This window comes from Amphiura filiformis, chromosome 5, assembly GCF_039555335.1.
Source record: "Amphiura filiformis chromosome 5, Afil_fr2py, whole genome shotgun sequence".
Classification (NCBI taxonomy): Eukaryota; Metazoa; Echinodermata; class Ophiuroidea; order Amphilepidida; family Amphiuridae; genus Amphiura; species Amphiura filiformis.
In genome coordinates, this window is record NC_092632.1 from 58,775,532 (window position 1) to 58,908,565 (window position 133,034).

Consider the following 133,034-nt stretch of genomic DNA (forward strand, 5'->3'; position numbering starts at 1 on the left):
GTGGTGTACAGCTCATAAGGTTGTACGATTAGAATCGATTGGCAATCCTCAATAGCGAAGACGAAACACTTGTCTTCAATTTCTCTTCAAAGGTCCTCAATAAAATTTCATTTTGATCTCAACAAAATTGAGTTGGCTATTTTCATCTTTACAATACCGTATTTCAGTCGGTACAGGTAATTTCACCTCGGCGCAGCAGCAACCATGGTTCCTTTTTCATGCGTTTCCTTTCAGCATGGAACAATCATTGTACAACTATCTTTCAAATTTTATTTTCTATTATCCTGATTATTTAGGAAGCTGTTTCGATCAATAATTTGTGAGAATGGTACACGGGGACTGTGTGTTTATTTTGGATCGCGTGTCACTGGTCGACATCATAGCGACAGAAAAACGACAACACAGGCAATCACGCGATTTTCGTGCCACACATTATATTCATTAAATTTTGCTTTAATTTAAACAGGAATATTCAATGGAGAGTGATGATAACACCAATTCTTCTTCAAAATCGGATGGAAATATTATATAGAAAGGAAAACTGGCACGCGTCAGCCTGCGTTATCTTCGCGAACTCAAACTGACCAGTAACGCTAGTGCGGGACGCTATGTCGGAAGTTGTGGATCATCGCGAGTAATGATTATATCTGGTGGTAAAAAAAAAATGGAATTCCATTGGGATAGTAAGAAACGATGGTTGGTTTTCAGTCAATTTTATGAGTTTTGAAGATAACAATAAGCTAAAATAGGGGAGATCGAGAGGGCATTAAGACGCCGCTTTGGCGTTGACCTGTTGCCAAGCAAACCGGTGAAGAGAGACATGAACACACGATCAGACTATTCACAAAACAAGCGTTCCACTTAAGTTTGTTTTACGTGTGGCTTCACAATACCGAGGAGGCGCGGTGGAGGCGGTACAGGGAATATGTTATATTCTATATTTTAAAAAGAAAAACCGTAAAACGTAAGACCTATTCTCGTGTTTACGTCTCAATTTATTGTTTTCCTTGAAAAACAATACCGGTCTTTATCACAATTACCACTTGCATTGACCGGTAGAAAGAAAAACACTCCAAATCTGAAATGTCCATTACAAGAGCGCTGTTACCCAAAACGTCAAATCCGTTGGTACACAAATCACGTCATGAATACAGAATTATAAAGTTGACATGGCAAAAACTTAAGAACCTTTAAGTCAAAAAGAATAGTATAGTTTGTGTTGTTGTCACTTGATAAGTCACACTTTACACACACAAAAGTGTGGAACTAAATTACAAGTGCATACACAACAAACAACAACTGGCCGGATGTAGGCACAACGGTGTAACTTAGCGCCGTGGTTACAGGAGTCCTGATGAAATAACTTGGGAATAGTTCTTCCAACAAAGGGTGCAAGTTGTTTGACTATACTGACCCGTAGATCAACTTTACTTGGCTAACATCATATCTATGCTTCGTGGCTGTATTTGGAATTCTAGAAATGTTAACTTAACAAAACGGGCAAGAATGTACAGAATTAGGGTTTTATATGTACCACGAAAAATCTGTGCGTGCCAAATGACCTTGAATCACCAGATTGTTTCGGTTTATACCTGTTTGAACTTTGTACAGACTGTTTTATGCAAGAAAAGTTTAACATGAGATACAAGGAAGTCCAATAACACTAACAATTCACATCTCTCCACTGACGAGGTCCATAAAGTAAAATATAATTGCCTTAAAATTTAAAAACAACGACACATTTTGTGATTTCAGCACATTATAACAAACGGAAAACATCTGAGCCTTCAACATGTTCAATTACTCTCCCGCAGATACCGCTGTCTACTGCTGATAATCTGGAGGCGGTTCGATTCGAATCAGCTGCATGTATTCCCGAAATGTTACTCTGCTATTAGACTTCTCCGTAGTCCACTTGCCCATTTTGCATACTCTGGCTATTACATGTAAGCATAAAACGCTGATTTGTATTAATTTGTGGGCAATTGATAGATTTTCACATCTGATATTTTCAGTCATCATACTCCCTCTGTTTGTTAGTTTCCCAAGTGGATTTTACTCGGGCTTTCGCGATCAATAAACTGGTAGATTCCAAAAGCAGAATTGCTTAGTATTGAAGTGAGCCATTATAATTATGCAAGATATTTTGCATTCAATAACTTTTATTGTCACTAATCATCTAATATAATTATATAAACTCTTTATGACCATTTTACTATTGAACACTTTAATTTTAACATGTTTAATAAACATCAGTATAAATTTGAGTTCAACAGAATGCGTTCATCATGATTAAATAATAATAATATATTTTTTAAATAAAAATTCGACTATGGCATAGTCTACTCTGCTATAAATACGACTGCCAGGGTTCGTGAAGCCTCTGTTGCTGTTGATCATGATGATAACAAGGTTGGTGAGTGCTCTGCTGATAGCAGAGTTGGTGAAGGTTCTGTTATCTACTGTTGATGGCAGGTTTAGCGAAGGCTCTGTTATCTACTGCTGATAGCAGGGTTGGTGAGTGCTCTGCTATCTACTGCTGATAGCCAAGTTGGCGAAGGGTGTGTTATCTACTGCTTATGATGGCATGTTTAACGAAGGCTCTGTTATCTACTGCTGATAGCAGGGTTGGTGAAGGCTCTGTTATCTACTGCTGATAGCAGAGTTGGTGAAGGCTCTGTTATCTACTGCTGATAGCAGAGTTGGTGAAGGTTCTGCTATCTACTGCTGATAGCAGAGTTGGTGAAGGCTCTGCTATCTACTGCTGATAGCAGAGTTGGTGAAGGCTCTGCTATCTACTGCTGATAGCAGAGTTGGCGAAGGCTCTGCTATCTACTGCTGATAGCAGAGTTGGTGAATGCTCTGCTATCTACTGCTGATAGCAGAGTTGGTGAAGGCTCTGCTATCTACTGCTGATAGTCTACTCTGCTATAAATACGACTGCCAGGGTTCGTGAAGCCTCTGTTGCTGTTGATCATGATGATAACAAGGTTGGTGAGTGCTCTGCTGATAGCAGAGTTGGTGAAGGTTCTGTTATCTACTGTTGATGGCAGGTTTAGCGAAGGCTCTGTTATCTACTGCTGATAGCAGGGTTGGTGAGTGCTCTGCTATCTACTGCTGATAGCCAAGTTGGCGAAGGGTGTGTTATCTACTGCTTATGATGGCATGTTTAACGAAGGCTCTGTTATCTACTGCTGATAGCAGGGTTGGTGAAGGCTCTGTTATCTACTGCTGATAGCAGAGTTGGTGAAGGCTCTGTTATCTACTGCTGATAGCAGAGTTGGTGAAGGTTCTGCTATCTACTGCTGATAGCAGAGTTGGTGAAGGCTCTGCTATCTACTGCTGATAGCAGAGTTGGTGAAGGCTCTGCTATCTACTGCTGATAGCAGAGTTGGCGAAGGCTCTGCTATCTACTGCTGATAGCAGAGTTGGTGAATGCTCTGCTATCTACTGCTGATAGCAGAGTTGGTGAAGGCTCTGCTATCTACTGCTGATAGTCTACTCTGCTATAAATACGACTGCCAGGGTTCGTGAAGCCTCTGTTGCTGTTGATCATGATGATAACAAGGTTGGTGAGTGCTCTGCTGATAGCAGAGTTGGTGAAGGTTCTGTTATCTACTGTTGATGGCAGGTTTAGCGAAGGCTCTGTTATCTACTGCTGATAGCAGGGTTGGTGAGTGCTCTGCTATCTACTGCTGATAGCCAAGTTGGCGAAGGGTGTGTTATCTACTGCTTATGATGGCATGTTTAACGAAGGCTCTGTTATCTACTGCTGATAGCAGGGTTGGTGAAGGCTCTGTTATCTACTGCTGATAGCAGAGTTGGTGAAGGCTCTGTTATCTACTGCTGATAGCAGAGTTGGTGAAGGTTCTGCTATCTACTGCTGATAGCAGAGTTGGTGAAGGCTCTGCTATCTACTGCTGATAGCAGAGTTGGTGAAGGCTCTGCTATCTACTGCTGATAGCAGAGTTGGCGAAGGCTCTGCTATCTACTGCTGATAGCAGAGTTGGTGACGGCTATGCTATCTACTGCTGATAGCAGAGTTGGTGAAGGCTCTGCTATCTACTGCTGATAGCAGAGTTGGTGAGGGCTTTGTTATCTACGGCTGATGGCATGGTTAGTGAATGTTCAGTTATTTACAGTAACCGCTGATAGACTAGTTATACTGTTAGTGAATGCTCTTATACTGCTGATAGCAGTGTTAGCGAATGACCTGTTATATATACTGCTGTTAGGGTACGGTGAATGTGATGTTATCTACTGCTGATATCAGGGATATTGAATCCTGTTTCTTTACTGTTGATTGCAGGGCTGTTGAAGGTTCTGCTCTCTAATGCCGATAGCAGGGTTAAAGGCCCATCCAGTAATTTGCTCATTCAGAAACTCATAAAAATCATCAAAATTAATTTTGCAGCATATACCGTTTAATGGTTATCTACTGCTGATAGCATGTGTAGTGAAGGCTATGTTATCTACTGCTGATAGCAGGGACAACAGGCTATGTTACTGCTGATACTAAGGATAGTAGGGTTTAGTAAAATCTGTGCTATTTACTGCAGTTCGCGAATGACCTTGAAAAAGGTTGAATTTGAAAGAAGTCAGATGGGAACAGGGAGGCATTAAAGTAATATTTAAGATTTTTGAACAGTTGAAAAGCCAAATCGGTGATAATTCTTTGTAATGTAAGAGCAACATTGTGTTTAACATCATGGACATAGGGGACCGCACAGTAATTTTGAACGAACTTTAATTACAAGTTTAATGATCATCGGAATTGGCCTACTTTAATAAAAACAGACATCGATAAATTTTGCAATTAAAACCCGACAATACAATATGTCACTAACATGTTTGTTTGATTTACGGCTGCATATGGTTCTTAGAACGTCAGCACCGGATTCGCTTTCGAAATTAGTTAAACAATAACGATTATTACCGAACAAAAACCTAAGTGCGTGATAATTAAAATTTAATAGATCGCCGTATTGGAGAATATCGAACCATCGAGTGACTCGGCTGAAAATTCTTGTCAATCACAAATGCTACCTTAAATTGTTAATAATGAAGATAATTAAAGTAAAAAGGTTAATGAGTAAGATTAATTAATATTAATTGACGCCTCCATAACGTGACGATGCTGTCTATTAAAGAACTAAGCAAATTACCTGGATTCTATAGCCTAACCCTTCATCCACCATGCCTACTCAATACTTGGATAAAATACTTCGCAAATATTCATTTAAAAGTTGTTCGTCTTGGTAAATGATCTTCAAGACTCTCAGAGATATTCTAAAGATGCAAAAAATAACAGTTGATGAGCTCCTTCACGGGATGTTGCAATATATTTGAACATTTATCGTTTTCAAGATCTTAAAATTGTTTGGTAAAGGCTTAATTGTATGTGATTTTCAACCTATCAATTTACTGACCAAGTCGGACAATCGTTAAATGTCGATAAAAACACCCACCACCAGACAGTATTTTTAAGGTTACTTCAAGTCATATCATCTCTGATATCAAATATGTATTGCTTATAGTTGTTATTAGGAAGCATTAAGATATATCCGAAAAATTCACTCAACTTGAATTTGAATCTTAACTCTCACCACGCGGATGTCGACTGCAGACGATAAGTTTCAAATCTTGTTTAAGTTTTTCAAAAATTTCAGAATTGTAAATTTTCATGACCATATTTGGAATCAGCATGACAAATGCATTAAAATGAGTACAAACAAGCCTAGTATTGGTTCAGTGGTTCTAAAGATAGCTCTTGATATTTTGAGAAAATATCTAAAAACTTGGACTTTTTATGTTGAGGCCTATGGCTAGCATGCAGAGCATTAATTGCTGCAACGGTCATCACACCAATGCACCAGTAGTAAAATGTCCATCATTCAATCCGCAGTGAAATGATCCCGAATCGTCTATTTCATCCAGCAATTATTATAAAGCCAAGTGACTTCAAATTTCATAGTTTTTGCACACCTATTGAATGGCATCAATAGCAGACACGTGTGATTCATAAACACTATTCAATTTTAGCACTCAAATGTCTATTCTGGGAGGCGATTTGGGTGGAGAATTACATATTTTAATACCATCCTAAATGCGTAAACATATCAGGGGAAATTATGGTAATCGCGTGAGTGATAAGTATTGGTGTTGGTAACTGACCCCCGTACTTAACAGTCAATCACTGGTTCCCTATCCTTCCTTCTGGTGCTTCACCCCGGATTCATTTCCTTACCGTAAAACGCCCTAGGATTGACACCTAAGAAGGGCCTCGTCAGTTTCATATTTTATCTGCCTCAAGGGCCAAGTCCAATCCAATAGTTCCTTCTATTGTCAATTTATTCAATATAAAATTAAATTGCATCTCTATTATGTGGATAGTCCTAAACAGTCTGGTTAAGATTTTTAGGTCGTGGGGAGGTTATACTAAAAAATATTTTTCTGAAGGGCATAAGAATGATTGGCTTTAACCAATTCTTCTCATATAGAGTCCCAAAATGGTTAAAGTGTCAACCATTCTAATATTTCATATCTTGCATAAATTCGACTTGACAGCGCAAGTCTAGGAAGCTGTCAGTGTATTAGCCAGAGCGTTTAATACTAGATCGAATTATAATCTGCCATACGGTTTAAACTGGCCAAGTTTTTCTCCCATTGAGGACCTGTTAAGCAGCTTTTTGTGGTGCAGTGGTTAGTTCCTTTTAAGCTTAACGCTAGCACCCCACCAAATGGCAATACATGGATCATGGTCACGGTCGCGTTCAACCCCAGCTTTTAGTTTTCCTCCTCAAAGTGATTGGCACTTGTCAATAACGTACTAAATACAGACGGAAATAAGCGATTTGTCCCTATTTTTATCTTGAAGTTGATCCATAGAAATAAGCATAAAAGATACGGTGCAAAGCTACGACGCAACCTGAGCTCTTCTGGTTGCCAGAACTCGTCGGGATTTAGCAGTCGACGCCAGCTACGTGCCCGGAACAAAGAACCAAGAGCCCTTCTTTACTATCCTAATGTGGCATTGCACGTGTAGGACACTTTCTTTCGCTTGCTACGGGCGTTTTCACCACAAAAATGTAAGAAAAAAAGGATAAAAAGGAGAGATTGAAAATGTTGAAAAGTGGTGGAATAAAATCTTAGCTAAAAAGTATTCTTTATTATCCGGTGATACAAAAAAAGAGAAAAAACTGCGAAAGACGTGAAAACTAAAAATAAAGTCCCGAGTGAGTCCACCCTTTACTATTTAGAATAGGAGATTCCAAATAAACGGCGTTTATTTCTGAATGGAGAGAAGGAAAATGGTATTTGATGGCAAGGCTCCAGGCAAAGAAAAATATGGGGTGAAAAGAGCAGCCTATAGAAATTAGCCACCCCGTACTCGCATGTTTCGTAGCCTGGAGGTGTATACCAACATCTGTCTTAGCCTTAGTGTGCATACATCACACACGACTTGGTTTGAAGACACAAACTTTGTGACGCTTTTTCTTGCAAGGAGTGTCAGCATCACACAGTAAACACTTCTTACTTGACCTTGTGTTGAGAATCGCGCAACATATATCCCCAGATTTGTGTTCGTAAAGAGTAAACACATGGCCATAGACTCATTGGGAAATAGGCGGAGAAGTAAACTCATCTGTATATTGAATATGTTATTTATCGCCAACGTACATGCACAAAAGGGAAACAAAATTGAAATTGCAATGAATAGTGACACAAAACCCATGGTGCATATTCATTATGCTATAGTGTTTCCATGGGTTTTTGTAGCCTTTTTTTCCCGAAGTTTGACAAGAGTTGGCGATGTACATTAATTGTTCAAGAACATTGTGAATTACACAACATGTGCTTGAAATGAAATGGGACTCCTTGATTTCACAGAAGAAATACAGAAATGTACAAATAAACTAGTGTAAACACACAATTGGTGTAGATTTGTTGGGTAAAACGGGATTAAATGAGGGTGATGTTTACAATGATGGTGGGGGTGACGATGATCTTGTTGTTGTTGTTGATGATGATGATGATGATGATGATGGGGAGGAGGAGGAAAGTGTAGGAGGTAGACTATGGGAGGCTAGAATTACACAACATGTGCTTGAAATAAAATAGGACTCCTGATTTCAGAAGAAACACAGAAATGTACACCCCAACTAGTGTACATACAACTGGTGGTTTGTTGGGTAAAACAGGATTAAACGAGGGTGATGTTCACAAATGCTAGTATGATGATGATGATGATGATGATGATGATGATGATGATGATGAGGAGGAGGAGGAGTAGGAAGAAGAAAATAAGGATGAGGAAGTGTAGGAGGCAGACTACAAGATGAAGTGAGGGGAGAATAGTGATGATGTGGATGAAAATAAGGAGGAGGTGGTGGAGGAAGACAATATGAAGATGAGGAGGATAATGATGCATGAGGAAGATAAAGATGAGGAAAATAAGGAAGAGGAAGAGTAGGAAGCAAATAAGGAGGAAGATAATGATGAGCATGTGAGGACCCATAAGAGGCTGACAAGAGGGGCAGAGAGGGGATGATAATGATGATGATGATGATGATGATGATTATGAAGAGGCAGATGTGAGGAGGATGATAGGGGAAGGATAATTATGCCAAATTACATCCAAGTTAAATCATTACTACAAATGTAGACCCTCTTATTTGATGACACATTTCTGAACTAACACATGTTATTACATGCACATGACATAAAACTGAAAATTGAGAGCATTACTGAACTAACACACGTTATTACATGCACATGACATAAAACTGAAAATTGAGAGCATTACTGTATGCAGCAAAGGTTTTATAAATGCCAACCCATTTCAGGTGATCAAACACATGTCTTACTTTCAGGCTAATTGAACTAAAGAGAAACAATACATTTTACGAACAATACCTAGTAAACATTGATCACAATGGCGTAATAGCATGTTATGGCTTTGGGTGTTTAATTATGTCCTGGTGAAAATCTAGTGAAAAAGAATAGATTGGAAACTACATCGTAATGAATGACAGAGAAAGTCAAACAAAAACATGTTTCCTTGTTCAGGCGGTCAAATTGGATGTAAATGTGAAACATTGCTGTTCATCATTGCACCATAAATTAGAAGGAACCTTGCTGCACATAGCTTGTTCAATTTAATCAAAGCAATAAAAGTAAGTCGACATGTTAGATGGGTTCAATAGTTCTTCAATGGGGAAAAGTAATATTGTGAAGCTTTCATCTCGATTAATTCTGACTATGTAAGTATAAAACTATTTGAAGTTTTACATCTTATATGTTAGCCGACACATATCTACTTAATAAGTCATTGCAAATCAAGAAAAAAGCTTGACAATTTTATCCTTTGACAACAAGTCCCTTTAACCTTTAACCCTTGTATTAAAGTCTAGTCTTAAAGTAAAAGTAATAACACAACACTACTACAATATGTAAATCATCCATAAATTGAAGTGAAATTTATTTTGATGAATGTATTGCTGTGGAATGTGAAGAATATTATGATACAAAACAATTGAAATGGTTGGAATTTGTTCCTTACACAGTCATCAAGTTTTAGAGTAGAGTCACAAACTGGCAGCATACATGAATAGGAAATAAACCAGTCATATAATATTGTTACACCATTCCTCCTTTCATCTTTGTTACCAGTTTGAGTCACTACCCAATATGGAACCTTGCAAAATGGTAAATAGCATTAAACTTCTGACCTATCAGAGCATATAAGAAGATACTACAGAGATGACAATTGAATACAAAATATTAAGGGATCTAAAATGAGCGTTTATTGCGTTTCGACAGTATTTTTGTGGGACATGAGAGCACCTCGGACCTATCGAATTGCATTCTAAATCTGAAGCATGTCTTTCTGATATCAAATAATTTTCATTTTTGAAAATCACAATATAATACAAATTTTATGATAAATTATAAAAATTTGATATTTTTCAAATTTTTGATATATAACAGTCCTCGAAGTAAATAATTATATAAATCTAATGATATATTCTTAAAGTGTATGTAGCAGGAGGAAAAGCCGACAGTCAATTGAAAATTTTGACCTTTCATATTGAAGATATGGATTTTTTCCCAAAAAGACCTAATTTTTTTTGGTGTTTTGGGAAAAAAAATCCATATCTTCAATACTGAAAAGGTCAAAATTTTCAATTGATCGTCGGCTTTTCATCCCACCTACATACACTTTAAGTATAAATCATCAGATTTATAAAGTTTACTTCAAGTACTGTTAAATATCAAAAATATCAATTTTAATGATTTGCCATAAAATGTGTATTAAATTGCGAATTTCAAAAAATCAAAATTATTTGATATCAGAATGACATTCTTCGTATTCAGAATGCAATTCGATATGTCTGATGTGCTCTGATGTCCCAAAATAAATACTGTCCAAACGTTCATACCCCAGCCCTTAAGGTTGCCTAAGTTTCTTACCCTGTGTCACAGTTGATGATACCAAACTAAAAAAACGTTACCCTTCAAAATACAAATGGCCGACTCCTGCTTTAGGACATGACACTGCAATACAAGCTTTTCAAATACTTTTGCTCATTATTCTTATTAATGTTGACTTTCCATCCAGTAAAATCATTATTTTTGCTCCTTCCCACACAATAAACACTTGATCACTTGGGGAAATTCCCTAATCAATACCATATTGCATTATTTATGTGATATCTCAGTTTATGTCAAGTATTTGCAGATAAATATTTCCAAGTATATCACTATTTATATCAGTATGCCAAAACGTACATTATCACACTAAAAAACCATCATGTATTTGCCACCAGGGCTCCCTATAAAATCTTGGATTTTTTTCATATATTCCTACAGAGTCACAGACATACAGGCTATATCAAAATGATTGGCCCCATTAGTTTTAATGTTTATTGAAAAACACGCTTCTCCCAAATGTAACATTGAACCTACATGAAATGGCCAAAAGTTTTATGACCATTTATAACATTTACCTACACCTTAGGTGAATCTTATGTTGTATTTTGATACGGCAGTTTTGTTAATAATCAGAGGAAACTGTTGGGTACCAATCTCTTTGATACAGCCTGTAAGATATAATAGAAGATACCTTCTTCTTACATGGCAGACAGGTGTTCTTGAATCAATCTGCTCATCAAGTCAAACGGCAGTATCTACAAGCAAATAACATAGTAGTTACTGTGTTTTCATCCGAGAGGCAGACATTTTTAAAATTTATTTTGAATAAGTTTGGTCCAAAGTAAAACACAGTATCCAGTGGTATAGCCAGGGCGACCAAATTTCCCCCACATAAATTTTTCAGGGATAAAATGGGGACGGCAATGAGGAAAGTGTCTTTAAACGACTAAAACTGAGACCAAAAACTGACAACTGGTGATAAAAATTTGGCTTTGCCCCTCCACACTAAAACCCTGGCTACACTATTGACAGTATTTACCTGTAATGAACTAAGCAGATATTACATTTTAACTTGAAACGGACATCATAGCCTGTTAAATGTCCACAAAATATTATTAAATGGCAGAAAATTTGATATTGAGCAATAAAACATTGTACCCGAGTAGGTCATACTATTCTACGCATGTAATGTACACCATCCTTTTACTGACCATTAAAATTCTGAAAACCAAAGTACAATCTCCTTAAATTGACCGTTTAAGAACAATTCCGTTTATTCCATTTGTGGCCTGTTTTTTGTACAACTTTACAATGTATTTCTAAGACAATATATAAGGAATTTCAAGTTGTAACTTGGTTTTTCAGAGCAAATGTATTGGTACAATTATGATTGGGTTTTAAAAATATGGTATTTACTTTTGAGCCCTCACTCGAGAAATCTCATGGGTCCTAATGGCTAGAGAGACTGCGAGACGATGTGGACTTTTGTTAGCGCTGCATTTTATGTAGTAAAACATCGGGACGTACGGTAACGGAACACCAAATGTACGTATAATCTTGCCACCAGTCAAGATCCAACATGCCGCAACTGCAGGGAGGTACGACTGTCGTATTTTGTGTTTCTGCATACATGTAAGTTGCACTTGATATCTGAAACGGAAGCCGGTCAAGAGGATAGATGTTCACGTTTAACAAAGCTTCTTCCCCCTTTTTACAAGATCTTTCCGTTTTTTAGCATGCCCCTCAGCTAACAAGTAAAGACATGTTATTCTTGATGGGGAAAAGAACAGTATGAATAGAAATGAGATTTAAAAAAAAAAAAAGATAAAATATTGATAACACTTAAACAAAGACATATGATATTCAAATCCCAATGAGAAATTAAAACAATATTGACAATTATTAATACTTTAATTTTTGATTAATTATTACTAATAGAACTTCAGAAGTGGCCTGGTCAGGAATATATTACAAAATTCATGTAAAATACATGATGAATTTTCTATTTTTTTATGTACCCACTGTGTCAATATTGTATGGAGTGGATGAAGAAATAAGTAAAGAATACAAATATATTACTGGCCCCACAAGTGGAAAATATAAATGACTGTGTAAATCAGAGAAAGTTGACTGACTATAGGTGATGAATATATGTTTCTATAATTACCATTACAGATAGAAAATAGTTCAAGCAAATAACTCTTGCTTGAAGACAAATTATCTTTTTTTTTATGGAATATGTAAATTTTCTTGTCTTATTATAATACATGTAACCCTGTCGTGTTTGTGGAAAGTCATACAACGTTCTCTGATATGATATTATTTTAAAATTCATTTTGGTCAATTTTGTTCTGGGTAAACAAACCAGTGACTGTCTTCTTGTTAAGGGTTGCTACATTTAAGATCCGGCATGTAAAGATGATATCTTTTTGTTTGATATAAAATAAAAGCTCTATCATTCATATAAGGCCCCCCCCCCAAAAAAACATGTTTGTTTCCTGTAGCAGGTCCAAAAAGTCAAATGCGAAATACAATTACTCCTGTAATGACCCTTTACCGCAAATCTGTACACACCCTATACCCACCGGCTAATGTCAATGCATATTGCAAGTGGCATTATTGTCTTATATTATCTCAGTATAAACCTATTTCAAAATTGGGATGCAATGGGCTATCCCAGTTGAAATCCACACCCACCTATAGAAGACACGACCTTAATATCCCACAAAGGGGGTATAGATTTCAAATAGAGTCACCCATTCACAATCAAATTCACACTCCCTATATGGGAGATGCCTTCTATCTGGGGGTGTGCAGATTTCAACTGAATAGCCCCCCCCCCCATTTTAGCCAAATCGGATGAAAACCAATGTTTCGCTTGCTTGACAAAAATATTTGGACATTTCTAATGCAGCTGCGCCCCAAAATGGAGTCATCTCAAGGACTGCATTAAAGCCACCTGTCCGACTCTGACAGTTTGATTACAATTATTCATTCTACATTTGAAATTCATATCCACTAAAAAAGAAAAATACACAAAGGAAAATGGTACGATGTGTATTAGAAAATGTGTTGATCTCTATGTAACGCATTCAAGCAAAATGGGACATTTGTCAGTAAAACCGAGTTTATGGCCAAGAGAAGTGGATAAATTCATTAATAGTTGGCAGTGGTGATACAAACCCACCCTTTTTATTTCAAACCCACCCTTTTATTTTCTACCCTTTATACCAAAACTCCGAAACCCACCCTTTCTAAGCGTGGATACTAATCATAGATAAATGATTATAGTGGTCCAGGAGGTGCAGATTTGCATCCAAAGAGAATTACATATTGAAGTTTTAAATGACCAAACACTACAGAATGGGATTTCAATGTTTTTTGTGTTTCATTTAGTGTCATTCAGTCGGAAATTACATTAAGCTTTGAGATTGCAATTGTTGACTTCTAAACCCACCCTTTTTATCAGTGACCACCCTTTACATTTGGACATGCATTTTAACCAGAAATTTTTCAAACCTACCCTTTTAAGGTTAAATACAATTGATTTTCAAGGCTTGATTCCAGAGGGGCGTAAGTTAATAATGGAAACAGCCATGCAGAAAAGAATGAACTCACGCATACAATAGTGTATCAATCTGAACTAGGGGCCACGGACAAACCGCGGCTCGTGAGTGATCCTATATGTTGCAGGGATAGGGAAGGGGCGACCATGATAGGACCATTTGGCCTGATGGGGGTGGGGGTAATTGTGGGCAGCCGTTTTCGGCAATTTTCCTTTGGATTTTCTAAATTTTCAATTTGTAAAATTATCCTGGATGATATCTGTCGTGAAATAAATCAATGCTTCTATAGGCTATAATAGGCCTAGTATGCCTATTTATACCCTGATTATGCAATATATAGGCCTACCACAATAACTACAACAACAGTAACAAAACCAACAACCAATATTTTGTTAATCTAATTTGTAAAAATATATTCATAGGCCGCGCCTATTAGACTAGTATAGCCTACAAATTCCTGAATTATATAATGAAAAAAAAACGGGCAAAAACAATCAATCGCTGCAGTCAGAAAGAAAAACGAACAAGAAAAAAGTGAGAGAAAATAAAATAAAATAGATGGAATGGACCACATCGGGACTCGAACACGTACCAAAGTTTTCCAGCTCAAAACTATAGTATTATAAAGTCGAACGTGAGTCTGGCGCGCTAACCGATTGAGCTACTGAGTGACCTGTGAAATTGATTGATCTCAAACTGACTGACTATTATGGAATAGCACATACCAGGCTCTTATGATAAACAATCTCATCACCGCTGTAAATGTTGGAGGTATCGATGGCGAAAAACCTCGATTTTTGCAAAAGTAGCTTAAATTTGGAGTGAAATTCAAATGGTAAAGGAATCGACATACTTATGAGAAATAATGTAGGCAGTTAGAAATCAAAATTAACGTTCCACAATCCAGATATCGATAATGTAACATAACAGTGTTTTGTGGTACAAGATTCTCGAAAATTGTTCCCAAAAACGGGCTAATAAAATTTAATCGGTACTGTATTTGGTTCTTCCCCATGGTAACATTATTTCTTTGGTCGATTTGTAGTACAATACAAAAAAGGAGAAAACAATCACTCGGCGTGGTTTTATACGGAGCGAATATTTGAAAAAAACTGCATGGAACGTGTTTTTGATCTTGTGAACATGGTGCGTAAAAATGATTTAAACGAAGGATTTTCAAACGGATTCTAAAAATTTGTATAAACACACAAAAATAATGTTAAGATACATCCATGCACCAACATTTGACTCACTGCGATATTTGCTTGCTGAGAAAACGCGGTTTTAAAGAACAACTTTATACGTCTTTTATACGTTTTTTATACGTTTCTTCGTGTAACCTTAAGCATTTTGTAGACCTCTTAAACCCACCCTTTCTAAAGCGTGAAATTATTGTTAATGTCATTGTTTTTAACAACATAAAATAATTTAGTCTTGTCTAGGGGGTACTCTTAATCTATTTGGATGGAGTTTGTAGCATCTTGTCCCCTAGTAGGTGGCAAATGGGCAAGAAAGATAACTTTAAAGATGGGTAGTTTGAAATTGTGACACATGGCATTTTCTACCTCACATTTTTACTCCTTAACCCAAACATTCTTAAATCAAGTTTTGAGTTAAATTGCATTCAAAAGGAAAATGTGTATCCCAGTGCCCATGACTTCCAGGGTAGTAAACACTTAACTGTCATGTTTTTGTTCATACTGCCTAATCAAAACATATTCCAGGCCTAAAATTTCACTGGGTTATGAGAAAAATAATGAGCTTTCACCTGACACCAAAATCTTCATTTTGATAGGGTCAAGTGGTGGATGAAGACATCAATCAGGTCGCGCACCTTTAAGGGAACAATAACTCGATAGTTTTATGCGATAAAATACTCATTTTGCTTGATCCCATCACATTGTACAATTCAGCATGATAGTATAAGTAGTAGACTACGCCCTCATTCGTCAGCTTTCTGGGATGACAACTGAGAAACGTATGTGTTAAAAAAAGTGTTAGCCATTACCGCAGAATCTGGGGAACAGCGACTGCACAGCTGTGTCCAAATAGGCCTTTTGACCGTGTTTATAACTAAGTATTTAAAAACATCAGAGCATGATCCTGTCACAATGGCGCGGTAAGACATAGGTTCCGATAGAATGATGCGCTATGGCACACGAACAAAGGTGCGCGCAAATATTTCTAAAAGTCAACACGATACAAATGTTTAGTTTTTCAGTCGTTGCTACAAGCATAACACAAATGGGCTATTCCATTTAAAATCCACACTACCCCTGTTGAAGATTTTGGAAATATCTTCCACAGGGGGAGTATGAATTTCAAATGGAATGAACCCATTAGCAGCTCCATTTGAAACCCACTCTCCCCTCTGTGAAAGATTTAGGTTGAATCTTTCTCAGAGGGTGTATGAAATTCAAATGGAGCTGCCTAATGTACCTATTCTATTTGAAATTCATACTCCCCCTGTGGATGATATTTATAAAATCGTCCACAGGGGTAGTGTGGATTTTAAATGGAATAGCCCAATATACATGTGCAGTGTATACGACGAAGGATTTAATATAGTACAATAATTGAGACTCGTGATTTTTGATAAACTATACATAATACTATGGCTATTAAAAGGGCATTTCGTGATCCACAGCCTCATCCCCCCACTTTTCTCAAAAAAAGTTGAGATTTTTATATCACTGGAAACTTCTGGCTACATAATGTTTATGTACAAAATATTTCTTGCAGATTAATTCGTTTAGCAAAGATATCGTGAAATTTGAATTTCGTTCTGGTGCACCAGAACGAAATTAAACGTATTGTCTATGGAGCAGTGTAATACACATAATCATGCATAACTTGCAAACGCAATATCGGAATCAACTGAAATTTTGGGAATATGCTTTTTTCGTGGATATGTACTGAAAAATGTCATAAAAAGAGGATGCTAGGATCACGAAATACTCCTTTAAGTAAAGCGCAAATAATTTTTGGTACACCAAGTCCAGTTTCAAGGTGAGAGTAAAGTATAAGCACACACAAAAACACACACCAATAATTTACAACTATAAATATACAAAAGTAAAGCTATCACAAGGCTATTTACATGCCATAAGGCACTGGACTTCAAAAATATTATGGATTAAGTACTATCTGGGAAAGTTTTAGGCACTATGTTCCTATATTATTAACAATTTTTCTTCACAAGCACACAATTGTAGTATTTTGAAGTAAATTAATTTAAAACATGATTACTAGATTATGAATATGAAATTTGATCAATTAACCCACCATTTCTACAAAAAAAATTAAAGAATTATGCATATCAAATGTCCCCACAAACCATTTAATTGGTAAAATGTATAAAACTGTGTTCTATGAATAAAATCTACAAGTTGGTTTTTAGAACACATGCAGTGTTTGTTTAAAAAGGTGCATGACTAGATTGTGGTCGGATTGTAACACATTTGCGTTTTGAATTTCACATGGACGCTTGTCACCCAAACATTTTTATAGCAAGTTTTGAGTTACACTGCTCCGGCCATTTGGATTCTAGAAGGAAAAATGTGTATCTCAGTGGCTCATTGAACAGTACAGTAAGCACCAAACTAACATGCTTTTCAGTGGCGTGGCGTAGCGTGGGTCATCCGATTGGGGGAGGGCACCGACCATGATTGGCGGGCACCGGGTCTGATGGGGGGGGGGGGGGACACAAGCTGTTTTTTGATAATTTTCCTATGGGATTTTCTAAATTTTGCAGTCATTTGGGGGGACGTGCCCCTATGATGCTACGCCACTGATGCTTTTGTTCATATCACCTTAACAAAACATATTCCAGGCCTAAAATTTCACTGGGCTTATAAGAAAACTACGAGCTTTCATCTGATACCAAAATCTGCATTTTGATGGGGTAAAGGGGAGGTGAACTGTCAATCAGGTCAAGCTCTTTTCTATAATTAATCCGTACATGATCTAAGCCACAAAAAATATATTAATATATCACCCACAATGGACACCGGAAAAATGATCAACTATAATTATCATATAAAAAATTCGAGGCACAAAATCATTTTCTTGTACAAATTCAATCAAGCAATGTGTGACCCGCTGCCCCTAAATGGAACTTTTGTTTCCTCCATATAGACTGTGGCATATAGCCGTACATAACATATCTGTACAATACACAAACCAGGGTTTGAATAATATTACTATTTACATACACATCTCATATTATCATCTAGAATAAAAAGCACTAGTATTACATTTCATCATACTACACAATAGCGCTAGACATACAAGTGTAAATATGCAATAAATAGAACTACTCTATCCCTATCCGATGGACGGAAACGCTGGCAAAAATGCATCCTTTCATACATGCCATGACCTTTAGATAGTCCAAACACACAAAAAATAGTGAAATGAAATGAAATAAACAGAAAAATTGAACAAAACAGGCAGAGTGGAGCCATGCGAGTATACCATTCGCTTATGGAATACAATTTGTTCCCTCTCTCTCTCCTTCATGAATTAATTTGATCTTTTTTTTTCTGATTCTGAAATTTCTGTCATGATCTACAAACATTTGCCAACGTGAACGTGAAAGTGTCTTTTGTACAAGGTGGGCCAGGCAGCGGCATATTATTCATGTCGTTCTTTGTCAGTTATGAATACGCGCACACCAGGTTCCTCTGTTTACACCGGGTCATAGGGAATTGGTTCTGATAGACAGAACAAAATAATTAAAAACAGTTCACACTTTTCTTTCTCTGATTCTGCGAAGCAATGGTAAATACGAAGCTCAATACTCAAAATGTATGAATGCATGCGTTTTACCAATCAATCAATGGTTCTATGAATTTGTTATTACATATCTGAAAGATCATATGATTTCTGAATACTAACACATGCAGGTAAAATCGAAGTTTGATATAAATAATGGACATGCTTGAAATCTGTTATTAATCTTCGAAAACAACAATTTGACAAAGAGCAATACCATTTTAAGAAGCAAAAATTTCAATGATAAAAAAATACGAAAATTAATATCAAATTGTACAAAATGAATTATCATCATAATGATACTAAATTTAAAAAAACAAACCACACTGATTGTGAAAGGGACTGGAAGAGAATTATCATCATCATAATATATCACATGTATAAATTGGAAATAAGGAAAACCCCACTACATACTAATTGTAAAATGACCGATGGGAAACGATCATCATAATCATCCATATGATTGTTACAAAAAGGCGGAAAACCCCCGATTGTTTTTAACAACTTTTAAAACTACTCATAACGTAATCAACCCATATTTATTAAATAAAAAAATATTATACAACCAGAAGTACCAGTTTTTGGATAACAGGTCAATAGTCTGAAGGGTTGTTAGTCTGAAACCTAATAACTTAGTTATAAACCCTAATCCTAACCATATCCTTAACCCTAAACATCTTGATCCTAACCCTATCCCTAACACTAACCCCAATGCTAACCCTAAGCTAACCGTATCCCTAATCCTCATCCTAACAAAATGATATAACCCCTAACTTTACAGTAACCCTAGCCTATAACCTAAGCCCTAATCCTAACCATATCCTTAACCCTAAACATCTTGATCCTAACCATATCCCTAACACTAACCCCAATGCTAACCCTAAGCTAACCGTATCCCTAATCCTCATCCTAACAAAATGATATAACCCCTAACTTTACAGTAACCCTAGCCTACAACCTAAGCCCTAATCCTAACCATATCCTTAACCCTAAACATCCTGATCCTAACCCTATCCCTAACACTAACCTCCAATGCTAACCCTAACCATATCCCTAACCCTCATCCTAACAAAATGGTATAAACCCTAACTTTAATTCTTTTTGGACTAATAACCCTTCAGATTAATGGGCTGTTCCAAGTTTTTGAATTGATAGTTTTATGAACTTCTACAATATATTACTAAAAATTAGGTGCATCTTATGCTGAATTTGGTTAGATATGACAGTATTGCCCATGATCACTAGTAGCTGATGGGTAACAATAAGCTATTCAGTTAAAATCACACTCCCCTGTGGAAGATTTTGGAAATATCTTCCACAGGGGAGTATGTTTTTCAAATGTAATTGGTGGGGTTAATCATTTTGAAACCCATACTCCCTCTGTATTATGGCTTTGCCTACTATATCTTCCACAACTGGAGTGAGTATTTTAAATAGAAGCTACCCAGTTGTCTATTCTATTTGAAACTCATACTCCTTCCGTGGAAGACTTAAGCCAAATCTTTCCACAGGGGTAGTGTGGATTTTAAATGGAATAGCCTAATAATTGCCACAACCTGTATATTTAATCCAATAATTCACCATCTAATTATGAATCAATGGACTGCTCTAATGGAACACTTGAGGCTCCCGCAATCAAATCTTAATTATACCATCAATTACCCAAAATATAGAGTCAAACTTTTCAAGTGATATCATTTCTTAACTTATGCAATGTATAATTTTTAACAGGCAATGAACTTATTTTCAACTTCACCCTGTTTTCCATGTTAATTAATGCAATATCTAAATTTTGAACAAGCAATGAACTTATTTTTAACTTCACCCTGTTTTCTATGTTTACCCGATGCAACATGTTTGTATGAATCAGTAGATGCAGATCTCTAATTGATGGTCTTGATGGAGCCCTCAGTAACTTTCTTTCTCAGTACTATCACCAACCGCTCCATTCTGTAAAAGTTGGAAAAAAAGAAAAAGAAAGAAAGAACAATAGGAATAATTATTCTACATCTATAAATGCAAGTTCAAACAAGCAAGTGGGACTTGACAATGAAAGAACTGAAAAGTTCAACTGTACTAAGTGAGAGAGAGAGAAAAGGAAAACAATGATTCTACCATTATTTTACAACTATCTGGTATTGTCTGGTAAAGGTGCATGCAAGTATCACCTTACGGCATCGACTAGTAGAGTAGAAAACACATAAGCTTAAAATCTTTACGGACAAGCATTTCTCACTTGATACAATTAAAGTTTCAATTCCTCTTAAGTCTAAAAACTATGTCACCTAATCCCACGAAAAACCCAGTAATTGGTGAGCTGTGCATTCAACAGGACACAATAATATGATACCAAATAGCATCAAGTTGTTTTACAAGTTCCAACAAGCAAACCTATAAAAAAAAGTGCAGTTGAAACAATGACGCTGCGAGAAGGAAAAAAAAAAGAGGTAGTTAAAGCTTGCGTGCTTAGAAAAATGAATGAATTCTTAATCTTCACGCACAATTGGAGACAAAAATGATCAAAGTACGGAGCATAATTGTTTGGTTATGATATCTCAATAGCATCTCTTGACAGAACAAGATTTCTATCTCCAGCCTCTGTGGACCACCGCGTAGCTGGTTGTACACCACCAGGGCATTATACCCTAGTTGGATAGTATGAAACCAGAGTCGTTTAGCCAATTACGCCAAACAAGTGTTCCGCGCAGAACACCCGGTATGTGGTTACAATACAAAGGTTAAAGAGTAAGTTTGATTTTTGGGATGAGTATTAGGCATGTGGGGGTGAGTGTGTGCTGGGTATTATTGCCTACACACATCATATCAATAACATTTTTTGTTGATTCAAACAAGGGAACTGCTTTTATTACTTCTCTTGTTGGATGGTACAGAGAGGAGGTAATACCGACATCTGTGTGCTTTAAGACATAGACAATTATATCGCCAAACAATTGCTCTTACTACCAATACCTTTCAATCTTAAACATAACACTTATGACATTGCGCTACTATTTATACGCAAAGAATATTGATATCTTTATCAAAACAGGAAATGGACATAAGATATGATGAAGTCGGAAAGTTTTGGTCTGAAAAAAAACGAGGCCACAGCGAAAAAAAAAGGTCATCGTGTCTCGACAATTAGTTCACAGAAATCAAACATTTCAGCAAAATGTGCAAACCTTAGGGGTAACCTGCTCAAATTGATCAATAGTTGGGGAGCAACTTGATCCCTAAGGTGACCTTTGTATCCAAAAAAATGGCTTCCCCTCTGGTATAAATGGTCTTCTTTAACTCTCTTCACGCGGGTGTCGACTGCAGACGACAAGTTTTAAAAAAAATTTAGAAATTCAAAAATTTCAGAAATGTAAATGTTCATGACCATATTTGGAATCAGCATGAAAAATGCATTAAAATGAGTACAAACAAGCCTAGTATTGATTCAGTAGTTCTTAAGATAGCTCTTGATATTTTGAGAAAATATTTCAAAGTGTGAACTTTTTCCATTGAAGCGCATGGCTAGCACGCAGAGCATTAATAAAACATGCAAGACCATAATCCACATTAGCAATTTTCTGATTCTACAAGGTACGTTATAAACTTAGCGTGTGTGTATATAGAGTTGACTCACAGATAGCAAAGTTTGGTGACCACATTTGTCAATATTTCCTGACGACGCCTGGACTTGTCTGGACCGGTCTTTCTTGCAAGTTGCAATATTGCAAAAAAGCATATTTTACACAACTTTACAAAAAAAAATTCGAAATCTATTTCAACATCAAATAAATACTTGTTTAATTTCAATGACAAAAATCTTTGTTACTTGAGAGGTGTCATTAATACTTAAACACCAAGTTGGATTGCGTAGGAAATATCAAAATCATGCTCTCAACTCAAAAAGTATCAACTTTAATTATTCCACAGCGATGTTTGTTGAGCCAAAAAAAGCTCTGCATTGTGTGGCCAAGTTTAATTGATGTCTATGCACAGCTAATAAGTATCCATTCCAATCCCACCGGCAACTAAGTCAAATTATGCATGCCCATGTTCAGATGGAGTTCAAAGTTCAAATATCATAAAAGCCTCCGAGGGACTGGTCAAATTTATATGCACATTATAAAAAAAAAAAGGCTATTTGCATGGATCAAGTTATACAATATATAATTTGTGCAAATACGCTTTTTAATAGGAGAAAGTTCATTGGGCTATTCCATTTAAAATCCACACTACCCCTGTGGAAGATTTTGGAAATATCTTCCACAGGGGGAGTATGTTTTTCAAATGTAATTGGTCAGAGTTAATCATTTTGAACCCATACTCCCCCTGTATTATGGCTTTACCTATATCTTCCACAGCTGGAGTGAGTATTTCAAATGGAAGTTATCCAACTGTCTATTCTATTCAAAACTCATACTCCCTCTATGTAAGACTTACGCTAAATCTTCCACAGGGGTAGTGTGAATTTCAATTGGAATAGCCCATTATGAGACTCCCTCAGCTTCTAAGTAAGTCATGTGCGGGTTAGGTTAGCTCAAGATCTGAAACTTTTATAGGCAAGTTAGCATACACCTCGAAGGTGTGGATATCGACATTTTGCGATCGACAAGATTCCCCGAGTGATGTAGGACAGGTGTCAGTCAACAACTGGTATATAGCAGCATAATTATACAAGTCTATAGATTTGTATCACTTAAATTAGGAGTTAATAATTAATGCTGTCATGAATACCTAATCTAAGCACCGGAGAAAAACGCAATCGCAAAGTTTTTTGGTAATTTTATTTTTCAAAGATGTACGAAGTTGTCTGTTTTAATTACTGTTGCATCTATTGAAAAGCCAGGGACATATTGAATTAGTGTGCATTGCTAGCTGTTCAATAGAAGCAAAAGTAATTAAAAGATACAACTTTATTCAACTTTAAAAAAAACTTTCGAAACAACCATGATTTTGAGGAAATAATGTTTTTTTTCGCGGTTTTTAAAAATCAAATTGTGTTTCCTTCGGTACTTAACCTAATCTTTATATGATATAACAAACTTTGCTCCAAATTACATGAAAAAGAAGAATAAAGAGGGTGTGCAAAGTGTGGCAATTTGAAAAAGTGCCAGGATCTACCCACTGTTACAAGGTATGAGAGTATGATATTAGTTTGTCACACATGACACACTGAGATGGGTTTTAAGAAGATAACAGTTTCATACTATTGAAGAGGTTGGATTTCACAAAGGTCTTGAGTGTCACAAACATGTCCCCTACTATGCTAGCTTTAAATTGACACCCTACTTAGAAAAAAATCCAATGTAATTTGTGAATCTATGATCAAAAGTAGCACATATTTCCTCCCCATAACCATACAGGGACGTGCTGCAAACATGGGTAGCATTTTCTGCCTTTTGGTATATTAATGACCCTTTTTCTAAGCAGGTTTTGGTATATGGATGGGCCTTGTTTTCAAATTTTTTGGAAAATAGTCCAAATTGGGAAAATTTGTAAAAACTAAGACAATTTGGGTTAAATTTAGCGAACATTTTGACATTTGGTATATCGATGGGTCCAAATTTCTTGAAAAATTGGTATATTGATGGGTCCACTTTCAAGTTCTCAGCTGCACACCCCTACTAAAAGCAACTTGAGTACCCCCAGATTCCTCATTATGTTCTTTATATTTAACCAGTTATATCTCAAATTGAGAAAACTTGATATATCAGTATTTGCATCTGAACGTTTCATATAAACAGCAAAGAGAACAATAATACAGCCAGACAAATAATATTTTAAAACATTTACAGTTAAACTATACACTCATAGCGCCCCAATAAAATCAGCAACATTAATCAAGCAAAACTACGACCAACGCACCAACACTGCACACCACAAATTAGTTAGCACACTCAGTGTTCCCACTCACTGTTGGCATCTCTCGTGTAGTTGCCGGCGTGCCTGTTCAGTCTGCTGCAGCCTGACGGCCATGCTGTTCCTCTCGTCATGCGCTGCCTTAAGCTGCTGGGCTAGTTGACTGTTATCCTGTTGCGTCTTAGCTAACACTTGATCTCTGGCTTTGACTTGCTCCTCTATGCTGCCTAAGGTGTTGTTGAACTGGTCACGGAGGTGGGCCTCCTGAGATAAAGACTTATGAAGGCTGCAGATTGGGGAGAGATTGGGTGGGAAAATGATAAAATGTATTAAAAAAATGAATAGTAATGAAAATAATTATGTAAAATAAAATTTCATCATAACTGTAACTTTGTTCCCTAACAAGAGTTCTATGATAAATTTTGACCTCTCCCTTTGCAATATATATATAAATGTTGGTATTAAATTTATGAAAAGTAGCAATTTGAATGCATAAATGTTCAAAGCTTCCACCCTTCATGAAATTTATGGTTAGGGTAATGTGTTAGGGTTAGAGATTTTGAGGTTTTGAAACATTAATTAAAGTTTGTTTGGCTGAGAATTGGCGAAAATTATTCATTTTTGTTACTGCACGCGTCATTAAACTCCTACCTTATACTCGCATAAATTCACACAAGAGCGCCGCAGTTACGAATTAGGCAATACGCGACAAGCGTAAGTGTTGCGCCCAACTGCGAGCATGCCACTCTATATAAAAACAAGATGTCATGAGCCGAACAAACTTTAGAAGAGGTTACAAGATTTGAACTGGTAACCTTTGAACAAACTACATGACTACAGGAGTGTTTTTTCACTTGTTTGTCATAAAACATTTTATCTTCAATTTTGGTCAGTGACATTAAATGAAACAATGCAACCAGGTGCTAATTCTATGAAACAATGACATGTTTTATTTTCAAAGCGGAAAATGAAACAACCCTATTTAATATTATCAGCCACATACGGCAATGTCTGTGACATGTAACGAGGGCAAGGATTTAATAAAAACTGCTGATTTTGAAGTGTTTTGTTTGATTTGTTTCTTATTTGTGCTGCGGAAGTTAAATATGCAAATCTCACATTAAATACAATATGTCTTGCCTTTATGCATGAGCAAATCTCTTCAGGTATATATGTGATGTGTCATGTCAAAAGCAGACACTTTTGGGCAGGATCGTAAATGGAGAAATAGCCAAAAATCTGCCCGGGGTGATTTTTTCACAATTTGGGTTTGTTGCAAATTTGTGATGTTATTAATGTTAAAAATATTGTCTGATAGTTTCAGACCGGAATATAACTGGCATCTTGTATTTTTTGAGACATTTTTCAAGGTAATTCCTACTCTCAACATCGTCAATAATATTTTGAAAGGCTGATATCTCAATTTACAATTTTTTAATACCATAACTTACAAACTCAATATCTTCACTTAGGAATGTCCGATTTCATTGGGGAAAATGGTGTTGGGGAGCAAAATATCTCTATATTTAAGATATGTAAAAAACTCAAAATTGATAACCTGCCCAAAAGTGTCTGCTTTTGACATGACACGTCACATATAGTGCAGTAATGAAGCTGTAGTGTAGTTTTGCATGTGTGATGGAGGTAAGTAACTCATGTCCTTTAGGCCGACATTATGTTATGTTACATTATTCTATATTTCATTACACCTGTGATGTTACACTGACTTCTGGGAAGCATTTCTGGTAGCAATATGTATTGTGTATTATCAGATTTTTAAAATTATGGTCCTAAGGTGGGTCGTAGGGTAGCATGGCCTAGTGGTGTTTGCTCTTAAATGTTGAACGATGAATGGTATGATTTCTATGAAGTTGATCCCAAGGTTTGATATAAGACGTGTCATTTTCAACCCATGTGTATCATTTTTCTGAGTGTTGGCATTTACTCGAAATTCATGTCTTAGCAATTTTATTATATGACAAAAGTTCGCTAATGATGACAAGATTGCCGATGACCTTCAGCTTCTACATGATACTTTTTTTGTAATACGATTGTAATCGACGGGTAGAGATGCACCTGCATGTATTGGGCCGGGGGGGCACTCAACTTCAATTTTGATAGGGATGTGAGAACTAATTTGGGGGAAACATAGGGGCTTGATGAACTGAAATTTCAACATTTTTGTGGGGTCTGTGAACTAAAATTGAGCCAAATTATAGGCTTTGGAGCTAAAAAAATTCAAATTTTTTCCAAATTTGAGCTCAAGAGCTCAAATTTTCAGAGTTTGAGGCTCAATGAACTGGAGTATGATGCAAATGAGGGTTTTGAAGAACTGCCGGAGAGCCTGAAAAAGGGACCCTTGACCGCTGCACATACCCGTACCATCTTTACATGTGAGTGCCCCCCTCCCCCCTGGGGTATTGGGTCTCTGATAATACAGTATCCTGCCAATTATTTATTAAGATTCTTCCAGAAAATATCAACCATTTTACTTTGGGAAAAAGAGTTACAGAACATTGCGGAATCCAAAATAGTGATTGACATAGCTTGTTTTTATAGCAATAACACACTTGCTTTACTGTGCAAGTTGATGATGATATGTCTTTCACAGAGAGAGTATAAGTTTCAAATAGAATATAAGACAATTGGGTGACTTCCACTTGAAATACTCGCACCAGTTGTGGACGATATAGGTAAAACCATAATACAGGGGGAGTATGGGTTTCAAAATGATCAACTCTGGCCAATTACATTTGAAAACCTTACTCCTCCTGTGGAAGGTATTTCCAAAATCTTCCACAGGGATAGTGTGGATTTCAACTGGAATAGCCCATTGTGTCATGTATAGTGTCAGTAATTGTAAAACCATAATACAGGGGGAGTACATTTGAAAACCTTACTCCTCCTGTGGAAGGTATTTCCAAAATCTTCCACAGGGATAGTGTGGATTTCAACTGGAATAGCCCGTTGTGTCATGTATAGTGTCAGTAATTGTACCTGTAGTAAATCTTGATAGAATCCATCTCATCTTGAGTTTTCTTGGCTTGTGCCAAGGCAACATCACGCTCTCTTCTTGTAGCTTCCAACTGACCCTAATGCAGGGAAAATAACAAATTATAGAATGATATTAAGATTAAAAATAATACTAGATCAGAAATAGACTTCTTTGAGTGGATTGACTCATGGAAATAGTATACAGATAAGAATAACTATTTCCATGATTGAAGAATTTAACTCCCTGAACTGCTTTTTACCCAATCTGAACTCGGAGGGGGAGGGTTCTTAGTACCCAAACATGGGTAGCATTTCGGCCTTTTAGTATATCATTGACCCCTTTTTCCAGTCCAATTTTGGTATTTGATGTTATTTTTTCCCCAAAATTTTCTTAATTTTTTCAGAAAACATCTAGATGCAGCGTCTTTAAGCGGTTGCATGTGAACATCAACAGTTTTGGTGAAAGCTGCGATTTGAAGCTGCGCCCAATGAAATACGCACTATGGTTACTGCCACATCATGGTGAAAAATGGTGTATCAGTGACGTGCCTAACGCTTCACTGCTATTATCATAAGGAGTAGACTCAAGATTCTATATATGATTGCTGTGTGAAAACATTGACTATTAACTTTATTTAATTATAGAGTTTATTATTTATACCTAAATATATTTATCCAGCTCTTACTGTAATTGTAATTCAACAACATCTTCAAATTTGTCTACGGGCAGACACACACACATATATATTACATATCACCTTGTATTTGCTTGGGTACACTAAATCGACAAATATAGTACAAATCTGTGTTAATACTCCATTTAAAGTCTATAGACTTTGTTATAAGATTAACATGTACACATCACTGCCAACTGTTTCTCTTAATCAGTTGATATATTGTTTAGGAAGATACACAGTGAAAGCAAAACTGCACAAATTTATCTTGTCGACGGCATGGATAGAACCATATGTACAAAAAAAACCTAGTGTAAATATGACTGCCCCTGTAACTGTACATGCCACTATCATTGTATGTATAAATATGATAATAACTATTGCCTTAGCTTTGCTTAACTAAACTCTATCCAGTCCTGCCTGGCGGCCATCTTTGCTCAAGCCTTGGCAACACAAATTTGATAAATGATCATCACACATACAGAAGCTTTACAGAACCATTCAGTCTGTCTGCCTTAGAGTGTACAGGGGTTTATTTTTCAACTTATTACATATTGACATGATAGTTCTGTACATATTTTGCTAACCCTCAAACTAAACCAACATGGATTGAAACGAAGCACAGTACTGCTGTCTATAGCGATGTTATAGAGGGAAACGATAGATACACAAGAGGAAAAAAAAGAACAACTTCGCATCCTCTTCCAGATCTGACATTTAACAAACAGATCAATTACTACAGGTCCAGAGTACAGGCAAACAAAACATACCAATTTCAGGTGTAACCTTTCAAATACCGTATCATAAAAATAATTTTTTTTTTATAATTATTTTTTTAAGTACCATACTTCGTTAACCCATACACTTGTATCAAAAATCATGACATTGAGTTGAAGACTAGGCATGTTCACAATAACAACAAACATCACTCCCATGATGAAGTAAAAATTAGCTTGAAATTTTCATAAATGATGTAAAAATTATCAATTTTGAGCTCATAGAAGGTTACATAGCAACCGGACATAGACAAGTTACTAGTATAGGTGCATCCCTGAGTAAGCATAATTGCCCCGGATAATTTGTCAATGTTTTCTCTTACGTCTGCAAATATACATTTTATCGCTTGTTAAAACACTAGTGAAGGAGGTGTGGAAATGTTGACAAATGTTCATTCTAATGTTTATAAATCACTGTAAACAGACAAACAACCAAGGTGGACACACTTTTGATTGCATTACATGTATACATATGGGCAATTCAAAAAATTTGTTTTATCCATATGATCTGTTAACAACAAATATTGACTGTTTGTCTCTCCTCTGCTTGACTGAGGAAGATGTAAATGAATAAATTCTATTTGATTTAGACTTCAGATTTTGTTATGAATTACTACAAAGACAACCGAGGTATGCTGCAGAAGTAGGTACACACTCAAAACGACACAAAATGTTACTTTATTATAACATGAAACATGTTGAATCAGGATAAAGTTTCTGTAAATAATGGTGTTGGAAAGCACACCCTCTATTGGTAAACAGTTGCCAGGTAATGGTATAGCACTTAGTATTTCAAAAACAAAAAATAAAACATAACATTATTGAAGGAAAATGAAAACTAGTATACAGGATTACAACTACGAATAGACTGTCTTCTAAATGCAAAAATAATGTGAAATATCCTAAAATTTTACCTGAATCTTTCTACTACCATATCTGCGATTTTATTATGAAGTCGTACCTGAGGCCTAATAAACTTTGTGGGAACCTCCTCAAGTTAGCGACAGAAAATTATTTTGTAAGATCCTGGGAAAAAAAAATTCTCTTATTTTTGACAACTATTGTATTTGATTGTCACAATTTTTCTCTCTGTCACATATCTTCACTAACATGCCTACCAGGCAGCGTTGTAATTCAATAGGGATATCGAAATGCCAGTAACGCACAATTTTTACTATTTCAATTTAGGTTTGACTGACACCTGGACGAAGAATTAGCTCCCCCAGCTGACAGTTTCAAATTTTTGAATAGCACCGTTTCCTAACTTTTACTCACACACAGACATATATATTAGAATACAAACACACACACCTTGGGGTAAGTCCTACCAACAGATACGCTTGAGTCTCATCGCTGACGGCTATGCCATCTACAAATAACAACACAGCGATTCTGATACAAATTGCGCAAAAAAAGAAAGAAATTGCTTATATGCTTGCGGGCGAGGTGACACTACCATTTTTAGTGGGTCAGGCAACGAACTGAAGATCATTGTCTGCTAAATACATGACAAAACCAACTACCACGCCAGTCAAACAACGATTAGACGTTTGCACCGAGCTTACGTTTCACCCAAACAAACCCTGTTTCTTTTTGTCTCATGTCTCTGCTATAAATGAGTTTTCAAAGCGAGCTAAAATAACTTCCCCACCGGGCATGAGGGAGCTAGGCTAGGCTGCTATGGTCTGTGCAAGCTAGCCGATTATCCCCGTCACAATGTCACACAGGAGAAATAGACACTAATCTCAGGCAAGAAACTGCCATTTTTTTCCCTCTCTTTTCTTACCAAACTTATTTGGGGTAAAAAACAAACCCCCCTTTGGGCAAAAAGAAACAAGTGCAATTGGTGGTTGTTTCAGCGCTATTGATCGCCCATTTGTCAATCATAATGGTTAAAGAATGAAATTTAGTTAGTTACACTTACTGAAACAACAGCCTCGGGCTCAGTTGCCACACTGATCTTTCTACCCCTTACACCAAATCATTAATATTCATTCACTCTCTCGCTTTTTTTCCCTCTCCATGTGTGCAACAAGTCAGCCATGTGCACTGTAATGGTAGGAAATGTGGTATATACCAGGTCTACTGACTTTTTATACATTTTTATGTTAAACTTGACAGGACATTGAATAGGGTCCAGAATCAGGACACAGACCCCTGCATATTCTTTCTCATGTGTCTTGCTACCTGTCATGTTCAAAGAGGTAACCAGCAAGAGTTCAAACTACTGGGTTTCAAGTCTATTTGTGATGTTAAAGTTTCATGTTTCTTGCAGAATAATGTGTACTGTTATACCACATGATTTGACGGGCAAAACACTGCAATTTACTCGAAATTAAAAACAAACAAAATATATCATAGAACCATAATTACTTTCAAATTCAACACTTTGTAACTTATAGAAGGAAGATATTTTTTGAATAATTTAAATAATTTAATATACAGATATAAAGCACACTATGGAATAGGCCTACATAGGGAAATACAGGGAATAGAAAAAGTCACATCAACAGCTTCAAAAAAGGTTTTAAAGTAACATATGACTCTATTTCGTTCAAATGATGCTCATTTTCTTCGGGACTGAATTCCTTTGCAACAGATTTGGATAAATTGCAATAAAGAGATGAAAGAATTTCTGAAATATTTTTCAAGCCAGATGAAAGTCACATCAACAGCTTCAAAAAAGGTTTTAAAGTAATGTATGACTCTATTTTTGTTCAAATGATACTCACTTTCTTTCGGACTGAATTCCGTTGCGCCAGATAAATTGCAATAAAGAGATGAAAGAATTTCTGAAATATTTTTCAAGCCAGATTGAAGGAGAAAAAATTTGCAAGTCACTCTTTCAAAATAATCTTGGGTCTTATCTATGACGTCAAACTTCTTTGACATGTAGGAACTTTCCCCCCAAATCAAAAGAACCCTTCATCAAACAATGTCCCAACCATTCTTGCATCATGTAAGTGTTAATTGCACTATTGTATAAGCAAAACATAGGAACAACAGACTGTAAGTAAACTGTTTTGTTCTCTAAACTTCTTCAAATGGTATCTTGATTGTGCTTTTACACACACACCCACAACAGGGACCACACAACGGGTGTATAATAACACAAACATGTCCAAACAACCTCGCTATTCTTCTGAAAGTTTACCGTGTTACCTAGTACAAAACACACTGGCTTGCGAAAAAAAAAAAGCAGAATGTTGAAGCCCTGGCTTGACCACTGACCAGCCAGCCAGTCAGACCATGGTCAAGCATTCCCAACAACATTAGCATTTGAATCTAATCCCATTCTTGTTATTAGCTTTTGTTCTTGGAGACTGTCGGACGGTTTCGTTGGCGACTTGAGTATGAGTGATGGGCGAGTTAGGCCTTGTAACTCTATGCCTGCTACAACTACCTGCATTTTACATCAATCTGTTCTTTTTCCTCTGTAACTCATTTTGTGGATAAAAAAGAGACATTAAAAAAATCAAAAATCAGATGAAAAAGTGATCATGTTACCTTCAGTATTAATAATGTTGGTATCATGCCTCGTTCAAATACATGTTTAATTACTCAAACACAAATTTATTTCATTTAAGGTCTAATTTTAGAAATAAATCTCAGCTTCAGAATTCAATATTGGTAAAATAATAAATATGCTACCTTCAAACACAATCTTTAATAATATATTTTACTTTGCTTAGACTAGAGGATATGATGCTCTTGTTAAAAAAATACTTAAGTCTTGATTTTCCTCATTCTTTAATCAGTTGAAGAATGCAATAGATTTCTTTATTTGGTTTCATATTTAAGATTAAGATAAAAACTAAAAAGTGTTTTAATCCTAAGCTTGAAAAAGCTTAGCCGATCTCGTCAGCATATTTCTGGTTAATAATCTTCAGTACCATGCTAATGTCCATTTCATATCAGATCACGAGCGCAAACACAGGTGCCCCAGCTATCTACGCCGTTGCCTCGGTGACAGCAAACATGACAAGGAATGCACACACACACAGACTATACATGCAATGGATCTAACTCCGGACACCAAACAAAATTTGATGCTGGACCAATCCGCTGGCTGGCCACGGCTTTTAAATCAAAAGAAAAGGGAGGAAAATTACAACCACCTCAAATGCATTTAGATTTTCATTAAGAGTCGGATGAATAACGGGTGCGGTCATAAGTGCTTTGGATATAATAAAGGGTGATCAATACATTCTTTAGGGCTGGACTCGTTGATTTGCCTAAAAATTTAAAAGGACAGGCATGGGAAATCTACAGATTTATTAAACCATGATTAGACTGAGTGATTAATCTATTGATTTGTCATAATTTGAAATTGTTGTGCATTTTATTTAAGGGGTACTACACCCTGGCCAATTTTGTGCCTATTTTTGCATTTTTCTCAAAAATTATAGCGCATTGGTGACAAGTAAGATATGTATATTATAGGGGCAAGGACTACAACTACTGCACTGAAAATTTTATTTCAGCACAGACAACAGTTGTGGAGTTACAGTCAAAAATGAGGGAAAACCAATATTTGATCAATAAATCAATAACTACTTGTCTTGAGGCACTGAAATTCCAGTGTAGAAACTGGATTCCTTGCCCCAATAATATACATAACTTTTGTTACCAGTGTGTTATTATTTTTTGAGAAAAATGCAAAAATAGTCACAAATTTACCACAGGGGTGTAGTACCACCTTAAACTTCCTTTATACCATTACTGCTATATTCTGATAAAAATGAAAAAGTGGCCCATCTTCATTACTTAGTTTACAAGTCAATGCATTTTGTCCAAAACGATACAAAATTATGTTACCATTTTACTATAAAAACCATTAACATGCCATCAGCAAAATTTCTTTTTTATAAATTTTGACATGACAAACGACAGGTATAGATTTGTAAGAGCTTGTTTTAAGTCTATCCCTGTACCAACCTATGACGTATTAGTTAATCAGTGATTGGACAACTCAAGCAAATGGCCTTCATCCTGAGTGGCAAGTGAGCAAACAAGCCCGATTCGTTATCATCTCGGCTTGGTCCTGATATCGTAACCAAACATAAAATCTTGAAAACGCACATATTATTAAACCTACACTAAGAACTTGCTTGTAATAAATGCTTGCTGCATCCATAGATCTGTCCTGCATCACATGGTTTCAAATAAATTTGTAGCCTAAAGACCTAAATATTCAATTGTTCACACACACGCAAAACTCATGTTTAGGAATTTAGCCTTGATCCACCTCTCCATTTGCCGCTTAATACGACGCCGGCTTTTAAAATTTGTCCTTCGACATGTTCAAAAGATAAAACTGAAGCATCTTTATCAAACTACGAACTGACCTCAAAACGACAGAAAACAATGAATTGTCAACTTGCCATGACCATAAGGGTCACCACTATCTGTACCCATGCCAAAATATTTCGTTTAACATTTTGAAATAGTCTTTTTATTCTATTTCTGAAATAATCTTGCTCCAGATTGATATCGCGCTCTTCCTACACAAACAATTCTCTTGTCGCTCGGACTTTAGACTTTGATCACTAACCAGCTAACACAAACCATATCTAGGTGTACATATTTACCAAACTACCCGTGAATGTTTAGAGAAGAAAAAAAATATGGAGTTCCCCTCAAACAAGAAAAACCCTGACTGCACTATGCGCTGAGTTTACTGAGAAAATATCTCAATTCAATATTTACAGGAACAACAAAATCTGTAGATTTTGTAGATTTGAGCTTTTGTCCGGTAATGACTGCAAAAACAGTGCAGTGTTTGACTTTCTGTGACATGATGGGTTAACATTTTGTACTGGGGGCGGTGGAACATACGTGGACGGTATATTTCAAAGGAATTTTCTTTAATCGCTTTCCCCTTTCTGAAATTTAATAATGGTAAAGTCAAAAAGGGGATTTATAAACTGTTTGCTTATATTGCTTGTATGAACAAATCTTGACTTAGTGATTTGAGGAAATCAAGGGTGTAGGTAATTCTGCTTTAAAAGAAGAAATAAATTCAGAGCATAAATATGTTGTAATAAAAATGTGCAATTGGTTATTTTCTATTCCACATAGACTAGCGATATTTACTTTTTCGTTGGTTTATGTATGGTATTATATTGGAAGTATTTTAATAAATGAAATTGAATTTCCTTCAATATCTATGGGTTTTATTTCCTATAATAATGAATTGGATAACTTGAAAAAGTGCAATTTGTAATAACATCTTGAGCCAAACTAAAATAATAATGAAAAAGAAACAAAATTAGATTTGATGTGATCAATAAATAATCACATTTTTTCCCTCCAACAATTAAAGATCTAAGACACATTACTTGGGACAGAAAACTTGGTTTTGAGAAAATAACAAAAATAAAAATAGCGGCTTAAATTGCCCTCATTATAGCTCAGTAAAGTTGCATGCATCCACAACACAATTATTTGGTCATTTAAACAGCCCTTTGAAGAGTTTGAAGAGATTCCTAATTGTCCCAAAATGGTTAAGACACAGGCCAATAATCATGATGTGGAGATGGTGCATGTTGATCCAGGTGGTGGTCGCGAGCATTCTCTAAATTCAGTAAATTTTCATAAATCAACCGTGTAATTGAATGGGATTATTTTGAAATTTTAAAAGCGCTTGAAATATCACAAACAAATAGGCCTATGTTAATAAATAATTTAAATACAAGCTAAAACCGTTGGGGTTCGATAATGAACCCCACAAAACTAACAAGTAAACACAGCCAAAAAGAAAGTCTCCAGTAGTTCCATCCCCATTTAATCAGATTCGGATGAGTTTATGGCAAAATAATTTATATAATAATTTTCTATACACTTTCCTGCGAAGATTGATACCAAATTTGATATCCAAAGTTTAATCATCATGAGCAAAGGAGTCCTTGTTTGGAAATTCGTGCAATTTTAAAAATGACAAATTACAATTGACCACGCAAAAATCAATGCATGGTATCAGCTTATTATGTGGCCTGAAGCATGCCCGTTACAGGAATCATTGTACCCTTGCCTGCGCACAATTGAAAGAAGCGGGGTATTTGATTTGCATTTTGACATGCATGGGCAAACCTTTAACCTGCCGGCCTATTCAGGCGGCGTAATTCTTGGCACTCACGCTAGCTCTGCTCACGTGATACAATTCCTATGTCATTTTTAAAATTGCACAAATTTCCAAACAAATGTTTCTATGCTCACGATGATTAAACTTTTGATATCAAATTTGGTATCAATCTTCAAAGGAGAGTGTATAGAAAATTATTATATAAATTATTTTGCCATAAACTCATCAGAATCTGATTAAATGGGGATGGAACTACTGGAGACTTTCTTTTTTGGCTGTGTTTATATGGAAAATGCCATACGGTCGGGCGGTTTCACAAGTTGCCAGCTCGATCATGCCATCCGCCGCCTGTGTTGATCATAACCAATTCAAGTAGTTACCAAACAATACCAACGAAAAAACAATCGCAAAGACCAAAATCAAAAACAAAACAAGCAAACAATCAATCAAGGAAACAAAAACAAAACATACACACACACAAAACAGCAGCAGCAGCAACAGCAACAGCAACAACAACAACAACAACAACAACAACAACAACAACAACAACAACAACAACAGCAGCAGCAGCAGCAGCAGCAGCAGCAGCAGCAGCAGCAGCAGCAGCAGCAACAGCAACAACAACAACATGTTTTTCAATTAGGCATATTCTCAGATATAACAAGTGAATCTGTAAACAATGTAAACATCAAGACTTTATCCTGAAACCCCACTCCTTGCTAAATACAGCAAGAACACCCAGGTTTACAGTCAAACCTCCAGGCTCTACACCTGCATAATCATCCAACAATACTGAACCCATTACTACATAAAACCCACTTAATTGATGAAATGGGTGCCACTTGTAACATCCCAATAAGCGATACCCCATGAAAAGACAAGCTCATCCTCCCAACCCAATCCACCACCCATCCATCCACTCATCCCATTCACAACAGGTTCTTTTCCCCCTTCCCTCAGGCATATGTGATTTACACAGATTGGTACTTTAGGTTACCCATTCATATCAGACACCTGCAATTTGTAAGAAAGAGAAATTCAAGTGGACAAAAGTGACAGATCAACCACTCACTTCATCATTACAACCTCTTCAACATAATGAAAGAAAGAAATCCCTCATTTTTGACAAATTTCAATCTGGTGTTAAAGATTTAGCCCTAAGGAGGATTACAACAATTTAACAAATCTCAGATGAATGGAGAATGAGTGAAAAATACTTTCTTGTTTTGATTCACTTGTAAGATTACTTACACCTTTGAACGGATTGAAATTGAAAAGAAATAAAAACCACCCAAGAAATGAAGATTTTTGTTCCCTTTTGAGAGAGAGTGGAAAGGAGATCCTCTTATCTTATAGTTACTTCATGTTTGTTTGTGTTATGTGGCTTAAAAGCAATACAAACAAACCCTTAAAAAATGGAACTAGAGAAAAAATAAGAGTTAAGTCCTGAGCTATAGGGTAAGAACACTTGAGGGCCTGTCACACTTATTCTAGCTCAAGAAGCATTTTAAAACGCTAATCCTCCAGCATGTATGTACCAAGCTTCACAGAGTAACTAACCAACCATTTAATTGCATTATTGAAAGGGAAAGTAAAGCTCAATGATTTGGAAGAGAAAGGCCACATTTGTTAAATTACCGGTTCATCTTTTATATTTTTCCCCTACTTTCCACTTCTCCAGATCTTTTTAATTGTTTTAAATGGATTCATTAGTGATAATAATTATGAAGCTAGAATGAATTAATAAGGTCCTTAATAGAGCCACTGGAGTTAAGTACTTTTTATTCGTTTTGGTGCAAAGCTAAAGGTTTTATTTGAAAATTTGATTTGCATCAATCCATTGGAACAGTAAGTGCTTAATAATCTGTCTTCGACTTTAATGAGGAAAAAGCTCAGTGATATATTAGTAGATAAAATTATTTGCAAACTTGTTGAAACGTTGGTTTAGTCCAAAGCATCATATATGAATACACACAGAGCATAGCAAACACTTATCATCTACAATTCTCCATTATGGTCTACATTAAGTATGGAAAATTAACATTTTCAAGTAGACAAGGTGAGATAGTGTGCGCTAGCTTTGTCAATGTAAATTCATAGTGAAATGCAGCATTAACTTGATCGGTACACTATAATAAGTTGTTAATGCACTCTTCTTCAAGAACTAAAAGTTCTATTAATTAAGTTTTGTATAAATTGCTATTAAGTTTTTAAGCAAATTGCTATTGATTTTACCTAATTTTGTGGTATATAGTTGTTGGATAAATGGAAAATATGTATTTTTTTATTGAAAGCATCGAGTATAACTTGAAAACTCTGAAATAATGAATCGCCATGTGGATGCATAGTAGAGGCTAAAGTGAGTAAACACATGTATCTTTAAGATGTCAATATTAACCAAGGTGGCAATTAAATAATCAGTTGCTAGCCACTGCAAAGATACTTTACACAGTCAATCTCTGCATATTTTAATTTCCCTGGTTCGAAAACTTAATCAAGTACGGAGAGAAGATCTACTTAGCGATACAATGAATGATGAGGATGCATGCAGTGAATCTGGTCAGCCTAGGGAATAGATAAAGATGAGTTTGCACTTGTCAATCTTATTATCATCAATATCATACATTGATGATGTTTTGTATTTCTTTGAGAATCGGTAGAAAACAAGTGTTGACAATGCACTTACAAATAAGCTGTATAAAATGCAAGTAAGAAAACCTGAAGAATACTTGGAAATGGGAGATAAAAATTGTCCCAAAATTGGTGTGAGTATGCTTTTAAAGTTTAAATGGGATGCCAAATTGCCTAAGAAGTATGTATCACTTGCTTTTTAATTGGAAATTGGTAAAAATATTTTGGCGACTAAGTCTGTATATATTTTCATGGATTTCTCAACTATTTGAATATATTTAGCAAAATTTGAACCAACATTTTCATGCTGGAAGCTACAATCATGGAAAAAATGTTTTGGGACGCGTGGTCAATTTGAGTATTTTTACCCCTTGTTTCCATCTATAATGTTCTATGTGTAGCTTTAACCCTTCTGTAAGTTATATCCCTCTCCTTCCCCCACCAATCAATGTTGCACACTCCAACACGGAACCTGATAATAAGACCCCAATCAACATTGCAATGGGGGAAGGGGATTGATTTCAGTGCATGGTCTTAACCTGTCCAAAGACATATTTCCATGATCGTAGTTTTGTTAGTCGTTACATGCTTGTGCACATTTTCAACATTTCTTCAGAAATATATTTAAATATGTACATGTCAGATTCAACTTGAGTTACTACAGAAGAGTAAACTGTAGGTGGAGCCAAGTCTTTGATTTGAAATTTTGAATCACAGGATCACACCCTTAAAAAGCATTTTTCTGGGGTCTGTAATCACATGTAGTGTGGTTATTCTCTTTACAAACTAACACACAAATGCAAAGCATGCCAAACCCATCATCTTTTCACTTCAGCAGGGACGAAAGGGTATGAAACATCTTAGAATAGAGACGAGGGGGCCCACTACTTAAGTCACATATACGATCCTCTCCTGGCTGAAACACCATCTACAGTCAGGATCCGGCAAACCGGAAGTGGTGAGGATCTACCATCATCATTCTGAAGATGTCTATCGACCATGATAGACGAAACCGTCAATCGTGAGTAAATTTCTGGTTTTGTGCATACAAAATTTATTTAATCTTAGAAAACATTTAAAACCAAGTGAAAGTAACAATGTCAGATGCAGAGACAATGAAAATATCACGGAAGAAACCTGGAAGTCAAATGACGCTACCACCGAGTCAAGAAAGGGCAGCTTTTTATTGTATTGGGCTTTAAGTTAGAGAACGTAAACCTGAGGAGGAGTAACAACATAAAGAGCATAAAAGTATAAGAATTAGAATGGAACTGATGTAAGGAATCCAACTGAATCATCAGTATCTGGCAAAAAGTGCTTGATTTTGAGGTTCGAACCAACCGAATCTTTGCACTTCAAATTATTTTGACTTTTTTTTTATAAAAAGAAATATAAAGTTACTCATTGTGAACAACCATGTCCCAGCACATCCCTTTTTAAAGGGATTTTTGTTTAGCTGTGTTTATATTCAACTATTCATGGGGAAATCTCTATGTAGTATCACAACAATATGTCAACTATTCTGAGAGAAACAAGAGTGCAACTTATCAAAGATAAGTCTACAAAACCAACCAACACCTACATAAGCTTTCAAAAAGCAAACACTAAAACCAACAGTTATGATACTTTTCTCTCATAAATTATTTATGTGTTGTATTATGATTCAAACTATGTATAATACATGCAAATGTGTAGTAGCTGGACCCACGGAACATATGGGGATCATATTTGCGCCCGACTTTTGACTTTTCTTTTCTCATCCCTCCAATCAACAAACATTCAAGTTTTAATTCCTCTTTCACTGTCACAAGAAAGACACTTAACTCACAAAAACACCTCAACTTCTGGTGTGCAATATTGTATGATACAATGACAAGTTCTCCCTAGACACAAAGTCTCAGGTATAACTGGTAACACTGTACCTATTGTGAATGTTAATTATGCACACGGCCCATGTTAGTAAATCGTTGTTGAAGCCCACTCATTGCAACCAATGCTCTTTTCTCCATGTGGCAAAAGTGCTTTTGTTCATCCGTTCAATAGTCGACAACTACGAGGCTCTTTCTACTTGTACGGTAAGCCAAGTGCTCTGCATAACGAAGGCCCAAGCATTCGTGGCCACACTTGAGCATTGGTTTTAAGAGGGCCATACTGTACAACTCAAGTGTTTTTGCAACAAGTGTGCTTATGAGTCTTTTGGTCTAGTGCTAGTTGCTTTTGAATCACTAAACACAACAAGGTCACCTTAATAGCTTTTTTTGTGCATTCTTTCTCCCATCATTTCATTTCAACAGATAACAGCGATCATCAATTGAGTAATTGTTTTGTCTTTGTAGTGTAAAAAATAATATTATAGAATTCAATTACCCGTAATGATTTGTCATTATCACTTCTCACTGCAAGTCCTTCATTGCTCCTGTGCAGTTCAATGATCTCTCTCTCCAACTTCTTACACTGTAGAAGAAAGACAAAAAGAAAAAATGTATAAAACTAAGTTAGGAAGTGGTAAAATAAATGTCTGTAAAAATCTTTTCTGGAATGATCTCAACTTTAAGTTAACTTCATATGACTACAGCACTGATTAGTATAGTAAAAAGTATAGTTAAAATGAGTTGTAACAGTTTATTCCATAGTACACTTAAATAAATAACATATTACTTTATTAATATTATGAAGGGTTAGTCTATTTTCTGGCCTTATGCTTTCCAATTTTGTTGCAAGTTGCCCAGCATACTTCATTCTCAGTAAGCACTGCCGTGCTAGTGAAACAAGAGTAACAAACACACTGACTGTGCTACAGTTGTAAAACAACCATCACGTTATGAGTTTTACCCAATTATACACCAGGCCTAAGTGGTAGCATTGGGACTTAAAAGCTCCCCCTCCCCCCCCCCCACACATTTGTGCACAGATTTCACAAAAAACATGAACAATCAGCCTATTTGGCATGTTTGGGCAAGTTTTTGCCACTCAACCTTCTGGGTAAGCTATCAGCCTCTTAGGCTTGAAATTTCCGGATGCTCCTGTGAATACATCTTTATATTTCATGCTCCCAACACAACAGGTCCATGAGGATTGGTATCCTGGAAAAAAATTAGGGAGAACCCTACCAGCAAAAATCAGAGAAGATATTTTGTACTTCCCATAATGCATTTCTCTCATTTCAATCTTCTGTAGTATACTGATTTGCTATCAAGTGCAACATGGATCGATAGTGAAAAATAATTATTCTTCAATGAACAGAGCACATCCAGATCTTGCAGAATATGTTTATTTCTTGACTTTATATCATCGACCCTGTTTAGTCAGTCAATTCTCAAAATGAAATCAAAGGGAACCTGTGCAAAGTAATGGGAGGGTCATTTGATGAAATGAGGTGATGTATCATGTTGCAAAGGATTCTGGGAAGGGTAAGATATCTTCTATGAGCAAAATTACTCCCTACACAAAAATACCTTTATACACAAATTGTGTCCTCAAATAAAAGTTTTCAAAAAGAAACCTGTATGGACTCAATTTACAGGGCCTACTTCTCAGATAATGTGTTGGTAAGGCAAACTACTTATTCAAATTACTTGCGCCAAATCTAGACCAGAATCAACTCAAAAATGAAGTCTTGTTTTGTCTACCCTTTACATTGCCTATTTAGACAACCTAATTAGCAACTTTATGAATATTATCTGTGTCATTTTCAATCAAATCCTATCATAACATTACTTTGTTTGAAGCCCATAAAAACAAAATACAGACATACCGGTATGTTTACACCGGGGACAGAATGGAGTCTTTTAGTGATTTTTATTCAAATTAATCTGGGATTCATTCTCATTTCCTTTTCATCTCAAATCATTCTAAATATGTTATGTAAAAAAAAACTGGGCCCCACAGGTTGGGCTATGTGGAACACACAATTTTACATAAAATGAGGTTACCAAATCAAGTGTGGTACTTATTAAAATTAAAATAAGCCAGCTTGGTTTTAAATCCTGCCAAGTGCCACCATGCATCCATCTCTACTGCGAACAAGCGAATCCACAGACTTGCATAAGCGGAAGGTATGATAATTACACGCATTTCTGACAATTGGCCAGGCTGGCAGAATATAGTAAGAGTGGATGGGTTAGAGCGGAAAAAAATGAGGTAAATATTTGCGTAGTGGTACCATCTGTATGGGAAAAGATGGGAAAGAGTAGTATTGGAAATGAGAGATGAGAGAAAGAGAAAGGAGAGTGAATGAAAGCGATAGAGGGAGGGAAAGACACAGAAAAAAGAGGGGCGAGAGAAAACATGACAGAATAAGGGTGTGAGTGAGTCCCAGGAATTTTTTTATTTTTTTTTTAAGTTATTTATTTTTTCGGTTTTGTAGTGTCTCTGGACCTAGACCTAAATGCTAGGATCATTCATGGTTGACCTAAAAAAAAATCTTTTTCGGGTAACCTGCTACCCGCCGGAAAAATGCGCCTGGTACCCGGGCACAAAATTACCCGAAAATCACACCCCTAGAATAGAGAGATTGACAGAAGAGAGAAGAGCAAGAGGAGGAACTGGAGAGAGACAAGAGTATGAGTGAGAATGAATGAGGAGAAGAGAATTAGTAAGATTGAAACCGAGAAATAGATGAGACAGAAGGTAGATCGAAATAGACAGGGGGAAGTGAGCAGAAATGGTTAGTCAAGGAAGTTCCCCAAATTGCAAAAAAAAAAAACTTTGTGGAGGTCGCACACTACTTCAATTTCCCTCACAATTGAGTTTACCTTCAAACAGAAATATGCCATTTCTTTCTTTATTATGTTTATAATTCAACAAGCTTTGCGTCATGAAACGGTACATTGTAATAAACAGAGATGATGGTGACTACAGTAAAGTTACAACTATCATGCTCCGTCATTAATAAACTTGTGTAGTTAGAGGTTTTCAAGAAATCAGTACCACATATTTTCTTATCAAACCTCATGACCACAAAGTGTTATGAAGCATTATCATACAGAATCATTCTTTGCAACATAAAATGCCAAGCTAGTATGATTGTTGACAATGGCAATAATCACAAGCCACCTTTTCCCTGGAACGTCCTAGCGGTCACCATGGCCCAAAATATTGACCCTCTAGCTTTGTAGCTATGACAATACCACTAAAATGTTGAGATTTAAGCATTGGGCAACCACCATTTCCACGTTTCAAGTGCCCTTGTGGTTGACCGGCACCTCCCTGCTCCGCCTCGGCCTGTTACGGTGGGTACATGACCCTGTTCATGAGTGGGATCAAACAAGTCTTCTAACCCTCATATATGTGGCTTGGATACTATTAATTACAAGTCTTGCAGATTCTCGGAAATCTTACGTTAGACAAACATTTAATATGTCTTGATATTTTAATTGAAATCCTTCCGATCATTCATCACAATTATTATTGATGGAGTTCACCCACTTCCTCGGCCATTCCTAGTAGGCCATGATAGAGGTTACCAAGACTCAGTATTTAGCTGACCACTCAAAAGATGACTCCTTTGACCAGTTTTTCTCGCAAACAAAACACTTTTTACGCACAAAAGATGACATTTTTATGTGGGAAGTGGGTTTTGATCACAAGTACCTGTGATAAAACGGCATCTAATTATTGTATTGTGTCATTAAATGATTACAAGTTATTTATAGAACCCTTCCTGTTGCCTTAATTTCTGTTGGGTTTGCAAACTACAAAGAATTTCAAGTTAAAAACTATGTTTTGATGTTGTTTGAATCATGTTTGAATCGAAATGCATTCCTTTCAAAGGTTAGTACAAGGATCTAATCTTTTCTTATCCAACTTTTCCACGAATTCCACCGTACTGGAGGCAATATGAATGAAAATGAAACATAACTTGCCACAATGGTATAATCACGACACACGGAAGTTGGATATATTGATAGGCTTATCGTTAACCTTTTTTATGTACTATGAATGATCCCATAAATGGGAAAAATCTATTGAGAAATGTTTCAATTCAATGCTTAAGTCTGTTACTCATTTGTTGTTAATGCAATGCTGCCAAATTTGGAAACCCTACTGGGATCATTAGCTATTGTGTTCTTTTTTGTTGATGTTTTATTTTATTTAGTACTGAACTGAACATTAATAGAAAACAAACAAACAAACAAAAAACAAACAAACCCTGGAAAATTATGACACAAGGGAGCAGGAAAGCAAATGTTCATTATTAGACACTCAGGAAGTCAAAAGAATATTAACTTTTCAGGTTTCATCATATACGTTTGTTTTATGTACAATTTATGTACTTGATAGGAAACTAAAATTCTTCTCCTCTCTACAACTTTGGGTTAAACTCTTATTTCATTCATAAAATCTACATACTGCCAGAATTACTTTGATTCCATCCCATAAGATTTTCATAACTTTCTTAACTTTCCCCCCTGCTGCCTTTTTTCTGACAAATACTTCAGTTTTGTTCAGCATGGCCTCTAGAGGGCAGCATGACAAAACAACAGGTAGTGTATACATGAACAAGCTTGAAAGCCAATTTACCCAACCCCAATGGCATTATTACACATGTCCCAGACTAAATGCATATAGAAATTTTAGTAAAACATTGACACAAAATGTACCCTGGTAGTTATCAACATGTGTATAGTACAGAGACTATGGACTTGACACAAGCAATTCAAATACTACTACTGTCCGACTGTATGGGAATAAACGATCCAACTCCTAAACAGATGCATCATCTCTTGTATGTATACATGCAATTACACCAAGGACTAGCCCCGAGTAAATTGAACATTGTATCATCAAATACTCTTATAGTTATATGTACATTTGATCAATTTGCTAATGTACATGTTATCATACAAAGTACATTTTCTTGTATCTTATAACACACAACACACACTCTCTGTCCCTCCCAAGAATTGGTCTGTATTTGACCGTCTTTTTAAAAAGTCAAGATTGGACAACAGCAGAGCATATTTAATGTTGGCACGTTTGTCAATTGCGCGTGTTTGCGCTGGGGAGAAAAAACAATATTTTAATCGGACTTTGGATGCAATGCTAGTATTAACCATGGATCAGGCAAATCTACACTGGATAAACCATACACATATATATGCAACAACTGCTCGCATGCAAATCTACGGCACTTGTCATACGATGAATACAAATATGATTGCTCCTACTTTTTCAAAATTAATTTGTCAAATTCATGTTTATTTTCATCAAAGCAGATTTACATAACATTTTGGTATTTCATGAGTGCGTGAACATTATTAACATTAGCATGAAAGGTTATTTTGGGAAAGACAAAATTAAGCTTTCATATTATGACAACTGAGATTCATAAGCTAAGCTAATAGCGTATACAATTCTGCTGAGAATAGCGATGTAAAGTCACATTCACCAAGAGAAATATTCTTTGTCCATGCATCTTTCTCAAAATATTTAAATTCCATTTTGATCTTTTTTGTTAGCTTATGATAAATCCCTAGTATTAAACGCATTCTTCAAATACAATATCAGGATGGCCTTATCAAAACCCCTGTTTCACTCTTTTTTGTTATTTCAGTATTTCTCATAAATCTGATTTTAAAAGTTATGATGTTTCCTGCATTTCTTCATAATATAATTAGATCTGAATCATCCCACAAAAACTTGCACCTACCACAACTTAATATGGTTTCAAAATGTTACTTTCCCTGTTGCTACCTGTATAATTCAAATTTCTGTTAGACCCAACAGAGTAGTTAGGGAAAAGATGTAATGTATAATGTTTTAAAATCCTTTTTAAACATAGTTCTCGCGTAGTATGCGTGCGACATCAATCATGTGCATCGGACCTCGCCTTGTGCAAAATAATACGCGCTGGACGGTTTAGTAGTACCCTTAATTTGAAGAAAGGATTTGGCAAATCAATTATAGTAGTAGTTATACCTTAGTTAAGTTATGATGTATGATTTGCATAAAGAATAGTTTCCAATTTAAAAGTTTTCACTGATCACATGTATTATTATTGCATGGAGCATCACACAGCTGGGACGTACATTATATGACATACGACGAATAGCAATATGCACACAATTTATACGCCACTGATTCAATGATACAATTACACAAGTTGAAATTAACGAGACGTGTTAGCAAGTACTCGATCGGCGAACTCTGATTAAAAACTTCAGGCTTAGTCTTTCATGTGGTATTTTAGTTACAATCATGCAAAAAGTAAAAATTCAAGAAAAATTGAGGCAAATTTCCCCGGAGGAGCACTCACATAAATGGTCTGTATGCATGCGTGACCAAAAAACAAGTAAAAAGGGGTGTTTTTTAGGCAAGGCAAGTTACGCGTGTGACGCATTTAGGGTCTAAAAAACACTAATTTTCAAGAATAAGGGTAGTTTTCACTAAACTGAACAACTTGTTTAGGGTACCTTTTCAAATTTTTGGTAATTACAAGTCCAAAAAGGGTACATTTTTTTTTCATTTTTACTAGCCAAAAACTAGGGGATAAATTTAAATTACCTTATTAAGGGGCTAAATTTGCTGGTAGGGTAAAACTCGTTTAGGGGTGTTTCAAAAAAATTTGGTCACACATGCGTACACTATCATACTTGAGTGGCCCCCCTGGGAAATTTTCACTGCAGTATGATCATTATTTGTCTGCTCACTTCAGAAAAAAAAAAGTCCTATTTTTCAACGATAATGAAACCTACATGTACGTGAGCTGGACAAAAATGGGTTTCCTATACACATAATCTGTTGTATGTAAATAACTCATTATGTCCATGCCTACATGTATATATGGAATGGTTCAAGTGAAAATATTCATGGATATACTACATATACAAGGGGGTATGTATCGTATGACACCATTTTTGGACCATAAAGTACATCAACATAGCTCCTTCACTTCTGGGTGATTTCAAAAACTTTTGGATACCCCCCTTGTACGGTTTTGGAAAGTTTGTTGCCATTCATTTTTGTAAATCAAACACGTCAGTGGAATCCATTCAGCCAAACCATTGATTCTATACAATATATGCTTACAGAATTACATACATACGCTAAAGTTGTAGGCCTATTTGTTTGCGTTCATTAATTTCATCACCAATAAATACACTTTCTCACTTTCTGATGTTAATATTGTAAGTCATAATGCAATTAATATTTCACATGATGACCCTATGCTCAGGCCTAGAAAATATGTTTATTTCGCTCCATTTCTTATGTATTTCTTTATCCAGAGAAGCAAAATTTCCCTCAAAATGACCAAATTTCCCAGCAAGGAAATTGCCGAATTGCCTGTTTTTTCCAGGCCTGCCTGTGTTGACTTGTTGAGATTGTGTATTCTTGTTAACAGTACCATTGAAAAGGCTGTCTTGTTTATTTCTCATGCCAAAGAAATCTACTATTAATGACTTTAACTGATATGGAACATTTTGATGGAAGTCCATGGAGGATATAAAATAAACTACAATCCAGCTAAGGGCTCATATTGAAATACCCTACCACGTTTTCACACAGAAAGAAGGCAGGATTCCCCTCGCTAAGCGCGCGCCTCAGGAAAGCTCGGTCATATAACGGATGGATTCTATGCATCAGTGATACACCCTGCCCAGGCTTTTAACAAAAGAAGGCTAGCACAGGAAAGCTGCAGGCTGGCGCACACCTTCCTGTGTAAGGGAATTTCAATATGAGCCCTAAATCAAGTCTATCATCCTGGTTATTTTGTAGGCCTATACAGACTCTGCCCTGTACCTTCCCTCCTACCTTTCATTCCTGGAGGACCTTACATAGCCTTGGTTCGAGCGGGGGTTTGAGGCGACGGGCTCTGGGATGGTGTTTTTTATTTCGTTCTTTTTTTTTAGCATCTCCATTTATTTCAGACATTCAGATTTTTTTTCATACTCCATTCCTGAAACTGCTTTATCATTTCCTGAAAATGTGTATTTCCCTATACTTTGTACAGGGATGATCCAAGCAAAATTTCCTGAAATCAGGAAATTTCCTGAAGATTTACATCCTTGATAATAGCAGATAACTCCCCATCTTCATGGTTCTGAGGAAATAACCAAAGAAAATGGCTGATTCCAACCAATTTTTATGTCTTACTCTCAACAATGTATAGTTCTGTATGTGTTTTGTAGACTCCTTCTAATATTCTTTCTCACTGCCCTAGTTGCAGGTTATTTCCCAGTCAAAACCATCATAACAAAGACAGAATAGTAAAAAAAAACCCATCCCAGAGCCCTGTCGAACTGAGGCCAAGTCTCACGGACCTGTTGGCAACATGGGATATTTAGCACAATTGACGGGTAAAGTATCCACTGTTTTTTCATGATTTGTCTGCCTTCAAAATAGTAAAAACTGTGGCTGAGATGGGAGAGGGTGCAATCAAGCAATATCACATCAGTTACAAACAACAAACATTTACATAAAATTCAAACATAATTGCACTTAGAACTATAAATTAAACCAAACTACCCAAGCTATTAATACAAAACCAAAGTTGCTGCACAGCCTAGAAGTCATCAACAGAGGGCAGCATGCATGTTTCTCAACAAGTCTGTTCAGAAATGATGTGTAATACATGTATGTTGTTCATGTACAGTTGGGTCCACCTAGGACATGAATATTCATGAACAGGGTGGGATTTTTGTGGGTGTGGCATCACTATGAGATTGACATGCATTTTGTTAAATATGACTGCCATTGGACATGCTATAATACATTGGATTGCATGGTTTCAATTCATAAAAATATTAAACAAACTTATTAGCATTTAAAGTGGGTTGTCCGATTGTAATACACATTTTATTTTTATCTCCCAAACATTCTTATTCCAAGTTTGTCTCAATTTTGCATGAAATTTTTATACAGGGGTAAATTTAATGAAAAATCTGTGCAAAGCAGGGGTGGAATTTCGGCGGGAGTCCGAGAGTCGACTCTCGCAGAGACTCCCGTAAAAGTCCTATTGCGAGAGTCACGTGGACTCGCGCTGGAAATGATCGACTCAGCGAATTTACGTTTAAAATCAACACGCCTTAAAACTCAAAGCCTGCAAAATATAAAGGAAAAGTCGCCAAAGATGCAATGACATATATGGAAGTGAGAGTATGATGACATTAAAAACTTAACTTTGTTAGTTTATTTGTTAGTTTGTTTGTTTGAATGCATTTTACATAGGCCTACATATAATACCTTTTGGACTCCTGCAAGATTGTACAACGAGAATCCATTTACGGGAATCCATGGACTCTCGCAAAACTCTCTTGTGAGAATCAACTTGGACTCCTGTGGCACTTTATGAAATTCCACCCCTGGCAAAGGTCTTATTGAAGAACATTCACTTTGTGTTGAGTGGGGCTGCAGAAAACCATAATCGCCATGAGTCATGTGATCGTGTTCTCACACAATTCCACATTCCATTCCTATTTATTATTTGAATTCCCTGACCAGACCTTCCACTCCTATTAAAAACTTTATTTTGTTAAGAGCTATAATTTTGATTGTATACTATAACTATTTAAAAAAACCTATATTAGGCGTAATTGCCTATGCCTATGCGTGACCACATTACCACCCTCTCTCAAAGTCCATCAATTTCCATCTTCGTAATCTTTACCGCATCCGTAAATTCATTGACCAGGATACCTGTCACCATGCTGTTCGTTCTCTCATACTGTCCCGACTTGATTATGGCAATGCAATCCTCTATGGTATCACACAAGGTGAAAGAAATAAGACTGCAGAAGCTGCAAAATCGTGCTGTGCGTTTGATATGCTCTGTCCCTCGCTCAACTGGTACCTGAGGCAATCCATGTCAACTCCAGGGATGTGCACCGCAAAAAGAAACGACCAATTGTTCGCCGTTTTTCGCCATTTAATTTTGTTGGAAACGATGACGTAAACATGCATCATCTCTTTCACAGAAAATACACTCCTACACATGCATGCCATCACATGCATCTACACATGCATGCCATCACATGCATGAAGGCGCATAGGCTGAATGACTGACTTCATTTGCACAAACGAGTGGCTTATCCTGTAGTATATTAGTACTCCAGAATCCTTGGCCATACCAGGGCTATGACACTCTATTCACGTGGTTTCTTTTCCAACGCTAAAAGATTACGAATTTTGGTGGTTTGTAAATGAAAAGTGTCCGCACTATCGATTGATTACGTAACTGTTATGAATAATTTATTAGTTTTTCAATGCAATCGCCTCGACCCATTAATACATATTATCTGTATTTATCAAAGTACTTGGAATAGCAATCTGGTGAGTTCACTGAACTACGCCCAAATACTGATGGAGTTTTAATGGCGCTAATCCTCTCCATACACAGATGAACAAATACAATAGGAGAAGGTCAACACATATGACCTCCTATATGACATGTTATATGAGATGTACAACAACCTGAATATCATAAAGATCAGTGTTCGTTTGTGCATATGAACTGCATATTTACAATACTAAATATTACTCGTTATATATTATGTCAAATATTGGTATTATGACAACACGGTATATACATTGTATATAAAACGACTAATAGATCCTACTATCATGGCGTCAGGTCATTGGTTCATCATATCCCGTATGTTTCTTAAAATTCATTCATATTTGAGACAAATTTCTGTGCCCATTTTATAGGCGTACAGGTGGATCCGGTTTTTTTGTCATTTTCATTTCTTTTGATGAAAGAATTAAGGTTTTCCACTGCACGGAGGCCACTATGTGATACTAATTTAATGCTATTTGTAAATGAATGCGGATTCCCGGTTGTTGTTTTTCCACAGTGTGACAACTGTCCACCCATCCAGACAACATCATCACATAATAAAACGTCTGTATTTGTCACGATGAGTAAATATTAAACTGAACTTTGCCTTGGAACATTGTGTAAGACGGTGTAAGATTTTGTGGGCGCCCTCAACATTATTATCCTCTTTGTATCCGTAAATGACATGGCATAGACTGTGTGAATTCTATGAAGACTACTTATACATGGGGTCATATCCATGGACACAAGTAACGATAATTGACAACACGATCTGCGACTGTATTTAGGAGGCTAACCACTAATAATTAATAATGCGGGTAGGGCCTACTCCTGGGCGACTCGTGTGGGGTTAAGGGCGCTTTAATAGGGACGGTGACCAAATGAGTCTCAAATTTCACCGGGGAGGGGGGAGGGGCACTCATCAAGTATGATAATGTAGGCCTATACGCATGTGTGGCCAACTTATTTAAACCCCCCCTAAAGCGAGTTTTACCCTACCAGCAAATTTAGGATCAATAGGCCTAACTTAATACACTAAAGGAAGTTTTGGATGAGAAAACGGACATTTTGATGAGAAACGGCCAAAATGGTGAGAATTTAAATTTTCTCATTCTTTTGGATGAGAAACTTCCTGGTGTGTGTCAATCATTATTGTCTTATTAAAATCCGGGACTTTGGTTGACCTGTGCTAGACTCCAGCACATGTTAATGGCGCTTAAAGACAGTTGTGGTAACACCATGGTCATGAGACCTGCAAAAAAGCTCAAAAACAGATAGTAATGAAACCAGTTTTTTTTTTTTTTTCTTTAGCGAGTTCACAGAGAAGGTGTTTCTTGTACAATGCAGCGTCGGACTCTAGCTGAGGCGTAGCCTGAGTCCAAACGGACTCCAAGAAGGGCTCTCCATACACAAATGAACAAACACAAAGGAAAGTAGTCTCCTCCGTGACCAGCTTGATTTCGATGGAGCGAAACCAAATTGGCTGCAGAGGAGACGGGTAATTTTGCCATGCAAATGAGGTGAGTGCCCTCTCAAGAATAACTACTCTCTGCCTATATTGAAGTTGCGATTATATCTTCAAATAAGTTTCAAATGGATTCCATCAAGACAAGTGGACGAGTGGTCTAAGGCGCTAGGCTCATAGAGCATATCCAAAGCGGCGTGGTGGCGCCGTGAGTTCGAACCCCGCCTCTGCCAAACTTTAATAGTAATATTAAAATTTAACTTTTTTTTAAATTTCATATTGGGGAAATGTGACTGGGAGAATATATGTATGGCGTGGAGTGGTGTGAGTTTGAATGATTCTGATTACAATTACATGACATGAAAACTGTCAATGGAATTTTGATTATGTATTCTATGGTGTTTCTATTATCAACTCTTTTCAATTTAATTAATTTTTTTAATAGTTACAGTATACATGTTCAATCAAAATTATAGCTCAATATGGGCTGTGCAATAATTTTGAGTCCTGGTGAGAGAGTAAAATTTGGGTGGGCAAGAAATTTTTGGCAAACTGATGGGGGGGGGGAAGCAATTTTGGCAATCCGAGAGGGGGAGCAATTGAATGCGTACACATGTTGTGCATTACACAGTACGTACATTGTGTCCGGGCAGTTGTGACATATCAAAAGAACTGACACAACTCACGTTTGACGGAGATTAAATAGCGATTTTCTTTGCATTGCTTCATCTGTTTGAGCCCAAATTAAAAGAGGGCATATCTGACAGTGAAAACTAACAATATACAATTCTGTTTCTTATGGAAATGTTACAATATGGCTTTAAATTTTCCTGCTCGCTGTGGTCGCAACATGTATCTAGACCATTTAAGGGAGTGTTCATAAATACTTTGGTGGGGGGTTGGAACAGTTGGAACCGTGGACGTCAAAATTTTTTGATCCCCCCTTCATGTCCTAAAAAGAAACCAAAAATATACATCATTAACAGTGGCATAGATTTCTTTTTGACATTGGGGTTGGAGACATTTCTTGAAGTCCAATGAATGCAGCACCTTTTGCTGACAAAATAAGCTTATGGTACAAATGCGCACAAAGCATTTGCCATATTGAAGCAAAACTGGTGAAATATAGTACAGCTTGAGATTGAGATTACAAAATTGAATACTTTGGAATGTACATGCCTTCTCGTACATTTTACCCCGGAATTTAACCCTCAAATTTTTTGATCCCCCCATTAAGGACTGAATATTTTTTGATCCCCCCTTTTTAGGACCCAAAAATTTTTCCAACCCCCCCCAACAAAGTATTTATGAACACTCCCTAAGCTTTGCAAGTTGGGATCCAAAAAAGTTGGCATGTGTTAAGAGGGGGCAAAGATTTTTTGGTGGGCAGAGGGGGTGGCAAGCAAATTTTGGCGGGCCAAGAGGGGTGGCAAGCAAATTTTGGCAAGCCGTTTGGAAATTTTACCCCCGGGGGAGGGGGAAGCTCATAGTTATTGCAGTTTCACAGCCCCTTTATAACAAAATGAAGTTTTTAATAGGAGTGGAAGTCAGGTCAGGGAATCTTACTATAAATAGGGAAATGTTGTGTGTGTTTGTATGTATGAAGATCGAAAGGCCCCGTTAGTTTAGATCCAAAATTTGTAACCCCCCCATTATTTAAACAATTGCGCACGGAGCGCGAGAAAATTTGCACAAATACCACAAATTAATTTTGGTTATAATCAAGTTGAATTTCAATCTTAAATTGATCTAAATGGATACTTGTACTGAAATGCGCACAAAGCGCACAGAAATTTTAACTTTCATCGCTTGGAGGGACGAAGAATTGATGCTAAATTGGTCAATTCGGACGCTCCCCTAGTGGTAGAACACGTTGCCCCCCCGCCCCAGCGATATTTTCCTACCCAAAAATAACGCCATCTCTTGATATCTGGATATGTTTGGCGATATTTTGAGGCTTTACCGAAACATCCCGAGCAACTGAACTACAAAAAACTATCCGTACCAAAAATTTCAAAACAAAACCCGGCGTGTAGAAGATCATTTCACAACTCTCATATTCCCAAAAATACATACTGTATTGTAAAAAACATAAATGGGTTGATATTTGATAAGATTCAAGCAATTTCCGACGGGCTATTTTGATAAAATTTTCACCAAAGGCCAATATTATGATGAATTTTACAATATTTTTCGAGTTTTGTTGAGAATTTTTCAAGTACAATGCACTCATACATGCATATGGCATCTTCCATCTTCCTTGTGGCATCAGTTAAACTCTAAAGTTCCTAGAGCGATTCTTATGAACTCATGGTAGCCCTCATGATAACTGCCTGGTATTGTCTCTTGAACATGCTCTGGCCGTGCTTGGTACAACCTTGAAAAAAGGTACAATACAGTCTTGGGTTCGAGTCCAGCAGAGAAATAATAATTTGGTACGTGGTCAATAGATGAAATATCGCTGTGCGTCCCCTAGTTACCAAATTTTGAGAAAGTACAGGCAATTTATTTTACTTGGGCTATATATCATGTCCTATGCCCGGGGGGGTACTCAAGTTTGGTTTTGTTAGGGACGTGCCGCTGAGATTTTGGAAGTAGACCCATAAATATACCAATTTTCAAGAAATTTGGACCCATTGATATACCAAAAGTCAAAATTTTGGCCGAATTTACCCAAAATTGTCTTAGTTTTACAAATTTTCCCAAAATTTTGGGAAAATTTTGGCTAGATTAAGGAAAAATTGGGCTGTTTCTGAAAAAATTGAGAAAATTTTGAAAAAAGGACCCATTCACATATACCAAAATAGGCTTTGAAAAAGAGGTCATTGATATACCAGAAGGCTGAAAAAGCTACCCATGTTTGCGGCACGTCCCCGTATGGTCATTTGTACTGAGTACCCCCCCCCCCAGGTCCTATGGCAGTCATATTTATGCATACCAATCACTGGTGATGCCACACACCCACATGAAATCCTGCTTATGAAATGAATATACAATCATTTCTGAACAGATTTGCTGAGAAACATGCATGCTGCCCTCTGTTGATGACTTCTAGGCTATGACAGCAACTTTGTGACAGCAGGGATATGAGACAGTTTCAGTAATTTTGGATTGTATTATAGCTATTAGCTTGGGTAGTTTAATTGGTTCTTAAACAATTAAAGGAGGATTTTGTGATACTAGCATCCCCTTTATGTATGTATGTATGTATGTAATTGAAAAGAATTGATTTGTGCAGTGCCAGTCATAATAAAAACACCATTGAATATATAATCAAAATTCCATCTATAACAGTTTTCATGTCTTCTATCATTACAATTTAAATTTATTGATATATGATATTTTGAAAAAAGTTTTTGGCGCCCTCACAGAGTGAGGGTGTATCATCAAGAATAGTAGATAGTATGGCCAGAGAGTAGTTATTCTTGAGAGGGCACTCACCTCATTTGCATGGCAAAATTACCCGTCTCCTCTACAGCCAATTTGGTTTCGCTCCATCCAAATCAAGCTGGTCACGGAGGAGACTACTTTCCTTTGTGTTTGTTCATTTGTGTATGGAGAGCCCTTCTTTGAGTCCGTTTGGACTCAGGCTACGCTCTCAGCTAGAGTCCGACGCTGCATTGTACTAGAAACACCTTCTCTGTGAACTCGCTAGAGCAAGGAAAATAAAAACTGGTTTCATTACTATCTGTTTTTGAGCTTTTTTTGCAGGTCTCTGCGACCATGGTGTTACCACAACTATCTTTGCGTCATTAACATGTGCTGGAGTCTAGCACAGGTCAACCAAAGTCCCGGATTTTAATAAGACAATAATGATTGACAAACACACCAGGAAGTTTCTCATCCAAAAGAATGAGAAAATTTAAATTCTCACCATTTTGGCCGTTTCTCATCAAAATGTCCGTTTTCTCATCCAAAACTTCCTTTAGTGTATTAAGTTAGCTTAGGCCTATTGATCCTAAATTTGCTGGTAGGGTAAAACTCGTTTTAGGGGGGTGTTTAAAAAAGTTGGCCACACATGCGTATAGGCCTACATTATCAAACTTGAGTGCCCTCCCCCCTCCCCGGTGAAATTTGAGACTCATTTGGTCAACGTCCTAAGCGTCCTTGCCCACACGAGTCAGCCCAGGAGTAGGCCCTACCCGGCATTATTAATTATTAGTGGTTAGCCTCCCTAAATACAGTCGCGGATCGTGTTACAATTATCGTTACTTGTGTCCATGGATATGACCCCATGTATAAGTAGTCTTCATAGAATTCACACAGTCTATGCCATGTCATTTACGGATACAAAGAGGATAATAATGTTGAGGGCGCCCACAAAATCTTACACCGTCTTACACAATGTTCCAAGGCAAAGTTCAGTTTAATATTTACTCTTCGTACAAATACAGGCGTTTTATTGTGTGATGATGTTGTCTGGATGGGTGGACAGTTGTCACACTGTGGAAAAACAACAACCGGGAATCCGCATTCATTTACAAATTGCATTAAATTAGTATCACATAGTGGCCTCCGTGCAGTGGAAAACCTTAATTCTTTCATCAAAAGAAATGAAAATGACAAAAAAAAAACGGATCCACCTGTACGCCTATAAAATGGGCACAGAAATTTGTCTCAAATATGAATGAATTTTAAGAAACATACGGGATATGATGAACCAATGACCTGACGCCATGATAGTAGGATCTATTAGTCGTTTTATATACAATGTATATACCGTGTTGTCATAATACCAATATTTGACATAATATATAACGAGTAATATTTAGTATTGTAAATATGCAGTTCATATGCACAAACGAACACTGATCTTTATGATATTCAGGTTGTTGTACATCTCATATAACATGTCATATAGGAGGTCATATGTGTTGACCTTCTCCTATTGTATTTGTTCATCTGTGTATGGAGAGGATTAGCGCCATTAAAACTCCATCAGTATTTGGGCGTAGTTCAGTGAACTCACCAGATTGCTATTCCAAGTACTTTGATAAATACAGATAATATGTATTAATGGGTCGAGGCGATTGCATTGAAAAACTAATAAATTATTCATAACAGTTACGTAATCAATCGATAGTGCGGACACTTTTCATTTACAAACCACCAAAATTCGTAATCTTTTAGCGTTGGAAAAGAAACCACGTGAATAGAGTGTCATAGCCCTGATATAGGCCTACCACGTGACAAGCAAAAGCAGAAAACGTACCATATTTTGGAATTTTATTTGCCTAAAAACATTAATGTGTATTAATAGCGCTTAATTGTTGTTAATCCGACAATAATAAATGATAAATGCGAGTTTATATGGACAATACATTATATCGATTTTGACATGTGCTCGCACGGTGTCAGTACATTAGCATGGTCAGTAAAATACTATAGAGGTACCTACCATTTTTCTTGTATACACGTTCGATGTTTTTATCAATTACATAAAAATTCCATTTTAGACCCCAAATGTTTCTTCGGAAATAAAAGATTAGAATACCATAAAAAACGAAACAGTAATCTTTTGCGGGTCTAATGTTATTTATACATAGAATTTTTAACGTTTTTTCTATCCTTATTCTTGCTCAATTAAAAAAATATTTTGGCGTATATAAAAATGAAATAAAATTCTCTGCCTCATAAACGACCTCAAATATGCCACAATTGGGTATCACGAATAGTTATATATGATGTGCAGTTAATATTCATATTTTCTTTTATACAGAGGATGCTTCAGTTTTGACAGGAAAAATATTTTCTTGAAAACCCTCTCACTCGGTTATTTCAAAACAGTAACCACGCTTCCCTAGAATGTGCAATAATTTAGCATTAAAATTTTTCTTATTCTAACAGCAAGCGTTTCTAGAATGAATTATGGCAAAATGTGGTGTAATTCAAACTATAGTGTTTGAAACAATTTTTTTATAGCACCCTCACAGGGGTGAGGGTGCATTATCAGAAGGTATAGGCAGGATTTAATTCTACTGACAGCATAAGTATTGGAGTATAACAATTTGTTCTGTCAATAACGTACAAATTACGTTCTGAAGAATTTTAGTACTATTTACATTAAAAATTTTATCTAGTCTATTTGTTACTTGAGGGGACTGTCCCATCTCTCTTCTTCACACTATTAATATGTGAAATTTTAATTGGTGCAAAAAGTTTTAATTTTTCTTTCTTCTCCTTCTCTTTCCTTTCTTTCTTCCTATCTGCCTTTTTTCCTTCTCGCTCTTTATATCACAGTAGCCCAAAGAACAATACAAGACTTCCAGGGTGGTGTCCTACCAAACTACCATGCTTTTGTTCATACTGTCTAAACTAGAGTCCGAAGTTTTCCGTTTTACGGAAGAAAATCACAGAATCGGAGGTACAACACGGAAAATGACATTTTTGTATGATGTGACAAAAATTGTTAAAAGATAAGAGAAACTAGAGTCAATAGAATCTGGGTACACAGCGAATAGCTATCTGCAAACCATATTTTGACCTTTTGACCCTAAAGTAAACATTGACCTTTGGGGTAATAAATAATTTTAACATGTTTAGAATGTCGTAAGAATCGTTCCTGTTGAATTTCAGCTCGATTGGGCCAATTTCAAACATTTTTTGCAAGTTTGACGCTTTGACCTCCTTAATGACCTTTGACCCCAATATAAAAAAACCCTCATCTACACCGAGAAAATGCATTGTTACAGTTTAATTTTAAAAAATCTACTATGCTTAGTTATGGAGATAAAATTCTTGAAGTTATTTAGCTTAAAACCGGAAATGACGTCTAAATGACCTTTGACCAAAAAATAAAAAATACCGTGCATACATCGGGTAACACTAATGCATGTATGAAGTTTATGTCACTCTGGTGCGGTTACGTTTTGAGATAAAAAAAATAAAAATATTTGATGATTTTTGGTTTTTGACCGGAAGCGACCCCTTAATGACCTTTGACCCCAAAACTGTAGACACCTTAAAGACCCTGGTTGGTAGCAATGCATGTGTGCTAATGACAACACTCTGCTATATGTAATTTGTAAAAACAGTGATTTTTTGAATATTTTTAACTTTCAGACCGGAAATGACCCCCTTAATGACCTTTGACCCCTTATCTGTGAACACCCTATAGACACCGACCAAAGTCAAGTCACATGACCTAAGCATGTCACCATCAGATCGCATTTTAGCCATTGTGAGCAGGTCAAAGGTCAAATGGAGTTCAATGTCATGTAACATGTGGGGACATGGTCAGTGGTGTTTGTGACCAAGTATGATCAAAATCGGTCAAAGCATAGCAGAGCTAGTGCTGTAAACGTGGCAAATCACGCAAAATGTCACGTTTTGCTAAGAAAAAGCAAAAAAAATCACGTTTTTGACCATTGTAGCTAGGTCAAAGGTCACAGCCAGGTCAAAGTCAAATGCAAGTTTTGCACTAGCCCAATGGTCATTTGGGTCAAGTATGGTTGAAATCTGCCAATGCCTTGCGGAGCTAGCGCGTACATTGCCAGAAAGAAAGAAGAAAGAAGAAAGAAAGAAGAATTGGCAAAAGACAGAACACAGAGAATTTGCAAATTCGCTGTGTAATAAATGTTTAAAACAATCATGAGTTGTGTATGTCAATTTTTATGATAACTAGAAACGTCGCGGTTTTCGACGCAAGGCGTCGAATGGGATGCCTCCACCATGGGGCGATTTAAATGTGTACAAATCCATTTTTAGTAATTTTACCTCAGATGACCCTTGGGTGACCCTGGATGACTCCAAAATGACATGCCAAAAATTTGGCTTTAAATGTTGACTGTACCCACCAAGTTTCATGCCCATACGACCAATTTTATTATTTTGACCTTAGATGACCCCGAAATGACCATCCAAAAATTTGGCTCTAAATGTTGACTGTACCTACCAAGTTTCATGCCCATATGACAATTTTTAGTAATTTGAACTCAGATGACCCCTGGGTGACCTTGGATGACCCTGAAATGACCTTCCAAAAATTTGGCTCCAAATGTTGACTGTACCCACCAAGTTTCATGCCCATACGATCAATTTTATTCATTTGACCGTAGATGACCCCTGGGTGACCTCAGATGACCTCGAAATGACCTTCCAAAAATTTGGCTCTAAATGTTGACTGTACCTACCAAGTTTCATGCCCATACGACCAATTTTATCAATTTGACCTTAGATGACCCCTGGGTGACCCCGGATGACCCCAAAATGACCTTCCAAAAATTGACTCTAAATGTTGACTGTACCCACCAAGTTTCATGCCCATAAGACAATATTTAGTAATTTGACCTTAGATGACCCTTGGGTGACCCCGGATGACCCCGAAATGACCTTCCAAAAATCTAGCTCTAAATGTTGACTGTAATCTACCAAGTTTCATGCCCATACGACAGTTTTTAGTAATTTGACCTCAAATGACCTTTGACCTCAGTATATGACCTTGAAACTCACCCAAAAAAAAGAGTTTTTGACCATGACCCACCTATCCTGAAAATCTGAAGTCAATCCGCCCATCCATGCCCGAGATACAGCATCTGGACGGACGGAAGCACGGAAGCTCGGACATTGCAAAAACAGTATGCCTCGCGGTGGAGGCATAAAAATACTGTTTAATAATAACGAAATAAAGGTATATATTACCAAGACATGAACCCCCTATATCCCTCCAAACATCGAAATAGTCGGCCTATTTTCGTGAGAATATTCCAATCAGAGCATATTGATCGCTATATTGAACACTTTATTAGGACATTAATATCATTGTTTATACATTTTAAGCTTTATTCATGACACGGATTTACAAATTTTACAACACAGATTACAACACGGAAAATGGATTTTAGAAAACGGTAAACTTCGGACTCTAGTCTAAACAAAACAAATTTCAGGCTTAAAATATTACTGGAGTTACGTAAAAAATATGAGGATTCACCTGCCACCAAAATCAAATCTGAATTTTGATGGGGTAAAGTGTGAATTTGGTCACACACCTTTAAAGACTGCTAATTTGGGCAAATTCAGTTTAACCATTTATAGTATTGAATATTGATTTGGGCATGAGCCACTGTTACAGTTAGTATCTAATTAAATTACCATGGCAACTACTACAGGCACCTGTTGCTATATGTTAATGTGTGGTTAAATATTTTCAGGTTGAAAATTGATTTTATCCACAACTAATAAATGTGCAAATTACTACACATAAGCAACTATCAAATGAGACTATAAAAACAATAATTACACTGTCCGATATATTATAGTTACTCAAAAATGAATTCTAGACAGTTCATTAAATGATGGATTGTTCCATTTCACTCATCATTCTGGCTCATGGAATGGAACAATCCATCTTTACACAGCCGTGCCGTGACGTTAGTCACGGCTGTGTCTTTTTCTTACAGGTTCTTTCTTCTTCTTCTTCTTCTGTCAACCATTACATTTGCTCTAGCACTCACATGCTTACATCGATTTTGACCTAACTTGGTCACAATGATCATTGACCATGCCCCTACATGTCACATGAAACTCGCGGGGTTAAAGGTCACGCAGGGGTCACAGAGGTCAAAAACGTGATTTCAACTAAAAATGCATCTTCTCCTACAACTTATGTACATGCATTGTTATTACCCAGTGTCTATGTCGTGTACACAAATTTGTGGTCAAAGGTCATTAAGGGGTCACTTCCGGTATAAAACGAAAAACCTTCAAAAAATTTTATTAGCTAAGTAAAACATAGCACAGTAACGGTATGTTCACATATGATCTACAGTCACCCAATGTATATGTGGTATTTTTTTTATTTGGGGTCAAAGCTCATTAAGGGGTCACTTCCGGTATAAAAAGAAATACCTTTAAAATGCATCTTCTTCCACAAATTATGTGGGACAGAGACGCCACTTGCACACATGCATTGTTATTACCCAGTGTCTATGGGGTGTACACAGATTTGGGGTCAAAGGTCATTATGGGGTCACTTCCGGTATAAAACAAAATACCTTCAAAAATTGTTATTTGCTAAGAAAAACATAGGACAGTAACGGTATGTTCACACATGAATTGTGGTTAGGGCTCATATTGAAATTCCCTTACACAGGAAGGTGTGCGCCATCCTGCAGCTTTCCTGTGCTAGCCTTCTTTTGTTAAAATCCTGGGCAGGGTGTATTACTGATGCATATAATCCATTCGTTTTATGACCGAGCTTTCCTGAGGCGCGCGCTTAGCGAGGGGAATCCTGCCTTCATTCTGTGTGAAAACGTGGTAGGGTATTTCAATATGAGCCCTTACCCAGTTTATATGTGGTATTGTTTTGTTTGGGGTCAAAGGTCATTAAGGGGTCACTTCCGGTATAAAACGAAATACCTTTAAAATGCTTCTTCTTCCACAGATTACGTAGGACCGTGACGCCACTTGCACACATGCATTGTTATAACAGTGTCTATATGGTGTACACACATTTGGGGTCAAAGGTCAGTAAGGGGTCACTTCCGGTATAAAACGATATACCTTCAAAATGCCCCTTCTGCCACAAAAAGCATAGCAAATTGATGCCACGTGGACATGTGCATTGACATTAGCCAATGTCTATGGGGTTTTCATATATTTTGAGGTCAAAGGTGATTAAGGGGTCACAACACAGCTGTGTTTGTGGTCTTAGACCACAGCTAAGTCTAGTTCACCTTATGATTGTATTTCAATCATCACTGGTGGTGTATGGTGTGTGGCACAAATTTACTAAATTCAAGAATTTTCCCTTGTCGGCCGGCCGTGTAATTGAATGGGATTATTTGAAATTTAAAAAAACGCTTACAATATCACAAACTAAACAAGTATGTTGATAAATAATATTAATACAAGCTAAAACTGTTGGGGTTCACTAATGAACTGCACAAACTAACATTCAAATTAATTAAATACAGTACAAATTTGATTATTACTGGGTGAGAGTCACTGTAACAGTTTTAAATCCGCCGTGTTAGCTGGGCTCTGATCACTCAGTGTACAAATTGAACAGCACGTACCCAGTGATCACAGCAACTGCGAAATTCACTAGAATTACATAGGTCCTTGAATTCTCCTACATGTCATTAGGTATGTCCTCCCCATTCCCTTGTTAATAGAATTAATTTCCACATAATGGGAGCAGTGGTAGCGCTAGGTTTTCAAACAAGGGGTCAAAAATTCAAAATTTTGTGAAACTATGGATCCAAAGCAATAGAAATAAAGGGGTTCATATGACTAAATGGTAATTTTGTGCGCCAAAAGCTAAAAGAATGCGCCTATGACCCCATGGTGCAAGTTAGCGCTACCCCTGAATGGGAGCAAATTATATTGAAATCAAGCTCCGCAATACAAGCAAAGACCCTTACAGGGATATCCAACAGGAACACAGTGGCAGCGCTATGGGAGGGGGGCAAATACCCCCCAGACAGAAGCTCTTCCCCCAATTGGAGGCTCTGCCCCTTCTTTTGCCCCTCCCCCCCGGAAAAAATATTCTGGCGCCGCCACTGCAGGGACATCTCCTTTGAAGCAATCTCTGTTTTGCAGCTATACAATAGTCTTTAGTGCTGCCACAAACTAAATTCCTGCCAGGCTTTACTCTCATACACATAATAATGATAATAAATAAGTTGTAGGGCACATGTGACATGCGAGTATGGAATCGAGGTTAAGACTTATAAATCGCAGAGTTAACAATCTTCATTTAAATGAAATAAGATTTGTGAAACTATTTGCCTTGGTGAAAACATGCATTAATGTAATTAAAATATTTTCAATTTCATATAAACAATTGCCGGTACGCCATACTGCAAAAGAGGCTAATGGATACAAGTGGCCGTGCTGTTCAAAACTGCCAATCCAACAGAGATCCAAAATCTGGGAAAAAATGGACCTTGCTTACGATAGCCTTTCTAGAGTGTTTACAAATGTCACGCCACAATGCAATACAAGACCCAGAAATGTTCCATCACGATTTTCCCTGACCACTAAATATAATACACAATTTATTTATGAAATTTTCCAAGCTTTTATTCAAAATTTGAATTAATTTTTAGTTAAAACATACTTTTGAAGAAAATTTACTTGATTCGATACTCGCATTGTTTGCCTGACATCATTTTCACAAGGAAGCCAAATGGACTATACAGTAGCCATTGCTAAGTATGATATAGAACTGTCAGGTAGTACAGAACTATTTAGGAGCTGTCTGGACTATGCCATAGTCGAATTTTATTAAAATATGTTATTATTAGTCATGATGAACCCATTTCGTTGAACTCAAAATTATACTGATGTTTATTAAAATTAAAGTATTCAATAGTAAAATGGTCATAAAGAGAAAATATCAGACGATTAGTGACAATAAAAGTAATTGAATGCAACATTATCTTGCATAATTATAACGGCTCACTTTAATACTGAACAATTCTGATTTTGGAATCTACCAGTTTATTGATAGCGAACCCCAAAATTTTGACTATGAACTTTGAATTGTAAGCAGAACTTTACTCCCTGGACTTTGCTCTCTAAAAACACACTGTCAAGCATACTTGTTTATCAGTCCATTAACCACAATGCGCGCTAGATGTTTGATGAGAGATTAACTTTCGCGTCAACACAAAAGCACGCATAAATACCACAGACAGTTGCTTACGGTGTAGTTAATGGTAATGGCGCGGGCCCAGACGATTTAAACCATAGCAAGGTATGGGCAACCAATCACAAGGCAGATCCATTTAAAGATGCATTACATCCATAGAGTCCTGTGTTTAAAATCTTAACCGCAAGGCAATGTCAGTAGTCCACTTGGGAAGCTAACAAACAGAGGGAGTAGGGTGACTGATCAGATGGGAAAATCTATCAATTGTGCATACATTAATTAAATCAGAGTTTTAAGCTTAAATACAATATCCAGAGTATGCACAATGGGCAAGTGGACTACGGGGTAGTCTAGGAGCTGTCTGACGAATTAGTATGCTGGATACTCGAATGTAATGAAGAATTACCGTATTTCGCCAAATAGTCGCCCCCCCTCAAATAAACGCCCCCACCACTTTTTATAACCAAGATGTTTCAAAAATGCCGATATTTCCATGCTATCTTGTGTAGTAAGCTTGCCCACATGGTCGATAATAGTGTCACTTTTTGGCGAAAATCTGGATTGGAAACCCGGAAGTGAACCAGAAGTCAGTGTTTCTAGTTCATAGTTTGTCATTTTAGCGTGAGTTTTAAGTTTACCTAATGATTTAACGGGAATTATCGTTCTAAAATTGACCTTGAATAAACACCCCCCTTGGGAAAATGAAACGCCCCCGGGGGCGTTTATTTGATGAAATATGGTATACCACAACTCCTTTTGTAGGCTTTACATGAAATCTTCAAAACAATCTGTACTGTCCTTACCTTGATAAGTGCAGCATCTTTTTCTTGTAAGATGGCTCTCATTTCTTCTGATGTGATCCTACGTTTGCTATTCTTGTTGATACCAAGACGTTGTACAATAGCTGACCCATACTTGTCAATCTCAGGTGCTGTCTCTGCCTGGCTCAGCAGGGCCAATAAATCATGCACACTCTGCAAAATAATAGTAGAATTTATGTTGCATTTAAGGGATCTAGAATGAGCGTTTAAGGCGTTTCGACAGTATTTTTTGTGGGACATGAGAGCACATCAGACGTATCGAATTGCATTCTGAATACGAAGCATGTCTCCTTTTGACATGACACATCACAAATAGTGGTGATTTATAGTGCACTATGCACACTACGCACAGGTAGGGTGTTAGCTAGCTACCCGTCCACCTATCATTTTGGATGGGCAGTTTGCTCTGGGACAGGCAAAAATTAATGGCTGTAATATATGCTTAAATCTAAAAATAATGCTTGAATAAGTTCTGTGAACTCAAAAGAAGACCAGACTAATAAATGAAGGCTATAAAATAGCCATTTGAACTGACTGACACCCCTCCCCCCCCCACAAGGGACAAATGTCTGGTTTAAGTTGTCAGGGTCAACTTTTGGGCAGTTTTGGTGAAAATGATGGGCATGTGTCAAATCCTAGCTAAGACCCTGTACAGGCATAAGCCCACAAGCCTCAGTACATTTTAAAGAAATTCCAAGACCACTATGGCTCAAGGCACACCACAAAAACCATTTAGCATCATTTAGAGATGCAGCTCTATACATAAGTGCAGTACTCTAGTCATCCTATATTCTAGAATAACCATCACAGCCAGGATCGGCTACCCAGAGTTCTCGTATGGGTTAAAAAAAAAAAAAAAAAAGGTTTGTCTCAAAGCTCAAAAGAGGTTTGAAAAAAAATGCGAAATGCGATTTTTTTTTTTTTTTTTTTTTTTTAATTCCTTTTTTTTCATGGTATTTTGAGAAAAAGTCTGATTTTCACCGATTTTTCTGGAAAAACTAAAAAAAAAAAAAAAAAATTTTTGCCTTACTCAACTCTAAATATACCACAGGGAGTGTAGAATACTTACAGCATTATTACTAGAAACATCAAAATCCCCATCTAACGATCCTACATCAGTACCAGAGTCAAAATCATGTTCATATCGTTTAGTCCTGGCCAGGGCGTCATCTCTCTCATCATTAGCCACCCTAAGTCTCCTCAGCACGGCAGCATCTCTCTCCTTCTGTGCTGTGTAAACCTCCTCCACAACAGCTATGAAGCAATACAGGAAATAAAAGATCAACACTAAAGCTCAATTTAGATTCGATCGCTTTTGCAGAAATACGATTCTCACGCATGCTCAGTGTTTACTTACATTTCCAATCAATCGATTCAAATCGCGGAGGCAAAAACAACATCGCTTTTGCAAGTTGAAGAAATCTCAACTTCCCAGCGATATCGCTTGACACGTGAATGCGTCAACCAATCATATACAACCAACTGGATCTATTATTTTGCCAATTAATTTACCTTTCTCGATTATTAACTTTTAGTGATGAATTAATTCAAAACGATAATTAATGACAGGGAACTGATGTTTTAAAAATGTATTTTGTGGCATTTAGAATATTTTAATTGTCGTCTGCAATCTAAAGTTGCATTGCAAGAGCAATTTATAGCTCCTCTTGATAATTTGTTAAATTATTCTTTACATTTTAATGGCTACAGGTGCAAACAGCTCTTCTAAAGATCTTCTTGAAGACACTAGAAGAACATTCTACAGCTTTGAACCTCATTTTCAAAAGACAGTCCCTGTCAAAGATGTGCCACTAACGGGAAGCAGACAATTCAGAAAACGACAAAATCTGACAATAAACTGAAGTTAGAACCAAAACTTGAACCAATATTGTCACATACACACATAAAGCCACACCTACCACCAAATGGAAAAGTGATTGCATAGTCTATTGCCTTATGATATAAAAAAAGTCAGTTACAATTATTTAGCCACAGATGAAAATAAGGGACAAAATTCCTTGTTTTGCATGGTTTCTTACAATAACAAGTATTTAATATCTTGAATTAAGGGCTGGGGTATGAGCGTTTGGACAGTATTTATTGTGGGACATTAGAGCACATCAGACATATCGAATTGCATTCTGAATACGAAGAATGTCATTCTGATATCAAATAATTTTGATTTTTGAAATTTGCAATTTAATACACATTTTATGGCAAATCATTAAAAATTGATATTTTTGATATAACAGTACTTGAAGTAAACTTTATCAATCTGATGATTTATACTTAAAGTGTATGTAGGTGGGATTAAAAGCCGACGATCAATTGAAAATTTTGACCTTTCGTATTGAAGATATGGATTTTTTTTCCCCAAAACACCAAAAAAAATTAGGCTTTTTGGGAAAAAAAATCCATATCTTCAATATGAAAGGTCAAAATTTTCAATTGACCGTCGGCTTTTCCTCTCTGCTACATACACTTTAAGAATATGTCATTAGATTTATATAATTTACTTGAGGACTGTTATATATCAAAATTTGAAAAATATCAAATTTTTATAATTTGTCATAAAATTTGTATTATATTGTGATTTTCAAAAATGAAAATTATTTGATATCAGAAAGACATGCTTCAGTATTCAGAATGCAATTTGATAGGTCTGAGGTGCTCTCATGTCCCACAAAAAATACTGTCGAAACGCAATAAACGCTCATTTTAGATCCCTTAAGGCTATTATACATTTATTTTTTGCAAGTTGACGGTTTACAGAATTTTGTCATCTTACAATTTAATACATTTCACGTCAGAGCTGCTCATATTTAGAACAGTTTATCACCAATGATTCGAACTGATATGGAAAATATGTCTTTGAGACAATTCAAAACAAATGTTCTCATTTCATGTTAAAATGTATAGTTTATGAATTCCTAATTGTGATTGCATTTTTTAAATATATCTTATATTGTATCACTTTTGTGTACTATTATACTTTATATTATGTTTTGTATTGACTGAGGGCCTGCTTGGAAAGCAGTGCTGGTCACTGAAGTTGTTACCCTCAATAAAGAAAGAATAAACTAAACTAACAAAATAGAGTATTAAACAAATCGTGCCATATTTGACTGGAAATTATAGTTTTGCCTCATGCCATAACATTCCATTGACACTCATAACCATGCATTATTATTTAGCCTGCAAGCACCAGATAGTAGTAATGACAGAAATATGGAAAAGAGATAGCAGATGCACTGCACATGTGGATATACGTACTGTTGGGAGTGGTGCAATGGAATTTGCTGCATGCTACTCTAATAGTTGCAATGCAGTATAATTTATGCAAATTTAACACACTGAACTTGTATTTTGGTTCCGATCTGCAGATGACTTTGATCATGAAAATATGATGAGAGACTATGTGCAATTGTCCATGAACAACACTCCATACAGCAAAATACAGGATAATTATTATCACTGCACTCATAAATATTCATTATTTGTATAATATGCAATGTCATAAGTACAGGCTGTATGAAAATGATTGGTACCTATCAGTTTTGATATTTAATGAAAAGTCTGCCTCTTCCAAATGCAACATTGGATACTCTTGAAATGGCCAGAATGTATAGTTTATGACTTGTTAAACAATTAATTAAGCTACAAGTTATTTGGATCTTATGTTGAATTTAGACTTATCCATTATCAATGAAAACTAATGGGTAGCAATCATTTTGATACAGCTTGTATACTCCTCATACCTGCTCCTTTGGCGGCCACCTGTGCATCCAGTGTAGCTTCTGCCACATTCAGGGCTACCTTCAATGATTCTACCTCTCTCTCAGCTTCTGATAACCTTTCCGCCAACTATCGGGAAAAAATTAAAATTTCATTTTTAGTTTACAGTTGGTGTGCATTTGTGTTATTTCGATTCAGAAAATGAATTTCAATTCAATTCAGATTCAATTCTTATTTTATAAAATCATTTTGATGCAATTTCAATTCAATTCTTCTCTGGTTTAAATAATTTTGATTCAATTCCAATTCAATGCATTGAAATTAACTGCTAACCGATTTCAATTCCAATTCACAGCATTTGAATTCAATTCATATTCAAATTCTTATTACCAACACTGATACATTTTACCGGGCATTTGGCTAAAAGCAGTTCAGGGAGAAAGTTTATTGTAACTGATACGCTGACAATACAGTTGAAATGGCAGAATCAAAATACATGTTGTATGTATTTTTGATTCATTGAATTGAATTGAAATGAAAAAAAAAAACCAAAAAAACATTTCAATTCAATTCACTGAATTGAAATGAAAAATGGCCAAAATCAAATTCAATTCCTATTCCAATGCATTGAAATAACACTAGTCTGCATCTGTGTGTTACAGGCTGCATAATAAAAGTGCCCTCTTATTGCATTTTGTAGTAGTATACAGTTATTTGAAGTCATTCTGATTTAGTCATTGTGTTATGTCTGTGCATTTATTGCAGGGCTATTAGTATGCCAACTTGGACAGGAATTACTTGAAATACTGATCATCATCGTCATCATCAACTGCCCATCATTGTCGATGAAGGCACAACATACTTATTGTAGTAGTTTAAATAAAATATTATCTCTGATTGAAATTTGTCTCAAACAAACAACCTGGTCATAACTTTTGGTTTTGGGTTATCACCCTTATTTTTGGGTTGGCCACATTGTTTTTGGCATGTACACATTTTGTTAATACTATTTGGGGTAATGACATCTTTTCATCCCAAGATTACATTTGGTCTAACATGTACAAGAAATGAATGGTGGCTACATTAGCAGTTACGTTTGAAATATTGAACAATACTGAACACTGTTTTAGTAGTTCATTAGGCAACCCCAATGTCATTGCACTATGTAGATGACTGTAACAACATGCATACTCTTGACAGAGAAACATGTCAGTGAGGCTATTTACAAACCACAGATGTCATAAACAAAAGATGCAAACTTGATATGTGGGCTGACATATTGAAAATTGTTGGGGATGCTAATTAGACTGGGGTATACCGGTGATTCCATCATCATCAGTCGGCTGCGGAGCAGGCGACTACAAGCTTTCTCCAAATGTTGCGATCTTGGGCAAGCGAAACAATTATGATTTGTTAAGCGCTGATTATGCATATAAAATGCTCACAGAAAAGTGCAAGTAGAACAAATTATTTGCCCTACGATTGATTGACTAATATTGTGTGTAAAACCTCATACCTAATTGGACTGTTCCATTAAAAATCCACACTGCCCCTGTGGAAGATTTTGGAGATATCTTCCGCAGGGGGAATATGAATTTCAAATGGAATGAACACATTGTGAAGCTCCATTTGAATTTCATACACCCTCTGAGAAAGATTCAACCTGAATCTTCCACAGTGGGAGGGTGAGTTTCAAATAGAGTTGATTAATGTGCTAATTCCATTTGAAAGTCACACTCTTCCTGTGGCAGATATTTCCAAAATCTTCCACAGGGGTAGTGTGGATATTAAATGGAATAGCCCTCTCACTTACATCTTTATTGAGATCCTTGGCAGATCCTAATTCTGATATCAACACTGGAACCCCTTCCCTGAAATCTGGTGACACAGACACTCCTTTGTCAGTCCCTCTGCTGGTGGTCCTACTTCTGCTAGTAGTATTTAATTTGCTAGTATTCACTGGGGATGTGTCCATTTCTTTTGGTTCTGTTCCTCTGCTCTCGGATAAACTTGTGTTCTGTGCGTAGAGAATAAAACAAATTAAAGAAATTTCCTTACAAAATATTTTGCCTAATTGCACCACCAAATTACCAACAATGGGCTATTCCATTTAAAATCCACACTAACCCTGTGGAAGTTTTTTGGAAATATCTTCCACAGGGGGAGTATGAATTTCAAATGGAATGAACACATTAAGCAGCTCCATTTGAAGTTCATACATCCTCTGAGAATGATTCAATCTGAATCTTCCACAGAGGGAGGGTGAGTTTCAAACAGAGTTGATTAATGTGCTAATTCCATTTGAAAGTCACACTCCCCCTGTGACAGATATTTACAAAATCTTCCACAGGGGTAGTGTGGAATTTAAATGGAATAGCCCAATTATAAATAGACCGCTTTGATCATATTATCTCATGTCTGTTTCATAAAGCATGTGAATAACAAGGACTGTAGTGTACATTGTTATCTGTACCACACCAAGCTGAATTTGACAGCCTCACTCGGGCGATAAGAAAAATACAAAATAAAAGTACAAGCATATTTTAATCTATCTTTATTGTGATGTCAGATTTTGCCTTCGTCAGATTGTTTTCACTTTTGCCATTTAGTAGCATATTCTATGCTTGTTCTTAAAATGCAAAATCTGCATTTTTAATGAATTTTAGGGTATTCTGATTCAGCAAATCACTGATTATCCCTTTAACCCCATGAGAACTACCTGCCGATTGGCCAAAATGAATATTGTGTCCAATTTTGAACCAATCAAGGAGGGTATTAATAAGATCATCTGCAAATGCAAGTTTGACCATAAATAATTTAAAGCCTAGTCATAATTGGCAATTGAAAGGGATCATTTCAAGTTATCAACCAATCAGAAATGCTGTTAGATGACCAGTAGTGTCCTGGGGGTTAAAACTTAAATTAAATGAAGTACTTGTTAATGATTAAAACAGTATATTATGGAAAAATTCTTCAACTTTATGCTACTGAGCAGGTGCAAAACATAATCATTGATAAAAACAAAATTGTTTAGACAACTAAATTTTCTTACCTGTTGCCCATCTCCCGGCCCTCCTGCAGCATTTCCAGTCAGCTGTGTGCCTTGTGAAGAATGATGACCTTGTTGATTATGCTGCTGATGCTGGGGAGATAACTGCTGTTGCTGACTATGCCCTGGACTTGATTGAACAGCAGCTGTATTTGTAGGTGACTGTTGAGAAGCTGCTTGGATATTTGGGAGGCTTTGTGATGCAGCATTAACATTGGGCATTGCTGATGGTACACCAGAATGTGGTGGACCTATTACCGCACCTTGTGGAACACCCATAGGTGTAGAGGTAGTGGGAATACCTCCTTGTAGTGGGACCATAGGGATCATACCTGGGTGAAACTGTTGAGGGGACAACCATGGGTGTTGCATGTATGGTGGGTGGTCATTAAACCAAGCCCCAGGTGACGGATAAGGCCCTTGACTTCGATGTCTGGAATGACGGTGATTTCTCTCGTCTCTTTCATCCCAATAAGAATCATCAGAATCTGTAACAGACAAAAAATTTAACATTTTAATGCTGTATTGAATGATAGACTATATTGCCGATCCATTGATTATCCTTTTCTGGTGCATTGTGGGATAGAAAAGGGGCAAATTGATCGCTAATTTGCCCCTTTTCTATCCCACAATGCACCAGAAAAGGATAATCAATGGATCAACAATATACCCTATTGAACACATATTATACAATGTTCAATTAAACGCCCCCTGGGGCGTTGCATTTTCCAAAAGGAGGGCATTTATTAGAAATCATTTTTAGAAAGATAATTCCTGTTACAATAAGGTAAGCTTAAAACTCACACTGAAATGACGAAACTATAAACTTAGGATCAATGACTTCCGGTTCACTTCTGGGTTTATGATCAGACTCTTGATGGCTACTACAGTCCCGGGCCATTGAAAAATGTAATTGTCGTACATTTTTATGAGATTTTATGCACTGTTTTCGTGAACTTTTCAGGTGATATTCATAGTATTGTAGTCAAAACCATGTAAAATTGGGCCCTTAATTCAGAGGGGGGCATTGGTTTGAGGGTTATTTTCATCACAAAAACTGCAGGGGGCATTTATTTGAAGGGGAACAATTATTCAAAGATATATGGTATATCCATGAATCAAGATTAATCTTAAAGCTTTCAAGACTTATCATTCAATATTCTGACACTTCTTTCGCCAAAAAAGTACAAGAACTCATGTACCATATTGCTCTGATTGAGATTTTGGGTGTATTTTCACAAAATGTTTCAAAATGCACCTGGAGTGCAAATGAATTAGGGCAAGTCAGTTATGCCAAAACTTTATAGATCAAACTCAAGTCAAGTGGAACAGAGTACCCAGCAAATATTTTTTGTTTACAGAAAACATTTAAATGTTGGATTCTACAATGGATATACATGTATATAAGGTATGAAATGTCTTAATAGCATTCAAAAACAATATTGACAATTTGCTACAAAACTTTCCAACATAATGTTATTTAAGTGTTGACAATTTTGCAAAAACGTTTGCCCAAAAATATTTTACATATTTGGATAACATTATTAAAATGTTGTTGTGTTGGTTTTTTTCATATCCTATATATAACCGGAAAATTAAATGCTATTAAAAGTCAAGTGATTTTTTACCAACCTCTGTGTTTTCTTCCTTTTTTAGACCTCCTACGACCGCCTTTATATTCACTGCTTTCTTCTGTGTACCCATCATCAGATGTCAGCAAGCTTTCTGTCAAAGTGTCCCTACTGTCATCTTCCTTGGAGCGGTCTTTCTTGCTGGGAGATATCCTAACGTCAGGAAGCTTTCGTGCCTCTTGCTTGGTGTCTTTAGTAGGGGATGGATGGTCTGGTCGAACACCTGTGTAAACATAAGAAACATTGGAAATTGTCAATACTTATTAAGCCTCTGCTTCGGTGTCACATAGAAACGTGTCTTCACTAAGCTGATGTGCAGAAAGGGGTCGAAATGAGAGGTTCTCTTTTGGACAAGTATGAACAGGCAACTTATATGAAATTGTTAAGTCATTGGCTGTGGCTTAGTTTGTTAGCGCTGAATTTCATTGGTTTCTACATGCCGTAGTGGACCTGCCTGTCGTCTACCACATGGTAGAGGATAGTAAAAACAAAAATTCCTTTTGTTTATTCTCCAATTGAGAATAACAGTCCAACATAAATCTATTGAAACTTGAAACCCTCAATTTTGCACATAATAATTGGAAACTTAATAGAGGCGTTGCATGTGACGTATCATCTCGTAAATATGGCGGACTACTCAAATGCATTCAACAAAAGCATGATTGCAATCTACCGTGACAGTTCGTCTCACACACATAACCCTGCACTACGATCAAAGAGGTTGATGACAACATTTGATTGAATGGACTGCACTCCACCATAACTACGGTGAAGGACACCAGTTAAAATCCTTTGTTTGGAGCCAATCGATAAAATGATGCAGGGCCTCTATAGCTTCAATCATACTGTTGAGTTCTATTACTAAAATTGCAGATAACCTTCACATATTTATTTTTAACAATCAAGATTTCAACAGGTTTAACCCCAACCGAACCAAACATCAAAAAAGCTCAATTCACATCACAAAGCATATGCCCGGGCGGGCGGGTATCCCACGTGATGTGTAATTGCACCATCATGCGAACAGTCATATGGCCACGGAAAGCTTGGCTTGCCAAGCTAGACACCCATGGCAAGGTAGGCCCATGTACGGGTGTGGCACCCAAGGGGTCGGGGTTCAAACCGCACACGTAAAAACATTTTATCTTCTTCTTCTTTCTTTTTTCCTTCCTTCCCCTTGCCTTGTTAAGGCTAATGAACACAATCCTACATATAATTTCAAAAGTCCTACAAGAAAAAAAAAGGAATTATAATATTTGCCGTTCTTCTCACCTCGTAAGAGATTAGCACGTTGTGTTGCAGGATCAAGTCTATTCCGGAGTTCTTCTTGGACTGATGGTGTAGATCCAGCATACATATCAACTAAAGTATCTTCAGCATCATTTCCACCTGGGGTTAGTTCTCTTCTCTCGGCTGCGCGTCTCATTGCTCTTTCCCGTTTGATCACCTTATCTCTGTAATATAGACACAAGTTTTAAATTTAAATGACCTTTGACACCAATTAACTAATAGAATGGGTGGCCAGACTCAGGCAGGGCCCGCAGGGATACCATGAGCTGACAAATTTAAAGGGTCCGATTGATTTTTTCTGGACCCTTCAAGCCCTGCAAAAACCCAAATTTAAGGGGTCCAATGAGAGGTCCGCAGTTCTGAACTTTGAAAATGGTCAAATACTGATCTCGAGTCCACAATATAACTTGCCCACTCAATATGTTGGTTCGAACTTCTTTATTGTGTCAACAATGGTTTCATAAAAATAAAGATTTTTTTTTAATGAATTTGTCAAGATCGATGCTATTGCATCTTTAAGGTGGTACTACACCCCTGCCCAATTTTGTGCCTATATTTGCATTTTTCTCAAAAATTATAGCGCATTGGTGACAAGTAAGATATGTAGGGCCTAGGGGCAAGGACTACAACTACTGCACTGGAAATTTTATTTCAACACAGACAACAGTTGTGGGGTTACAGTCAAAAATGAGGGAAAACCAATATTTGATCAATAAATCAATAACTGCATGCTTTGAGTTGCTGAATTTTCAGTGCAGTTGTTGTAGTCCTTGGCTCTATAATATACATATCTTACTTGTCACAATGTGCTATAATTTTTGAGTAAAATGCAAAAATAGGCACAAAATTGTGCAGGGGTGTAGTACCCCCTTAATGTATGGAACGGTTATTTTCTTGATTTTTGAATGCTCTATGTGGAAGATTTCTTGGGTTTTCTGGTGTCATAATTAGTTTCTGTTTTGTATCGACAATGACAAAATTTTATTATGAGCAACTCGGCAAAGGATTTATATAGTTCAGGGGCCCATGCAGTTTTGATCGGACCCATTTGTCAATTTCAACTTGTAATTTAAGGGGTCCAAACCTGAATGGAAAGACTATACAAATCCAACGCATAAGATCAATGTTAAAATGCTCACTGCTCAGTATTGGAGAAAATGTAAAAAAATTGGACAACATAAAAAAAGTAAAAAGGTTCAATTCTTAATTTTGCTAAACTTTTAGAAATTAAATTAACCTAAAATGGTTGAGAAAATTATAAAGAGCAAGATTTTGACAAATTTTAATCTATTTTTGATGAAATTTGTCAAAATTAAAAAAAGGAAGAATTTCTTTCATAGATCTCTTCATACCTAGTATTGGAAAATCAATAAGAATTTTTTTTACTGAATCATTTTTAAGTTGTCCAAAAATATATGGGTCAAAAAGCATGCTTTCTTAATTTTCTCCAAAACAGAAAATATTTAGGGATTCATTTGTTAAACGGTGATGAATAACGGTGAAACATGATTGAATCCCTTTCAACAACGAAAAGAAGCTAAAGATCGTATAATTCACGATTATTTTACGAGGAAATGTCAGTTAATCATTGTCACTAAGTCTTACAAAAACTTCGATGATTTCTCTGTTATCAGCAATAAAACTACAGAATAAAACAGCAAAGTTTAGCCACTACCTGAAAAATACTGAATTCAACTTGTAAGCTTGCATACGCACAAAGGTTCCAGCATGACGAATTTTACGCGCTCTCGCATGTAACGCGTAGTCTCGCTTCGTGTTCGCAGTATACGCTACAGTAAAAGTGTGGATTCATCACGGATTAACAACGGTTGGCTCCTGTACAAAGGTATAGGAGGAGTTGTTGAATTGTACATAATAATAATAATGTCACAATTGGATTTGTCCAAGTTTGTTCTTTCTATTTTATTATAATTTTTATAAACTTTGGACCAGGGATCTGCAATTGGCAGTGCAAGTGCCAATTATGGCACAGTGCTGCATTCCAAATGGCACACGGTGGCAAGTAAGGGAAAACAATGTTTTTGTATCAAGTAAGATTAATAAAGAATTCATTTCGAAGGAGAGCTATCCTAATGCCCCCGGAGTTTCGCGCGATTTAAAACGGCAAAATGCACGGCGGTTTTTTATAAAGCGAAAATCATAAAAATTCTAGTCAAAACCGCTAAAATCGTTTTCCACCACTTTTTGTATCCATTGATGAAGTCACACGCATAATTCAAGTAAATCAAGTATGCGAATTCTGCACCTATTTCACACGTGCTAGTCCGATGTTTTCTCTCCATGAAGTTGATACATTATGTGAAAAGCTACTACTGTACTGTACAATAAACATTTTAATGCATAACTGTACTTTTTTGGCGTCCAAATGTTGTTTTTGTCATGAACTGATTCGACGGATTCGTATATCTCGCGTGCGCTCTGTGACTTATATCCTACCCTTCTTCGCTCAATCAATTATGCATATGACTAATGACGTCACTCATACATACGATCGATGTAAAGAATACACTACTACACATGGTAACACGTCATGGAAAAAATCGGACATTTGCATATCACAGAAGGGCTTCCGGGGAGGATATTGTGCTGGTCTGGACTCATGTAAACAGGCGCTGGGCCTGGGCCGTTTGGCAAAATTCTCAAAATTCACGATGGACCACCAAAATCGCGATGGACCCCCAAGGGCTTCCAAGGGCACTGCCAGACTCCCTGGGCCCTGGAACCCACTCACCAGAGGCCCTTAAGCCAGCCAATGGTTAATGAACCCGACGACAATATGACACATACAACAGTCGATAACAGGCCTAATAGTTAGTTTATAAAATCTTTAGGACAATGTAAAATACCATATTTTAATATTTTAAAATTTATTGTTAGACAGTGTCTTTGATCGAGAAGTCTATCCTCAATCCAGGCCGCTGATATCCGATGATGGATGGATATGAGGATAGAGGACAGAGCTTGGAGCTATCTCAAATTGCGTCAAAATCAGTGAAGCATGAGTGACACCATGTAAGGGAACAACCCAAAAGTTCGATGAAGCCCTATAAACGAAAGTCCTGTCATTAGGGAGGGAGGGGGGGGGGGGTCAAAAAGTATGATTACGTTTGTAAATAAGTAGTTAAAAACATCGGTCAAAGTTGATCTTTTAAAGGTTTAATATTATAAATAATTGTAAAATTTTAGTATTTACAGTGGTTGCTTCAAAATGATTTCAAATAAATATAGAGTGCAGTACTCGCAACCTGCAACTTGTAAGTTCATTTTTTAAAGCATTCTTTTTTATTTGAAAATCCAGGAAGTCCTAATTTTGTATGAAGAAAAATATTTCAAAATAAAATAGAATTATTGTTTCTTAAGAGGGTACTACACCCTGGCCAATTTTGTGCCTATTTTTGCATTTTTCTCAAAAATTATAGCGCATTGGTGACAAGTAAGATATGTATATTATAGGGCAAGGACTACAACTACTGCACTGGAAATTTTATTTTAGCACAGACAACAGTTGTGGAGTTACAGTCAAAAATGAGGGAAAACCAATGTTTGATCAGTAAATCAATAACTACTTGCCTTGAGTTGTAGTCTTTGCCCCTATAATTTATATATCTTACCTATAAATGCAAAAATAGGCACAAAATTGGGTGTAGTACCCCCTTAAATGTGATCAAACATGATCAATATCCTAGAAATGTCGCACCCCTCCGCAACCCCATCGACCATAGCGACCTGTGCCCAATGAATACGGGTTGGAATTTTCGATATTTGACACTTACGTTAGAGGGGAGGGGGTTAGCCTTCTAACAAAAGGACTTTCGTTTATAGGGCTTCATTGAACTTTTGGGTTGTTCCCTAAAGCAATGGAAATTTGGAAGTAAATAATGCCAATCACAACGGGTACACAGCTGTTTTCGCCAAACGTTTGACAAATATTTGTGCAAATGTTTGTCAAACGTTTAGAGTCAATCGGTTTACAAACGGATAAGGAGCCACACACTACCTTAACGTTTTTTTAAAACGTTTGTCAAATGTTTATGGAGCAAAATGTTTGTCAAACGTTTTATTTCAATCATCTTTTATTTGTTTACAAATGTTTGCCAAACGTTTTTTAAATCGTGTTTAATTTATGATTTTGGCCAAAAATTGTTTTTTAATTTTTGGTAAAAAATGTGATTCTTGGTCAAAATAATGTGATTTTTTTAATCAAACTCAAAACTGTAATTTGAGTGAAAAATTAGATTTTTTGGTTAAAATTTTATTTGCTGAAAATTTACAAACAAAATGTAAGATAAATGTTTAAAAAAGTTACTATCAAACAATTTCTACTGTGAATTATTAACAAAACGTATTTATTAACTTGCTAAACATACATTGCTAATAAAATTTTTGTCAAACAACTGCCGATCACAATGTTTATCAAACATAGTCGAACTGTTTATAAACAGATAAGGAGCCAAATGTTTGTTAAACATTTTGTAAACATTTGGCAAAGTCAGGCAAACGTTTGTGATCGCTAGATGTTTGTCAAACGTTTGACAAAATCGGCTATGTAACGCCTGAAGTAGCTCAAATGACACATCGCTGAATGTTTAGCATAGTTTATCTCTTAAAAAGCATTGGAAGATGTATCACAAGTCATCAAAATAAATTTCAGTAGTACGGTACCAGTAACATTAAACTGCACTGTCACAGAATTGTTTTAATGCGTTTGAGAATTGGCTACAGAAGTAGTTATCGTTCCACACTCTATCACTATTCACACAGTAGTAACTATCCTGGCGCTGGCATTGTTGTGTAGCAGATATTTCTCGATCAACAGCGTCACGGTCTCACTGCGTCATGGGTACGCATACTACGTATGGTCGACAGTAACTGAGTAAGCTTAAAATTAAATGATTCCACCAGTTAATAATACCACCAGAGCTATCATTCTGTTCATTAAAAAAAAAACACGATGGGACTAAATTTAATATTCATCAACTGTGTATCACAGCTGAATCAGATTCAAAAAGGGCGTGTGGAGCATGCAAATTCTACAACCTGTAATTATGACTCATTCAACAACAGGTGATCGCGTTGTTGACAACGATAACTCGTCTATCAACTCGATCTGAAAACTCACTTTTGTCTGTTTTCTTTCCTTAAATCGTCCACTCTGCTTCGATTACGACGTACTACTTCGTGCATTTCATCCAGAAGTTCACTTTCATCGCCACCTAGGGATGAATTATGAGCAAAACTGGGCTCATAATCTCTCTTTGATGACGGGGACAGACGCCGAAGATCGGCCATGTTTATTTACTATTTTGGCGAACGGGATGCATGATGGGATAGGCCAATCAATCAATCAATACCTGAACAAAAGTTCCTTTTAAAATGGAACTTCGTGATCCACAACCTCAAACTAGGCCTCAAACAGCGTTTAAATCCTCCAGTGGTGCTTTAGCCCGGGGGGGGGGGGAACTCAACTTTGGAAGTGACGGTATGTGCCTGTCAATAGGCCCCCTCTTTTGAAGCCCGGTGGGTTCAGTTTGTATTTAAAGTTAGGTATGACCGTTCCAGGATTTGAAAATGACCCCCATTTCACGAGGAATCAAGGACATTTGTAGCAATTTTACCCCCAAAATAAAGGACAATTTACCCCCAAATAATCCCCCTATTTTTATTATTTCAAGGACGCATATCCGCGGCATTTTCATATCGCCCCCTTCCCAGCAAACACAAAACGTTTTCGACATCATTCGCAAAAGGTTATAAAAGGTTGTCAGAAAATGTTTAACGGTCGGGTTATATAAAGGGTATATTAAGGGTATAAAACGTTTTCATAACATTAAAAATCATTTTTTAATAATCTACTGCTCAGCAAACAAAAATGTTTTACAGAAAACGTTTAAATGTCGGGTTATATAAAGGGTATAAAAACGTTTTAATAACATTCCAAAAACATTTTTGAAAACTTGATACAAAACATTCTAAACAGAATGTTATTTTGGGGTTGAAAAAATATTTTGCGCAAAATGTTTGCCCAAAATATTTGCAATAACGTATTAAAAACGTTTTCATGACCTTTATATAACCCGACATTTAAATGTTATTAAAACGTTTTGAAAAACACATTTTAAGAACATTTCTCTGTTTGCTGGGTGCAAATATTTTAACATAATGTTATTTAAGTGTTGACAAAATATTTGGCAAAAAATGTTTGCAAAAATAGTTTACAATAACATTTTTGAAAACATTTAAAAAATATTGTTGTAGAGTGTTTTCATACAAAACGTTTTAAAACCTTTATATAACCCGACATTTTAATGTTATTAAAACGTTTTTATGTAAACCAAAAGCCAAAATATAACTTATTAAAAACGTTTTTAAAACGTTTTTGTGTTTGCTGGGTTATCAGTCACGGGGAATCAAGGACATTTTTTCTGAGAAAATACCCCTATTTTTACCAATTTCAAGGACACTTTTGAATTTTTCCCCTATTTCGCGGGGAAATGAGGACAATTTTTTTTAAAAAAAATACCCTATCAATTTTGTGCGGAACTATTAAAAAAACGGATAGAAAAAGTACAAAAAACAAAAACTGTAGCGAACGAAAGTCCTAGAAATACACCCTATTTTTCATTTCAAGTACAATTTTGCTCTGCCAAAACACCCCTAATTTGGACAATCGCAAACAATTTTGTCCTAGAAAATTCCGCGGACATTTCTTGAAAAGTACCCCTAATTGGAACCATCATGCGTACACATCGTCAGTGGAGAGTGAACCCACGGGTTTTGAAGATTTACTAAGTCGACTATACCCATCGCATATTTTTTTTTTTGGGGGCTTTGGGGCACCAGCCCCGGGTCAAAGCATTAATTAATTCAAAATCTTGAAATAATATTAATAATAACTGCCCATGAAGGGTTGCATCATTCCATTTTAAGCTGAAATAACAAGGTGAAGTGAAAGAAATCCCACTTTTTATTTTGACCATTTAACATGCAGTTCTAGTATGGGAGGACTTTATGTCGAACTTTGCTCTATTGACCTACAAAAGGCAACAAATTTGGCCAATTCCATTTGGGTGCAAGTTGGGAGATGTGTAAACATTAGGCCTAGGCTATGCCAAAAAATCAGGTTTGAAAAAAATAAACCAATTTCATATTATAAGATTGTACATTATGGAAAACATTAATAAGTTAAGATGTATTTTTCCAGATTAAAGCCTACCCAGTGGGCACAGGTTAGGATTTCGACGTTGAATCAACGTTGATACAACGTTGAGGTTGCAACCTAACCTGATTTCAACCTGATTTCAACCTAGAGGTTAGTTGAAATCAGGTCGAAATTTCGACGTTGATACAACGTTGAAATTTCAACCTGATTTTAACCAACCTCTAGGTTGAAATCAGGTTGAAGTCCAACAGGTTGAAGTCCATTTGCAAATACAACGTGATTTCAACCTGATTTCAACGTCGAAATTGATTTTGACGTCGAAATTTCAACGTGATTTCAACGTGATTTCAACGTCAGGTGTGCCCACTGGGTATAACCCTTACACCAGAAAACACCACAGAAATTTATACCACGATGAAAAATTAATTCTGCGCATGCATGCATCCCAGGGTCTGCGATGACGCAATCACCCTACGGTGTCAAATGCTCACAGAATTGCGGGCCGGGCAGCAATTAGCCGTGTAGCTCCCGGTCCGCGATTCGTGTGGTTGGCATGCGGGGGGTCAAAGGTTCGAATCCCGGGGGTGCCAAGTCAAAAATTCTTCTTCTTCTTGACTTTTTCGGATCTTCTGTGACTTCCGATAGCAAAAAACCTGGGTCAGTGTAGGGTTAATGGGAAAATTATAGAAATAGTTCATGAGCTCATGAGCTTACCGTGATGAAACAGCTCCAATTAATTTAGTGAGTTGGTTTAGCCCCGGGGTTAAGCTTATCTTGTCTTTGTCAAGCTGCGACTAACACAACTTCACAAGGTAATCTGTAATATTGGGCCTAGGCCGGGGCCCGGGGGCCGGGGCTGGGCTAGGGCTAATGAATGGCTAGGTACAAATGTTACAAATTTTTTTATCATCAGTCTCGCATATATTGAAATGAAATGAATTACCTACCGAGTTGAACACCAATTTCATACGATGTCATCGATATCTGTACGGTCAAAAAACATGCATGCAATTAATCCAAAATAGCTAAAACAAAATCGCTAAATGCGGAAGGATATGTGAATCTATTATTTGTGAAGCGTCTTTAAACTTTTAATTGTTCTGAGCATGCTCACTTTGTTGTTATCCATTTATGGTAATAATAGGTGTGGCGTGGTTAGATGATTCAATCCTCCTTGCTTTGAACTGTTCGAGTATGATATTATTTGTCTAAAATCAGGTTTATTCAGCCAAACGTGTATATTTGTATTATATTTACACCTCATTCCCATTTCAAACGGAGTAGTTCGCGACTTCGCGTTGAAAATGCCCAAACTTATCTCATGACAATGACACCATAGAATATGAATTCAGGTTTTGCATTGAGCGGTTTTCTGGCGGCTTGCAAACAATTCTGATAAAATTCCTTCAAAAAGAAATGGGTGGCAATAGATGTTTTGCTCCTAAATATTGAAATATTATAAATTAAAAAAAAAATCTCTAATAATATCATGCTGTTTTTAATGTCCAATTCATATAGCACTCACGTCACATAGACAACTGCTTTCCCGAATAGATGCTATTTGCTTCAGTAAATTTCCCCCCGTTGTCCTTTGTCCTGTCTTTTCTTGTCTGTTCCGTCTTCTTTGTCCATTAAAATAAGGATCCGTTATCTTATTTTGAACATTACTGATTTTACTGACCTCCTAGGCCATATTGTTTTAATATTTGCTTTAATTGGTTTACAAACTTGTTAAAATGTCTCAAGTTTCAAATTATTGAATTACTGCCTGCCTAAATTTGTAAAGCATTAATAATAATAATCAAAATATCAATATCAATAACAATCAAAAATATTAATACTAATATTAAGGAAAAATATTAATATCAATATCAATAATAATCAAATAATTATAATAGCATCAATATCAATGATAATTAAAAATATAAATATCAATAATTATAAAAAAATATCAACATTAAAGGAGTATTTCGTGATCCTTGCATCTTCTTTTTATGACATATTTCAGTAGATATCCACGAAAAAAGCGTATTCCCAAAATTTCAGTTGCTTCCGATCGTGCGTTTGCGAGTTATTGATTATGATTATGTAGTATTGCACCAGAGGATGACTAAGCACTTCCCAGCAAGTCTTGCGGTTAGCACAGCTGTGTGAGTGAACATGACACCACTGCCCGCCCACTGCATACACACGTGCATGGTTAAATTTGAATTTGGACAGATATATTTACAATAAAAACACCTTCTAAAAGTTGGTCGATTTCACATTTTATGTTATCTACAGAAGGCGTGAATTATCCTTCATGCCTACATCACTTTAGATCTGAAATCGACCACGTAATAATGACGCACAATTCTAAAACAACATCTTTTGCACAGAGTTCAATGGGATTTGAAAAGTAAAGTGGCAGTTGAAACACTAGTGATAACACTTTTACAGTGCATGAGGGGGCTTCCTTAAATCATCCTCTGGTATTGCACTGCTCCATAGACAATGTGTTGTAATTTCGTTCTGGTGCACCAGAACGAAATTAAAATTTCACGATATCTTTGCTAAACGAATTAATCTGCAAGAAATATTTTGTACATAAACATTATGTAGCAAGAGGTTTCCAGTGATATACAAATCTCAACCTTTTTTTGAGAAAAGTGGGGGGATGAGGCTGTGGATCACGAAATGCCCTTTTAATATCAATAAAAATCGATAATATTAACATCAATATCAATAATAATCATAAATATTAATATCGATATCAATAATAATCAAAAATATTAATATCAATATGAAAAATAATCAAAAATATTAAGATCAATATCAATAATAATCAAAAATATTAAATCAATATCAAAAATATTAGAGAGACAGCAAGACTAGAAAGCGAGTGGAGAAGAGGTAGGGGTTCTTTTCTATCTTTTCATGTTTTTGGTTTTGGTAGGTCTATTGTTCAGAAACGAAAACGCACGCAAATTTGACAGTGTCATTCTGGTCTATATTAATGTGACATTAAAAAAAGGCCCCCCCTCTTCTCACCTCGTCATGTCAGACATATCGAATTGCAATCTGAGTACGAAGAATTTTTTGAAATTCGCGATATAATACACATTTTATGGCAAATGATTAAGAATTAATATTTTTGATATAGATTTTTCCCCCAAAACACCAAAACAAATTTAGGTCTTTTTTGGGAAAAAAATGTAGGCCCTCTCTTCAATATGAAAGGTCAAAATTTTCAACTGATCGTCAGCTTTTCATCGCAGCTATACATGCACTTTAAGTACATATCATTAGATTGAGAAAGCTTACTTCGAGGACTGTTATGATATCAAAAATTTAAAAAATATCAAATTTTAATAAATTGTCATAAAATTGGTATTATATCATAAGAATCTAAAAATTGATTGTTTATATATCAATCATTCAATGTCGCAACGAAAAAGATGTTATAATACGGTAGCACATTAGAACTTGACCAGAGGACTGGAAAAGAAGTTCTCACCTACCCAGAAAGGGAATACAAGTGGGGGGGGGGGTACTAGTGAATGTAAATTGTTGTCAAATGAAGAGGAATAGATATTTTCATCTTTTCAGTTTCTGCTCTATACACCTTTTTCGTAATTAACCACTTCGATACCTTTGGCGGCGTTTGGCTCTGCTAAGCTAACTCCAATTAGGTCGAAAACTGCCAAGCGAGGCCCCCGTGGTGAGGCCAAAGATCATTGTAAATTACATACGCCTAGTAGTGCAAGTTTGGGGTGCATGCGACTGACTAAAAAGTGGATCTTTTGTGATTTAGCGCGTAGCGTTTACTGTTTTTCAACGTTTTTACAGAAAAAAAGTTGACTTTTCATTCGGATTGGCATTGTGTCACATTAATGTAAACCAGTTTAACAACATCAAAGACCTATTCTGCGGACATAAGCGAGAGGGGTTCTAGACCACTAAAAACACAGGATGCAATTCTTTTGTATATTTGAATATCAATACTTGGTAACATGGTTGGTATATATTTCGGTGCTAGACCATATTAACGACTCCATTTTAATTTGTAAGCGCTCTTTAGCAAAGACATAGTTCATTGACTTTACAACAGTAGGCCTATGACAAAACAGGTGAATAGTAACTTTTTGCACAAGATTTGCCATTTAAAGGGCAGGTCTATTGCAAAAACAAGTTTATCTCTATTCGCAGAGAATAATTATTACATTACAAGTTGACACTTGTTGCAATTTTTTGTGTGTATTTCTCTTGAAAAAAGAGAAATTGTGTGGGTAAAGTTCAGCCTCGGGAGTCGGAGGCTTATACCTGGTAGGATTGACAATCAAATCGTGCATACAATCTATAGCTATATAATGCCAAATTTTTACGTGCTCTTCGCACTTTCTTAACTTGAGTTTTGTCGCACTTCACGCCTTAGTTCTTCGTTTCAACGATGAATAATTTGTCTTGAGTCTGTGTAGGCGGGGTGGGGTCCCATTTTCGACCCATGGTATGGGGGGTGTTAATTTTTTTTGCTCGCGATGGGGGGGGCATAAAACGGTCACCCACATATTTGGGACCTCCCTTCCGAAGAAAATGCCAGCCCCCTTACCACATTCGCCTTGCTAGGCCTATATAAAACATTGAATTGCATTATCTGTTGATGTAATGAAAAAAAAAGTGTTTTTAAGGGGAAATGTTAGCTTTCGTTTGATATAGAATATTTTCTGATTGCATGAAGGGAACACTGTGGTTTTGAAAAAAAAAACAAATACCAATCACAGATGTCTATTTTCCAATAGATCTCATACAGCTGCTATGATGCTATGCACTCAACCGTAGTCATGGTAGTATAAACATATCCTGCGTAGAGACTAGACTTGCTGTGCTTGGAAATATCTGTGTACTCAGGAGTATCGAGGTGGAAACTGTGCGTAGTTGCATAAGAGAATCGTTTTGCACAGGTGGTGGCAGCATTGCATTCTCTAAATTCAGTAAATTTTCATCGTCAACCGTGTAATTGAATGGGATTATTTTGAAATTTTAAAACGCTTGAAATATCACAAACAAATAGGCCTATGTTGATAAATAATATAAATACAAGCTAAAACCGTTGGGGTTCGATAATGAACCCCACAAAACTAACTGAGTATATTGGAAAATGCCATACGGCCGGGCGGTTTCACAGGTTGCCGGCTCGATCATGTCATCCGCCGCCTGGTTTTGCAGGCAAACCTTTTCATATGACACCTGCCAAGGCGGAAGTGCCTGAATGCAAGTCAATTGAAGTCGTACAACTTTATATCGCGAATTTAAGACTGTAAAATTTCAGACATTTCTTTTGTCTGGATTATAATAGCACCAACCCTCTCATCTCATGTCAGAAATTAACAAAACAAAAAACGAAAACAAAAATTCACATCCTTCAACTTTTTAGTGAGCAACATAACAAAAGACTAGAAAAAAAGGATTGTTCACACATACCATCCTAACACTTCAATATAACAACGAGATTTGAAACCGAGAACGAAAACAGAAACCAAAACTGAAAAGATAAAAGACCGGCTTTGTGTGGTTTTTATTTATTAATACAAATCAAATTAATGCAAATCAGTGTTTTATGTATACGCTGGCGAAGTTACGTAATAATCGGATTAACTACCATAGCAATAGGTGAAAACAATTTTTGAATATACCGCGCTGCACTGGTACGTTCACGCGATACCTCTTCATTGAACCATATCATGCTGATTACTTGCACCTGTAAGATTAGTATCTTTGAAAAGACCAGTATTGTGTTCAATCTATGATTGCAGACATACACAGGTAATGAGTGTAACCAGCGCGATATGTTCAAAATTGTTTTCACCTATTGCTATGGTAGTTAATCCGATTTATAAATTACGTAACTTCGCCAGCGTATAAATTGTATTTTTTTTTTTTGTCAAGTTTCAATCAACAAAAGGAATTCACCATCATAGGTCTGGTAGAGATCTTGATACTCCACATCTGGGGCAACCCCAGCTGGTTTACCGATCTATTCCGTCGGGTGGCACCCAACAACCTAGGTTACTATCCTCCGGGAGTCTTAGACAGAGCCACTTTAGGGGAGATATCTCGGCGGACCCCAGTCGACGCACTGCGAATACGTATGGCCGAGTACCTGAATTTGGTGGCAAAGTCATCGTCCCTCCCTGTGCTTGCCCTAGACAGTTATGTACTGCCTGACTTTACGGGGCGTGAGGATGGTAGTCCACTCAAAGAGCTCGCTCAGTCCCGTCAAGGACCCCTCACACAGGTATTTGAATTGCCCGCGCAAGCCATATTTATATCCTCAACTTTATAGGAATACATATTCTATGGTGTTGAGTTTGAATTTAAGACCCGAGAAAAATCACATTTTCCCAGCAGTAGGGCGGCGTGACTTACCATATGGAAAAAGTAGTTAAATGTTCGTAAAATCAAATGTTTTGGTTGGAATTTTGAAGTAATATCAATACAAAAACCGACAAATTAAGATTTTGTTTAGTCCGATCAAAATCCGGGGTCAAGAGGTTAAACCGTAGGACATAGAATCAATTATAAACAAAGTACTCTTCCGCGAAATAAAGTAGTGCCCCTGCTCAGATTTAAAAGCAGTTTCGCTTGGCTCTGTTGCATACTCGGACCCACTGATTTCATTACCTAAATAGGAAATATTAAAGTTATGCACACACACAAAGTTTGTTTGCAATCATTATTCACAATTGGTAATCCATTTGTGAACGTTTATGCTAATGCTTGATCCATGACCGGCATCGTGAACCGTATGCATCCTGACTACCACGGTGATCTCCAATGCAGTGACATGACCTGCCCCTGGATCATCTAAACACGTAGCTATATAGAACATTTAGCAATGACATTCCACTTCAGCTGCAATTAAGAAGCAAGTTTACACGTGTAGGTATTAAAGCTAAAGCTTAAATAGTAAGGCCTAGCCCTAGCCTAGCTAGGCCCTAACATAAGTCATGATGCTTTTCGGTTCCACTGGCTGCACAGTCAATATATATTGCCTACTGACAATGACTGAAGCAGGCAGCAGGGTGGTGATTGAACTTGAATCTATATACATTCCATATCATGGCAATACTTGTTCCAATAAAAATTGTTGAATTCCTTTTATTCCATCGTGTAGCTAAGTACGCACCTTCCCTCGGCCGATTGGCTGCTGATGTGATCCACTTTTGTGGAGTCAAAGTTAATTTTTTATTTCTTTTGTGGTCTGAGCTGTAAACAATAGGAGGGGAGCGTGGCCTAGCAGTTAAGGCATTGCCATTGGACTGTGAATCCAAGGGTTGAGGGTTCGAATCCCAGGTCCGCCTGAGCTCGGCTGACTCTTTGTGTCCTTGTAAGCAAGGCACTTCACTCTACTTGCTTAGTGCTTCGGAGGGCACTTTAAGCCGTCGGTCCTGTGTACATGTATTTCTGTGTGCAGTGCGCACGTTAAAGAACGTCACAAGTTATTTGAAAAGAGCAGGGCAGGGGATCATCCCGGTACTGTTGACTGTACTTCAAAAATACACTCATCTACTCTAGGTTCCAGAGTAAAAAATAAGTACAGCTTGCATGTCTGTACGCAGTGCGATAAATACTCATAGGCCTACATGATAAGGAAGAAGAAACAAGCGTAAACACACAGGTGATAAACACTCACGCTGATTGGCTGATTTAACAGTCTTGACAAGACAGTTTACCTCAGTGATCTCTATGATCAGTGGTTCAACAACTCTTCGTATACTTTTGTACAGGAGCCAACCGTTGTTAATCCGTGATGAATCCACACTTTTACAGTAAGCGATATCTGTGAACGCCAGCGACATCTGCGTTACTGCGTGAGCGCGTAAAATTTGTCTCTGGAATCTGTGTGCGTATCACGCTTAAATACATGTTGGATTCAGTATTTTGGAAGTATCGGATAAAGATTGCCGTAGTTTTATTGCTGATATCAACAGAAATCACCGATCTTTTTGTAAAGCTGACTGTCAATGATTAACTGACATTCCTCATGAAATAATCATGTGAATTATAATTATAATACGATCTTTAGCTTGTTTTCGTTGTTGAAAGGGATTCAATCATGTTTCACCGTTGTTCATCACCGATTAACAACTCGCGTCCGGCAGCGTCGGCCGTCTGCGTGGTTTATTTACCCACTGGTTGTCAGCGCGTATTTTTACGTGATCGGCAATCACTGGTGCGTACAGGTAAATTAAGTAATTCTTGGCCAAGCTCGAACATACCTGTTGCGTCCATGTAACATACTATAATATTTACAGTAATTTCTTGGCCAAACTGGAACATGCGCGTTGCGTCCATGTAGCGTACTAAGCGTGTACGCAATGTAAGGCGTGTGTATGCTTTCTTCTGTACGGTACCACGCTATATTCGCGTGTGTTTATCGCGGAGCCACTAGCGTTTATAGTGTTCCAGTTTGGCCAAGAAATTACTGTAAATATTATTATTATAAGTGTGTATGCAATGTAAGGCGCGTGCATGCTTTCTTCTGTACCGCGCTATGTGCATGTGTGTTGATTTATAGTATCCAGTAGCGTTCCACCTAGGCCAAGAATTGTAATTTACCTGTAGTGTACTATAAGCAACAAGAGCATTTGTGGGTATGCTTCCTGCATGTAGCGTACTACGTGTGTACACAATGTAAGGCATGTGCGTGCTTTCTTCTGTACCACGCTATGTGCGCTTGTGTACTGTTTATCAAGTATCCAGTAGCATTCTAGCTAGGCCAAGAATTACCTAATTTACCTGTACTAGTGTGTATGCAATAAGAGCATTTGTGGGTATATGCTTATAGTTTCATACTGTCATGCCGCTTGCTGCCAAGCAGTGTTGCGCATGCACGCGCACAGAATTAAGGCTTGCCATTGGCTGATATGTCATGCCCACAGAATTAAAACCAGAGAACCAGGACTCGACCACCATCTTGATACAGACATGGAGCTAAAATTGGGGGTATTCGGTTTCCCTCGGAATGCGCTCGAGGCGTTCGTTGTCATGCAAGCGCGACATGATGATGGGCGCATTTGAGAGACGCACTTGATGCGACCTGCACGCGAGTACCAAGACGCTTCAGATGAGACGCAGAATTGATTTCCGCACACCGTAGGCAAGGACCCAAATACCCCCAATTTTCTCCCCATAGCTGAAGGCGCGATTCAACGTGGCGGTATAGGGAGTCCCGGTTCTCCTTCTCCAATTCTGTGGTCATGCCACTAATGTTGGTTTCATACTTTCTGCCGCATACCGCTGAGCGGCGCAACGCTTTATCATGCCGCTTGGGGGTGGGGATACTCAAGTTTGATTTTGGTAAGGGTGTGCTGCTGAGAATTTGAAAGTGGACCTATAAATATACCAATTTTTCAAGAAATTTGGACCCATAGATATACCAAAAGTCAAAATTTTCGGCCAAATTTAACCCAAATTGTCTTAGTTTTTACCAATTTTCCCAAAATTTTTAGGAAAATTTCAAAATTTATACACCAAAATTGGCTTAGAAAAAGGGGTCATTGATATACCAAGAGGCTGAAAATGCTACCCATATTTGCGGCACGTCCCGGACTCCCTGTATGGTCATTTGTACTAAGTACCCCCCCCATTGGTTCTAAATATGTATACTTTCATATACTTTAGACCTACAATTTTGCCCAAAAGTTTTCATAATTCCAGGGTCAAGACCAACAAGTTATCTTCTGCTGATGTCAAATAATAACTATTTACTGCTGATAGGAAACTTACATACTGTTGAATTTTAATGGTAGGCTGCAGTGCTATAATACTACTATTATTATTCATGCCCTTTCTCATTGGTGATTCCCCCCCCCGCCTCTAAAATGTCTTAGTTCATGTCCCAAGTTATCTAATCCAATTCCTACTTGGTCCAGATCCAGTTAGTCCTGTCTTACTTAGTAGCTCTTAGTCCATGTTCCACTTGGGCAATTCCCACTTGGTCCATACCCCACTTGGTCCATATCCTATTGGTCCATGTCCCATTTGGGCCATGTCTCACTTGGCCTATGTCCAATTTTGGACAATTTTGGACATGTCCTATTTGCACCATCATCCCATGTCCCATTTGGTCCAATATTGTTTATAACCTTCACTGTCATTAGTCAAGAATTGATGAAGGGGGCTATGGAAATGCTACCAAATAATATCCCAATAATCCCAGTTAGTCCAATCTCACTTAAAGCCATGTGTGATTTGCTTCACAGCGACGCCCTCAATTTCACTCGGATTTCTACTTTTTGCATAATTATAATGCCCAGTGGTGTACTAAAATACCACGTAAAAGACTATAAGCCTGAAGTCCTTTAATAACAGTCAACCCGGTTTTATTCAGAGTTCATCGATCGACTGCTTGCTAACATCTCCCGTGGATGTCAGCTTATGTGTACACACATCGAGCGCTATGCTCCGTGCAGTATTACATGTTATGATCAGCGAGCATAGTACATGCATTGTAGGCGCTGGAATGAAATCACAATTTTCTTCGTTATACCTCATTTGTTTGGCTCTAAATTAAAATAGGATAATGTGATCAGTGAAAACAAACATTTAAATAGGATTCTTTCTGCAAATCACACATTATTGCTTTAATTAGTCCATGTCCCACATGGCCAATTCCTACTTAGTCCATGTCCTACTTAGGCCAATTCCCACTTAGTCCATGTCCCACATGGCCTATTCGGATCCTACTTGGTCCATTCCTTTTGCTGGGGACAAATTAAATAACTAACTTTACAAAATGACATCAAAAATACACTGACAGTACATAATTCAAATACCTTTCTTTCTTTTTTTTTTTTTTTTTTTTTTTTTTTTTTTTTTTTGAAGTTTTTTATTCCCTGTTCTTGGAACTGGTGGAGGGAGAAAAAACATACAAAATGGGCCACCAGTTCCCAACGATCATGAATTAAAATTTAAAATTATAGTCAAAATTTTTAAGAACAGGTACAAAGGACAATCACAAAAGAGACAAAGACGATGGACAAAGAGAACGTTCACTCTTACAAACAAAACACAAGCACCAGTCTTGTGTCAAACAAGTGCACACATTACTTGGTTACACCCATCTTGATCCTGCCATAATCAGTTTGAAAATAATTGAAGAAAATGACAACAATTTAAGATGCTTCAAGATCAATGGTCCATTTTTTGAAATGGAGCCGCAGTTTACCTTTACTTTCAGCAATTTTATACTCAATTTTCTGCTTCAATTTGACCATATTCAGAAAGGCATTGAAACTAAGGTTAGTCTGTTTAAATCTGCACTTATGAATGTAAAATTTAAGGCACAGAAAAAGGAAATTAATACAAAGGTCATGTTCTGAGGTATCCCTGATACCAAACATTTTATCAAATTTGGAAAATGTAAAAGAATCCCCAGTGACACTGTTGATATAAAAACATAGTTCATCCCACATGGGAGACACATTCTTGCATTCACAAAATAAATGCAAAATTGTTTCGGGCAATTCATTACAAAAGTAACAATTGGGTGAATCCACCCTACCAATTCTGTGAAGAAAATTATTTGTACAAATTGCCCTATGAAAAACTTTAAAATAAAAAAAGAGCGTAACTGGGTTTCAATAGTACATTTAAAATTGCTACTATGCACACAGTTCCATTCAATTTCATCAAACACATCGAGACAATCAACCCATTTGTTTTCAGCTTCAACAGTGGCTTGGTTCCTAAGAGTTGAGTAGGCATGTTTTGAAACTTTCTCTGCATCTAAAAGCGAAGCAGAAATAGTATCAAAAATGTTTTCTTGAATGTTCTTAGGGTTCTGGAACCAATCCAAATAAATCCCATTCATTAAATAATTGTATTTTCTCCTGTCTTTAATGGAAATATCAAATTCTAAAACCAAATCTTCAAAGGTTTTAACTAAATTGTGACCCATATAAAGATCTGAAATGCAATGGATCCCTTTTTCATCCCAAGTAGGGTAAAAGAAAAACTTTTTTGTTTTTAACCGAACATCTTTGTTCCACCAAATTGGGTCCTGGAGATGGAAATCAGACCAGTTTAATTTTTCCTTCATCTTGCATTTGTATAAATACCATAATTTGATAGTCTCAATTAGCTGACAATTTGACAGGGTATTTAAAACACAATCTGGAGCATCTGTCTTCAACAAGACAGTATAATCTGGATAAAAAGAAGATAAAACAGAAAGTTCAAAGAGATTTCCAAAAACTAGAATAATTAGGATCAAGCAGCTGCTTAACCCACACAAATTTTTGAGCCTGTGAGAACACAAGAAGGTCAATCATCCGAAGACCACCATTATCATAATCATTACACATGACATCCCTCTTAACTCTGTCATTCCCTCCATTCCAAATGAATTTATAAAACATACTCTTCAGTTTCTTGAAAAAACTTTTTGGAATGTTTATACAAAGAACAGAAAAGAGATACAAGAGCTGGGGTAACAACAGGGATTTTACAACTGTAACTTTGCCCAAGAGAGATAAATATCTACTCCTCCAGCAATTGAGTGTTTGCTCAATTTGATGAAGTTTAGGGGTAAAGTTTTATTTTATTTATTTATTTTTTTATTTACATTCATACAATAACCCTTGAAATTAATAAATACAATGCATTAAACATTGTATAGTGACACACTTGACCATTTCCATCATTTTTTCTCACATTTTAGAAAATATTTTTCTTCACAAATCTAAAAGTGAAAGCTTTAAGAACTAACATTTGGGAAAAAATGACATTGTTAAGCACCTGATGTGCTTGCATAATGGAATGAATATGGTACATTGCGTTAAGTAAAATGCCATTGCTTTGTCTCACCATACTATCTTAAATTCTGATTTTTGTAAATTTTGGTAAATTGTGTGAAACAAATCATCTGACATGTAATAATTAACACAGCATATATTAATTTTATTTCATATGCAAGTGAGGCAGTCGCACTTTTGGGCAGGATCATAAATAGACAAAAATCTGCCCGGGGGTGATTTTTTCACAATTTGGGTTTGTTGCAAATTTGTGATGTTATTAATGTTTAAAATATTGTCTGATAGTTTCAGACTGGAATATAACTGGCATCTTGTATTTTTTGAGACATTTTTCAAGGTAATTCCTGTTCTCAACATTGTCAATAATATTTTTAAAGGCCGATATCTCCATTTCCAATTTTATAATACCAAAACTTACGATCTCAATATCTTCGCTTAGGAATGTCCAATTTCATTGGGGTAAACGCTAAACGGCGTTGTGAAGCAAAATATCTCTTTATTTCAGATATGTAAAAACCTCAAAATTGATAACCTGCCCAAAATTGTCTCCTTTTGACATGACACGTCACATATGCTAATATACAAATCAAAGGTGTTGAGAAATAGAATCAATTATATATGTTTTTGAAAACAGCATGTTATTATGATCAAACCAACTACCTAATGTACTTAGGCTAATTTAAAATAAGTTGACCAACATCTATGCAAATTAATTTTTAGTAAATGCAGAACTTTAATTGTATCAATTGAAATGTCAAAATATGTGATGCGATCAAGCAAAATCAGTCGGAACTCAGAAATATTAAATATTTAGTTTTGTATAGGATAGTAACAAGCATTTGCAAAGCTGCATTTTGCAGAAAACCCCATTGAAATTGAACAACCAGTTCCAAAGATATGAGCAATTAAAGACTTTCCAAAACAAAAGGAAACAATTTAAGAAAATATTTCCTTTGTTTGGCTATATCTCAAAATCAATATTTCCGAGTTCCGACTGATTTTGCTTGATCGCATCACATATAATGTTTGACATCCCAACCAGGAATGTAGGCGGCAAACCAAAATATAGGAAAAGACCAACATCCTCTTAAAAGGGCACACAGCCTCATCTCCCCACTTTTCTCAAAAAAAGTTGAGATTTTTATACCACTGGAATCCTCTGGCTACATAATGTGCATGTACCAAAAATTTCTTGCAGATTAATTCGTTTAACAAAAATATCGTCAAATGTGAATTATGTTCTGGTCTACCAGAACGAAATTACAACAGTGGCCTTTGGAGCAGTGTAATACACATAATCATGCATAACTCGCAAACGCAAAATCAGAATCAACTGAATTTTTTGGAATAAGCTTTTTTTCATGGATATCTGCTGAAAAATGTCATAAAAGAGGATGCTAGGATCACAAAATACTCCTTTTAATAATTGGTTGACATAGTAATTTTAACTGTTTTTACAATTGATTTGAGCAAATTTATCAAAGTGAAATACTTGCTCAAATTGATGATTTAGGGAGGTTTGAAATATAATTTGCTTCATATAATTCAAGTAAATTGTTATACTTTGAACAGACACGTGGTTAGATATAATGCATTATATATTGTATATAATTATATTGTATATTCTTCTGACACAAGGGAGCATACACTTCATGGTACCTATATATCCCATCAAAACTTGTATAATAATTTTATTTTATAACCCCAACTATCATATAATTTCATAGATCCATTGCACAAAATTTAACACAAACAAGAATATATTTCAAATCTCTTTGAAAATGAATAACTTTGGCATGCAAGTTAAACAACTTACAAAATGACAGTACTCGATTGTTTCACTGGTCTTAGTACCACATACTTTACATCGACAATTTTTCTTGACTATTGAGTTTATGTTGGAACAAAATAACATAAAAATTTATGATAATACACACATAGTTCCTTACAACCATGATATTTGTAGCACATGACAATACACAGGGGCGGATCCAGGAATTTCCAATAGAGGGGGCGCCGAGCCACCGCGGCTGATCTGCAAAAAATAGAGGGGGCTCGCGCCGGGTGCGCCCCCCTCTAAATCCGCCCCTGATACATGTAAGGTAGAAAATGCCATTTACAATTCTCGTGTTTCACAATACGATGCGCCGCCAGCAGTTGCTTTTGGCAGTCAAATTTTCGATTCCAGAGTCGACATCGCTGTTCTAGCTGCTATTGAATTTTCACGCGAGTGTGGTAATAAATATGTTGAAAACAGCTCCACGAGGATTCCCTGTGATCAATAGATAGAAAATGGATCTACTATATGTAAATTGTTGTTTTAGTGTGCATTCGCATGTAACATCATTATAATGACATTTAAACCCACAATGATGCATGTTCCTGTATTGTAGTCGTATTACGCTGGCTTTGGATGTTGACTCATTTTCCCATGATGCACTGCGTATTTTGGCCTCGACCCCGCGACCGCTGGAGGCGCATCGTATTGTGAAACGCAAGAATTGGACCACCACCTTTAAGGCAAATTAATGAGTAAAAAGCGTTCATAATGCATGTCTGACATTTGACAAATTTACTTTGAGATCCATATGTAAAATACAAAATCTTTGAGAACTTCAGGCTGTAAGTGTGTTGCTGTGAGCAAATCTTAAAAAGCAGTCTCTCTTATTGCAACATAATCAATTTTGAAACATCAGATGACATTCACAAACTTCCAGAAGCATAACTTATGTCAGGGGAGGGGGTGGGGGATCTAGACCTCCACCTCCAGACCTGTATATGATCAAGGTGCCAAAAGGATAAATAACTTGGTACCTATTTAATGGCCTGTATCCCGATTCAGTTGGCTGAATCAGAACCTTATGCCCATATCATTCTAAGCAATCATAAGGAGCGTTTTGCTTTTTTGTGATGTAACTTCTGTCACCATATCAAAAACATGATTGCTCATTTCTAAACAATTATTGTTCCATTTTGGGCTCTTCCCGATAAAGGCAGGAAAGCTCTGAAGGTACGTTAAGTGGCCTCCATAAGCGACAAAGCAAGATGGCAGATTTCATATAGCATTACGTATGGTGCAATTTTGAGTCAGTAATCTTTGCGTATAATATCTTTGGCACTTCCACATGAGACACATAAAACCCCAAAATCAGTTTTCCACAAAAATAATTAGACCTAACCTGTTGAGGCATACGCCACATGTTACAGAAAGTCTGCCATATTGCTTTTATCTTGTATGGAGAGTACAGAAATAGCATATCTCAGCATTTACAGGCAAAGGCCAAAATTTAAATGGCATATTGGGAAGCAAATATGTAAGCAACCCTTAAGATGCTTATTATTGGCATATTACATGCAGATTAAAAGTTTGCCAGGAGTGTGGTGGTCTGGTGGAACAATATAATACAGGCCATGGGTTCATAAGTTTCCCCTCCGATGAGCATGGTCTGGTCTACTTTCTTCAGTCACAAACTTTTGTCTACATGTACATGTCATCATATCCAGGTGGAGGGAGATGATCTGGATCTGGCTCACCACTGAATCCTGCATCTGGATTTCTACCGGGTTCTGGATGCGGAGGTCCTATAGGATCAAACCTGGCTCCAGGTGGAACGGAACCTCTGTATGGAATAATAAAATATCAAAACATGTTAAAGCCTTAATGTACAATCTTTTTTCAGAATATACCTTTATTTTTTTCAAAACCGATTTTTTGGCATATTTGTAATACTTACACATGTTCCAACTTAAATCTATGAGCAAACTGTCAAATTCGTCCTATTTGTAGTAAAACAGGATGATTTTCTGTTGGTCCGACATATTATCATAATTTTCAGATTATGATAATATGTCTGAATGATCGCAAATCATAGTCTCCTACAAGCGCCAGTTTGGTTACGCTCACTCTACATGTGGAGAGAGCATAACCAAACTGGCTGCGTAAGAGACTAACTCTGAGGCTGCACTCGCCGTCCAAATCCAAAAGTGCAAGATATTTCGAGTGATAGAGGTGAAGTTTATGATGTTATTTCTTTGCAAATTCCCAATGTTTTTGCATCCAAATGTATTTGGAACTTTCATAATGATTGCATATTATCATTTTGGAAGAAAAAAAGAAAAATCTAAAAATTTAAAAAGATCATACATTAAGGCTTTAATAAATATTTGCTGAGGATATCATTATTTTGAAGAAATCCATACAAGGAAAAATCAAAATTGCATGAAGTCCTGGAAAGGTATCCTATATAAAGTTAAAGTGATGGAGAAGTATCCCATATAAAGTTACTTTTAAAGTGGAAACTCATTAACATAAAATACCTGGTAACACAAAATATTTCTGAAGTCCCTTGTAATACCTTATTATGTTATACTGACCTGATAACACAAATTCCTGTTAACACAAACTAAAATCCAAGCACTAGGGTCCACAACATGCTCATCTATCAGGGCACATTTCTTTAACCCCAATACAGTTGCACATTCTTTGAATGACCTTTGAAAATTTGGGTACACAAACTCATACTCTGCAACTTGAGGTCAAATTTTGCTCTATGATTGTTTAATTGAGGTTATTGAACTATGGCATTGGGATGAGGCCATTGTGGTCCATAGTGGAGGCTCCAGCAATTTTGTGTTAACAAGGTTCCCACAAATATGCAAAATTTTGTATGCCCATATTCCTTGGTACCCTGAACAACACTCAACTAACCTTAGTAGTCTTCCAGGCATTCCTATGCCGCCTCCTGGTGGAATACCACTCCTAGGGAATCTTCCTCTCATTGGATCCATAAACATTCCAACGAGGTTCCCTCAAATATGCAACATTTTGTATGCCCATATTCCTTGGGACCCTGAACAACACTCAACTAACCTTGGTAGTCTTCCAGGCATTCCTATGCCACCTCCTGGTGGAATACCACTCCTAGGGAATCTTCCTCTCATTGGATCCATAAACATTCCAGGACCACCGCTACTGAATGGGTCCAGATCACCTTCACCCACTGCAAATGGTGATGTTGGTTCTCCCCTTCAATGTCAACAAACAAACAAACAAAAAAATCAATATATAAAACTATAAAAGGTTAAGAAGGATACATCAAATAAATCCCTCAGTTAGCTACCAACACATGCAATATAACTACTTTCCATAAAAACCTAAGAAATTCTATGCAAATTCTCTGGTTTGTGCCATATAATTAATTATAAGATGCATATAATGCCACATTGATGGAATTCCTGAACTTTTTTGGAGCTAGCCAGTCAGGCAGTGACCAAGAAAAGTTACCAGCCTGACAGAAACTTTAACTTGCCTGACAAACTGGAGTATTATTGAGCATACTAACTAATCTTATCAAAATTTTACCAATCTGGGATTTTTTTTGGGGGTGCTGATTTTGAAAAAGTGGACTTTTTTTCCAGGGGAGGGCAATTTTGTGAAAAGTGGACAAATTTGGACCTTTTTTGACCAAAAAAGCTGTAAAAATCCGATATTTTGGCTCACTACGCTCGCAAATGATTAAATTTTCAGACTTTTTGTATATTTTTGCAAATAGGGGGGATGCATTCCAGGGGCTATTTTAACGTGTCTCACTGTCACGTACGTGCCGAGATAAAATATTCATACAGTGACAATTAACAATCCGTGTAGATATGCTTTAATAGTAGACAATGGTAGAGCCTTCTTACGGTCACATTCAGGTAAAAATGTCAATTTTTTTATTTTTGAAACGCACTCTACTTCATCAACACTTTTATCTCATTGCACGAATGTGACAGTGAGGCACGTTAAAATAGCCCCTGATGCATTCCCTGGCTACGGCTCTGGTTACACCAGCCAAAACAGCATAATCATTAGCTGTGAACATCACAAAATAATATCGAAAAAAATCAGGTTATATTTTTACATACCATTCTGGTGGCTCATTCCTTGGTGGTCTTCTACTAGGTAGTCTCAGAGGGTCATAAGGATCCCTTCTCTCTTCCCTTCTTTGATCCTCTCTGTGTGTAGTAGGCCTGTCAGTTGCTGCTGCACTTGGAGATGTGGGTGGCCTCAAGGCTGACAACAGTTCCTTCTGAAATCGGTCTTTGAGGGTGCTCATGTTTTTGAACATGCTGTAAAAATAGTACACAAAACGTACAAGTCTTTACCTCTTTGATGCCAGGCTGCATGACACAAATTAGTGGTGGTATCACAGTGGTGGTATGAAATTTTAGAACTTATAAACCAGCTTATTTAATTATAATGCACTCTTACAACATCTCAACCTTCTAATTAGAGTCAAGCGGTAGCATGACCAGCAAGTTTTAAAAAACGACTGAAAAAGAAGAATAAACAGATGCACGCGGGACTATATTTAAACGAAACAAAACGCTATTGTTCTATGATATTTTTCGCTGGGTACAAAATATATCTAAAACCATGCTAAATCTTATTTACTGTCCAAAGTGTAATATTTTAATAACTCATTAATTCAAAAAGTTACACAAATCTTAGAGTCAATCCGATTGTTTGATAATAACAAACATTCTCGCTTCATTTCACACGGTATTTCATAGCCAAAATTAGTGGCAAATCATAGCTAATCATACTGATATCCAGAATCTTTCGACACTGCTACAGCCATACATGGCTGTCACTGGCGCACTACTTTTTGAGATTTACTTTCAAATATACCCTAGCATTTTCCTAGATACCCTACATACAAATTCTGGATCTCATTCGCCAAAAAATCAAATTTTTCACAATTCTTTTATTCTTTCCGGACCACAGCATACATTCATATTAATAAATACTCCACTTTCACACATCGTTATATCGGGACGTCACCGTGGCGAAGCGGTTAAGGCCATGGACTTCTAATCCATGTATGAATTTTTGCTCAAGTTCGAAACTTAAATGTTTTATTAACCAATTTATTGTCATAAATCAAGAATAACACCATTTCGAACATCCATTGCTATTGTGATATTATATTTTTTTCATCAAACAAACATGTTTGATTTTTTACACACATATAGGCCTAGGCCTAGGGCCTACTTTCACCATCCAAATGCTTTCACCATGCCTGACTGACTATCATGACATCTTCGTCATTTAAAACACATTGATCAGTGGCTCTGTTCACAGCTCAGACTGAAATTATATTTGGAATAAATATTATAGGCCTAAATTCTCACAAATTTAAATCACAAACCGCGAAAGATCGCCAACAACTGCCGCTGAATATTGATATCCAACTAGGTTTCCCCACAGGGCTATAAAGAACCACAAACCGCGAAATTTGGATATCCAACTAGATTGCCCATGAGGCCTATCGATTATAAAGAACCACAAACCGCATGAAATATGGATATCCAACAAATTAAGACCACAAACCGCGAAAGATCGCCAACAACTGCCGCTCAATATTGATATCCAACTAGATAGCCCCGCAGGGCTATAAAGAACCACAAACCGCGAAATTTGGATATGCAACTAGATTGCCCCACAGGGCTACAAAGAACCACAAACCACGAAATAACGATATCTAACAAGCTTAAACTATAAATTCTCACAAATTAAAATCACAAACCGCGAAGATCGCCAACAACTGCCGTTGAATATTGATATCAAACTAGATTTCCCCACACGGCTATAAAGAACCACAAACCGCGAAATTTGGATATCCAACTAGATTGCCCTGCAGGGCTATAAAGAATCACACACCACGAAATATGGATATCCAAAAAGCTTAAAATATAAATTAGCTCCCGATAGAGGGCAGGCAAATTAAAATCACAAATCGCAAAAGATCGCCGACAACCGCCGCTAATAGGGATATCCAACTAGATTGCCCATGAGGGCTACAAAGAACCACAAACCGCGAAATTTGGATATCCAGCTAGATTGCCCGCAGGCCTATCAATTATAAAGAACCACAAACCGCTAAATATGGATATCCAACAAATTAAGACCACAAACCGCGAAAGATCGCCAACAACTGCCGCTCAATATTGATATCCAACTAGATTGCCCCGCAGGGCTACAAAGAACCACAAACCGCGAAATTTGGATATGCAACTAGATTGCCCCACAGGGCTGCAAAGAACCACAAACCACGATATATGGATATCTAACAAGCTTAAACTATAATTAGCTCCCGATAGAGGGCAGGGCTTGATGAAAACCACAAACCACTAAAGATCGCCGACAACCGCCGCTTAATAGGAATATCCAACTAGGTTGCCCCGAAGGGCTACAAAGAACCACAAACATTAAAACACGATTATCTTGCCTAGTCGGGGCATTTAGTATAGGTTTAAATATATGCGCATTTACCAGTTCCGACTTGAAGTAGGCCTAAATCGGACTTACTCTCTGTGTCTCTCTGGCATTGTCAACATTGGGTGTGTGTATTTTCTTTACATATTTACGTAGCCTTGAATAATTAAAGTATACTAGTATTAAAATATATACCGGTATTAATCATTGTATACGCCTCTTAAGTTTTGTTTAATTAGGGCCTATTTATTGTCATGAATCAAGAATAGCAACTTCAAACATCTATTTTTCGTTTTATGGAGCACTTCGTAACCTGATGGCTTTCCAAGCTTGGAGCTGCTTGGCTACATTCATAAAAAGAAAAGAAATCTACCAAAAAACGTTGACAACGTAAAGAAATCAGCAAGTTTAAAAAAACCCACCTCGCTCACTTTTTGAAACTTGGTCCCATTTTGAACACCAACAGCAAATCAGTGTTTTTATTTTATTTCAACAGAATACAGCGTTTCCAACAAGATTACAAGCCTACTTGTTATTCGTATAATTCAATCATTAATCATGATTATTACAAATAATTGGATATTGGCTTACCATGCAAGAACAAGATAATAACCTTTCAGGTCGCTCCAGAAAGCTTACAAATTAATATCGCATCTGCACATTAAAGATACATAACACTTCTGGATATGTTTTAAATTTATATAAATATGTTTAAATCAGTACCTTTTACAAATGGGACCAAGTTTCAAAAAGTGTGCCGAGGTGGGTTTTTTTAAACTTGCTGATTTCTTTACGTTGTCAACGTTTTTTTGGTAGATGTGGTATTACACCAGAGGTCCTTCACTATGAACCACAATGGCCTCATCCCAATGGCATAGTTCGATAATCTCAATTAAACAATCATAGTGCAAACTTTGACCTCAAGTTGCAGAGTATGAGTTTTTGCACCCAAATTTTCAAAGGTCATTCAATGAATGTACAAATGTATTGGGGTTAAAGAACTGTGCCCTGATAGATGAGCATGATATCCAAGGAGAGATTTAATTCAAACTTCTGTAGAAAGAAGAGAGAGTTTTAATCGGAAAAGTGTGGAGATGTACTTGCTCCAGATAATTTTAACACAAACAATACATGATTATTAATGCATCATTAATACCTGTCAAAGTCTCCCATGTGATCCACATCAACAAATTCTGATGTATCTATAGACATATCTCCAACTTGTTCATCACTCTGACGCTAATGAATTAAAAGTGAGAAGTAAAAGAAACATTTAGCAAATAAATAGCAAAGGATAGACAGTATGGTTTTTCTTTTTCTCATTAATATATCATAACATAATGAGTCTGAATGTTAATGTCTCATTTCATTTACACAGCGAAGAAATCTTTACAGAGTCTTGACTAAAACTTACTGGGTAGCCAGGGGATTTTGCCAGTAGGCTTAGCATAGCAAATTGATTTTTTTTGCCAAAATTATAAAAGTGGGCACACATGCCTCTAAAAACCGCAGCAGCCAGCATCCCATGGGCAGGGCAACAGGGAAAATGTCCTGGGAGGGGGCTGCCCCTCCTTCTAATGCCTACACCAGCCACTTGATAGTACAATTAACTATTACATAAACCTACCAATACATGCACGAGTAGGATGTCACCCATTCTGATAATTTTGAGGATATGAGTTGTTTGTTCCTTGGTTGGTTGGTATCTCAGTATATACGCATCTGAATCACTATTCCATCCTGTTGGTAACAGTTCACTTGGTTTGCTGCTTGATCCCTGGTCAGAATGCACAAAAGAATACAAATCAAAATACATTCAAAGTTACACAAGTGCAGTGAGTAATATGAATGCCATAAGGATATTTAAGGGGTACTACACCCCTCGATAAATTTATATCTATTTTTGCCTTTTTCTCAAAAACTAATAACACAGTGGTAACAAAGGTTAATTATGTATATTATTGGGACAAGGAATCCAATCACTGGAATTTCAGTGACCCAAGACTGTAAAGACAAGTGGTTTGTTATTTATGATAAGAAAAGAGGTACCGCTAGAATGTACCTCATTTCCTGTCATATATACTGAACCACTTGTCTTGAGTCACTGAAATTTCAGTGAAGTAATTGGATTCCTTGCCCCTATAATTTTTGTTACCAGTGTGTTATTATTTTTTGAGAAAAATGCAAAAATAGTAACAAATTTACCACAAGGGTGTAGTACCCCCTTAAGAGGCATTATCTGTTATTTTGGAGAATTTTTTAAAAATGTTTGCCACGGTCAAAAAATGGATTTCCTTTAAACTTTCATATTTGATGCACCTTGACCTGAAACAAACACACATGAAATAAATTTGGGAAAAATATCCCTGCTGCCATGGTAACAGCCAAATTTTCATTTTAGGCCTATTTTCACAATTTTTGCATTTTTCAGCAGTCAATTTGTCAAGTTTTGAAGCCAGTGTTACTAATATACACAATATATATATACTGTTTTCTTTATAAGGTATGAATAGGTCAAACCTTAGATGCCGCATTGAAAGTATAAAAATAATCACCAGATGTCAGGATGGGTTATACCATTTATTTGAAATAGGGGTGTTTTTCAATTTTTTCAAAGTATGAAAATATACCAACTTTGTATAGCTCATAAACCATATGGTAGTGCTCGATTTCAACATCGACCACAGCATGTTGAGATGATACATTGGTCTTATGAAAAAGTTACATTTGAGCTTGGGAAAACACATCTGTATATACAGTGTTGCCAGACATTTTCCTATTTTTCTAAATTCAACACAAATCTCACCTTAAGTTAAATGATGTGAAAATGAAACATCATCCTTTCAAGGAACATGTATTAGAAAGAGAGTTTTTATTCATATCAAATTTGATCAGTTATAATGGTCAGTGTTGTTATAAACCACATGGGTGTTGCCATAATTGGGGTTTTATTTTGATTTGTGGATATTTTCAACTTTTTAAAAGTTATAAAAATACCAAAATGCATTTCTATAATAAAGAAAGAAACATCAACCTCGTCATGTTGAGATGATACATTGGCCTTATGAAAAGTTATTTTGATCGGGGGTAAAACATCAGTTTATACAGTGTTGCCAGATATTTTCCTATTTTTTTCAAAATTCAATACAAGTCTCGCCGTAAGTTAAAAGATCTGAAAATGAAACTTCACCTTCATATGGAACATATCTTTTTAGAAAGAAAGTTAATTTCATATTCAATTTGATCATCTGGGATGGTCAGTGTTATTCTAAGCCATATGGGTGTTGCCATAGCTGGCGTTTAATATGACAATATTTAGATATTTCCAGCTTTTTACAAGTCTTAAAAATAGTACACACCTTTAAAATTATTGTGGAATGAACGCAATATTAAGGTTAAAAATTAACCTAAGAACACTTAGCATGTGAATTTAAATTTTAAATTTGAGTTCGGAAAATATTTCCTTCTATACAGTATTGCCAGATATTATCACATAATTCAAAATTCAACGTATGTGGAGCTTTTTTCAGCTTTTTCAGCTATTTTTCAGTCTTAAAAATGGCAAAATACAATGGCATGCATTCCTAAAATAAAGATGTGAAAATCAAACATCGACCTCATCATGTTGAGACGATACATCGGTCTTATGAAAAATTTACATTTGAGTTTGGGGAAAAACATCTGTTTATACAGTGTTGCCAGATATTTTCCTATTTTTTCAAAATTCAGCACTAGTTTCACCTTGGGTTGAAAATGAAAGTTTATTAGAAAGAAATTTACTTTCATATTAAATTTGATCACTTGTATAAATGGTCAGTGTTGTTCCAAACCACATGGGTGTTGCCATAATTAGGGTTAAATAGCGAGATGTAGTTATTTTGAACTTTTTACAAGTTTTAAAAATACCAAAATACCATGGTATGCATTCCTTAAAAATATGTGGAAGTGAAACATCAACTTCACCATGTTGAAATGATACATATTTGGTCTTATGAAAAATTTACACTTAAGCTTGGGGAAAACATATGTTTATACAGTGTTGCCAGATATTTTCCTATTTTTTCAAATTTAACACAAGTCTCACCTTAAGTTAAATGATGCGAAAATGAAACTTCACCTTCACAAGGAAAGTTTATTAAAATGAAATTTACTTTCATATTAAATTTGATCAGTTGTATAAATGGTCAGTGTTGTTCCAAACCACATGGGTGTTGCCATAATTAGGGTTTAGTAGTGAGATGTCAATATTTTTATAAGTCATAAGGGTTCAAATAGCGACGTTTTCACATATTTTTTGTGGACCTGAGAGCACATCAGACATATATTGAAATTGTGCGATATAATACAAATTTTATGGCAAATGATTAAAAATTGATATTTTTGAAATTTAACAGATCTCAAAAGTAAATTGTATAAATCTAGTGATATGTACTTAAAGTGTATGTAGCTGGAATGAAAAGTCGTCCATATGAAAATTTGACGTTAGTATTGAAGATATAGATTTTTTCACCAAAACACCTTTTGGGGAAAAATCTATATCTTCACTATGAAAGGTCAAATTTTTCAATTAACATTAATTAATTGATTAGTGGTCGGCTTTTCATCCCAGCTACATACACATCATTAGATTTATTAAATTAACTGTAATATGTCAAAAAATAAAAAAATTCAATATGCATAATTTACCCTAAAATTTTTATTGTATCGTGAATTAAAAAAAAAATCAAAATTATTTTATATCAGAAGGACATTCCTCGTATTCAAAATGCAATTTGGTATGTCTGATGTGCTCTCAGGTCTGACAAAATACTGTGCAAAGGTGGGTGACCAACCCCCGGGACCAACCCCTTAAAATACAACACAGAAAACATCAAACATGTATACTTTAAAATATACATAAAAGCCATAATGTTTTTACCAATATACACATACTAGCTAGGCTAAAATAAATTAAAATAACATAAGATTGTTACATTGCAAAAAGATGCATATAAGAGTAAGATAATGTTTAAATTACGCCTACCCCATATTATTAAAGCACACATCCCAACTATACTAGCAAAAAAGATATAGGGAAGAAATGGGCAAAAAACTATATAGATCCAGCAAATGTCTCGAAAGATATGAGAATAGTCAAAGACAATAACGCACAGAGCCTTTTCACAGCCAGACAAATTAATGTCCAGTTACCTTTCCCGAGAGGAGCTCGCAGGAGAGTCGAAAGTATGAAGAAGAAATGACCATTGAAATGTTGCATGATATTGTTGCTAATTCTCTGTCATTCAAGCATCCCCTGCTCATTGATGACATGAATTTGCATGAGCTTGTAAAAAGGAAGCAACTAAAATTAAGCTTTCAAGACTGAAGGAGATTTATATGAACACTTTTGCAGATACTTGCAGGGTTAAAGCAAAATAAAAAATCACCAAATGTTGATAAAAGTTGTCTGAGGAAATATCCGTTTCAAGTAGAAAAAGAGGACTACTGGGCACAATATACCTATGACATGACCCGGAGGGGGTTCTCCCTGGTTAAAGGTATACGGGGATGTGCCACGGTTTTGGGGGTACCTTAGCAATTTTGGTATGTCGATTGGTGGGTTTGCAGTGGAGACAATACACCAAATTGGGTGCATTATAAAAGTGCCCATAAAAGCGCCAAATTAGGACAAATTTGTGTGCTTTTTGGGTGTTTATTGTGAAAAATTGGAATACTAGCTGTAACTTTAATAAGGTGTCATTTTAAAATTGAAAATGTATCCACATTTCACTATTAACTCCATTTATCATGTTTATAGTGGCATCATCCATGTGGTTTATTCATGGCAGCGATTTAAACAATATAAATCCTAAAGTGAGACATACGTTGAATTTTGAATATATGTGATAATAACTGGCAATACTGTATAGAAGGAAATATTTTCCGAACTCAAATTAAAAATTTAAATTCACATACTAAGTGTTCTTATGGTAATTTTGAACCTTAATATTGCGTTCATTCCACAATAATTTTAAGGATGTGTACTATTTTTAAGACTTGTAAAAAGCTGGAAATATCTAAATTGTCATATTAAACGCCAGCTATGGCAACACCCATATGGCTTAGAAATAACACTGACCATCCCAGATGATAAAATTGAATATGAAATTAACTTTCTTTCTAAAAAGATATGTTCCATATGAAGGTGAAGTTTCATTTTCATATCTTTTAACTTAGGGCGAGACTTGTGTTGAATTTTGAAAAAATAGGAAAATATCTGGCAACACTGTATAAACTGATGTTCCCCCCCCCGATCAAAATAACTTTTTCATAAGGCCAATGTATCATCTCAACATGACGAGGTCGATGTTTCTTTCTTTATTATAGAAATGCAATTTGGTATTTTTATGACTTGTAAAAAGTTGAAAATATCCACACCTCACAATTAAACCCCAATTATGGCAACACCCATGTGGTTTATCTGGCAACACTGTATAAACTGATGTCTTACCCCGCCCCCCAGATCAAAATAACTTTTTCATAAGGCCAATACGGTATATCATCTCACCATGACGAGGTCGATGTTTCTTTCTTTATTATAGAAATGCATTTTGGTATTTTTATGACTTGTAAAAAGTTGAAAATATCCACAAATCACAATTAAACCCCAATTATGGCAACACCCATGTGGTTTAGAACAACACTGACCATTATAACTGATCAAATTTGATATGAATAAAAACTCTCTTTCTAATAAATGTTCTTTGAAAGGATGATGTTTCATTTTCACATCATTTAACTTAAGGTGAGATTTGTGTTGAATTTCGAAAAATAGGAAAATGTCTGGCAACACTGTATATACAGATGTGTTTTCCCCAAGCTCAAATGTTACTTTTTCATAAGACCAATGTATCATCTCAACATGCTGTGGTCGATGTTGAAATCGGAGCACTACCATATGGTTTATGAGCTATACAAAGTCGGTATATTTTCATACTTTGAAAAAATTGAAAAACACCCCTATTTCAAATAAATGGTATAACCCACCCTGACATCTGGTGATTATTTTTATACTTTCATTGCGGCATCTAAGGTTTGACCTATTCATACCTTATAAAGAAAAAATCATATTTATATTGTGTATATTAGTAACACTGGCTTCAAAACTTGACAATTTGACTGCTGAAAAATTCAAAATTGTGAAAATAGGCCTAAAATTGAAATTTGCCTGTTACCATGGCAACGGGGATATTTTTCCGACATTTATCCCATGTGTGTTAGTTTGAGGTCAAGGTCCATCAAATATGAAAGTATAAAGAAAATCTATTTTTGACCGTGGCAATTATATTCTCAAAAATAACAGATAGTTCCTCTTAAGTATTAGTGGGTAGCAAATCCAGTTCCTGAAAATGGACCTGGCCCTTGGACAGGTGGCAGAGTACTTGGGGGTCTGGGGTTTGAATCCTGGGGAAACAAACAAGTTCTTTCTGAATGTTCATCTTTTGCCCTTTTTCCTTTCTAGCCAAAAAGCCAGTGAATGTTTAATAGGGATATATTATTATCTGGAAAAGCTGAGAAAACTGCCATATTTATACAGTACATCCAAAATCCAATTAATTTGCCAAAGTCAAAACCACCCCCTAGTCTTTAGTTGCAGTAACTACAAATTTCAAACGTTTGAGGACTTGTTCTCAAGTTGTAGGTACTCCTGTAGGGTGCCTCCAGGGTTTTATTTTGGCAAGTTTGCATTAAAGGAGGATTTCGTGATCCTAGCATCCTGTTTTTATGACATTTTTCAGTACATATCCACGAAAAAAGCCTATTCCCAAAATTTCAGTTGATTCCGATTTTGCGCTTGCGAGTTATGCATGATTATGTATTACACTGCTCCATAGACAATGCGTTGTAATTTCGTTCTGGTGCACCAGAACGAAATTCAAATTTCACGATATCTTTGCAAAACGAATTAATCTGCAAGAAATATTTTGTACATAAACATTATGTAGCCAGAGGTTTCCAGTGATATAAAAATCTCAACTTTTTTTTTAGAAAAGTGGGGGATGAGGCTGTGGATCACGAAATGCCCCTTTAATAGTATATCTGGTAAAATACTCACTTTAGAAACCTGTGTTACTGATGTATGTCATCTGTGATTGCTAAACTTATTTTATGCATCAGCTTTTGTCCAAAGAAATATTTAAACAGACGAGTTTTGAGCAATTTTTATGAGCAGCGAAAATATATTTTTTATAGCTAGACAGTTACATGAACGAATTCAATGAATTAATTTGTTTTGATTTAAACCAAGACAATCAGTGAGTGCCTATAAAAATAATGGCGCAGCGCATGCATTCATGATATTAAGAGCATCTGCACACTATGCCAACAATCATGAAAATGTATGTAAACCCTACACACATGTACAAATCCCAATAGCTGTTGTTGCATGATCATTACGAGGTGCGGGGATGATGATTGTGCTGAATCATGAATACTGCAGGCAAGGAATTTTTGAAAACTCAGTAAGCTTAAACTTCAATACAGTTTATTTGCGCCTGACACTGTGGAATGCACTAACCTCTTCTCCTACTCCAATACATCTGTAACCATTCTGGATCATATTCCAGTGCAGACAACACACCAACGCATCATATTGGGAGCGAATTTGACTTTCAATGCTGGCATACAAAAGTTCCAAACCTGGAGCAGACGCCATTTTCAGATTGTAAATAACAGTCTCTGTTCATTGATTCAACAAAAACAAAACGTATTCTACTTACAGGCCATAAAACGATAGTTGTCAATTTTGCGTAAGAGATAATCCAGTCGCGCAATCAAGGTCAGAGGTCACATCGTGAATGAAGGAATTTGTTTTCAATCAATCAAGTCACTCACTCCGCGAAATGTGAGCGATGATGAACGCAACCATGCCGAATTACGGCAAAAGACGGTCAAATTCTGGCCGAAATTCAAGACGACACTGCTATATATCGGCAGATTTCTGTAGGAGTATTGTTGGAGAATGCTTGTGTACATTTTTCTTTATGATTATTGTTTGTGGTGTGGACTTAAATTGGAATAATTCGGACGATGTGGTCAGTGAACAAATGCCCGATACGCTGAGGATAGCGATTACACTGGGCTTCGCTGGTAAGTCATGAAGCGCAGTGTGTACTGTGTGTGTGTATAGCGATTGATGCCTGTGCAATGACCGGGAAGTCAATTGTATTTCTTGGTATAAAATATGAAAGTTTTAGTTTAGTTAGGGTAACTTTAATTATGAATAATATAGCATGCAATGAATGATGCATGATATAGAGAGCAGCCATTGACCATGTTGACATTGTTAATTTGTTTTTAAATAATAATTCAGGGAAATCCCGCCTATTTTTCAGGCGCACCACTGCAACGGCAGTGTATTTCGACAATTCACGCGTCACTGCAACGGCAGTGTAATTTTCGAATTTCGATTTTTACATGTATAATCTATATCACCATTTCACAAACGCAACTAATCTATTACTATCACTGTACAGACAACTACTACTGCCCTGGAACCTAGGGGAAGGGGGTACAGATACCAGAACCGGGGGTGATCCCCTACTCTTTCCGAATAGCTCTGACACTTTTTACGTGCACAGGGATGATCGAGAGCCCTCCTGTACACGGGACCAACGGCTTTACGTGACTTCCGAACCACGGACGAAGCACATACACTACCTATATCTGCACGTGATAAGCAGTGTATGGGGGCGAGAAGAAATTCTTTTCTTTCTTTCTAATTTCCACTTGAAAACCTGACAACTGAGTTGAATTTGATTGAAGGTCAAATTAATAAACATCAACATAATATAATGATGAATCATGATCATGCACATTGTCATTGGCATGTTGGCATAATTGTCAACAATGTGGTACCGGTATTGACAATTGCAATATTAAATCATACGGTACGGTACCTTAAAATCAAAGAAACTAAATGGATTGGTGGGGAAAGACAAGTCAGTAAGTTTTTAGGCTTTTGCCTGAATTCAAGCTTTTTGTTGCCCAGATTTCGCAATTTCTTTTATTTTCAGCTATTCTAGTCATTTTTACGCTGTTTTTCAGGCCTTTCATCTTCATCTTCATTGGGTTACACGCCCGGGTTACACGGCAACAGAACATTTTGGTTCCAACCAAGACCATGATGCCATGATAGTCAATAAAAAGTTTCTAAGTGGACTTTCATCCAAAGATAGGCCTATAAAACTCCTTTTTCTTCATGTTAAGACTTTTGATTCAAAACTCTTTTATAAATTATGCAATTATTTTATTATTGTATACATGACATTGATGTAGAATTCATATTATCGTATTGGTATTGTACATGTACATGTATTTGACTCTAAGTGTAGACATGTCCTTCCTTCCTTCCCTCTAGGCCAATAACATTTGTACCCGCAGTACATGGATGTAATCAGTGGAAGAAAGAGGTGCAGTACTGGCACCATACATATACCTGTAGTCCGGTACAGTACTAACAGTAACAGTACAGCATTCAATTCTTACCAGATTGGCTAAACTAACTAATTTGCACCAACATCCTATATCATTCCAAAGTGTTATGCTGAATTGCTGGTCAATCTGGCGACAATTCTCTAGTCCGAGGGCTCCTTAGTCCGAAGGTTCGCTAGACACTAGTCGCTAGTCCAAACAGGTCATTTACCATTCGCTAATCTAAAATTCTGAAAAAGGTTTGCTAGTCTGAATATCAGGTTCTCTAGTCAGAAGGTTCGCTAGTCCGAATGATAAATAAGGTTCCTTAGTCTGAATAGAATTTAAGGCTCGCTAACCCTAAACCTATTCAGACTAGAGAACCTTTGGATTAGCAAACTTAATTTGGTTTTTGGACAGCGACCCTTCGGACTAGAGAACCTTCAGACTGGCGACCTTTCGGACTAGTTCCAGTAACTGTAACTCGGCATACCAAGGTCCGTAGATGTCATTATGTTTATGATAAAGACTGAAGTCTTGCTGGCAGGACTTCGGACTAGAGAGAAGTCATGAATTCTTCTCCATGAAAATTGTAAACCCTTTATCTCAGGTACATTGTACATTGTACAATCAGTGTATACAATGTGCTTTTGTTGTACATGTTAAAATGTTTTTAATAAAAACTTTAACTTCTATACATACAAGATTCTGATTGAAATGAAATTAACTGAAAAAAAGGAACATAATTGGTATAAGTCAGTATGATGGAATTTCCTGAATGAAAAAGTGCACATTTCTGTCCAAGAAGGTTATCTTGCTTGAATTCTTTGCAATCATTTTGTGATTTTGAATTGATCACTGAATCACCCTTTCACCGAATAGAAAAGTAAGCAACATGACTGATATTAAGGACAAGTACAATGTACCGCTTGCGATGACTGAAAAGTATTTTGAGCAGTTTCATATTTGCTTTGAAACTGAAATCCCCCTATGCCCGCAGTGCCTGCAGCATTGGTGGTTGAACCCTTGTGTTGATTTTCACTTAATGTGTGCATGGGGCTATTGTAGATAAATACCTGCAGGGATATTGGGCTTTGATCGGGGCATCTTGGAAATCCCAAGTTCAACCTGTGTATCCTGTACAACAAGAAATATTCATTGCTTGAACATTTTCACATTTTTTTGGGAATTCCTGAATTTTGTATTTAGTAAAATATTCACAAAGGCTTGCAAATTGTTTTTTACCGCTCCAAAAGGTTAATCAATAAGGAAACTCTTTGAACCATTTCCACAAAAATTTTAAGTCGCAGAAATGAGATTTCTTTCCGAATCACGAAAATTCATACCACAAAAATATTTTGTTTTACGAAGGCCTTAGATGTGTCTTAGGACTAGCAGGTGTAATATGCCCAATTCCAATAGTGGTGGAATTTAATACGCAATTTGTGGTGAACGAATTGGAATCCAGCTTGCTTTGCATGAAAACAAAAGCTTTATGTGCAAGATTGAAAGATTTCACCGATAGGATTTTTTAAAAACATATTCAACAAATCTGGAGATTTGTGATTTTTGCCAGTTGTTCAGGTGATAAGCTTACCCCCTTCTACTAAAGCCAGAGAAGCCTGGCATTGTTGGAAAGAAAGAAAGGAGGTTTATTAAAGTTTAGATTTGATTTGGTACAAACGTTAAAACGGTTAAGCTTACCTCAGGTAAAGCAGTGACCTTTATTGTTTTATTCCAATTTGGTCATTTCATTTGTGATAAATGTCACATTTTAAAATCAAACTGTAGCTGATTTTTTGGTCATTTAGTGTATACATATTATAAGTCAGAGAGCATTATATAAATTTCTTTACTAAAAATGAGACATGGAAGGTTGAATTAATTAGCTTCCATTTATTTGTCATCAAACTTTTATGTGCGCTTTTTCTATCACATACCTGGTACTACTGCATGAGTGCCCATGTACAAAAGTAATGTACTGGTGTAGCTATTGGATAATAAATCAATCTTCAATAAAAGTTTCTAATTCCCACTGATAATATCAAAGTTTACTCCCCATTTATTGCTTTGTCAATTTATTTTCTTAGCGCAAAGCATTAAATGAAGCTACAACTTTATCATTGTCATTTTGAGGTTATTTGAAGTACAGATCTCAGTCATGTTTTAGTACCTAGGTTTCTAAGGTTATGGTCACTTACATAATACATTATATACATTTACTTGGCAAGTTTCATCGTATTGTAATGTTTCCTATATTTTTCAGTGACAACATTGATCCAATGTTTTGAACACATCAGTGGGGCACATATGAATCCCGCCGTGACGATGTCTATGATGATAATGCAACACACCGGTGTAGCTAAAGGCTTACTCTACATGGTAGCGCAAACTCTCGGAGCTTCATTAGCAGTTGTTCTTATGCATGGGTAAGTTTGTGTGGCGTCAAAGCTTGCTGTGATTTTGTGACCTCGGCACACAATTTTAGAAGCTTTTTTTGCACTTTAAGATTTTTTACAAACTGATTTGACAGAAAACCAATTTACTGGCTCACTATGAAAGATTTCATCATGCTGCTCCATACCAATTTACTTGGAAGTTATCAAAGATACCCATCATGGAATTTGTTGCTGGTGTGAAACTTTACTAAAACAACCTTTGAACAAAGTTTTCAGTCCAATAATTGATTTTAAAATTAAGAGACTTGGCAAACATCCATGTCAATGTTATGCCTCATTTGTTTCAAATTTCAAAGAGTCAATGATTTACTCAGAAGGTAACATTTGTAACATGAAAATTAATGAAAGTAGAAAGTGTACATAGATCAACAAAATGGAATTTGAGTGTGTCAGAAATTGGAAAACTTCTTTTTATCTTTCAATAGAAATTGGAAAACTTCAAAATGGTCTGCACTTTTGCTATGTACAGCAAAGTGTGTTATTGTTGAGATACTACATGGTGATTTCCAACTAGATTTGGACAAAGAACGATCATATTGCAAATTGCATTTTTTCATACAAATTGCACACTGAGTAGCTGCAGATGGTTCGCCATGGTGATCTAGGCACACTTCATCATCACTGACTATGCACATCAGTTGCCATTGCCAAAGTTCAATGACCTTTATTCAACATTCAAAGCTCAAAAGTTGACCTAAAGTTGTGGAATACAATTTTTGTACCCAACATTGCAGAGGTCGTCTTATGTGTGTACAATCATATTAGGTTTAAAGAACTGTGTGCTGACTATGAGCATGTTTACGGTGCTAGCAATGTAGCAACCCCACTGGCAACAAATAGAGTTTTGTCATGTGGTGTCTCAAATGTCCTGTCAATCTGGATTCACATTTCACTTCTTCAAGAGTTTATGGAAGTTATAAACAGCAAAAACATACTAATATGAAGTTGAACTTGAACTCTACATCATAACAACTTCCCTTGTATGGTTTATAAATGGTAACCACTTTGAAAAGGCAAGCCTTGAACTGTCTAGTACTTTTTGTACTTGGACATGAAAGAATTCATTTTGGACAGCATTTGTATCCAAACTTGGTGACTGGGACATTTTGGTATGAAATCTGTACACATTGGGGTTTTTTTAGGGGTGAATACAGTGACAGTGTCACAGTGATGCTCCTCAAATTGATCACTTCCTTTCTTTTTTAGTATAAAAAGATGTCGGTACTTCTGTAAAAGAGCTCAGCATGAAGTTAGAACCTTTAATAATCATGAACAGATACTAGCACAGTTGTACATGTATGTATGTCATTGGCATATGATTTCCAATTTTGTACCTGGAAAAGAGAACAAATCTTAACAATAAATCTTACATAAACAAGTTTTGTTGATGGCAAAATAATATTATTGCATATCTCAAAAACGTTTTTTGTCATGCTGACATTGAAGCAGAATAAATATTTCTGTAATTTAATGATTTTCTTAAATCAAATTTCACCATGTCCCGAGGTCAAGTTTGGCTCTACAAATTCCTCAACTTCCAACAAGGCAGCTGGACTTGGTGCTGTACAGCATTTTATAAAAGACCTGTGCTGAGAAATATGGGTTATTGCTAAATACCATATTTTAATAAGGGGTGATTAGTCATACTGATTAGCTCTGAAGGGAATTGGCTCCAAATTCCAATACAAAACATGAGGCAGGTTGATTTACTGGTGGTATTGTTCACAGCAGGTCAACCACAAGTGTATTCATTGATTCAAGAGTTCCTATTGAACATGGACTTGACCTTAATTACCCTAAATGGTTGCCTAATTGTGAAGAATTATAATCCCTTTAAAAGCTTAAAAAGAAAAGGATAATTATTAGGGAAAATGTAACACTACTTCAGAAGTGAATGTGAACAATTGAAATTTAAATCATGGGAACTTTATAATTTACACCAGAGGGACCCTGGAGTCTTGGGGTATTTAATCTCTGGTATGACACAAATTCATTTTGTTAAATTTCAAAAATAATAATTATGCAATTTGGATTGATCTTAAAATTTCACCACAATTTTCATTCACATATTGTTTGAAACAAGAAGTCTTTTTTAGCCCTGCTTTTTTTGGTTGTTGCATTCCTTCAAACCTTATAATTTTTAGATTTTTTGTAACTTCAAAACTAACTGCATCCTTAGCTGGATGTTTATGGCTCTGATAACATTGTTAATTGGAAATGAACATTGTTTTTTACCTATGTTGACATATTTTGGGAAGAGATACCTAATGTTAATAAAATTGATAATGTTATGCTTTAAATAAATGCTTTAGCTTTGTACTTGATAAAGTTCGCCTTGAAAGTAGCGCTTGGTGTTTACAAAGAAAATTTGTTTCAGCCCTGAAGACATTTTGCTTTACAATAATTGCACCTTGTTGACACGCACACACAGAGAATGATGATGATGTTGATCCTGTGACTTTATATTACAGTGAGGATGATGATAAATAACAAGATCTGGTCAATATCGTGGGCCACTCAGAGCTCCAATTACTGTAGGCATCTGATGATTTGATGGGCCAATCATGGAGTTATTTTTGCAGCTCTATCGGTTTCTCCACAAATCTCTCATTCATATAATTGGACAAAGAATGTGCACATTCTATATTTAACACTTTCAGTGATTTGTTTTGTTGTTGTACTGTTTTGGTACCTCAAAATTCACATTAATTGTAAATTTGCTTGTTTGGTTCAGTGAAAAGGCAAACAATGTTTTCAGGGAAGAAGGTGGTACACAAAGTTTAAAATGTTGGAACATCAACAATTCAACATTTTTCCGAACATGAAATTTAAAAGGAGACTTATGTAAACAAATTCTACCTAAAACTCCCCCCTTACAACATTCAGCAACGTTCAGTGCAAATATTGAATTGTTCATCATTTATCATCATCCACCTTCCTGGTGTAAATAAACATTCTTAATTTATTTACTTGAAATTTGAATGGGTAGTGGGTACTGTATAGAGCTACATGTACGTACTTGTGCCTTGTTTGAGAAGTACTGAAGTGGAAAATTCAACTTTGAACCAGCTATTTATGAGTAGTTGTATATCAATCAAGTTTAGTGTGTCATAAAATGGTCATTAATCAATCATGTCACAGAATTGTGTAAACTTTCCCAGGAAGCTTTGGATTTATAATGTATGTTGCAAATGTTGACATTTTTAAACTTGTTTACATTTAAGGTTATTTTTTATTTCATGATGAACAGATCACAAACAACCAAAGTAACATGTGTAATGTTCCGGTTTAGGCATACCCTGGATGACTTCAAGACCTTGGTGTTCTCACAATCTCAGATGGAACAATTTGTCAATGTCTAATGTCATTGTGTATCTCAATATTCAGCAAGATACATAGGCCTGCATTAAAAAAAGTACATTGTAGGCATGATGAAACTGGGTGCATATTGATTGATTTTAAATTAATGTTTGAGAGCAAATTAGAATTGATCTGTTTTGCAGAATAGGTTCATCACTTCCTGACAAACTGAACAGATGCATGGATGGGTAGAGTTTGATAGTGTTGGATTTTATGCATATCATTATTTTGGACATTTTATTTTAGCCCTTCAACCATCCTCATCCCTTCACATGATCATTTTGTTTGATATACCTGTTGTGTTATGTAAATTTGCTTGACAATATGTTTTACCATAATATTACTAGACAGTTGAGAGAATTGTTTTACAGGCATATTTCGTGTTTTTTTAATCATGTACAAAAAATGTTCTAGTAGTAAGGACCGTAGATGTTGGGATTTTAAAAAATCAATATATTGGCCACTCAATATCGATAAAAATTGATAAATCAATTTTCCTCCGAAGTTTACTCATATCTTCTACATTCATCCATAAATTTCCCATACCTAGTACAATGTACATGTATACATATGCATCCTGTACTCACAAATGCACCCACCAGCCATCTTCCAGTGACTTATGGAGCACTATGCCATTTGGACTCACAAATGCACCAGCCACCTTCCAGCGACTTATGGAGAGCTATGCCATTTGGACTCACAAATGCACCAGCCACCTTCCAGGGACTTATGGAGCACTATGCCATTTGGACTCACAAATGCACCAGCCACCTTCCAGCGACTTATGGAGTTCCATTTCAGTCCTTATTTTCCTAATTTTTTGTTAATTTTGTTCATTATTGGCAAGTTGCATCATTTTTGCATGTATCGATTTTCTTCAGAAAGTAATATAGGCAATAGTGGTATTTTTGAATCAATTTATTGATTATTATCGATATATCAACGGTTCTTATCATGTAGGCCATAGGCCTAAATAAATCAAAAGAATATAATAAGCCTACAATGTACATTGTAGCTTAGATAGCAAAGTAGAGCACAGGACTAACAAGGTTGCTGGTTCAATTCCAACTTCAGCTAATTTTTTCTCTTTTATGTTCATGTAGGCCAAACATATTTTAGCCTACTTGTAAACACAAGGTAGGCCTATAAATTTACAATTTTCAAGTCATCAAAAGGTGAATCGCCATGTAGGGCATTTATGGTGAGATTCAGATTAGTTATGAATGTGAGCTTTAACCTTGAAATTTGTCTCATGATGTTCTGAAATCCACTCTCATCAGTTGTCAAAAAGATGACAAAGTGAACCATTGCCAAGGGACAGTTTAGTTCACATATTCTATGACACTATTTAGTTTCCCATATGGCATGTTCCATCATCAAATCACTCAGCAGCAACCAAGGGTATGTGGGAGAGTTCATGCTGGTCTTGACCTAAACCTGAGCAACAGGGATGATGTCAAAATAGATAAACCACAAATGACGAAAAAATGAGCAGAGATTTAGCTCAGGAGATGTGCTTTCAGTTCTGTAAAGTTTAAAGTTTGTTTTGAACATCATTTTTGACTCCCTGAAAGCATTTACTTAACACTGTTTTGACATTTCTTATTCAGCCCAGTTTGCATCAAAGAGATTTGTGGACAGAAGCAAATTATTACACTACAGTTTCAATCAAAAAGCAAATGGTATTTTTACTTTCAGGACTGAAAGGCAATTTCCACAGTATTTGGCTCTACATGTACATTTTGTATTTATTGCCATACATTACCAGCTATTACCATTTATAAAGCAGTTCTGGAACAGGAGCCACACATTTGGAAAAAGCAGCTCCTGGTCCTGTGATTATCTACTGAACCAGGAGCTATTTTTAAAGAGCTAGGAGCCATTTTTCAGAAAGTATCAAAATGGAGCCTGGGTGCCACTTATTTCCAGGCTTGATTTATTTTTTTGCGTACCCGGATTCCTGCCCGAAAATTAGGGCCTACCCAGGTGAGAGCCTTAATCACTATATTGCTGGAATATCTTAGATCATCTTCACAGGGATCAGAGTCCAGCACAGTGCTAGTCCGGGCAAATAAATTGTGTCCACAAATATGAGTATGATTGGTCTGATATTGATTTGAATTGGGAGAAATTGAGAAACAATTCAAGCTGTGAAAATAGTGAAGGTATTGATAAAAAAGTTTTTCCCAAATTACATTTCTACCAACTCATTAATTTTGATAGGCACTGGTTGCATACAATGTACTTGCCTACAATTTATCCATGATAAGTTGGTTATACATTTTGTTAATCTATGCATCTCTCCCGTTTGATCGATCGTTAACATTGTTAATTGCCACTAAATTACGGTAAGATTAAGAATGTCATTGGACAATTAAAAGGTAAAGTAATGTAGGTGGAATGCATTGTAATTATAGTTTGCGCTATTCTGCCAATGCAAATTATCCTAAAGAAAACAAAATGATTAACAATTTTGCAACAAATTATAGGGATTTCTGCTTCATCAAGCATGGCTCATCACACATGACTTAGCACTATGGAAGACAATAGCGTCATCCCAATGGCATAGTTCAATAACCTCAATTGAATAATCATAGTGCAAAATTTTACCTCAAGTTGCAGAGTATGAGTTTTTGTACCCAAATTTTCAAAGGTCATTCAATGAATGTGTACATGTATTGGGGTTAAAGAACTGTGCCCTGATAGATGAGCATGTTGTGGATCTTAGTGTAGTGAAACTCAAGCCTTTGATGATTAAATGAGGCATGGATGTCAGAATAGCTTTGGAATATTAAAAGCGGTGTTTTGGGGTTTAGCTTCTCGTGTCTTCAGGGCGCAACTGTTGAAACACTTGTTGTACCATGGTTTAGATTAAATCGCTAGCGAGAGTACAATGGTGTTCCCCATAGGGGAGGGGGGAAAGAGGAAGGAGCAATGACCACATATTGACCTTTCATATTGGATCTTTGTTCACTTCTATTTATATTCAATTTCACATTGAAAAGTGAGAAAATTGGTTCACAAAAGAGTCTGTCAGAACTGAGAAGCTGTGGCAGTCAACTTTTTGTAGATTCTGGTTTTGAAGGTTGCACAATGCAATAGGGAGGGGGTGTTGCACCGTGGCCCTACTCCCCCTTTGGCTGTTGCCAAACTGATGCAGCAACACAGCATCAGGCTGAACTCAGCAATAATCATTGATCTTATTGGAAATAGGGTATAAATATTTTGTTCAGCAAGATATTATGACCAATTTTTCTATGGAACACTAGCGAGCTACCTAAATTTGACCTAAGAAAACAAAAGCTGTACTTGTTTAGTTTAGCTATCCAGCCAACCAGTCACTATGGACCACAATGGCCTCATCTCAATGGCATAATTCAATAACCTCAATTAAACAATCATAATGCAAAATTTGACCTCAAGTTTCAGAGTATGAGTTTTTGTACCCAAATTTTCAAAGGTCATTCAATGAACGGTGCAAATGTATTGGGGTTAAAGCACTGTGCCTTGATAGATGAGCATGTTGTGGATCCATCCTAGTGAGTATAGCTAAGATAATAAAAGGGGGTGCTATTATTGTTTTGGTAATGCATTTGGCCATAAATAATGGTTAATTGTTGAATTGTGGCTGCATAGGTTTTTGTACGCAACTTGTATGTGATTTGTTCAAGCGTTAGTTAGTTTACTTGAGCATGGTTGATCTGCCTGATCGCTATCCATACACACTTGGCCTTAAGCAACAGGTAGAGGTATTTCTTTGTTACTTGGGTAAAGCCAAGTGCAACCGGAGTTAACAGGTTCATGAGCGGTTCCATATTATTACATATCAACTAACCCAATCCAAATACAGGTGATCAAGCCTGGGATCAGACAAGTTAGACACCTGGCTGTAATGTCACACACATTTTGTGAAATAAGTTGGTAAAATCATGGTGACACTTAAATACTTGTCAAGAAATGAAACGAAAGATATTCCTCTTGTAAGGAAATTTAGGGGAATGAGTTGAACAATACAATTTATATTCTTTAAAAACACATAAGTCATATACATGTATAACTTCAAAGGAAACATGCAGTGGCGTAGCGTCAGGCAGGCACGTGCCCCAATCGATCTGAAATTTTTTAAATCCCATCTATAGGAAAATGGCGAAAAATGGCTTGCCCCCCCCATCAGACCCGGTACCCCCAATTGATGACCCACGCTACGCCACTGGAAACATGGAAAAATCAAATTGGATCTAAAATAACGGGACATAAAAACATGAAGGGATTTAAATTTGACCATGTATGCTCCTTTCACTTCCACACCTTCTTGCAGAAAGTTATAAGAACTTACATGTATACATGTAGTTTATAATGCAGAATTGCAGATATTACCTTGAACTTGTATGTGAAACCAAAAGTTTAATGACCCAATGTAAGTTGATGTTGTCTGATATGTTGCATACAAATACATTGAATGCAAATGCAAAGAAAGTTGTGATTTCAACAAGTGTACTTCAACTCAAGTTTATGATCAAATCAACTGATTTCAAAGCTGCTGTGTATAACCATTTATGTCTTCCAACCAACTGTGAAGAAACTGCTCTGATATTGGTATTTAGGGATAGCACCTAGCACCTTGGTTTAAAAGTATGGCTCTGTTTGTGGCATGTGATTAAAAAGCACCAAAGTTAGTGCTGAGTTGCTTCTACCATTAAATTTGTTGAAATTCTAAAAAATGGGCAAAATGGGAATTATGTCAAATATTATTATTTAGAAATAATTATTTAAATCTATTATCTCAACACAAAATTAAGACTGTATTTCAAAATTTTGGTCACAACTTTGACCCTCATCAGGAAACTGTTTTTAAAGGAGGATTGTCCAATTCCGTTGCATGAAGTTGTCACCATGGTTAAATAGCCTTGACCCCAGTCCCTATTTATGAAGTTTCATGATTGTATTTTAATGCATTTTGATATTCTAGCCAAAAAATGTGCATTTGTGAGCCCATAAAGGAAATGGTATGAGCTACAAATGTGTTAACCCACTTTAAGCACAATATTTTTGGCTTACAAAATCTGAACTAAACATCTTTTAGCGGTAATATTTCAGATGATTAATGATATTAAAACTTATATGGGATTTCTATTACCAAAATCTCCATTTTGATGGGGAGCAGGTTCGAAGAAATGTAGGCCACATTGTTTTGTTGCTTTTGTATTTTTAACATTGTCTATGGTTAAACATAGAGTAACATACTTGTATTAATCGCATATCTTGTTTTGTTTTCTTTTCTTGTCCAGGTTTCTTCCCATCTCAATACAAGGCAGCATGGGCTTCCCTGTGTGGTCTGACAAAGTGAGCCCTCACCAAGCCTTAGGCGTAGAATCGACATTGACCTTCATCCTCGTTTTCACCATTCTGGCATCGCAAGATCCACGGCGCCACCTAGCTGGTCTGGTAGCGCTACCTGTAGGGGTTGCTTTTCTAACTAACACGTTATGGGCTGTAAGTATGACACATGTTACATTAAAAAAAGGACACATTGTGGCGTTTGATTGAGATATTTAATTAAAAATATGACATGGATCAGATGGGGTTAAATTTGCGCTTTTGGTAGGTGTCTGAGATTTTTTTGGAGAACTTGATGCAATCATAGACCCTATGATGCAAGCTATTAAATGATAAAATCAGTCAGGATTTGGTGTCAGTAATTCCCTGTGAGGTATTCACAGGTACCACTGACTTTTGGTCAACAAAGATCTGATAAATAGGGACTAATTTTATAATGTTCCCATGTTTTTGGTATTACATGTATTTAGATGACAAGGGTGAGAAATAGAAAACAGTACGGGGTCTCCTACAAGAAAGTTTAAGATATCGGATATGGGGGCAATCATTGCCACGATATGTGCTATGTTGTAAATTCTGCTTTTTAGTTTATGATAATGTAATGTGCATGTTTAAATAAAGAGATAATAATTTTTTTTAAATTTTATTGTTTGCAGTATGAATTTACAGGTGCAAGTATGAATCCAGTCAGGACTTTACCCTCAGCTGTTTTAATTAGTAATAACGATAAAACGTGGCTTTATATTTTTGAGGTAAGATCAGTAATTGATTATTATAGTTTGATCAGGTCGTAAACGGCGAGAATGGTTAGGCTTTTACCACTAAGCCGAAAAGTAGACCCCGACGTTAAAAGTGATATAACTTTGACTTGTATGGTCTACATTGTGTGTGTTTAAAGTAAGTAGACAAATTATAGGACTCCAATTAATAATTTGTAATGCTTCTGGCAAGATGTCACAAGACAATTCTCAAAATAAAATTGATTGATATTAATCTGCGATGTTATAAAGCCTGCCGATTATGAGCTGATCAAACTATAATTTGATGCCGGTCTTTTAATGTGACCCATTGTGGCAAACCCCATCAAAAGTTACACAAAATGAAAACAAAGATTTAGATTGTTTATTTTGATGCAAAAAAGCATTCAAATCAGACTTGGTTTTTCTGATGAAGTTTTTACAATGTTGAAAATAGAGGAGAAAATCTTTATTGAGATGAGTATTAAATGAAGCAGCAAGTGTGAAAGAAAGGCGGTAAATAGTTGAGTAATACTGATAAGCCCTCGAAATAGATTTGTAGCACTTTCTGATTGAATGAGCAAAACATAAGAGAGGGCAGAATTTCGACACATCAACCTATGTTTGACTAGATCTCTGTATGTGACAAATGGGCAATGTGACTCGACTTTTTGACCGGGTGTTATATATTGCATGGTGTCAAATGCAGGTGTCAGCAAGTGTGTTCATAGATTTAATTTATAGAACTGATTTCTTGCAATGTTTTCTCAGGTTGACAAAATATTTGTAGACAAATGATAAGTTTGCTTATACATTAGTCAGTGGTGCAGACTTTGGTAAAACAACCTATTGTCACAACAAAGTGCAAGTTCTGATAATATGAAAAGGTTTTACTGTGTGTGTTGTATTAGTAATGTCTCTCTGCTCAGTCAACTGAAGAGAGTAAACAACATCAATGAAGCAATGATAATATAGTTACATGTAGCTCCTTTAGTAATGGTAGACTGAATATGATATGAAACCAGGAAATTATATACATTATTAATTATGGTACATAAAGGGCAAGGATATTCATAATACTGAGTGAGTAGTGGGATACCTTAGCACCATTGTTTTGTAATTTTGACTGAAATTTTGTGAAAAAATTCAGAACATTTTTCAAAATATGTTTGTAGAAAATCATAAACTTTTTCAAGTTTGTGCTGTTATTTTACGGTTATTTTAGCCTCCAGAAAAAACAAATAAAAAAACAAAAAAACGACCCACTGGCCCTCCTTGAAAAGTCTGTCCACCTGTAAAAAAATTTTTGTCGCCTGAAGTAAACTTCTGACAATCGGATATACCTGATAACATATTACAATCAGGAGAGACACAAACTAAGCTCTATTCAAAGCTATTCTGAAACTTCATTTGCAATTCACATATTTTTATTCTTAATTTTTCAGATATATCTTCTTGGGCCTTTTCTTGGTTCATTAGCTGCATCAATAATTTACAAGTATATTTTTGATCCGAACACTGGAAGCAGTATCCGTTCAGGCAACTCTACTTTCTTTGACTGCGATGACCACATGGTGGACATGGTTGGACTGCAGACGATATCTTCACATGCTAATGAATCGAGTGCATGACTAGTGGCTAACAACTCAAGAATGACCATGATGATGACAAACTTGTGAACCATTTGTGCCTCATACAAACATATTTTGACATACAGTTATCATCTAGTATGTCAACCATGAAGGGAACAGAGATGTTGCCATGGTGAACGGTGTCAGGGTGGAAGCATTCATCAGATTTGTTGGGATGAAGTTGTGGCTGATAGCAAGAGAGGAAGAGGAATCATCAAATATGGTAACAGATCCGAATATCAAGAGAGAATAAATTCTCTGATAAAAATCACAGCTCACAGCTGCTGTCTCTGGTATTCTATCCCTTATACGCTAATCACCAAATAGCATTGATTGATGACAAAAATTCCGCAACTTCTTGTTCTGATATTGGTTGATATGACTGAGTACCATGTATGAGAAAGCATGGTTTGCAAAAGCTGTACATCATATTATGGGAAAGTAATTATTACAGGAATTTTCTTAATCCTATAGCGATCCTGGATGTGTTGGTCATCATTATGGCTATGAGAGCCGAGGGTGATGTCAGTGCATGCACAAGTGGTATATGCGCATTGGATATCCTGATGTGCATGCAGAAGGTTGACTTGTCTTATTGTTATGTTCACGAGTCAGTCACTTTTATGCAACATGATTACATGCTCTCACATATACACACACACATCAGGCTCGGTACACCGCAACTAACTTTGAAGGATTTTGAAAATTTCTGTTAAATATATGGTGAAGATTGTACATTGATGAAGCACATAATTTACAGCAGCACATTCTGTAGCCATGTTTCAATGTGAGATTTTGACCTGCAATCATGCTCCTCTCCCATTGAGAATTTAAATTGCCTTATAGTCATTATTTTAGAAGGGATTATTCTGTTCTGTATCGACTTAACTTTTCGGGAGGGAAGACATTGTAACAGTTTTCTGATTGCATAAATGGTAGCCCTATGTTTTAATCTTATCTCAGTATTCCTACAACATTGTAGGTTACTAGTTTGTGTGGAATCTTTCTTGTTTTCTAAGATACATGTAGAGACAGAACATATTGTAATATAATTTTGTATTAATAATAATGAATAGCTGCTCTAGTTGTAGCTATGGTCCAGGAGCATGACTGTAGGTCAAATTCTCATGGATGCATTTCTTGAAACTTGAATTTTGCAGTTGAGTGTGTAAGAGGTTAAGTTTCCAGTGCATAATTCTGTATTAGTACCATTGGTCATTATTGGCTCGTTTGTTGTTCAAGCACATGAAATATTTCATTTGTCTTCCATACAAGTTTGAGCATTATTATGTCAGGAAACATAACCCTCCTTCTGTAAAATATTGCTTCATAGTTTATATGAGTGCTTTCATGCTGGCAAATGAGCATAATTACTGGTCACACTCTCATGGTCTTCTTGAGTTGTTAGATAAATGAAATGCTATTGAATTTAATTATCAGTTGTTCAATATGCAGGGTTTTCGCTATTTGAGGGGCCAACTCGACCCACCAAAACATTGTCCACTGTTATTCTGTTTTCTCAGCAGAGCCTCTCCCCTGTCCAAAACTTTTTGGTGCTTGTTTACATTAAATTTATGCTGAAGATCACTCCATATTTTAGCTATATGGTATTGGTAGGGGTGTGTCTCCGAAAATATGAAAGTGGACGCATATTTAATACCAGTTTTAAAAACAATAAATGATGCCCTAGTTTGTGAAATTTAGGCTCCAGTAGATGGAATTTGAGTTTTTTCTCGAAAACTTTGAAAAAAATTACCCATTTTTGTACCAAAATTGACTTTAAAGTTGGCCATTGTTATACCTGAGGCCTGAAAACAAGTCTCATATTTGCGGCTCATCCTGGTATGATAATTGTTACTGAGTTCCCCCCTTTCAGGAGTGGGGGAAACCATGCATCTTCTTGCCATTTGACCACGCCCCTCAAATTGTAAAGAGAGGAACCCTGACATATTGAAAAATGTTTTTATATACATATAAAGTATTTGTAAACTGTAATTTGAATTGTAATCTAATAACAATAACACTACTAAACCATCTTACAAGAGGCTTAATGTATGCAGACATGAGAATTTTTAAGCTTAATTGCCTGAATTCAGGCATTTTTTTGTCCCAAATTTATGCATTTTAAATTTTTTTCAGCCTGTTTTGGGCCTTTTAAGGCCGAATTCACACATTTTTCAGGCAGTTTTCAAAAAAGCCATTCTCATGCTTGTAGTATGTATTTTTGTATCTAGCCAATAACTTACTTGGGTATGTAACTGACAGAATGTCACAAAATGTAGTATTTTATTATACGCGTACATTGTACATTTGTATTTTATTTTACATGTATAAACCAGATGTGCCATGTTTTATGTAAAAATTGTAAAAAAAGCAACCAATTCAAAAGTTTATATAGGTCAACAATTGGGGAAAAAATCTCAAATTTTAATCATGTATGTATACCTCAAACTGATACCATTTTCTTTCAATAATAAACATTGAAACAAATTTTGACTTAAATTTTTAGATCTTATCGTCAAGAAACACAATTTCGTTTCAAGTCCCTTGAAAAAAGAATTTGTCTGAATAAGTCACAGATGTTACAAGAATGCCAAGCTGATCAAGGTTATTTGTATTTTAATTACATGCTGTGATTTTTTTCCACATTATGTTGATTTTGAGAAATTTGTTTTGTTTATTAATCAGGGATGTACATAAGTTAATTATGTAAAATGTTGTACATTACTGTGGTTATTATTAACTGCAGAGAAGTTGGTGGTGGAGGATTGAATTATAGATGGCTGCATGTTGACAAAATCAAAATGTTTTGTATCTTGTTGGCCTCAACATACCAATGCTATTTGATCAATGCAATTACCGTAAAAACTCAATGGTTAGCATATGCGCTTACTATCAAGCGCTTTTGAAAACATGAAATTGTACCAAAGTCTGGCGCTTTACCAACTGAGCTGATGGGGTTGAGACACACATTTGCAGGTTTATTTGTTCGTATATAACTGTGTATCGATGAATTGCTCAAAGCAAGCCCTTTACACTTTTGTGGATGGGGCCCTTCATGTTTGCATGTTTTAAAAGCGCTCGATAGTAAGCACATATGCTAACTATCAAGGTTTTAATGATTGGAGCTTCTATCTGAAATCAGAATTTTAAAATCTGAATGCAAGTTGGCAACATACTTTAATACTTCACCACCATGATTCTTTTCTCAGCGACATCATGTCAGATTTAGTCACACTCATCATGACCTTTGACTTTTGTTGTAGACTCAGGGGAAGTGTGAGATATTTCTGCAAAATGCTTGTCTTTGAAAATTATTTTTTGAGTATATATGCAACTTGTGAATTTTGTATCAATTTTTTAAATTTTATTTGAAATGTTGTAAATAGAATAAATGATGATTGATTTCGTGTACAGCTGTGCTTGGATACAGTAAAAAAGAATATGAAGATTGGTGAGATATATACATTGTATAGAGTTGGCTGAATTGATTTATACCAAGTAGGAAACATGTTGATATATGTTTGTAAAATGTGCAAGATGATGAAACATTATTTACTTTAAACAGGTATAACATAGAAAAAGACTCACTGCAGTCACTATAGAAGCTTTACCTTATGAAATATAGGTAGGTGGAACTTTAGATCTTGATTCGTGTTACACTTAAATCTATTGAGACAGTAAGCATAATATAAAAGTAATTGGCAGAGGTAAATTCGGAATGTTGTATCTGACCGTCGTGGCTGTCAATCAAACTCTACGGCCCATGATTGGTTAATAACACGTCACAAGGGAGGTACTCATCTGGTGCCTACATCGGAGAAAAGGAATCACAGAAATGGTGGAAGATGTTGGTACTTTTATTAGGCAAAAGGCAACTTTTCTAGGCAGTGTTGATATGGGGCATCCTATTTCTAAACATAAGTTTTGGATGGATGTCAGATGCAACATTTCATGTTTATCTCCCTGATGACTATCAGCATATTGCGTGTAACATATGATTTAGCAGTGTCACTGTTTGTATCACAGGGACGGCTGGCAATAAGGTAGAAAGGTGACTTTGCTTGTGATTAATGAAACTCATGAAATATAAGCAGGTGATAAGGAAATGATAAGAATTTGAGTTGCTTGTTCCTTTTTATTGCTATATTTGATTTGAAGGTGTCACAAACTAAATGCTGCTGCATGTTTTTAATATAGCTGAACAGATTATTGGTCATCAGTAAAATGTTTTTTAAAACTGTAACAGCATGGTCTCAGTAACTTTTTAATCATAGCTAGGTAGTCTCAGACTGAGACTAGTCTCATGTTTCAGATTGGCACTATTTCAATTGTGTCAAGTTTCTTATAGAGCATTTTCAGACCCTTGGAATCTTGCTGGGTACCCACACACTTAAACAAGTTAGCCCCACTCTCTCCAGTGATATGCTTGTGTAGTCAATATTAAGTAAGCGTTACAATGTCATGCGTCTGTAACATTTTAGTTGCGAGCGTCATACCGCACATCTGCCAAATGTTTGGTTTGCAGTGTTTTGATGATAATAATGAATTTATGAGAAGAAATGGATGTGAGGTGTGAAATTCATTATTAATTGAACTAAAAGTTCAACCATTATAATTAGTGGTTCAGCATTGTTTTATCACCATAAAAGTGCTACTACTTATTATTACTTGGTTGAACCGTTTATTTTTTTCATATGAAATTCTGTTCATGATCCATTGTATGTGTTCAGTTGTATGTGCCTTGTCCTGTTTGATGTGAGAATCTATTGAAGGGAATCTGAATATTAATTAATTTTACGCTATGCAAGATTTGATCTTGTTTGTTCTGATATGGCTCACAGTGAACGGGCTTAAAATCAATGAACTTTGAACGAAGTAATAAAAAGAAAGATTCTAGAGGTGCAGTGCGAGCAACAATAATATTTTTTTTGTAGTAACATTGGGGACCATCTTGTATCATGTTGCATAGTTTATTTTTGTACAATTGTTGATCATGTTTAATCCTGTTTTATTGTTGTATTAATTGTTTGATAATGCAAAGAGGTCTTTTCAAGCTGAACTATAAAATTTCCGGTGCTGCAGTGTAGTGTTAGCGTGAGCTAAAATTGTGAAAAATTCCATTGAAAATGGCTGAAAAAATGGTTGGTGCCTAAGACTATAGTAC

The 133,034-nt window shown here is 36.3% G+C and overlaps 3 protein-coding genes across 3 annotated transcripts; 1 reads left to right on the top strand and 2 right to left on the bottom strand.

Annotated features, from left to right (window-relative positions):
* Positions 1-20,525: 20,525 nt before the first annotated feature.
* On the bottom strand, positions 20,526-80,974 carry LOC140153441 (uncharacterized). The gene is made up of 12 exons (XM_072176194.1): positions 80,795-80,974; positions 75,637-75,818; positions 74,366-74,587; positions 72,737-73,221; positions 71,498-71,701; positions 69,708-69,813; positions 67,019-67,203; positions 65,932-66,102; positions 41,156-41,242; positions 27,627-27,721; positions 24,685-24,915; positions 20,526-20,726 (listed from the first exon to the last, which is right to left on the bottom strand). Exons 1-12 carry the CDS (start codon positions 80,962-80,964, stop codon positions 20,660-20,662), a joined length of 2,205 nt encoding a protein of 734 aa, XP_072032295.1. The 5' UTR covers positions 80,965-80,974; the 3' UTR covers positions 20,526-20,659.
* A 17,568-nt stretch (positions 80,975-98,542) lies between these two features.
* LOC140153442 (proteasome inhibitor PI31 subunit-like) lies at positions 98,543-112,618 on the bottom strand. The gene is made up of 6 exons (XM_072176196.1): positions 112,449-112,618; positions 105,519-105,668; positions 105,048-105,130; positions 101,539-101,742; positions 100,502-100,657; positions 98,543-99,251 (listed from the first exon to the last, which is right to left on the bottom strand). The coding sequence occupies exons 1-6, from the start codon at positions 112,584-112,586 to the stop codon at positions 99,110-99,112; spliced, it is 873 nt and encodes a 290-aa protein (XP_072032297.1). The 5' UTR covers positions 112,587-112,618; the 3' UTR covers positions 98,543-99,109.
* A 137-nt stretch (positions 112,619-112,755) lies between these two features.
* Positions 112,756-129,331, top strand: LOC140153443 (aquaporin AQPAe.a-like). Its single transcript, XM_072176197.1, has 5 exons — positions 112,756-113,020; positions 116,610-116,772; positions 125,451-125,655; positions 126,156-126,251; positions 127,682-129,331. The coding sequence occupies exons 1-5, from the start codon at positions 112,783-112,785 to the stop codon at positions 127,865-127,867; spliced, it is 888 nt and encodes a 295-aa protein (XP_072032298.1). The 5' UTR covers positions 112,756-112,782; the 3' UTR covers positions 127,868-129,331.
* Positions 129,332-133,034: the final 3,703 nt, after the last annotated feature.

What these genes read in the sequence shown, in the direction of transcription:
- LOC140153443 (XM_072176197.1), top strand. Translation starts at nt 112,783, where the DNA reads ATGATGAACGCAACCATGCCGAATTACGGCAAAAGACGGTCAAATTCT. An exon ending in GATTACACTGGGCTTCGCTG is followed by an intron (nt 113,021 to 116,609) that starts GTAAGTCATGAA and finishes TATATTTTTCAG; the next exon opens with TGACAACATTGATCCAATGT. An exon ending in TAACTAACACGTTATGGGCT is followed by an intron (nt 125,656 to 126,155) that starts GTAAGTATGACA and finishes TATTGTTTGCAG; the next exon opens with TATGAATTTACAGGTGCAAG.
- LOC140153441 (XM_072176194.1), bottom strand. Translation starts at nt 80,964, where the DNA reads ATGGCCGATCTTCGGCGTCTGTCCCCGTCATCAAAGAGAGATTATGAG. An exon ending in GGCCGGGAGATGGGCAACAG is followed by an intron (nt 71,702 to 72,736) that starts GTAAGAAAATTT and finishes CTCTACGCACAG; the next exon opens with AACACAAGTTTATCCGAGAG. An exon ending in ATAATGACAAATCATTACGG is followed by an intron (nt 27,722 to 41,155) that starts GTAATTGAATTC and finishes TCCCTGCATTAG; the next exon opens with GGTCAGTTGGAAGCTACAAG.
- LOC140153442 (XM_072176196.1), bottom strand. Translation starts at nt 112,586, where the DNA reads ATGGCGTCTGCTCCAGGTTTGGAACTTTTGTATGCCAGCATTGAAAGT. An exon ending in GTATTGGAGTAGGAGAAGAG is followed by an intron (nt 105,669 to 112,448) that starts GTTAGTGCATTC and finishes CATTCTGACCAG; the next exon opens with GGATCAAGCAGCAAACCAAG. An exon ending in CACATGGGAGACTTTGACAG is followed by an intron (nt 101,743 to 105,047) that starts GTATTAATGATG and finishes CTATTTTTACAG; the next exon opens with CATGTTCAAAAACATGAGCA.